The 113,625-nt window shown below is 38.5% G+C and overlaps 1 protein-coding gene across 4 annotated transcripts; it reads right to left on the reverse strand.

Annotated features, from left to right (window-relative positions):
• Positions 1–2,280: 2,280 nt before the first annotated feature.
• FSHR (follicle stimulating hormone receptor) lies at positions 2,281–85,685 on the reverse strand. 4 transcript variants are annotated; one of them, XM_035320481.1, is made up of 11 exons: positions 85,433–85,684; positions 52,503–52,574; positions 29,502–29,576; positions 28,986–29,060; positions 22,195–22,266; positions 19,949–20,026; positions 18,093–18,203; positions 17,029–17,097; positions 16,842–16,916; positions 11,475–11,660; positions 2,281–3,880 (listed from the first exon to the last, which is right to left on the reverse strand). In XM_035320481.1, exons 1-11 carry the CDS (start codon positions 85,615–85,617, stop codon positions 2,653–2,655), a joined length of 2,226 nt encoding a protein of 741 aa, XP_035176372.1. In that variant the 5' UTR covers positions 85,618–85,684; the 3' UTR covers positions 2,281–2,652. The 4 variants fall into 4 exon arrangements, with proteins under 4 accessions (XP_035176372.1, XP_035176374.1, XP_035176375.1 ...); XM_035320483.1 differs by lacking the exon at positions 52,503–52,574 and having other exon boundaries at positions 85,433–85,685; XM_035320484.1 differs by lacking the exon at positions 18,093–18,203.
• Between the last annotated feature and the right edge of the window lie 27,940 nt (positions 85,686–113,625).

Genomic DNA, 113,625 nt, shown 5'->3' on the forward strand with positions numbered 1-113,625 from the left:
TCTTCTCTTCTCTTCTCTTCTCTTCTCTTCTCTTCTCTTCTCTTCTCTTCTCTTCTCTTCTCTTCTCTTCTCTTCTCTTCTCTTCTCTTCTCTTCTCTTCTCTTCTCTTCTCTTCTCTTCTCTTCTCTTCTCTTCTCTTCTCTTCTCTTCTCTTCTCTTCTCTTCTCTTCTCTTCTCTTCTCTTCTCTTCTCTTCTCTTCTCTTCTCTTCTCTTCTCTTCTCTTCTCTTCTCTTCTCTTCTCTTCTTTCCCTTTTCATTTCCTTACTTTTCCTTTCCTTTTTTTCACCTTCCCTTCCTTTCCTTTCCCTTCCCTTTATACGACCACCTTCTAGGCTTTGCCTCATGACCCAACACAAAAAGCTCCTTATTCTGCTATGCTCAGTCAGGGTGAGTTGTGCTTGATCCGGAGGGCAGTAATACTGATCACAATAAACTATTTGTTGAGTGAAGTGCACAAGCACAAGCACCAAGGACTGTGCCCTGTGGAAAGAAGAGCTTATTGCTTAAATGTTGTGAGAAGTGGTCACAGGGAAATCCAGAAATCCTTTCAAGTTTTTTGAGGTCTCATTCTGTTGCCTTTGAAAATGGTCATGGCCAGGCAAACATGACACACTGCATAAATTTGTCCTATTTGTCAACAAAAATAGTCTAGCATTTTCCAAAGAACACCCCTAATTTTTGACCCAAGAATAGATTCAGGAGCTTTTTCTGAATGCAACTAGACTATTCAGCATTTTGGAACATCATCAAATCATAGAATCAGTAAAATTGGAAAAGACCTTCAAGATCATCAAGTTCAGATCTACCAAGTCACATCACTAAGCCATGTCCCCTACTGCTATGTCCACACATCTCTTAAATATCTCCAGGAATGCGGACTTCACCAGTTCCCTTAGAACACTTCCATTAGGATGGGTTTTAATGACTGCATACAACTACACTGTATATGATATAAAGTGTTTGTGAATAAGTGATTCCTCTGAGAAGGGCTTCGCAGAGATGGACTGTCTTTGCAGTTTAGCTCTTTCCATTCTTCCTCCTCCTGGATCTTGGAGGAAGTGTTACCCATGCTGAGTAATGAAAATTCCAGCCCTCTCTCCCCTGTCCCCCCATCTTTGTTTTCCCCTGGTTTATGCTGATTTTATGCTAATATCTCCTTCCCCAGCTAGGACTCAATCATCTCCTGTAGTTATTCACATCGGGTTCAGGTGCTGACATGTAAAGCTGATGACAGGAGAAATTATGGATGGAAACATCAAAAACAGCTGCTGAAATGTTAAGAGTTGTAAATAGGAAACATTCAAAACTCATCATATTAACCTGTGAAGACTTCAAAGATTTTTAATCTCATGGGGCAAAAACGTGAATTGTCTGTGAGGTGGAAATGAAATTCAGACTCCTGCCCTCATGTTTTTTTGATTGTTTCTTTGATTTTTTATGTCCTCATATCTTCACATAGATGAATAATCATCAGGAGAAAACACAACCCAACTCTAAACACTCAATGAATTTTGGAATAATTAACCTGTAAACCATTTAATTTTTAAGCCATGCAAAAAAGATTGCACACACATTCAGATGTTATTCAAAATGTCTGTAAAATCAGGGAATCTTGAATAAGTTTTTTTTTTTTTTTTTTTTTTTTTTCCCTCATTTCAACATATGCAGGTTATGCCTTTCATGTCTTTCTGTCAGAAGCATAATTTTATAAGCGGCACATGTAACATTATTTATAGGGGCAGGGGAAAGAGTACTTCTAGAATATCATAAAAGCTTTTGTTCAAATATTCAAAAGCCAAAAAGACGCATCTGGATACAATGTCCCTGACATAGCCCGAGGAATTACGTTAGAACAACCCATTTGTCCACCTTGCCACATACCCAAGGGGTCCAAATAACCAAGGAGTCCAATCCCAGAAAAGGTATTTCAACCCAACTTTGTGAAATCAACTTGAGGAAGCATTTGCTTTATTATGAAGGATTTCTCTTGCACTTGTTCCTGCTCTTTCTTGTCTTGGAAACAAAACCCACATCAAACTGAACTCCTTGATATTAATTCACATGAAATCTGTTTCTTTGAGCCTACCAGTCTAGATCAACATAATCCTATCCAAAATGATACTTTGAAGATATTCTCTTTTTTTGTAACTTTGTACTGAATGAAGGCTTAAAACCTTAAAGACTAGGCATTTTTCTCCTGTAACCTCAGGAGATATGATTAATGAAAAGAGATAATTTTCCGCCATTGTTATAACATGCTTCACAGACAAAAAAAAAAATAATTCTACATATTTTTTTCTTTTGACTACATATAACCATTATTTAATTGTCAGTAAGCAGGTAACATCTTCCTAGAATGAAGGCAATCTCTGCCTGTATAGTATGAGATACCCGTTTATAAGCTCATTTATTTCTGGAGACACTTCTACAAGGACATTCTGACATATACTGCAGTTTTGTTCTTTGTCCTTCAAGAACTAATGAAGATCATGTGTCATCTCTGAAGACTGTTCATTGAACAAAAAAGCAAAGAGAAAATAAAAATATTTTCCCATCAAAAATAAGTTTGCATGTTATGTTCTAGTCATTATTCAAATTCACAGTTGAAAGTGATTATCACACTGCCTCAGACACAGATTCATGCAGGCATTTCAGTTCAAGTGATTTAGAGGAACCAGTGAATAAATAGTCCCATCACTGTTTTTTGATGCGGGAGGATAATGACCATTTCTTGAGTGGAAATTATGAGCAGATGAGGAAGTGTCTGTTCTGTAAATCTGGGCCTGCATTTCACAGCAACCAAACTTGCTCAACAGAATGAAGAAATCCCTGCGGAAAGACTTTGTGAAAATGGCATAGAGGAAAGGGTTGGCACAGGAATTGATAGGGTAAAACAAAACCAGGAGGATCTTGGATTTGGACACTGTGATGAGAGGAACCTTGAGTGAGGCTGATATTGCAAAAAATGATATTGGCGCCATGCAGAGGAAGTCTGTGAAGATCAATATAGCCATGCACTTGGCAATCTTGGTGTCACTGTTTGAAGAGATGACGTTAGGGTTTCTTACAGTAAAGTAGATGCAGATGTAGCAGGCGCATATGATCACAAAGGCAAGTACATTCAACACTAAAAGAAATATAACATAAGCCTGAGAAAATGGTGTCTCTATGTCCATGGGCAAACAGATGCTGACCTTCATGTAGCTGCTGACACCAAATATGGGGAGAAGTGCCACCGTGAAAGCAAACATCCAGCCAAAAATCATTATAATCACAGCATGTCGAAATCGAACCTTGCGGTCCAGTTGCATGGCGTAGGTGATAGTATGCCACCTTTCCAGAGTTATCACAGTCAATGTGTAGACTGAGAGTTCACTTGCAAACACTGTAAAAAATCCTGCAGCATTGCATCCTGCCCCTGTTTGCCAGTCTATGGCATAGTTGTAATACTGGCTTTTGGTCTGTATATCTACAGATGCAATAAACAACAGATAGATACCTATGCAGAGGTCTGCGAATGCAAGATTGCACATCAGAAAACGAGGTACAGTGAGTTTGTATTGACTGCTTATTAAAATAATGAGGACAACAATGTTCCCAGTGATAGCTAAAATGCTGATAAACCATATCAGGACTCTCAGAATAGTGTAGCCCATGATATCTTCACATGGATTGAAAGCATCAGGTTTAGGTGAGCAAGCCACATTAACTACTTCATTGCATAAACCATAGTCAAATTCGTTCTCTGCAGGGTCAAAACCAATGCCGTAGTTGGAAATATAATCTTCAGCTGCAGATCGTCTATTTATCTTATTGCCAGGTTGCTCATCAAGGTCTTGCTTACCATGAGATATGCTACATATTGGATGTAATTCAGTGCTGAAATTGTAAAAAGAGTAGAGTTGAAAACTAAGACACACAGCACAAGGCATACAACAAACACTGAATCATGAAATTTACATTAACAGATCAGTTTTTGGGTTAGATTATTATATTGATTTCCCTGGAGCTTGAAATTAATAAGCAGACTAGTGCCTATTTATATAACATTACATGAAAATGTAGATGGATTTAAAACACAAAACATGGGAAAGGAAAGGCTGATGTTTGACTTACTAACAATCATGATGATGTTATCCACCTGGACAGAAACATTCAGTAAGAAGCTTCCACTATTTCAACTGAATTTCTCATGTAACCTGACAATGATAAGTGATTCTGCATGGGGGAAACACATGATGATGAATTCCTACATATGACTGGACTTTGAAGAATGAGACAATTCAGTTGTGCAGATAAGGAGTCTGTATAATCAGAATCATTCCACTGTTCATTAGTATTACTCTTAAATTTCCTTTTTCCTAAAGATTTTGTCAGTCAGTGTGTCATATTCAATATCAAAACTCCTTCAGGGCACAGAACAGCTCCAGTCTGTGCAATTCATTTTAACTATATCATATCATTTTGGTCACTGGCTATTAAAGTAAATAAATAACATAAGTGAGATCTTGCAGGATTTCCAGATAGTCTCTGAAAGCCAGATGCCATTACAGATACAAATACTAGACATGGTAAAACATTTTACTTAAAAGATGTTTTTCGAGGAAAGTGAAGTGAACAAGTAAAACCAAACCAAGCCAAGCCAAGCCAAACTAAATCAACATTTCTGTAGAAACACTAGTGGCTTTTGTTTCTGTCAGAAGGCCTTTTTTAAAACTTGTTGAGAATTTTTAGCAGAAAAAAGTCAATAAAGGAAGAGAGTTTCAAGGAAAATTTTCCTTTGACTTTTTTTTTTTTTTTTTTTTTTTTTTAGCTTTGTTTCCTAGAGGATTAACCTCAAGCTCATCTTCTCCATGCACAGACCAACTGAAGAAACAAGTGTTTCGGCTGGGAAGCTCAGCTCCATCAAGCTAACAAATATCAAGGTGTGTTAGCAAGAAATAAAGGGTCAGCCTTGAGCATGTTTCTCTTAGACCTCCTCTGAAGCTTGCTGTCCCAGAAACTTGCATCCATTAGTTTGCATAAAGATGGATCTAGACTTAATTTGAATTAGCAAGTAAAACTGTTGGCAGTGTGTTGCAAAACCAACACAGTTCATCTCTGCCTATTATCATCTACTGTTTAGACAGCAAATTAGGTGTCTATGTTCCAGGACAGGACCCTAGTTTATCTTCCACCCTGATTTGCAGTACACTTGAGAGGACAGCTTCCTAGGCAAGCTAGGTTGAAATGGTTAAACAACTTGTAGCAGATTAAAGGTGAGGATTCTTTTTTTTTGTAACCAAATTTTACCCTTTGATTTTGTTTACTCACTACATCTTCCAAAAATCAAGTTGAAAAGAAAGAAAGAAAAACTAATGAAGGCCCAGCACCGGAAGGTGAGGAACTTTTCCTATGAGGTTTTGAGCATCCTCTGCTATTATCAATATTTTTTATCTTGCCTGTCAACTGAGGCAGAAAGCCGATTTTCTGTGAGGTCAAATATGCACTATGGAGGTCACAACAGCAATAACAAGGCATTACATTTTGCTCCCCTGTGTTCTGCCTGCATAAGGATGAGTGAGGGGCCAAGCATATTGATCAATATATCAACAGTTCTCTAGCTGAGAGGGAGTATATCCAAGGAGCAATAATGGATGAGAAAGTCCCTCAGCTGAGTGTAACAGGCACTTGAGGGCACTAAAAACTACTGCAATTAGTTCTTTGTAAATGAACTGAAGAAAAAGGTTTCATCCAATTGCTTCCCAGCTATGAGTTAAAAATAAACATTTTCCTAAATTATGGAGGCACTACCTGGAGCTAAATCTATCCAATAGATAAGAGAGCTATGTAAGGCCAATGAAATATTTCTGATTATTATTATTTATTCATTCCTGAATTATTTAACACCTAGAGCTCCCAAACAAAATCAGACTCCCACAGAGTTAGCCACTATGTTTGTTCTGAGGATAGGTAGTGAGGAGCCTCCTGGCTGCTTCCTTGCACTGTAAGCAGAGTGATGGGCAGTTGCAAACTCCCAAGGGAAAGAAAAGGCATCATCTAGTACCTCCTGCCCTGAGATATTTGCCCTTTGTGCTCTCAGAACAAAAATTTAAAACATTTTTGGCAGGAGATTGGGCCTTGCTTTCCTTTGAGAAGGCAAGCATCATAACAGTTCATGTATTCAGACTATTTTTAACACTCTGCTGCTGTTTAACATAGTTTTGCTCAAGTAAACACTCTGAATAATAAACCAGAGAAAGGACAACTTAAAAAGCAACATCAAAATTGGCAAAGCACTCTGACAATTAGAACTACCCTTGTGCAAGTAGTTATTTCATGCACTCCATCTGGATCTGGGGACAGCAGGATCTTGTGTGCTGAGAAACGTAATTAGCAGAGTAAATAGTCCAGACCTTGGTTCTGTGTTAGACCTTATCTTGAACCAAACATCCTTACCAAAAAGTGGCATCAAGTGAGTAGGGAGCACCTGGTATTATGCTCTCATGGAACAAAGCCCAAACACAACTCTGTGTGCCATGTTCTTTAAAAAATAACTTTTCAAGTGATAGCTTCTCCAAAAAATAATGATCAGGTGTAAGAACAGAGTCATAATGATGCAGATCTTCTAAGCAGAAGGTGATCTTTATATCAAGGAAAGCCAAAAGCCTGCTGAAGTACATAATAGTCTATGTCAAGTTAAGGGTTTTAACATCCAGCTTCTACCCTATGCAAGCTTGAATGAATATTTTCCAGTCCCAGGAGAATGTGAATTTTCAACACACTACACTGGACTTGTCCTAAAAATCAGGTTAGCTCCTGTTAGGCCACCATCACAATATTCTAGTATAATAAATCTTCAGATCAATATTTGTCATACAATCCTTCTTAGAATGGGGAAAAAAAAATCAAAACTGCCAACATTTTAATTTGTGTCTCAGTCTGGCAGGTCTGTGCTTGATGAGACATACTCAAAAATTTAGAAGGCATTGCCTCTATAACAGGTTTAATATTTCCATTAACACAACAGAGGTGGTGCAAATGTGTTTAGGAGAGGTGATCACTCATGATCTGCCAGGACAACTTATTTTATCTAAGGTTCTTGAGTCCTGGAAAAGTATTAAAGTTAGGAAACCTTACACAAATGGAGCAGCCAGAAAGGGGCCACACACCCCTGACTTAATTCCTTCTGAGATTTCCCACATGAGCATCAAATACTGCAGTGATCCTTAGAAATGCACTTACAGTGTAGTGAGGCATCCTTTTATACTTCCTGGACTACCTGGAAATATTCTGAGATCTAAACTGTTATAGGGGGATGAGTGGCTCCTCTGAAGATGCACAGTAAGTCAGGTAACATCATTGTTCCCACCAGAGTAAGAAATGTCTGTTGCACTAAACTGAGTGCAGCTCCTGCCAAAGAATTACTAGATGTTGTGTGAGCAAACATTGCAGACTATTAATAACTCTTCAAAATCCTAAGCAGTCTTGAATGCACACACATCTTGTCAAGAAAACTGCTTTGAATTGCAAGTGGGTGTAGCTACTGCGTATGTGACTAATCTCTGCTGAAGTGCATGGGAATACCTACCACATTCAGACTCACAGCACTGAACTAACATGTACATGTATTATCTCTTTGAACTGGAGAGAGGATATTGGTCTCCCACCAATTTCAGTACATGACACATGACTGTATGAATGAAATTAACATTTTTAATTGCATTTAAATGCAGTTAAAAGGAAAAAATGATCTGAACCATTGGTTCCAATTGTTTTGTGTTTATGCCTAGTATTTTTAAAAGATATTTCTGGCAACCATTAAAAACATAGATAAATACATTCAACTTTATTCTGTTGATCAGGGAGATACAGCTTATATGTATATGTTCATTCAAATAATTTTATATCGGAGCATATATAGATCTCAAGTCTGAATTTTTACATTTTTTACCCAGTAGTGATTCATTTCTTTTACAGGAATATGAATGCTATTTTCCTAATGATTCCTCTCCTAGTCTAGTTGGTTGAAAACTTAACTAGTATTAAAATGTAGGAAAACAGCAATGAGTCGTTTAACAGTGAAACAAAACTACCTTGACTGTACTGTATACAGAAAATGGTTTATCTAAATGCATTTATTTAACACAGGAGTTCATAATAATAGACAGAGATAGGCACAGTTTGTTTCTTGCTCCCTTGTCCTTCTAGATTTCAGTGTGCCTTTCCTCTTCTACACCTACTTTATAATAAACAAAAGCCTTCCTGCCTTGTCAGCTACACTTAAGTGGAATATTCTTTGAATTAAATTACTAGACTAAGTTGAAATGGAAAAAAAAGTCTGTGTAACTAAAGAATAGCTATTCTTTCAAAAGTGTTTTTAGCTTTTAAAAACATAAATTAACATCCTTTTCAGTATTTTAAGCATAGCTACTTTAAAAAACAAAAAGGTTCTTAATGCACCCTAAAAATTCAGTTTTACTAATGCTACAAAAATAGATCTTAAGTCACTTTCTTCTGCTGTTTGAAGGATTTTTCATTAATTTAAAATATATTTTTGAGATAATTTATTGGGGGTATTCTGGAGCTCAGCTGTCCTCCTGTAGAAAAAACATATTCAATCAGGAATAGAACTAGAAAATGTGTGCACCATTAAGGGCAAGAAGATATATTTTAAAGACCTTTTTTTCTCTATGGGGAACAACAGAGATTGGATAGGTCAACTTAAGTAAATTTATGTAGCTCTGGTATTTATTTGCATTTGTGGCATCTTTTTTTTTTTTTTTTTTTTTTTTTTTTTTTTTTAAATCACTAGAACTATTTCTTAGAAAGTTCCACGTAGGGTACCAGTTGGTTTATACATATACATTTTATTTTTATTTGTTAAATTTAGGCAACTTGTGAACACAAGTTTCTGGATTTCACAAATTATCTGTGATTTCTTCTGACCTGAAAACTCCTTCACCATTAAGGACGAGCAGTAGAAGAGGAGCTCATATCAATACAAAAATTTTCACAAAGCTAACAAAAAGAGGAGCATCTCCAACTTGTATTCTATTTCTTACCATTGCATTACAGTGCATATTGTAGGAGACTGTGGAATCATTGCCAGACATGCTCCAGAAGCAGCCCCACCACTGTGCAGTGCTCCAGCACAGCTCACTGGCCATCTGCACTTGGCTTTTCAGTTATGCACAGTTCGTGGGCATTTCTTTGCAGAATTATGCTCACCCAGGCTGTGGGAAGAGCTGTCAGAATCCTCCTTGGTTTCTTACTTGCCAGTGCAGAGGTGCCCAAAAGTGGAGCTGTACTACGGGAGGGTGAGTACTGTGGGCTTCAATTCCCCTGGGTAATTGTGGCACAAAAGTTAGTCAGAGTGGGGGGACGCTGAGAGCTTACTAAAAGCTCAGTGCCATCTCCTCCTGTTGCTTTCCTTCCACAGTAGCTCTTAACCTGATTTTGAAAAGCCCTGTTGCCTAATTTCCAGTGTGGATTTTAGGATTTGTGTCTTGATTTGGCTCAGGCAGCCCAGAAGTCAAGTGCCTTCAAAAATATGTATTATAAAGTGATATCAAAGTCCCTTTGCAGATTCAGCTTTTTAGAACTAAACAAGCTTCCTCGTAACTCATTGGGAAATACCACTCTGCCCCCAGTGCTGGAAAGACTGGAACCATTTCTAATTAGCAGGCAATCAAGCACTGTGCCTGAGTAAGCCTGTTGAAATATGTGAAAATATCGCCTGCTGATAACCTCTTGCAGCAAAAAGTTTAGAATTTTGGATCAGAAACAGGCAATGACGGATGGATTCTGCCAGGTACTTCCCTTGCCACTGCAGTGTCCAATATCAAACTTGTACTTTTTCCATGTAGTTTTGCAACACACATGTAGGTGATATGCATTAACTATCAGCATAGCAGGATCAGGCATTGCCTGGTGATAGTATACTGCTAAAAGTAAAATAAATGGCTATTTAAGTATTAAGTATTTAAATGAAGCTTACAAATAGTTAATACTTATTATGTATGGTTTTACTTTTCTTTGAAATTTTAGGCATCTTCTGAAGACAATGTCTTGAGTTACAACAATGATCCATAAACTTTTTTTTTTTTTTTTTTTTTTTTCCTGCCATGGCAAATTCCAAGTTTTTGAGGACTTCCAGTAAAAGAAGACAATAATGTGTTCCCATAGGTACCAATCATTCAGGTTTTCCAGTGGCACAAATTGATGATGTTCATTAACTAGATCACATGTAACATTTAAAGTTTATCTGACCAGCTGAAAATACTCAATGTGAGTCATTAATACATGAAGTCTCCGTGTACCTTGATGATGGCAAATTAAAACAAGTACTGAAAATTAGTTTGGGAGTCTAAAAAGACCTCCCTGTCCCAGTGAATTTGGGTTTAATGGGATTGCCCTAGATTAACCATTTCAGAAATCGTGTCCAAAAATCAAGTGTATGTAGATGTGACAGGTGAAGTACCTGTGGCAGAGGTGATTCTCCCACTATATTTAGCATTGGTGAGGCCTCACCTTGAATACAGTGTGCAGTTCTGGGATTCACAACATAAAAAGGATGTTAAGGTACTTGAAAGCATCCAGAAGAGTACAACAATGACAGTAAAAGGGCTGGAAGGCATGTCCTGTGAGTAGAGGCTGAGGACATTTGGGTTGTCTGGTCTGGAGAAACGGAGCCTAAGGTGACCTTATTGCTCTCTACCACTTCCTGAGGAGGGGAAATGGAGAGGGAGATGCTGGTCTCTTTTCTCTGGTAACCAATGATAGGACACATGGGAATGGTACAAAGCTGCACCAGAGGAGGTTCAGCTGGATATTAGGAAAAAATTCTTCACTGTGAGGGTGCTCTAACACTGGAAAAGACTTGCTAGTGAGGCAGTTGTTGCCCTGTGCCTGTCAGTGTTCAAGAGGCATTTGGACAACACCCTCATTAATATGCTTTAACTTTTAGTTAGCCCTGAAGTGGTCAGGCAGGTGGACTTAATGATTTTGTAGGTCCCTTCCAACCAAACAGTTCTCTTCTGTCTCTTCTATTTGGTTCCAGCATCAGTGTGGCTTCCTGAGGTTAAGAGATTAACACCACTTCGCAGTTCTGTTACCCACTTGAATTGATGGTGAAGTATTGACCAGCTTCTCTGGAAACACAGATATCCTTCCAGCTACCTCCTGAAAGATTATCATCATGTTTTCTGTTGGATATCTTCAGTGTGGCTCCAGGCTGATCCAGGACAGCAGGTCCCAGAGAGAGATGACCCTATTCCATATGCAGCCTAGAGTATGAGCTGGAGAAAATGGTGATGCTAATACAACTATAAAAAATTATTACCAGCCTGGAATGGAGAGGCAGTGCACTGTGTAACATGGATAAACATGTATGTATTGTATGTTTATTTATATCCAGATTTTGAAGAAGTTTGTTTAATTCACTATCAATGGCTGAGAAGCATCAAAAAGAGAAACAAATGAAATCACTTACTTTTGTCTTTTCCAGTTTGTAAATGCACAGCAATGGCTAGGGTAGGTGAAATTTGCCTCAATCAATGATCTAAATTTGCTTAAATCAGGAAGTTTTTTTAAATTATATGTAGACCTTGCTCTTAGCTTCTTAATGAGTTCTAATCCGTGACCTGGCAGGAAACTGATTTTTGTCCTGGAAATATCCCTTTAAAAAAACATATGAAAATAATGATAAAAAGCAAATTTACTTCAGCTCTACAGTAGATATGAGTTTTATACTGTTCTAGTCAGTATCAGAGTACTGATTAAAAAGTGATCAGCTGGAAATTTGTGCTGAAAACAGGATCAGGTGATAAATGAAGAGGTTCTCAAGGAAACATTAACTAATATTCAATGCAAACAACAATCAAGTGATGTTAGTCTGATTTGAGAAAACAGGAAAAGATCCCACAACCCTCTGGGTAAAGATTAGCAGTGACAAACTATTAGCTTCATATGATTCTGGGTTTAGTAAGTACTGAAAGAAACACACCAATCATCCAAGAACACTGTTACAGGAGGAAAAAAAAAAGGCTGATGAAATCACAAGAATTTTGTGATGTTCCTCATGAACATCACATCATGCAAAGCCTAACATGGAAAAGGCAATAAACATAAAGTGAGAATCTCACAGTAGGTTACAGATGTGAGGAGAGGTTGAGGATACCAGATTTTGTACTCATTAGGATGGAAAAGAGACTAAAGAGAGGCAAAAGTGATGTAGTTCAAACTTTGAGGAACAAAAATATCAAAATATTTCCAGAGGTTTAACAGACAAAGAATACAGACTGAAGCAAAGGAAGGGGTGAGATTACAGGAGATTAGGAGAGATTCATTTATGTGGCAGGCAATTACTGTGTGGGATGGGCTATCAAAGCCAGTGATGGAAGCAGCAGCTACAAATGTATCACAGAGAGCATCAGTGAGGCTTTCAGGTGGAAAAACATTATGCAAACACTAAATCATGACTTGTGCTACACAGGTAGGGAAAGGGAAGAAGGACCAATGGTGCTCCCTCGCCACAGAACCCGTCTCCATGGCTCCACGGTGTAAAAGCTGGGACAAAACTTCCACATATTTCCTTGGCTAGGAACAGACAGTGTCCCTCAGCTTGCAACATCAGAGGTGCACACTTCTTTCTCTTAGATCAACAGTGAAATGGACTACATAAAAATCACCCAGTTCTCCCTTAGCTCCCATGCTCTTATGGCACGAGAATAATGCAGAATGCTGTGTTTGCTGAGGCTGCTCTTTTCTTTATTCTCTCACAAAAGAAAAGAATTTCCCCTAATAAGGGAGTTGAACTGACAATATTTGTCATTTTCTCCATGCCTCCCCTCATTACATTAATCTATAACAGTACGATGTCAGGACAACATGTTATTTTATCTCTATTACATAACAGGCACAAATTGCTTTTATTAGCATATTAATGCAGTAGAGTGGTGCTACGTGAAGGGGAGACAAAATTTTGGCAGTGTACAATGAAGTTCAGACTCTATGTACAACACACACATTTGCACCTCTGTTCTCCTATCCCAAAACCAAAATTAATACCAGGAAATGTCTCTGTTTGAACTCTGTCTGTAGGGTAGGGTGGTCACATCTAAGAAATATATGTCCAGCTAATAAAGCAGTTACTGGCTGTGGGTAAAGAGTATCTTTGTCCCCATACTGTGCCCACAGCTGGAGGTTTCAGATCCAGGCTCTGAAGGAACATCCCACCTTCAGGTAACACCTTCAGAAGGCAGTCTGTGCCTGCCCTGCTGGTATGCCCGTTTTCATATTGGGGTATTAACACCTGCATCTTGCTGGCAGCTTCAGTTGCCAACTGGACAGTGAATTGTGGAAGCAAAGGAATGAAGATGGACCCCATGCTGCTGCCCTGACCTAGGGTCATAACTTCTATGGACAAGGACAAGATGGACTGGTAGAAGCAGAAATATTTCTGCAGGTCAGGCTGAGATAAGCCAAGGTTTGGTCCTGAGGTTCTTTTAGGACTGATCTGTGTCTCACAGGAGCAGCTGAAGAGAAATTTTAGGCTTTTGATTTCTGACTTAGACACCTGAAGTAGTAATTGGGTTGCAGTGAACAATCTCAGTTGTTTCATTGACTGACTATTGTCCTTAGTTCACTGCCTAATGAAAACTGTCACCTAGAGAACACGTTCATTATTCACCAACTACACAGCAGTTTTCTATCTAAATCCACAGACAGTATCACTCATGGCATCAATAAGAGCCTACAGAACTTCTCAAGGGTTCATAATTCTGAACTAGAATCAAAAATGTTTTCCTAGTCTCATTAGCTAGAAATCTTCAGTGCCTCCAAACTGTTATTATACTGTATAGACATAACAAGTAAATATGAATAGGAATATCGCCTGGATATTCCAGCAGCTAAAATATTATTGGGTCTCTGGCTATATCTAAACAATTTAATAAATATTCAATATTTTCCCATTAAAATTTTATTCTTTTAAAAAGTTTGTTATTTTTTTCTGTTCATTATTGTCCATAAACCAAAGTGAGCTGAGGAAAGTGCTTTGTAAGCTGCTGCAGGGCTTGATGGGATGCCTGTTAGGGATAGTTATCGGTACACCATCAGCAGACTCCCCACCAAACAGAAATACAGACTTTGTGTACGTGGTTTGGTCGCTTTAGCCACTGAGTCATCATGGAGTAGAACTCAGTGCAGAGTTTCTTTGGGATATTTCCCTAGTTACAGGATTGGTAAATTAAATAAGCCAGATGAACTAGAGGATAAAATAGCAGTAGCTAATCAAACCAGAAAGCATCAGTGACAGGAATACATGTCATATTATTAATGCTTGGCTGCTAGTCATCAGCTTTGACAGCAGCCGTTACAGGAACAGCAAAGTGGATCTGACTTTTCTTACAAACACTTCCCTTTCCCTCTGGGAATCAGTTACTGGGATTAGTCAAAATACTGACCAGCTGATAGTCCTGTTTAGGTCTGAAAGGAACATAGCAAGAGAGCAAAATGTGGCTGGCAGAGCAGACATCAGAGAGGAGTGATCAGTGAGACCGATTTTCTCAGCAGTTGTATCTAAACTGCTCTCTGGCTGTGCTTCAGGGATGCAGCTGTCTAGCTGCAGATCTGCTGGAGCTCTCCCTTGGCCCACATATGTAGGTCTCCTGTAGAAAACAAATTGCAAGGACCGGACAGACCACAGACATCCCTTGCCCTGCTTCCGAAGTGGGACGCAGCCAGAGAACTCAGCCCAGAATGGATCATCATTAATCAGCTGAATTATATTTATAGAGAGGGGGAGTCTGAGAGGCTTCCTGCAGCTTCCTGCAATTTGCTGGTACTCCCAATATGATCTTAATGCTTACAGAATGCAGAGTTTTTTAGGGTCACTAGTAAAATCTCATGTAGGCCGCTACAGATATGGGAGCACCAGAAAAAGACTAAACGAAACAATGTGGATGAAAATTGAAGCTACAAAATTCCAAGTTAGCAATAAAGTGTATTTCTGTATAGAAGGAATGTGCATACGTGTGGGAGTAATTAGCCATTTGATTTACTTGCTTACTGTCAGCACAGAAATCCTGTAACTCAAAACTTGATGTCTTTCCAAAAGAGAGATTCTAATTCAGCCAAAAGCTCTAAGCCTAAGAGAGGAATTGATTGCTGAAACTGTGCAGCCAAGTATAAAGCAGACGAGGTGCTAAGGCTTGTGCTTTCTGACATTACTATTTGTGTTTGTCTATCTTTCATGCTGTTTTAATATTCTGAAATATAAAATAGGAGTAGGTATTAATTGACTGTAGAGCACTGGTTCAGGAAGAACAAGAGTTAAAACATCCTTACATTCAGTCTAATAAAACATTGCAATTTGCAACACAAATTTTATTTCAACAGCGCTATTTTTCCCAGCAAAGATATTATTATGGGTCAATCATTTCCACAAAGCACATTCCAGGTGCAAACTATAGTGACAGATGTAGCTTTCTTCATCTCAGTCAGGATAAAAAGGTAATTTCGCATCCACAGAACAGTGGATATACAAGTAATGGAATAGAAAACTTCTTGCACAAATAACTTAGTGTTAGAAATTGAACTATCAAATGAATCTGAACTACAGCCAAATCAATTTGATAAACCTCTTGAATCAGCTACGACTTGCAAAGAAAATGCATTTACTCTCTGCTACCGGAAACAATGTTTTTCCAAAGAAACATCAATGATATTATTGCTGAAAAGATGCTCCATTGCTAGTCTTTTCCAAAGGAGAAAGTCACAGAAGGAGTGATGGAAGCAGGGCAGAATGCAGTAACACAGATGGTAGCTCTTTGTATCATTGGTGTATCATAGGTATATCATAACAACATGGAAAAAGGCCTTCAGAAGTGCTCTTATCTGAACTCAAAGTTAACTAGTAATTTTTTCCCCTATTTTTTTTTTTAGATTTCTAACACTTTAACCACTGTGTAAAATCTTCCAGTGGCTCCCAATACCTGTTTTCACCTTTTCTGGGTGACTCCTAGCCCTCTCTGGACATCCAGGATAAATGGGAAGAAAGAAAAGAGATGATGAATTTGTGACACACAAAAAAGACACCATTGTCTTTGCTGCAGCTTTTATGTTCTGTAGCTGGTGCTCTCAGGAAGTTGTGCACACTTTCAGGTGTTTTACAGCTTGTCAAAGTATAGCATGAGGTGCTGGTGATTGAGAGACATGAGCATCTTACTGTTGAACTCTCTACCGCTGAGATCTTGCTTTCCAGCTTACCACCCACCAAAGAGATCCTGCTGTAACTGTGTGACATATATGTGTAATATATATATATGTATATATTTATACGTATATATAGGGAACCCTGTCCCTGCAGGGCAGGGATTTTATCTTTAGGACTAAGCTTTAGAGATGCAGGGCAGATCCTCACCGGTTTTAAACAGTTCAAGGAGGAGCAATTCAGATTTAAGCACTGAGAACTAACTCACCTATTTCTGAATTTGCTCCAAACAAAAAACAAACAGCATTTTCTCTAGAAAAAAAAAAAAAAAAATGAAGCTGAGCTACTCTCTTACAGAGCTTAATCCACCATGTAGAGGAATCTGGAACTAAATCCCTGGATGGAAATACTCCAAAAACCCTGAGGACAGAGTGAAAACATGGATCTAGACTCTCTTGGCTTCCTTTTTTTTTTTTTTTTTTTAATATATATATATTCAGAATTACGCCTCCAATTTTGAGTTGCAGGACTTGTGAGATGTTGAAATCCAGGCTTGTATTCGTATGTTCTTCTTTGACCTTTTCTGGGGGCTTAATGATGAGAAAACAAACAAACAAACAAAAACCAAGTCTGAATATTACTTACAAAACAACAGGCCCGTTGGCTCCTTGAAAGACCTCATTTGGTAATTTTTCTAAGTTCTGATTGTCACTTAGATTTCTGAAAAACACAATATTGATGCTAAAACAATCTGAAATAAATTAAAAAAAATTGCAGAAATAGCTACCTTCTAATAATTGCTTTTCAGAAAGTAAACAACAGAAATAGTTACAGTTCATCCAGGTAGGTTCCATTAAATGCATGATTCTCAATTTCCTGAATCCCATTTTTATTTAGCCATCTGCAACAGAGAAAAAAAATGCATTCTTATACATGTTCACAATTTATATGTATGTAATTAAAATCAGTGAAAAGGATCTCAAACAAGTAAAATTATTAAATAGATGCTTAAATTATGAAGTTTCTGTGAATCCCAGCAGATAAGTTCCCAATAGTTAGAGGAAGGATTTAGAGAATACAGATATGAACAGGGCAAATCAGCATTACCATAAGAGACGACAGCTACAGTAATTTTTTGAAACGTAAGTAGAAGTGATTAAGACAACGGTGCTGCTCTGCTGCCCTGCGAAGCCTCCAGTGAATCTAATAAAGCTGGTCCAGGTTAACCCCAGAATGGGTGAGACCAGAACCTTTCCTACTGGTGTTGTTGGTGTCATCTACTAGATGCTTTTTTCTAGATGTTTTTGAAATAGCTTAACCTTTGCCTATAATTACAAAACAAAACAAAACAAGAAACAACCAACCAACCAACAAAACCCACAAACCAAACCAAACCAAACCCCAAATCAAACAAAACAACAACAACAACAAACAAACAAACAAACAAAATACAAGATCCAGCAAGTAAAAAAGGATGAGACAAACTGCCTGGGAAGCAGCTGGTTCTTCCTGCACCTGCTGTCTCTTCAAATTATATTGCCTTCCTGCTCTCCATCTCCCCAGGATCCTTCTCCTGAGAGAAGACACAGGTAGTGAACTGGTGGGGCTTTCTGCCAAGTTTTTACTGTAGTGCATTAAGTAATTAATGTTTAATGCCTTTCCATCTCTTCCCTTCATGGTCCTGAAAATTTACATTTGAGTCAGTTATATTTATCATCTTTACAGTGCAATCTTTCATCCTGTTGCTTTGCAACTCACGCTCTTTCCAACAGGGCATGAGAAGTTTGACAGGTTTGACAGGTGGCAAAACTGGTGGCGTGATTTAATGAAACTATCAGCACACATGGACGTAGAGTTTCTAATTCACACTGAAAACTGAGCATGCAAGTGACCCACTTATCTGAGGTCTGAGGTGGTGAGCTCAGGTCATCATGAAAATCAGTTATGGGTCTGGCTGAAAGGATTACTCTTTTGACCATGGAAGGCAGATGTGCATAATTCCAGTGTCTGTCAGGTCAGATCAAGAAAACTGTCACTGTCCCCTTCGCTTGCATACACTATTAGACATGACTGAGCAGGCACACAGGAGAGACATGTCCCTGCTTATAGCATTTAAAACATTTATTACATTACATTGGTCTTACCCATTCATAGCTCCCAAGCTGATATATATGCATTTAATCACAGGATTAGCTCTTACTGTTTTCTCTCACTGAATATTATGCTAATACAATGAGATACTAAGGATATAAAATCTGAATTACTGTTGCCATGCAGTGTGGACTCCTGTCACCTGGTAAATTGCATTCAGGTAGTAAAAAGAGAAAACAAAATTTTAACTAAATCCCAAGGTTTCATTGTACTTCTTTCTCCATCGTTACCTGGACAAGATTCTGTTGAGACAAATTCTCTCCTCAATTCAACCAGCATCCTTACTGACTCCCCTGAATAAACTGGAAGTCTTATGATAGCAACAAGTGACAATGGAGGCACAGATCCAGAGCATGGACATATGGGCTTTTCCTGGCTAGATCAGTATATTTAAAAACCACTTAAAATTCACCTGCTGTGTTGATCCCTGCATAGGGTAAGCCTAGATGTAATCCAAATTACTGGCTTGAACATGCTGTGAGCCTGCTACAGTAAACCTAGTAAAACTGGCTCTCCCTGTACTGTGGAAGTTCAATGGGTCCTGGGTGTTTGGAATGCTTGAGGGGTATTGGGAGGTCAAATCCCACTAAGATCTGACATGTATATTTCACCCCATAGTAGTATTATGGAAATAAATAAGGTATGTGCTACGCAGTGCTCTGACAAAACTAAGTCTCATGTGGATAGCAAATACTATCATCATAGGAGAAAAATAAGTACATTTGGGGTATCGTTACTTGAATATGTTTGAGTTAACTGAATGACTATCTCAGCTGTGTGTGTGTGTATAAAAACTTCAGGAACTTGACATAGGCAGAGGTTGTGGACAACTGATGGGGAAAAAGGAGAGATAAAGGCCAAGTGACTTTAAACTGTCCTCTCTTCCAGTATTGGTGGCCTGACTCTGTCCCACCAAAATCAATGTGAACCAAAGCAATCAGTTCTTGCTCATCTCTTTTGGTGTGATAGGTAAATGGCACACACACTGGGAATTTTTTCCAGTCTGGCTAGGCAAAACGAAGGCAACACACAATACATTTTGATATACTAACAGAAAGGATCAAAGAAGCTAAGTAGTTTATTAAAAAACATGACCGTTCAAGTCAAACAAAAAGTCATCTAACCACACAGCATGAAACTGCATAGTGAACTGGCCTGTATCAATGCATTAACTTTGTATACAAATATACAATATTTCCAAAACATCTACATATATTTTGCCTGAGTAACAAACTTTGAATGATGTGTCTGACTATAAATATTTATGAGTCACAGCATCCTGTTGAACACAATTTGTATCACATGAGTTGTTGTTGTAGGTGGAATATATTTAACCTTGGCACCAGTAATTAGAAAATTCATTCTACACTGTGATTCTAAAATTAGGGCCAGAATTAGAATACAACAAATACCACAAAAACATTCATTTTTCATGACAGTTAAACAGAATACAGAGATTCTGGGGGTAGAGGAGAAGTCTAAAACCTGAAATTGAATTTGGAAGCCAATAGAAAAGAGACCATCCTCTGGAATCCTCAACCCAATTCTGGAGAAGGAACAAGCAAACAAAAACAAGAATGGATTTGTTATGTCTTACTCACAGAATCACACTTTCAGAACTCAGGCCCATGAATGAATTTCTTTCAATTGTACGTATATTGATATTGTCTTGAATATCTCTGAAAAATAAAATACAATAGAAAATACACCTTTTTGTACTTCTGTAAGCCTCTCAATATGTTAAGGTATTTCAAACGGTATTTTTCCTTATATTCAATCTGAGGAACTGTTTTATGCAAAGGTTGATGACTTAAGATTTTAAGAGAGCAAACCTTTCTGATAGAAGAAGGTGAAGGCAAAACATTTCTATATTCTTGTTCTCCACACCTCCATACCTGCCTCCCAGATCAGTTTAAGCCATTGAAATGCATAAAAGCTTGGTCTCATAATCCTAATGTGGATGGAATAGTTTCTCCAGAAAATATACTATCCAGAAAATGCAAGTTGAGTGGTTGGGAGGCCGCCACTTCTCTGAGCCTCCCAAACAAAAGATGGAAAAGCCATTAGCCTTTTTGGCCTGATTCAGCAGGATACCTAAATGAATATAGTTCCATGAATAGTTTTCCTCCTAATGTCAATGTGTTTGATTATAAGCTTTTGTATGTGCTTAAGAACTTCAGACACAGGACCCCTGTCAGTTCAGTTTGTTGAAGTGACAAGTATGTATTTCAGTCTTTCAGCAGTTTTGACTGATGCACAAAAAGAACGGCAGATATACATTCTGTTGCTTGCTCAAAATAGACCTCAAAGAAGTTAAACAGTATTACTCATAATTTAGACTGGGGATATGGTTGTTTTCATGCTGTTTCTGTTGGAAAGCACGGAACAAAATGAATTATCTGCAAAGCTTGAAGTTAAAAGCCATTCCAAAATTATCTCATACTGACAGTTATTTAACCACAACTGTGTTACCATCCACAACATTGCATTAGCTGACACTTCCAAACTTCTGCACATTGAGATCAGCAGAGGTAGGGATAGGGAGGGAGTGCAGCACCCATAGAAGCAAAAGTTTCCCACTGCTAAGGGGAAACAATAAGGCCCTCATAATTCTCAATAACCTGTCAAGATCTATCTTTGAGATTTAAATATTGGTGCAACTGAAGCCAGCAAGAATTTTCTTATTGACCTCAGTGGGGGCAAGGTTTGAACCAAGGTCTATTTCAGGTTTAGGCAATGTCAAAGCCTAGTTATTCTTACAGAAAGTGAGGAATTTCACCTGAAGAAAAAATCTTGCTCAGCACAACATGGTAAAGTCTAGTTAAGACTGATGATAAAGGTATACAGGAGGAAGTTTCTGTAGCTCCACATCCATTGCATTTGTTTGATGGCTTCAAGGAGCCCTGAAGGGCAGTTCTCAAAATTACAAGCATATTACAGAGATGTATTTTGTATATTATATGTGTGTATACAACATTCAAGTGTCTCCCTGTATGCTTTCTATGCATTTCTATTTATACTGATGGCTCTTACTAAGGCAATTGCAGGATTAATGTTTCTGCAGATTTTAATCTTCTAATCAGATTCAAAGCTTGTCCTATGCACCAGTAATCTATCTTGTCCAAAAGAAGAGAAAAAATATTTGCCTATTTCCCAGGTTTTCTGCTTTCAGTTACACTCAGAACTAATGGGAAAATTTCTGTCAATATATTTTTCCATTAAAAACCTCAAATTTTTATGATATACAATTTTTCCAGAAAAAAGTGCTTTTACAGTAAAAAAAAAAAAAAAAGTCTGCTTTCACACAAAATTTTACATTTTTATCGCCCTTTTGGCACTGGATTTTTTCATAGAAAAATATTATTCATTCCCTGGACAATTTTATTGCCAGTGAAAAAAATTAGCACGGTATTTTTCCTTGTTTTTGTTGTTTTCTTTGCTGTGGCCATCTGTCTACTGAAAATGGCACCAAGATCAGCAACTCTTTCCATGCAGGCTAGAGAACTGTCACCAGATGGCAACAAATTTCCACTTCCACCAGCCTGGCTTGAATTTCAACCAGTGAAACAACTCAGGGGACTACAAGTCCCTTAAGACATCTGGCTGTGCATTTATAATGTAGTTAATGGAAGAGTAGTCAGTAGACTGCAAGCTACAATGCTTGACAGAATGGAGAACAAGAGAATACTGAGACCTTTTAGGCCACATTAACATCAATGCCTACAAAAGTGCAACTTAAAATGCTATCATGAAGGTAATAAGCAAGCACAAGGGCAATCATATCTTGAAAGATTTTGTTAGAACAGCAAAATGTTCAAAAGGAGCTTTTAAAAGCATTATGACTTACAGTAAAACTTTCTGGAAGGAGTGCACCTTCTGGACAACAGGTAAAAACCTAAGGCCAGTATTTGATATTAACCTAAAGAAGAGAGGAGAAATTAAGATAATTAATTCTGTCCCAAGAATGAAGCAATAACTAACAAAGAAGAAAGCAGATTGTACTTAAAATATAAGCCACAAAAAGTAGCCTTTTGCCACATACGCAGCATTTACCCAGAGGAATCTTGATATTGTAATGTAAAAAGGTTTTTGTCAAAAGCATAAGCTGTTCTCCCCCATTGCAGTCAAGGGAGAAAACATGTCTGGGATAATTACATTTCCTCCTGATGATCTCAGGAAATCTTCAGTATTAATTTCCCAACCATATTCTAAGAAATCAACCACACAGACACAGGAAAATTATTTTCATAGAATCATTAAAATTAGAAAAAACCTCCAAGATCACCTGGTCCAACCATCACCCTACTACCAATGTCACCCACTAAACCATGTCACTAAGCACCAAATCCAACAATTTTCATAGTAGCTCTTCAAATTAAAAAAATACAAATTAACTTACCACAATTTTAATCTTCTACTCTAAATGATGATACATTAATTCAATTGGAAATATCATTATTTCATGAAAGTGAGAGACACTTAGGACACTTTGTTCCCAAGCACCGTTGATATCAAGGAACCAAATACGTGGGAACATTACAGCAGTTTGCTTGATGGGAAATGGTCTTGATCCTCTGCATTTAGCCACCTTCAGCCTCCCACCATGCTGGGCACTGCTGGCTTCTGTTTTGCTGTTCACATCTGTGAAACACTGTCCCAGAAATGCAGACTTTGAAGGAGAATCCTGTGCCCACAGCCAGTGAGGAAAAAGGGGGACAGCTATTGACAGTGCTGCACCACATCCAATTTAAGCAATTTTTGTTGCCCGGAACAGTAGCAAGGGTAGGACAGAAGCAACAAATGATATTGCCATGCAGAAAGAGAAGGCTGGTGGCTGTTCGGTGGCTGGAAGGAGGGCTGAATGCCTCGCTGGGGAAGTGCAGTAGGAAAGAGGAGCTGGAGTTTGTCCCAGCCACCAAAATATCTCATTACCACGCTGATGCTACCAAAGAAAAAGAAAATTTGGGTTCTTGAAAGAGTAATTATCTCTTTGTATTTTTAGTGTGTGAGATGTAGAGAATATTTTACTGAGCATATTGGTTCCTTAAGGTGTGTATTAATAGTATATGGAAGGCATTTTTTATCTTGGCACTTTAATAGGACAATATTCTTCCATTACTGGATGTGATTTTTTGGGGCAGATTCATTCCTGAATGGTGTTAGATGGTGATGAATAGCACTGCTTGAGACTGGAAAAAAGCAACAGCATTCATTTGATGTCTATTGTGAACCTAGACCATTTCAGAACAGTTGCAGACTTTCAAGTTTTACAAACTGAACTGAAACCAAACAGCCAAATGTGACAACCAAATCCATAAGGACCAAAAAGGTCCATAAATAGTCATTCACTTGTAGGAATACTCATCTGAGCTCTCTGAGGCAGTATTTGGATATTCTCAGAGGTTCATATTGAAAAGCCAACTGGTTATCTTCCCCATAACAAAAAGCATTGCATTATATGTAGGAAAAAATTAAAGAAGTATAGTGAATATTCATGAAGACAATTTGGAAATGTTGCTGAAATGTCATTGACTGTTTCATCCCAGGAGTCAGAGTGGTCTGACATTACATTAGCTTAAAAATCACAGCTGTCGTGTGACCAAGAAAGCTCTACAAAAATGCCTTTGAAAAACTATTGCATGTAGTTAAATAGAAAGCAGGATTAATGAAACAGGTGGATTTCATAAGCCTGTTATTATTTAAAGTACTTCTGCACTTATAGTTTGTGAAAGGAATTAGCAAAAAAAAAAAAATAAAATAGAAGCAATAGAAGAAGAACCTTCAAATACCCCCTTATAGTATTTTAAAGTACACTCTCTAAATCATTGGAGAAGTACAGAGTTTTATTTGAAAGGTGCCTTTACTTTTAAATGAGTCATACGCTAAAATTCATGCAATTCATTTTAAGAGCCACTTGTTAAATACAAATTACAGCACACATTTGCTTTAATAGGTAAATGAAGAAGCAAACTGCTTCCAAATATTGTGTGGTTATTGCAGAACCAAGAAGACATTAAAAGCTTTCCTTTCTACTTTACTTTCCCAAGGAAAGCTCGATCCTCTTGTTCCAGTAATGAAGGATGATGGTACTCCACTATATGCTGTTCAAGCACTACTCCCAGTGGCAACTTAATCCACATGACTCAAAATGCAATACTGGTTAGCAGGGTTTTTGCCTTATATGTGTGAATAAACACATTCAAAGCCTTGCGTGACGCAATACTACTGATCTTTCAAGTAATCCGAAATTGCTTAGGGTTCAGTTTACACTGGTGATTTGACATCACATGAGTGAGCAGCATGAGATGAAGAGGAAAGCATCTTCAACAAATTGTTACATATTGAAGTAAATCTAAGGGTATGAGGTACTGATTGCACAGAGGCACAGAACAGTGATTAGGAATAGGAGAGGATGTTCTTTTAATTAATTGCAGAAAAAGAACTGAAAAAATGCTTAGCTAGAGTGTGGCCTAGATCTCTCTTCTCTTTTTATTCAGCCAGGAAATCTCCAGAGGCCTTTAAGTGGATAATCTTGTTAGAAATAATCCAATTTTCTGAATATCTTTCTTGAAGGACAGTTTTGTCAATATGTTTACCATATAATGTATACATCCTGAGTAGCCTTGCTTTAAACAAGTGTCCTCTTTAATCTGTGCTTTAACTGAGTTCCCACTTGCCATATATAAACAGCTCAGTAAGAACCTGCTTTTCAAATGGCTGATAGCTGCTTTTCAAAGCTTTAATTATCAGTCTGAAAAGGCTTAATGGAGTCAGCATTTAAGAAAACATTGCACCAAGAGCACCAGAGAACAAAAAATTTTCAGTAACTAATTCCTGGAAGATTCTGGTTGCTTATCTCCAGATACAGCAAATTTCCAGGCCTTTTTAATATGAAGTTGGTAGGAGCTATTCTGAAAAAACCTGGACCATGGTTTACCCCATCAACTTATTGAGGATGTTTGCTAAATTGCAAATGCTAGGTAGGCTGAGTTAAATACAGCATCACTCAAGAAGTATTATTTATGTGCCCCTTAATCATGCTAGTGACTTTGTACTGCACTCCAGCAAGAAAGTCCTCTGACTCACGTGAACTGGCCTTGCAGGCTACGCTGAGTTTATAATCCATGGCACTCACTGCTGGCAAGGTCTTTAAACATGAGGCTCTCATGCAAAAGGATGGAGTGGATATCACTTCTTTTTATTGAAAATCCCATTCTGTGAAAAGGGTCATCCATTTGTGGACAATTGCAGGTAATGTGGACATCTCTATTAGGCATGACTAGCTGCATCTGCAACAAATACGGATTGGATTTAAGAAGCACACCAGGAATATGTGTGTCAGGTTCTCCATGAAATAAGGACAGGCAGGTACAAGCATCTGCAACTCTGGGCTGTTCTCTCCAGAATGAAAAATATTCTAGAGATAAAAAACATTTTAATGGCCTAAATTTCCCTTCCCACCAACAATCTAGCTGTATGCCATTAAAATTGATCTGAAAGAAGTGTCACATTTAAACCTTTCTATTTTAAGATGAGATTGCTTAATACAGGACATCGATGAATGCACTGTAAAAACAACCTGAGGACATAGAACTAATTTTGGAAAGAAAATAGGTTTGAAAAACCATCACTGCATTATTAAACAGACAATGCCAGAGCTATCCTAATGAGAGCCAGACAAATAATCTCGTACCCATGAAAAGGTCAACAAGTTACCATTTCGAAGCAGTCTGTCTCTTTGGCACATATCCAGGAAGACCAATTAACGATCCTCTTCACATCCTCTTCTAAAAGACTGGCAGGAAAGTTTAGGTTGCATTTTTCTAGAAGGCTTAGGATATTTCAGCATTGCCTTTTCAAAGTATTTTTTCTCTTTATAGTATTTTTGCCATACTAGTAATGATGATGCAGGAGACAAAGGGAGTGAGGTGAGTGGAAAATGTATTTGTACTCAAGTTGACACAGATAAAAGCATATTCATGTTCAACTGCTAGTGGCTATAACGAGCCCATAAAGCTGATGAGAGGGCTGACAATGTTAGCCAGAGCTTCTTGCCTGCCAATAAGTAAGATCTAGTGGCTATATGACTATTTTTGAAGCAGCACAGATAAAGTCTTGGAAGCAACAGTTGCAAAGGTCATTAAACTGATGGGCTATGGTGTCTAGCCTCCATCTCAGGCATTAATACTGATTAATTTGTCTCAAATCTTTTCTTTCTTTTTTCTTTTTTCCTTTTTCCTTCTGAAATTGGCTAGTAAATACATACATATATATATGTATATATATATATATATTTTTTTTTTCTGCAAGATTTTCTGAACTGCATTTTAACAGTTCTGTTATAGCCACGGCACTGTCATGAGGAATCAGACAGACTACATGTCTCATACCCTGTCAGCCTGCCACTGAGACTGGAAAGTTAAGAAAGAATCACAACAAGCTCAGAGCAATGTGCACATACCAGAGCCCCCTGCTCTGGTGTGCTGGTTGCAGCTGGGTCTCACCAAACGTCTTTATCCTGAGATGCAGGGGTGCCTGTGTCAGCTAATCTGACCAGGAAGGATTACAGAGGTCTTACATGAAGGTCTACAGCAGAAGATTGGGTCAAAGACCTCTCCAAGTACATGCCTTCCTCTTCAGCTCTGCTGCCTCAGTGTGGTCTATTTGGAAAGCTGGTATAGACCCCAGCTGGAGATGCCTCTGGGGGACCAGGGCATATGAGGGTAAGTCAATTTACTGCAAATTCAGCACGTATCTGTTCTACTAATTCAGACACATCTGCCCTTTTTAAGTGGGGAACATAGCTCAGAAACTGCTGAAAAGCTATCTTGATTAAAGTGTTTTAACCATATCCCTGTGATGTTAACTGATGTTGCTCCACCAAAGCCAAAGGTGTTACATTGATTTATACCCACAATGCAGCCACCTCAAACCTTGTCATTAATATGAAAGACACATTCAGTAGTTCAGATTCTAGGAGCCATGATGTCTGCACCTTTTGTACTATTCAGTCTTGCAAGAGTCTTTTTTTTTGCCTCCTAAAATAATAATAATAAAAAAAACATATAGTGGATGCAATATGAATCCATTAGAATCATAGAATATCCTGAGTTGGAAGGGACGCATAAGGATCATTGAGTCCAACTCCTGGCTCCGCACAGGTCTACCCAAAAAATCAGACCATATTACTAAGAGCACCGTCCAAACACTTCTTAAACTCTGACAGGCACCAATGATGGATCTTTTCAATTTAAATTAGAGAAAAGGTTTGGAATGAAAATGAACTCAAATGAAATGGCCATGGATAAAATCTGAATAAATTTTCTAGTCACCAAATCATTGTGTTTCTGGAAATGCTTTCTATGAAAAACAGAGAAAGGAGAGACCAGTGGAAACCATTTATAATGCCAATAAACTACCTAATTAATGGGATAGAAGGAATGGAGTCAGTAAGAAATGGGATACATTGTATAGCACTAAACAGACCTTATCTCTTAAAGTCCAAATATTAAATCTTGAATCTTGAAGCTCAAATTCAAGCCAATGCCTCTTGGCATTTCTGAGCCCAGAATCTGCCAGACACCAGTGATTTTCAGAGGCTTGAAACACTCAAGCTTATTGGACCACTGACCTGATTTTATCCCATCTTTAAGAAGCAGCTAATGAGACAATTAAGCACTTATTTACTCAAAAGAAGAGATTGTGATCAGCAAAGCTTCTTATATGAGCAAGGAAAAGAAGATTGGGTATATATGCTCAGCAGGATGGACATATGAAAGTCCAGATAATATCCTGTTTGCTATATATGCTGTTGTTAGGCAAAGAGCACTGTAGGAGCCTATTTAAGCTACAGCCATTAAAAACAATTACTGCTAAATGGAGTTAATTGGACTTCATTTAGGTTTTAATACATAGCAGAGGAGATGTCATTAGTCATGTTAAGGTCACATGCTAAAAGCTGTGAAAATATTTTGGGTAGTAGTTTATTTTAAGGATGGATTAAATTATCACTGAATTGTGATGGCAACCCCATGAGGTCAGATATGGCAACCACAGTTGTGCAAACTCCATTCTTGATGAAGCTGGCTAATAAAATAAAGTTATAGCATACACCAGTACATTTTCATTCTAAGGTTTTAATCATCTCGCAACCAGTATTAGTAAAAATCATTGTTATACCACTGTCATTGCTAAAGAAAAGAGAATTTGAATGCTTAAGACCATGTGTATGAAGTATAACAGAAGACAGAGCCATAGCAAAGACAGATGAGAGATTTTTGTAGGCTAAGTCCTACAGTTTTCAGGAGGAATTTCAACCTAGACCTGTTTTCATAGCCATAAAATAAATGCCCACATCCTTCTTTCATCATTCAGTTTCCACATGTTACGTAGAAAAGCTCAGGTATTTAGTGTGTGGAGATCATTGGAGAATCTCCATAGGCTCTTCATAGACAATATTATCTTCAACTTTTCTGAGGACATGAGGACTTGGGTGTGAAATGTGGTTGACAATACGCAACTAAGTGTGTGGGGTGGGGAAGTGAAGACTGGGCATTACCTTGTCATCATCAAATTGCTTAGCACAGGTTGGATCATTTAAAATTACTATGGAACTTTCAAAAAGCAAAAAAATCTTACAAATATCTAAGGCTCGGAAGGTGCTGAAAGGCATCTTGATCGATGTACACGAGGTTGTTGGCCTTCTCAATTCTTCTGCAAAGAGAAAGTGAAACGTCAGAAGAAATACATCAATATATTGATCTTAAACTGTCTGTGGTTGCATCCTAAAATATGCTTGGTTGCCCCAGGATGTAGCAGTACTGTACACTAACAGATTATTATATATATATATATATAATATTTTATATATATATATATTTGCGAGCAGATCTACTTCCAAATAGCAGCCTACCACAGACTGGTAAACCCCGCTGCTTTCTGGTATCAGCAGTGGTTTGATGATAGGTTTCAGGCTGACCAGGGAAAGAATGAGAGTTAGATAAGAACACAGGAAAGACAGAGGGAGATTTCCAATGTTCTTGTATTACTATGGATTCTTCAGAGCTTACCTGAACCAAACTGCAAAACCTTGATACTTGCCTATAATGCATCTTTATAATTGTCTTCTTTGAATTTAGATTGCTCATTACTTACATTTCATGTAGTTTGGGAAGGTTGGAAAACACATTTGCTTCTATGACCTCCAAGGCATCATTCTGTGAGATCTCTCTGAAAAATAATTAAAAAGTCAATATCTTTCAAGCCATGCTTTCAGCCAAAGGGTGAAAGCAGAGAATGGGCAAGAGAAAAACTCGCATGGAACTTCTTCCTAGATTACAGATCAGTTTTAAAAATCAGGTGGACATCAGATAATAAAACAGATCTCAGAAATGCCTATGAACTGCCACCAAAGGCAAACAATGAGAGTCTGGAACAATACATCTTCTGAGGCTGAAACCTGTGTCTAAAACAGCAGTCCTGCACCTCCTTCTGTCACCACACCCTGCCTGTATTGGAAGGCACCACCACTGGCTATTGGATCTTTGACATCACTAATTTCTGATGGAGAATTAATGAAAGCTTTTAACTCAGTGCAGAAAATAGGGCACGAAAGGTGACTGAAACGGAGTTCCCAAGCTATGAAGTTCCCAAGAAATATGACAGCCTTAGCAAGTAAGACAGGCTGCTATATTGACCTGATGTAAACTTTAGTGATTAAAATTAAGTCACCAACAGACACATCCTTATTGACAGGAGCTGGAGACCACATACGTGAAGAACTCTTCCATACCCTGGAGAAAACCCTATTTAATCTTTTCTATATATGATTAATGCCCACTTGCAGCCACAGAACTGCAGAATAAAAATGGCTAGTTTTCTGTTATCAACAGACCAGAATGCATTTCTTGCTAGTCCAGAGGACATATATCATTGCTTCCTTAATCTATGGGATGGCAAAGAGAGAGCTCAGACTTTAATATAATTCAGAGTTCAAGAATTCTCCTGGTAAATAAATGGGGAATTATTGCATTGCAACCCATCCTGATTCCATCCCTTATGCTGACAGTGACCAGGAAAGTTGGGGTGAAGATGACAATGCCAAAAGATGACCATTTTTTGAAAATGTTGCAAAAATGCTATTTCCCAGGCTGGGATCAGCTCTTGGAAGTAAATATTCTAATGCAGATATAACTTGGTGATAGTGTGATGGTCTATTGGATTTTTCTGGTAATATAACTTTGCACATATTTGGAATTAAACCTTGAATAAATAGTCAGATTGTAAAGTGCCCATCACTTGCTCCTGGATAACTTGTTCTTTTGAAATTGTGATAGCTGCAAATAGATTCAAATAGGTCTGAGGTACAATAATGGATTGTATTACAATCGATTCAGTGCACAGTCAACAGTCAAAAAAATGCCAAAATTATTACAAGTAATATAAAAATTATTCCACTACCTTTAACAACAACTGGAGTATACCTGACAAATTACCCACCCATTTAAGACAACAAAAGCTTTGCAAAAGAAGATAAATTGTTCATCTGACCTTTTCTGCTTTAAAAAACACTTCAGTGGTTTGGTACTTTTTAGTTTAATAACTCTGTATACTCGAGGCTTTTAGAGAAGAAATCCGGCTCCGTGCTCTGGTAACTAGAGAATAAGCAAATAAAAGTAGATGAGGACTGACCAATAGGCTACTGGTAGGGGAGCGATTTGTAGTCACACCATGATGGGAAAGAGTTTAACAGTGCTGAAGCACCACCTCACATGTGAACATGCCCCTCTTTATCATTCAGGTATCATCACCAACAAAATGCTTCGGCTGGTTTCCTTCATGCTATGCGAGGTACCCAGCCATCACAAGGGATGCTGCACTTGAAGGCTTCCCACCTAAACAGACAAAGGGAAGTGGTGATAAAAGGTACAAAATGAGAAGTGACTTTTTCAGGGTCTCATGCAACAAGTCCATGGGAGAGATAGGAGATGAGTCCCAGTTCCCAGGGTTGTCACTGATTGTAGAGGGAGATGGTGCTGTCCCTGCTGTGCTGTACCATAGCGAATTAACTCCTGTCTCCACCAAGGATGTTTTTGTGGCATTTCCCACAGTCTAAAAAGCAGTTTTCTAAAAAAAAAAAAAAAAAAACAACAACAAAAACACACAACCAAACAACCCAACATAGAAAAAGCAAAACTTTTAATACCAAAATAAATCTGTTTAGCCAGAAGAGATTTCACACCACAGAATAGCTCAGGGCAAAGTGCTGCAGATTTGTTGGCCTTAATACAGACAAAAAAGCTTATTAAGAAACCACAATGTGGAAGCGATCTCCCCCTCAGGGCTGTCAAGAATAATATTTTTTTTTTACAGTTCAGTCTGTTATCTAACTTTGAACCAACCTGGGCAATATAAACATTTTAATCTAATTTTTACAAAAGAATGTTTCTGCATGAAGAGAGTGTTTTGGCTTTCTAGGACTGGGATAAGTTATGTGCTTTTTTTTAGTTTGAAAAATGGGAGATACAGGGCTGATTAAAGTAGTGCATGAACAGGTCATGACACTTTGGAAGGTTAGGAGAACACAGATTTAAGAAAGGAATGAAAGGAGTAGGAATAGGAATCTATAACTGATTTTAAAAGATTAAGCTTATAAAAAAATTAAATAACACTCATATGAGGGAGGATCAGATATTTGGTTTCCATATGAATGTCCCCCCTTCACATACATTCGCAAAGACAAATAAGTTCTTCAGGTAGGAATCAGTCTTCTGAGCTTTTTCGCAGCATGGAGTGTTTTTTTTATTTTTATTTTTTATTTTTTTCCTTAGTAGAAGCCATTGCTATTCTTGGCCTTGGGGGACTCCATGTACCCATTATATTCAGGTAAGAAAGAGAAATAAAGAATGATTCAGTTTAAGAGAGCAGTCACATGCTGTGAACAACGAGCACTGATCTGGGTTTTGTTTGCATGTTTTCTGTGAACAATTTATTCATTCATATATACTGCCAAATGCACACCCTGCTCATCAAAAACATGAACACTGTCTTGGAAATAGTGGTATCTTTGGCACTGGAAGTATAAGCCAATGCTGCTCACACCAAACAACTAACTCAACAGACTCAGATCCTCTCTAGAGGAGAGCAAATAACACCTGCAGCAGTAGCTACAAACAGAAAAAGCAGATTGCTGGCTAGTATTTGTGCATGAGATTTGTTTTACAGTATAAATACACATCAGTAGATGATTGCTCATAATGCAGATCTTATTATATGTCATCATGACAAAAGATGGGACTGTTATTACATTGTTTCCCTGTCATGAGTGATAATATTAGCACCAGTGCTATCTATCACAGTAAATCCAGTCAGTAATTTGAGCATAATTCCCGATGCATGTAAGCTTTTGAATATGAAACAATCAGGGGCAACTTCTTAAAGAGAAAAACCAACCATCCCCAGACCCCAAATATCTCACTAACACCCCAATATTGCAAAATGCTTAAGCATCTGCCTAAACTCAGTTTCCACTGCATTCACAGCTTTACTGAAATAAATAGCGATCCTCAAAAGCATAAATTGTTTAACCAAGCACAGCCTAAAAGAGGAAAGATAATTTGGTAAAAGTGTTTTATGAAGGATAATTATTTTTTTATTTTTCTTTAAAGAGAACAGATGACTTTAAGGTGTAACAATAGCACACAAAGAAACATCCTCTAGTTTGCTGCTGACATAGCAAACAGTAATCATTATTATCTGTTCAGAAAGAACTGATTGTAGGGCCGTGTTTCAATGTGCAATAGTCAGAGGAAGGAGAGAGCAGAAAAATGAAGAGGAAGATGACCTGCCTGCAAAGTTGCCCTCAGGCAGGGCTGGTACTGCAGCTTTGACGACATCTGTGACAGAGCCCAGCATGAGCCATAGGAAATACTCCCCTTCAAGCTAGCTGCATGCCAAGCACCATCTATAAAAATTGAGATACATTGAAATGGCCTTTTAAACAATTCTATTAGCAAGGAATTTATAGTTCATGCCAGTTTCTTTGCAGTCCTCTAAAGAAGTCTCTTAAACCAATCAAAGTCTTACAGCAAAAGCAAGACTACATTAAACTCACAAACTAATGGTCTCACAGCCAAGCGATCTCACATTTCAAATTAATGTAAGAATAAGAGACTGGGCATTTATTTGTCTATTATGAGAAAAAAATCTTTCAGGATCAGTGTGGGGCACACAGACAGGGATAGGGCAATTTCTTCCCCAATAGAAAATGTGGCTTTAAAAAACATATATGTGTGTATGTTTCCATATACAGGGTGTGCCACTACAGAAATGAAGGTAAATCAGATCCTGGTATGTATCCACAGGGACACTGCTGGCAGAGACAGAAATGCAATCATTCTTCTCTACTCAGTGCTTAACAGGCCACAGCTGGGTTACTGTGTCTGATTCTGGTCCCCTCAAATCAAAAAAGATGCAGACAGACTGGAGAGAGTCCAAATGAGGGCCACAAAGATGATCTAAAAGCTGGAGAACCTGCCCTATGAGGATGGAAGGATTGAAGGAGTGAGGTATTTTCACCTTGGAGAAAAGGAGGCTCAGGAGGGACCTCATCACAGTATTGTAGTACTTAACTGGTGGCTACAGAGCAGGTGGAGGGTCTCTCTTCACAAGGAGCCACATGGATAAGTCAAGGGGCAATGGGTACAAATTGCACCAGGAGAAGTTTCATCTTGATACAAGAAAGAAATTTTTACAGCAAGAACGATCCATCACTGGAACAACCTCTCCAGGAATGTGGTAGAGGTTTTCAAGATGCAATTGGATGGGGTGCTAAGTAATCTCATCTAAGCTAAGTTCCCCTTTCCCATGGAAGGTTGAACCTGATGATCTTTTGGGATTCCTTCCAACCTGAGTTGTTCTGTGATTCTATGACTCTGGGATTCTAGAGAGAGATAGGTGTTTAACATAGATCATGAAGTGAAAACCAGTGATACTACAGGTATCAGGTACTACTTCTCAGTGCAGGTGGCTTCCCTTGGCACTCTATATTGCACAAAAACAATAGCTTTGCATTGATTTAACAGAAAGGGTGATGGTGGTGGGAAGGCCAACATTTTACTTTTTATTTTAATTTTTTACTTTTTATTTTACTTTTTATTTTACCTTTCCTTCCTTTAGATATACATATTCTTTAGAGTTCTTCTGCAGTTATATCAGGCAATTTGTCAGGTCAGTTTTACTCATTGGTTTGAGTGATGTAAAATTTTAAGCCAAGTTTAAGAAGGAATTAGCAGTAGCTCATGTCACACAGAGAATCCCACCCAGGATTCATTGGGTGAGCACCCCTGGGAACAGCCTGTGATGTGTCTGAAATCAAAAAACAAACACTCGGCACTGGTCTGTCAGTCTCAGTGTGGAAGACTGAGGAGCTCTTATTTGTTTTGGTCTGATCAAAACCACGCCAATCTGGAATCTCCTTTTGAAAACTTCCCTCCACGGTGACAGCAAAATACTACTACATTGATTTAGACAGGTTACAAAAGAAAGGTTATTTTTCTTAAAAGTATTAGAGAATTTTAACCTTTTAAAAATAGATGCTTGACACTTTATCCTGCCACTGTCCTTGTGAACATGAACAACTTGTCTCCCTACTATGATTCATTGAACACCAGGGAGTTACAGGCTAATATATCTTAGTAGTTATTGACATTTCAAAAATGAATTCAAACACTGTACTGGGTCTGACTCTTCTCATAATCTCTTTACTTTTCTGAAGATATACACACACAGCGTACTGACCTGACTAAGTGTAATGTCCATTTAACCAGCTGAGTATAAATACTGATTTCACACTTAGAACAAAATAGTCTATACGTAAGTCTTTGAAGGAGATTATATATACTGTGTCTTCCTGCCTTCTCCAAAGGGCACCGCACCATATTCTCAGTAAATCAGTTCAGGCATGGGAAAAATTAAACATAAATTTCCACTTGGCTGACTGAAGCAAAGGGTTTTTTAATTCTATCACTACTTTAGCATCATGCCAGCAATCCAGATGAAAGTCTTTTGAGTTTGGTTGCATTAAATTAATTGTCCTTGTAACAGTATTAAATTGGTCTCTCTAGTCTGAAAAAGCGTGTGATTAGTCTGCAGAATTGGAGCTGATAATGACCAAGTCCAGCCACAGAAGCCACATCATCATAAGAACTGATTTTATAATCAGTATAGTTTGGGGGGGATAGATATCTCATACTCTAGAGCTGAGAGGATGTATTACACTAATTTTAGTTTATTGCCAGTAAAGCTGAAAAGGAACGAAGCCTTGCAAGTCAAACAAACCAGGACCAGGTCTTTGGAGGAAACGGCAGCCTTCAGCAGAAAGAAGGCTCCAGGGCTTGGAGCCAGCAGTATACATGCTGACCTTGCACCACCATCCCTCTACTTCACATCTGGGATGGATAGCTGCTACCCTGTGGCTGCTCTCTTGGTCTAAAATTAAACTCCAAATCTCCACTTCTTTTTTAGAGTAAGCAGTTCCAGGCTGCTCTTAACAGAGGAATGCTGATGTGACTCTGCTTGCAGTGGACTGGGAGTTATTGTGGCCATGTGTGCAGTTCTGGAAGGTGCAAACTACAGGGAAAATGGCTGAGTAGTAGCTATAAAGCAAAACTACTTAATAAGCAATACCCATGCATGTATTGAGATTTAGGATTCACATGAGATACTCTGTATATATTGGGAGGCTCTTTTTGAAGCAGTTAAAAAGAGAGAGAGGCCCTGCCTGGACCTCCTCTGGAGAAGATGAAACACAAACTCTCAGTCCTCCCTATCACAGCTGGTGGCACAGAGAAAGATGTTTGTACCCTGGTGCTGCCCAGCCACTTGGGCAGATGGATATATCTGCTGCCCCAGCACCCTGGCTGACCAACAACCAAACTGCTGTGGGGAAGGTGAAGTCACTAGAGTTTTACATGGACTGTGAAAGCTTGTAGGGAAGGCAGAAAGATTCATTGAAAATATAAGCACCCACCCTAGCAGTGGTAATTCTTTCTCAGACACAATGGGCTCCAGAGGATCTTGAGACCCTGGTGATAAAGAAGGTGCTTGTTCAGCTGAGAAAGGGTCCTCCTCATTCAGAGATGCTGACACAAGCATTATGCCTGCCTCATAACTCCCATAGAAATGGGCTAGCAGTGTTTATTGCCACTTATCTTTTATTGCTTCTTTCCTGGCTTTGGTAGTCAGCTAATGATGAATAGTTTTATTGAGAATGACCTGGGCAGATGAGAAAATTATGCTGGGGATAATCAACCAGGAGAGCAGCTGAATGAAGAAACTGGAAGCCTTGTTCCAGAGAAGACTGACACCTGCCTGACCCCAATACTCTTCCTGTTGCAAACTACAGTTCAAACTCATTTTAGGGAAATATCAATAGGCATATTGTCATGGACTTTGGCTTTCAGGACCCAAAGTCTTTCAAAAGAGACCATCTTGAAGCAGATATTCCTGGACATTTTAACAGCCAGTTTCAAAAGTTTTAAGCAAGCACACACACAAAGGAGATGCCCCTGGAGAACTGTTCATTACTAACTCCAATGTGTTACAGAAATGGGGAGATCCAGAATAACAAGTGCCTCACATATGCACAAATAAACTTTTTATCTAAGAGGGCAAAATTGTGAAAAGAAACTCTTACTCCTCAGTTATGGCAATAAAAATGTTCCCGGGCTTATGAGAAGACCCCGAATATTTGCCAGAGCATCACGCAGTATGTTACACCCACTTCAATGAAAATAAATCCCCCTGACCTATCATTAGAAAGATATTTGCACTGTCTAATGTTAAATATGATTATGAGTACAGACATTATCTTACAGCTGCTACCATCATCCACTACATCTTCCAAATGTCTTCTTGAAGGGATTTAGGCCTCTCTTAGTCAATGTTCCCCAATCCCTGCAAAATATATTTTTCTATCACAGAGATTTCCTTCTGTCTTCATTTCTCTTTGTGTTCATTCATTCCTTCCATAAAAACTAATTACTATTCTTGTATTTTCTGTCTAATGAAGGCTTGACCCCACAAACTTGTGAGATTTGGCTCCAGACTCAGCCAAGACCCTACTACATAAATATTTGCTTGATTGGGGCACCCAGCTATAACCTATTTGGTAAAGGGATCTGCTATGCTTCCAAAGTTAAATCCAAACCTCTCTTTGTAACAGAATACCATGGAAAACACAAACACCAGAAAAAAGCTACTGAGTCAAAAGCTTTACAAAACAAACATGCAATGAAGATGACTTACCTGATTGAGACAACTGTTCTATCAAAAGCAGACAAATCACCAGTAAGCCCAAACCTGCAGGTTCTCTTTTGGAAGACATAAAGATGACGCACTACAAAAATGGAAATTACATACAATCCCTAATTTATTTATTTATTTATTTATTTATTTATTTATCACGCAGCTAACGACAGCAAAGAGGAGCCTGATTCAGTAAAACTAGAGTCTTATTTGACAAATTACTGATCGGATCTCCACAAAAAAAAACTTTGTTCCTGGGGAAATCACATGCTTCCACCTGAATTTCCATGGCATAAATAATCCTCTTCACTTGCAAACACTGCAAGGCTGCACGCAGGTAAGGAAGCCTTAACAGTGGGAAGGAATTGTCATATAACTTGAGTGAGAATCCGATATATTAATATATTGTATTGTTTGTGTTTGTTTGTATACAGAATATTCTAATAAAAGCAATAAAAATAATAGCCACATCATCGTGCTTACTTGCTATTATTAGTGAGCAGGAGCCTTTCTGCATGTCTAACTCAATTTACAGGGAAGATGCTCATGAACTTTGTTTATGAGAGTCTCTGGCAAAACTATGCTGTGAAACCTCATGTTTGTAGAAAGTTTAGACAAACAAGGGTTTCCTGCTAACATCTGCAGTTACAGTGCTTTCACAAGAAACTCCTTGGGCTGGACTCAGCCCTTTCAGAAGTCTTCAGTACCAATTCCTCCAGAAAAGTCTTCAGAGGAACAAGGTGAAACCTTTGAGAAGGCAACTCCTGATGCTAGGGAGTGATCTGTTTCTTCTAGGTAAGACCACTTTGGTCTTCCTGGGAGCTTTTCTCCACATTATCCTGGGTCACAGCTAACTGGAGACAGAAGCTGAAGACAGAGATGATGCAGAAAACCTTATCTGAAGTAGTTCTTCCTTCTTGATCAAGGGAAAAGTAAGTGGGATACTCCTCTCTAGGCACACAGCTTAAAGGAGAAGGCTGAACATGAAATGTGGTTTGAATACAGAAATTATGCTGTTCATGGAAGTTGCTGTATCTCTTCCCCTGCTGTACTGCACTGCATATACTTATGACATTTTTCTGTCTGGCTTCCTGTAATAATGTAAACAAACTGGGACTTGCAGTGTACTCACACCACACAAGCCTGGCAAAACCTTTATTGTTTCCAGTAAAGCATTTTGAAAGAAATATTACTGATAAGCGAGGAAAAAAAGAGAAGACAAAACAGAAGAGATCCCAAACCACAAAAAATACCATTTGGAAAAGTTGTGTTGATGAAATACAATTAAAAAATATAAAAAGGAAAATGATTTATGATTACTATCATTGCTTTGGTTGAGACTGAAGGAGATTTCACACTTTACTGTAGAAGGCATGGAAATCCATTGATTTTAATGTATTGGATCTGTATTTACATTAACATTCTAAATTCTAGAGAAGTGTATAATTTTTCTGTAATTTAAAATAAGTATTGTCTCTAGAAACCACACAGCTCAATACACAAAGCGGCACAGAAATGCAGACACTTGAAAGCAATCCTCTGAGAACAATTTAGCTTTCAGATTTAAATGGATGTTTTGTGTATGTTAAATACCAAATTAAAAACTGTAAGGTAAGTGCTATAGTGCTTTTTTCATCATACTAAAAAGAAAACATGTATTTTGAGTCTAGAGAAGCTTATTTTCACAAGAAAATGAGGAAACAAATATAACGCATATTATGGAACATCGTCAGATCTCCTTCTGAAAGATCCTCTATCTTGAAGTTATTCCAAAGGATTTAGAGTGGATCACTGGGGAGGACTGTATTTTTCTTACATGCAGGAATGTACAATAAACAGAAAGTGACCAGCAAGAACAACAAATACTTTGTTTTTCTACACAGAATAATTTGACAGTCAAGGCAATGTGGTACTCGTTTGAAGATACCTCTGCAAGATCGCTCTGGTTAAGATACATGGAAAAGATTTCCTAGGTGAATCCCTTGTTTCCCATTCTCAGCTTGTAGCCTTTGGTTTGGATGGATTAAGTAGCAGGTAAGTACACGGGCTTATAACTTGTGGCTTCCCTGTGTGTTAAACTGCTGGTAGAATGAAGTGAGTACTTCAAAATTGTAGGCTCAGGACTTATTTCTACAGTGGCACCTATTAACCAACTTAAGCACCATGCAAAGCCTCCAATCATATGCTTTCGTTTCACTGTTCATGTAGTTTTATTCAGATTTAGTTGATCCTAATCAACAAACTTCTACTCTCTCTCTCTTTTTTTTCTTTTCTTTTAGGTTGCATACATTTCATAGTCAATTTTATATCTCAGTTTCAGTTAAATGAATACAACTTTACAAGTACACAAGTCCCAACTAGCAAAAGAGATTTATTTATGAGACCTATTAAGGGAGGTTCGTGCTAACAATGGCTGAACTTCTGCTCACTTTTTTCTTCATGTGCTGCTAAGGTCATACACTGAAGACTGAGAGGGGCTGAGAAATTCATACTCACTTGGTACTACCTAGACTCAGTACACTCCTATATTCCATCCAGTTCAGTGATTCTCCTAGATATGTTTTGCCTCCTCATTCAAATGGTCCAGAAGAGTAGCAACAGGATGCATGCTCTTGTATTTTCCTCCTCTTTAAAGATCTGCAGATGGAGATGGAGACTCACTAGGAGAGTTAAATGTTGTGCGTGACATGACTGGTGAGTAAGGTGCCAAAGGAGGAGAAAGAGGACTCCCATTAAACTGGGAAGAAAGCCCTTGGTTTTCCTTTGGGTCACATTTAGTTAAAAGTAAGATGGAAAGACTTTATTAGATATGACTGATGAAATCCTCCATCTATCCAAAAATGAGCCACAGCACAGCCAAAGCAATCTAACCTCCCCACAGCGTCCCACAGTGGAGCTTGGTCACCCACTAAGTGACCAGCTCTTTTGCAGAAACATTTTAAAGCTTGGCCAAAAGAGGCTTTTGATTAAAGCCAGCTGCAGCAGCCATGGCTTGTAATAAATCACCTCTCCTGAGGGTGATCTGAGATCGCCATTTCCTGGTATGCAATCCACCAACCTACCCATTTGAAAATAAACCATTGATCACACACATACAGACTGGATATGAAAAAGTGACCTAGAATTCTGGGGTTTCCAAGTCCTACTGCCCTCTACCTGAGTCATCCTCCTGTCACAGGGAACTTGTTGTGGCATATTTTTTGTGGGAGGAAGGATGGGGGAGCAAGGAAGAACAACCCAAACTCTACTTTGTCCTTTGGTCCTAAGCTTATGCATAATTCACAACAGACAAATAAAAGAACAAAATGACTACAAAAGAGGAAAGTGTGGTAGCAAGGGAAAAACTTCCTTGTTGCATATTGTATCTTCATTTGAATGCCAGAATTAATCTGAATGAATTATATTTTTTAATTTGTTTAACTATGTTAATAGTCACCATGCACTCGTGGTTTTAGCAGTATTTTCTCTTTATATGTATGATTCAAGAATTACCATAGCAACTTGCTTCCTAATTAGCCTTCAGTTAGTAACAATCAATATGATTAGACAAGGTCATTGCTGGAGTAAGCTCTATAGATTTTAAAAAAGGCTACTGAGAGCCAGTAATGGCTAGAAGAGAATGAACAGACTCCTGTACAATCTCCCCCAGTGGATGGTTGCTGTTCTGCTGTTGCTCACTCTCCAATGAACAAAAGAAGTCACGGCAAAGGAGAACTTTGCCATTTACCCTGACTACAGAAAGCTTTAAAACTATCAACAAATTCACAAAATATGGAGAATAGAAACATTCTTAGATTTGCAGGCAAAAAGAAACCTTATCCTTACATTGTTGGGACTGATGTTGACTTCACACCATCACAAAGAATGAATAAATATGTCATAGATTTTTATCAGTGTCCCTACATTTGTAATCAACATTTCTATGTGGGAAGGATACTTGAAAACTGGAATAAGGTGAGAATGAACAGTACACAGGAATGGGATTTAAGCAAGTTCAGTGCTCAGATGACATCGCATTAGGAAGTCCTTCCTCTAGTGACCCGAGTGATTGAACATCACTGACAAATTTTCCTATCATTTTTACCATCTTTTTCAATTGTTAACATGTTCTCTCTTACTCTGAAAGCTCTGTGCCTGGCAGCACAGTTGGATGAAAACATGATGTGCTTTTCAGAGGTATTCTGGGCCTAGGGAACACAAAACAGGCTCCTTCATACTGACAGATGAAGGTTCATGGAAAGCCACTTTACTTGTTAGCACTTCTACATCTGCTACCAAGAAACACAGGCAAAAAAAGCTTATTTTTAAATAAACAGTGTGTGTTGTCAATTATACTGAGGCAGGAGGCTGTCACAGATGTACTGTGATCTATTTACTTGCCTCTTTGTAAAAATGTCCTGCCATTTGGCTCTGCCCTCTGTTCTGCTGGGGATAACCTAACTGCAGCTCAGCTCTGCACAGAGATTTGTGCTCAGGGAATGGAGGAACAAAGACACTGCATACAGTGAAAATGTAATGGCAAGGAAATCTAGATAGTGCTGACAGCATTTAAGTTGTGAGCTTTGACGTCATCTGTCTTGACATTCCTCTATAAAATGCCCCAAAGAAGAATAAAAGGCTTTTAAGCTCAAAAAAGGCAGTTTTTATTAAAATATAAACAAGGATAATTAACTATAAAGCAGAAAAGCCTCAAAGGAAATTGAGGCTAGGTGGAAGAGAACTTAAGTGTTCATACACCTCCCTCTGCTTACTTCCAGAGCCTTTGGAGAAGGTTTAGAGTTCCTCAGTGACTTATTCCAAGTGGCAGTAAGCTCAGCTCAGACCTCCTTGAAAACCTGTTCATCACTGAAGACTGCTCCCCAGTCTCTGTGTGGCACATTTCCACCTCTGCTTGCAAAATTCCTGCTACTTGCAGTACCTCAGAGCTGCTTCCCTTTGAACATGCTTATTCGCCTGCAAACAGAATGCCCAATCCCACTTCCTCCAGGGAGCTCTGCCACTGTCACTTCTCCTAAGGAGCATCGTCTAATTGGGAACAGAATAAATAACCAAATCCATTCCACTGCGTCCTACCTGTCCTTTCAAACGGAACAGATGAGAAAAGCCAAAATCTTAAGAATCTGGCACAGGAAGTCTTAAAGTTATGAAAGACAAAGCTGAAAAACATAACCATAAAATCTCATTCAAAAGAAATGATAAGACAAATGAAAAGAATCTGACACGTCTAATGAGCACCTTCACTTCATAGAAAGGATAAACATTTCCACATAAAGATGTAAATCTTTGTGCTCTTGAATAGACAAACAAAACTAAATCATGCTTCCATATAACAAAGACTGTTACTTTAGTTCACCAGTGAAATTCTGCATTATTCCCTAATTTAGTGGTGAAACTTCACAGCACAAAGGCAACATAGAGAGACCATTCAAGGAGTTTGTGCTGAGCATCGGCACTGGACAGCTATTCCTTATCATTTATTACACGCATTTCTCCTCCTCGGAGTAGAAAGTACGCCAGGAGATGGACAAAATGTATTCTCCATCTGGAGAAACTATTCCATAATTGTTACAGAAATGTTCTCTTGAATGTCCTCCTTCAGTAACTGATGTTAGCAGCTATCAGGGACAAGGTTCTGACCAGGGAAAGACACCAGCCCCTTACTGTCCCCAGCTCCTAATTCTCTGGTGACTGCATTGAAAAAGGCACAGACACCAATAAGTTTTCAACATTCTGCATTTCTCTCACATTTGTTTGTAATTTCCATCTGCTCTGTTGGCTCCCTTAAACATTCAAAATATTTTCTGGCTTAGTTTCTTTCTTCCATTCTAAATCCTAACAATTGAAATAATTTCCAGACTACTATATATAAACATATATACATATACAGGTATGCACGTGTGTATATACATACATACTTATATATTCTTCTATGTTTGCTTTACTAACAAATGGTACTACTCTATTATTCCTTATTTTTAAAGAATGAAGCACGTATATGGAGATCTTAATCAAAAACGTATTCCTGCTTAAAAAAACAACACAGATATTCACTGTATTTTGTATGCAAATTGTTCTTGGCTTGGTCACAAAGCAAACAATGGGCACAATGAAACTCTGGATTTCCACCTGGGATGAATTGAGGCTAGCAGCGTCTTATAGAAAAATCAAAATGCAGCTCACTAATAATGATGAAATGCTCAACTGCCTCTCCACTGAGCAAAACAGCCATCAAACTAATGATTAAATCCACATCAATCATTTGGTATAATAGAAATAAAGGCTGTGCAATATAGTGTTGCCAGAGAATCAACATCTCCTGCTTAGAAAATAAATGTCTTGACTTCATCTCAGTATTTGTTTTCCATAAATGTTGAGGTTTGTATCAGCATTTGTAGAGCAATGGGAAGCAATTCTTCATTGCAACATGCCAATTCCACTAGCATTATTTCTAAAATAAATGGAAAAGCCAGATAAAATTAATATGGGAAGATGTTCCTGAAGTCATCCTCAAACTGAATTACTATTTCTAATCCGGTGCCAACTTTCCTCTTTCTAACAAAAAAAAAACATTTAGTAATGGTAACAATAAATACTGAATAAAATCCCATCTAAAATAAGTCAAGCATAGTGTCATCTAGGTCACACCTTTTGCACTCACTGTTGCAGTTAGGAACACATAGAAATAAGATTAATAGAAAAAATCATAAAAAACTTTGATAATGAAAAAACCCTACCTTTCTTAAAGATGCCTACTTTTTATTTATTTATTGTTATTATTATTTATTCAGTAGCAGTACTTTTTAAAGCAAACCCAGAGGCTGGATATACCTGGAAAGATATGGCACTACTATGTCTCTTGGGATATGCCATTACCCAAATTCCCCCAGAGTCCCACCAAAACAGCACTGTGCATCAGGAACCACAGACTCCCACCTGCAAGTCTGTCAGGCAGAGGAGATGGAGTTGCTGCATGTTTGATCTGAACAGCCAGGTGAAGTGAAACCTCTGTGATTCTGAATGCATGTTTGAGTTCTCTCAGAACTGCATTGCTTGTTTTTTGGTGGTGGTGGTGGTGATCGTGGGTTTTTGTTTGTTTGGTTGTTTTTTGGTAGACAGAAGTCCTTTTAAAAAAAACCTCTTGCAACTCCTTTACATTTCCTTCCCCAGTTTTTACCATGGAAACTCTTTGTATCAGCAAGCATGAAGAGACCAAACCACATAGAAAGAATACTCTGGTTTTTGCACTCTAACATCCTTCAATTGAAATCATACACTAACCATATTAGTATGATTCTCAGGGACAATTTAAGTTGGAAAGTTAGAAAATTCTTATATGGACACTGTGAACTGATTTTACATTTCCTAGCTGCTTCTTTTAAGTACTTCAATTTTATTTGTGATTTTGTTCCACCAAAGCATTATTAAAAGACTGAGATCAGGTTACGCATTTACTGAAGTATTACAAAGCTGTAATTAAAATCTCTGATCTTTGACATCAGCAGTGAGTCACTGACATGGATATTAAATGTCTACTTCATTTTTTGTAACTGTGCAAGGGGTGACAACAATTACAGCATGTAAGATCTCTTCCACAGATAAGCTTTAGCAAGGAAAAGCAGAATGCTAAGCAAGGATGCAGCAAAACATTTATAGATTATAATATAATAAATGGTCTTGGTTCATTACTTATTGTATTTAGAACACAAGGCACAGCGTCTACTTTCAGAAAATAAATTTAATTAAGGACATAACAGGCCTCATATGTTTTCATACCAAACACTAAAATTTGCTGTCCACAGATGATATTTGCAAAGGCTGGAGAATAGTCGTCTGAAGTAACAGCATTCATTCTAGACGGAAATGTGTCTAAGCCACTCAGTGCCTTGCTGAGAAACAGCAGCAAAGGCAGTGCTTTGCCCAGCTCCCTCCACTGACGATATGTTGCAGGTGCCCTGGGAGAAGCTTGCATGGCTGCTCCCCATCAAAGCCATTTATGGGAACCCATTTCAAAGGGCAGAGCACAGCAATGGGGAAATGAAGACTGAAACCCTGGACACTGTTGGGCTAAGGAATGCATACAGTGCAGGATAAGCTTCTTTACACAATTTTTTTTCTGCTGAACCAGAGGCCTGAAGTGCAAGCAAACACTCCAATACAGACAAGAGAATTCAAAATCATGGATCACTGTTAAATGTGGATAGTCAACTGTGTCAGGGGCTTCTGAGACTTGTGAGTTCACCCACAGGAACCTGGAAAATTCAAGTGATTTATCATTGCCCTCATACCAGTGTGTGATGCTGGGCAGCCTTTAGATGCTGCTGGTTCACACAGGATTAGACCATGGAGGGGGAGGGCAAAACCCCATATCATAAAAGTGGCCCCAATAAAAGATTTATTCTTTGGGTTGTCAGCCTGAACTTTGAATTTCTTTGTTTCTACTGATTACTGGCTTTACTATTTTTGAACTATAGCTCCCTGTTCCCTGACAGAAAATACATATTTAGACTCATTTAAAAGAATTCAATAGCATACTTATTTTCATGACATGGCCCTAAGATGCAGAATGTTATGCATAACTTCCTATAGTATAGATTAGAATTCCAAATCTATGGAATTACACCTTGAGAATATACCCTGGAGAATTTATTACCCAGGTATGATCCTTACCTGATTCAGTACATATTTTGATACTCAAATTGCACTGTGTTCCCCTTCCACCTTAGGAATAATTATTTGTGTAAACATACACTATTTAATGACATATCACAGCAGCTCCTGCAAATTCATTTCTTTGTTTCTTGGGGGTGGGGTAGGGTGCAACAGATTTTTCCAATGGATACAACAAGAGATGGAAAGGAGCTCCTGACTACACCAAGTTTGAAAGGTACTGGCTACGTTGAATTCTATCAATTTTTCTCAAGAGAATTTTAATGATTGTATTTAATCACTACCTCTCGTATAATGAATGAGGCAGAATGCAATATACTGTGCAAGAAAATTCTGAGAAACTGCAGCGTGCTGACGAGCTTTCTTTTGACCAGAAGACGTAAACTGCTCATCCTTAGGAGATCACACATTTTCTGCCTCCCAATCCCTTCTTTCTCCTCTTTCTGAGCTATATGCTGCCAAGTGTTACAGAACCATGTTTGGGCTGACTGAAACCAATTTCAGGAGCAGAGGGAGTGATGGACATCCCTTATCCAGTTGCTGTCCCAGGTAGCTCTGATGGCTACTATTGAAGAAGGTCTGGATTGTGAGTTCACCAATTTGCCAGGTTACCTAAATTTGCTAAATAAAGCAAAAACTTATAGTCAGTGATACTTTCCACTATGCCAGAGTGCCCAGATAACATTTTTACAGTCGAATGCAGAACTTTGTTTCTATTCACGAGAAGCAAGTTATACCTTGATTTAGCAACTTTAGTATGTCTCAAATTACTCTCCTGAGGCATCTTCATAGTTTTCAAGTACTTCACTTTGGTTTGGACATTATATGATAACTCATGTTGAAAAGGAATGCATGACCTGCCTTTTAGCCTATAAAGCAAATGGGAAAGATTTTGGCATCATATCAGATTGGTTGTCATATATGAAATAAGCTGGTGCCCATGTATCTAGGTCACAGCAGAATCTGTTCAAATGAACCATCACTGGGTCAACAGTCCCAGCAAAACCAAAAACAAACAAACAAAAACAAACCATAAAATCTTGAATGCACTGAGTGATGAAATGAATATATGATCCATAGACATTTTCTCTACAAATTCATGTGGATGCTATAGATAGCTAGTGCTTACATACTCTGTCTTCCATGGACAGAAGACTTCAGTTTCCAGGACTGTCAACTTTGGCAGATTCCCTCAACTCTAAAAGTTTTAATACTTTCCAGGATTTTCAGAGCTCTCATAAAGGACCTAGCTCATCAAGCTCTGATCATCATAGTATGGCTTGCGTTCATAAAATGTGCTGTTGCCAGAAATGTAAAAGAAAACCACTTCTCCCATTAATGCAAACTACAATAAGGTCAATAAAGGTGTTTCTCTGTGATGTCTTATAGTTTAAGAAATTTTTCATCCACATGGTTGAATTTCCTTGGGTTGTACACAAGTTAGATTTGATAGCAAATGATGAAGTAAAGCACTATTTTTTAGCTTAAACCTTTCAAAAGGTTTCAACAAATTTTCAAGGGGATTGTGTTTCAGAATACAGAAGTAAAGGCTATTTGGCTTGTACAAGGTAAGGCAATACTATCTCTTCACTACAATATCACTGTTCAGAGAAAGATGGCTACACTGAGTATCTTTCCTCAATGACAGATCAGGAACATGACAAAGTCCTAAGTCAGACTTGGTTTGTCCTCCAAAAATCATTACAGGGGTATTTCAACAGCCAAGGGAGACCAGCATCCTCACACTACTTCTATCATCCAGCTGATGACTTGGAGCTGCAATTGTTCCCTAGCTTTTTTGGCTGAGGTTTACTAATCACCATCCCTCTTCTCTCTGCTCTACCACACTCAGCCCAAGACTTGAAATAAAAGCTCATACTTAGCACCAGGCATTTCTGACAATTGATTTTTCCAAGTGGGACTGAGGCATTCACCTTTCCCTAGAGTAATAATAACTCTAATAATCCTAACTCTCCCCATCATTAGTTCAGCCACTGAGGATCAGACCAAACTCCCTATAAATATGATGCCTGAGTCACGCATTGTTAAATCAACATTCAAAAATTTGCTACATTGTAGAATATGTAGGACACTTAGCAAGAGAAAAAAAAAAAAAAAAGAGATTGCAATATTGCTTCAGGCTTTTTCTCCTCCAAGTTAAGCACTTTCAGTGCAGGTTGAAGATGACATAGCAGTTGCAGAGTATGCTGAATTGATTTTGCTAGTTATGTGCCTGCCTGGCATTGCTTTTTATTTTAGTAACTGAAGAATTAATCAGTTCTGGTAGTGTGTAAATAAGTTGGTTGAGCAGGAGTCTAGAAAAGCTACCATGGTCCAGCTTAGTCTTGGCCAAGACTTCTCAGCAGAAAACTAAACTTATAATGAGAATAACAAAACTGCTTCCCTGAACACCTATTTGTTAAATTAACATGAACTCAGAGCTGTGTAGAAGTCACAGAGCTAAAAGCAATAAGATGGTTAGGCTGCTCCTCAGACCTGTGGGTTTCTGCAATAGTTTTCAGTAAGAAAACTTAAGTTACACCATTATTAAGAGAAATCTCTTATAATTACAACCTGCCAGTATATTTCATAACTTAGAACATTTTATTTAACAAAAGAAGATGTTTTTCCTGAAAAATATTTGTCCATGTGACAGTCTGCAGAATGGACACTTCATATACTTTCAGTATCTGAAGCAATTTAGATGGGCAAGAAGATGAGCTGGAGTTGCTTCAAATGGGCTCTCATTCTTTTAGAAATCACAAAATGGTAGAAGTTTTCCAGTCACAATTTTCTTCTTCCCCCAATATCTGTATTTGGCATGTGATGAAATCCAAGATTTTGATCTATAACTAAAACTGGAGCTTCACAGGGAGGGCAGATCAGGTTCTCCATGCTGAGAACATTTTGAGGTCACACTAGTTCTTTCCATAAGGATTTATGGTTGCTAGTGTCCATACTGGAGATTCCTTGGACAGTACAAATGGAAAACAAACAAGATCTTCCATGGGTACCAAGACTGGAGTCTAACTGAAAGCACTTGACTGAAAATGTTCAACGTTTTGTGGCAAAAAAACATTTGTTCAAGGTTTTCAGTTGATTGGATATATAGGATGAAATTGAAATGCATAAAGAAAGCAGGAACAATGATAAAAATATTATTGAATGATTCTTCTTTGAAAACCAGGCATTTTTAGTGACTGTATTCAAAAGCCTTCATTTGCTTTGAATACAAACACAAAATACTTAAGATTCTTATGGAGGACTCATCTCAACTCTGACTTGTATTTAACTAGCCCTATGGATGATTCCAAAGATGACCATTCCCTGCAATTTAGGAACCTTAGACCTACCCCATTCTCAGAAACACTGCTGGAAATCAACTAGAGATGATAACTGATGAAAACAAGTACAGATCTTTTGGGTTTCATGAGATACTGCTTTTCATCAGTAACACACTCGGGATCTATTGTCACTCTCCTAATTTTTAATCTGTTTAGTTCTATGCAAACACTTACTTGCAGTACATTGAAGTATCTCATTTGTATACATCAGGCACGTGGTAAAATGTATACATTTTACCACATGGAGATATCACATTATTAATAGCTCTGTTCCTTCAATAAACTGCAGTTTGCCTTAAACTTCCTTTTTGTGCATGATCTTGCAAGAAAAAAGAGGCTTTCATACAAAGACTCTGTTTTTATATGCAAATATATCATCTGATTGCACACTTTTTTTTTTTTTTTTTTGCCTTACATTATCATGAATATTTCTGATAAATGTTTTATAGGTTAGGTTTTGGATTTGTGATCATTTTCAAATTTTATCTGTTTGCTGCACCATTTGCAAATACTGCATTCTTTGCTGATGTTGATTGGTCTCATTTACGTATTTATCACACTTTTATTTTCAAGGATATTTTGCTATAAACTGCCTGTCCCCATTTCTCTTCCAGGTACTAATAGCACATAGATACATTTTCAAATTTAGCTCTCTTCCATGTGTAATTTTTTTGGTCAACAATAAATCACCACTTAAGAGACATTGTATTCAATGTGATCGTTAACTTATTATATATCCGACATATGGTTTCTGAGTAATTAAAGAAAATGGGAGCAATGCATTTTGCAGCCTACTTCACTGTCCAGAGAGCTGAATGGTTTTCTATAAGAACTAGACTTAAAGGAATCCAGCATGACTGCAGAGAAACAAGTGCCAAAAAAATGGTGACACAATGTTGATCTTACCCCTAACCGGTAATTCCTGACCACAGGAAATAAGACCTTTTCTTGTCAAGTAAAATAAGCATTTACTGTGGTTCTACTTGATATTGACCAACAGCTCTTGAATCCCCCTAGCATGTTCACTCCTTGTTCTTCATTCATCTATACTTTTCTAAGTTCAAAATACATTTCACAGATGAAATAGTTCAGAAAAAAACGTAAGTGCCCCATAATAGTTCAGATTTGATGGTGACTGTTATCTTTTCTGGTGCTAGCACCAGTTAACCCGTAGATTTTCTGTAGTTAAAGAATGTTAGGAAACATGATCACACTAGTGGTGGAGGGCTGCAATACACCCACAACAGACTAATGGGTACCTGATACATCTGTTCATCAAGAGTGCTCATCTTCAGGCTTATCACTAAAATTAGATGCATTCTCTCTTTATGTGCTAAGATTTTCAGAACTATCATCTGCAAGAAACTTCTCACATCCTCCCAGCTGGCTCTAAACACGAAGAGTACAGTCCTTTTTATTCATTAGAATAAATTTAAGAATAGAATTAGAATAAATATTCATTAGAATTGGCTTACCTGTTACAAACGGCAGTGCTCCCTAATCTTTCACTGATTTATTGTGATCTATTAGAAAAATCTCAAATTAATCTGTTCCCCATGGTCTTCTGGCACTCCATTTATTGCTTCATAGAATCATAGAAAGGTTTGGGTTGTAAGGGAACTTAAAGATCATCTAGGTTCAACCCCCTTGCCATGGGCAGGTAGACCTTCAACTAGACCAGGTTGCTCAACGCTCCATCCAGCCTGACCTTGAACACTTCCAGGGATGGGGCATCCACAGCTTCTCTGGGCAATCTTTTCCAGTGCTTCACCACCCTCACAGTAAAGAATCTCCTGCTAATATCTAATCTAAACTTACCCTCTTTTAGTTTAAAGCCATTACTCCTTGTCCTATCACTATACTCCCTGGTAAAGAGTTCCTCTCCAGCTTTCCTGTAGCCCCCTTTAGGTACTGAAAGACCATTATAAGGTCTCCCCAGGGCCTTTCCTTCTCTAGGTTGAACAACCCCAATTCCCTCAGCCTCTCTTCATAGGAGAGTTACTTAAGCCCTTTGATCACCCTCGTGGCCCTTCTCTGGACTCACTCCAACAGGTCCACGACACTTCCAAGGTTCATGTTCCCCCACTGGAGACCCCAGAGCTGAATACACTACTCTAGCTGCAGTCTAACAAGAGTAGGGTAGAGTGGAAGAATTGCCTCCTTTGACCTACTGTTCATGCTTCTTTTGGTGCAGTACAGAATACGGTTGGCTTTCTGGGCTGCAAGCGTGCATTGCTGGCTCATGTTGAGTTTTTCATCAACCCAAGTACTTTTCTTAATAGCTGCTTTCAATCCAGTCATTGTCCAACCTTTATTCCTGTTTGGGATTGCCCTGACCCAGGTGCAATACCTTGGACTTGGCCTCGTTGAACTTCATGATGTTCACATAGGCCTGTGTCTCAAGTTCTCCCTCCATTGTGCTGACTGCACTATGTAGCTTAGCATTTTCCACAAACTTGCTAACGTCATACTCAATCCCGCTGTCCAAGTCACCAAAGATATTAAACAGTGCCAGTCCCTATACCAACTGCAGAGCAACACCACTTATCACTGGTCTCCATCTGGACATATAACTATTGACCACAACTGTTTGAATGTGATTGCAATGACACTCACTGCTGACCTTTGACCAAGGACTGCCCACTTGTTGATATGAAAATCTATTTATGACAACGTTTTGGAACAGATTTTTTTTTTTTTTTAAATAAAAAATAAAGAAAGATGAAACTAGGTTGAGTTCAGAGACTGGAGTTGCTTACAGGCAGTAAAAGGAGCTGCAGTTAGAAACTTGTTTAAAGTAAAATGGTTGTTTCCTAGTAAATATCAATACAATACATACATTTTCTCTAGGTCATGAAGTCCTGAAAAAGCTCCTTTTGGAATGACTCTCATCTTGGTAAGGACAAATCTCCTGAAAATAGAGAAAATGGTGTGATTATTCACTGTTCACAATACAGGCCTGCGTGACAGCCTTTCTCAGTACAGAAGAGGCCTAGAATAGAATAGAAATTGAATCATAAAGGTTGAAAAAAGACCTCCAAGATCATCTGGTCCAATCATCTCCTTACTACCACTAAACCATGTCCCAGAGCACCAAGTCTAACCTTTCCTTAAACATCCCCAGGGATGGTGATGCCACCACTACCCTGTGCAACCCGTTCCAATGCCTGAATACTCTCCTTCTAAGAAGAAATGTCTCCTCATTTCCAACCTGAACCTCCCCTGGCGCAACTTGAGGCCATTCCCTCTAGTCCTATCACTAGTTATCTGGGTGAGAAGAGGTTGACCCCCAGCTCCCCACAGCTTCCTTTCAGGTAGTTGTAGAAAGCAATGAGGTCTCCCCTGAGCCTCCTCTTCTCCAGAATAAACAGCCCCAGTTCCCTCAGCCACTCCTCACAGGACTTGTGCTCCAGGCCGTTCACCAGCTTCATAGCCCTTCTCTGAACACACTCCAGGGCCTCGATGTCCTTCTTGTAGTGACAGGCCCAAAACTGAACGCCGTACTCGAGGTGCTGCTTCTCCAGAGCAGAGTACAGGGAGACAATCACCTCCCTGGTCCTGCTGGCTACACTATTCCTGCCACAAGCCAGGATGCCATTGGCCTTCTTGGCCACCTAGGCTCACTGCTGGCTCATGTTCAAGTAAGCATCAACCAACATCACCAGATCCTTTTCCTCTGCACAGCTTTCTAGCCACTCTGCCCCAACCCTGATACAAGGCTGATATCACTGATACAAGGAGAGTCTCCATCCTGAAGGTTTCACAGTCCAAAAACAGCTATGAAGTTCATAGGCTTCACAGGTCTTCAGCTGCCTGCCTGGGCCAAAATTACAGCACTGTGTTGGTCTGCTGCTGGAGCTGGTGGGAAAAAACATCCACCAGTGAGCTGGCAAGTACCCTGTTGGCTTCAGTAAGAAACAAACAACTGGCCACTGGCCACTACAGCTGTGTTGCATGCTGGGAGGTAACAGTTTTTTTTTCATCTTGTCCTCTCTTTTGAGAGATACTCCAGCACAGGACGAAACAGCTCTGTGGAGCTGAACTGGGATGAGTTGCTTATACAATGTTGTAAGGTGCTACATGCATGCTTATACAAGATAAGCCTTAAACTGTTGCACAGGTGTCAGTATCTCCCATGAGTGCCACTTTAATACTCTTCGTTGCTTCTCACAGTCTCTCTTCTAATTAATTCACAATATGACATAAAAATGGGACTTCAGAATATACACCTCTATCACACAGGAACCAAGACAACATTTTAATCATTTTTAAAGGTCACTGTAGATACTTTATGAAGAATAAGTATTTAAAATACTGTATAAACCTTTTTGTTAACCTGAACTCTTCTTTTATCACAGTAAACAAAGACTACTACAAAACTTCTGATGTTACTCAAAAAATGAAATGTAGGATATCTACTACACTTAGAAGCAACAAAGTATTAGCTAGGTAATTATTTCCTTTCATGCATTTAATCATTCATAGGTAGTGAGTACAAATCACTGCATATATAAACATGACCTGCTCATCAAGACACATGCTTCCCATGATATGCATATGACTAGATGCCAAGTCAGGAAAGCATAGCTGAGGCATGAGAAACCCTACAGTGAGTTTGCAGGTAGAAATAGTGTCATAAATAGAAGTCAAACTCTCAGGTGTTAAACACCAAGCAGATAACAAATGAAACATCAGATAAATGTTGGCTACATACATGAGATCAATTTATCATTTAGTTTCTTGGTCTATTTTCCCATGGAAATGTTTTCTGAATTAATATTTTGTGTTAGTATTCTTATTCTTATTATTTTTTCCAGTGAGCATGCCTGCTAGACTTATATGTAATCATCTCAGAGAAGAGTTGGTTTTGCATGACTGCTTGGAGTCTCCTTTCACTCTGTGTCTGTGCTGCCTTATTTTACCATCTGCAGAAGGGTAGAAATGGGTACTCAGCCTGGTATTACCTGCTGTGTAGTCCTGCAGATTTAAATACAATACCTAAAAAACTAGAGACATTCTTTCTTTTTGTTCAAGTAAGCTATTTACAGAATCCTCATTTATTTATTTTGGCTGATTAGTTTAGAATTTTCATATGAGACTCATGTTTTAGTCAAAATTGTAGGGAAAAAGTTATTATTCTGATAGAATTACATAGTGATAGGTTTCTTTCTTATTATTACCTTTTTTTTTTTTTTTTATTGTAGATCATAGTAGGATCTACCTCCTTATTTATATTCCCAAATACAACTTAGTATTTACTTACACATGACAAAGTCAATGCACACCTCATTTAGCTCTACAGATGCCACTGGGATTACATCAGGAGTGAATTTTGCCCCATACTTTTTTTTTTTTTTTTTTTTTTTTTTTTTTTTAAAGCATTAAGAAATGCATGGTAGTCTCAGTCCTGAAAGATAATAAAGTAAATTTGGTATTCCATTATTCTTGTACAATTATTAACGTAAGTCAGTAAAAGCTTCTAAGTACTGTCACACAAGTTTTGCAGAATTGAGATCATTATGCAAATGTTAGAAGGATTAAAGAGCTTCCAGAAAAGGCCTAACCTGGATCAGGCAATTTGTAAAGCCCTACTGAAAACACGGCTAGCGTAATGCATGCAAAGCTATGTCTGTACTTCCAGAGTTCAGATATTGGATCTGTGCAGAACAGCCAGCAGGCTTAGTGCTGCAAAGATGAACCATCAGGCAACTTTTTGATCTGCTCTGAATTTTTTTCTAACCTCTCCTTTGTAGAAACACATGCCTGAAGTTGGAGCCCTAGAAAATGGGCTCGATCTGAAAAGCCACCTATATAGATATTTTTTAATGGCAATACTCTAAAATTAATCCTCTCTCTGTAGATAGTCAAGAGGTTTGCAATTCTTTAATTAGATACTGGCCTATGCCATTACCACAATAATAACTTACAGCCTGATCCTGAAACTTATTAAAAGAAAGAAGCTTCACTGATATATGAAGTTACCCATAGAAGTAAAGCCATAAGTGCACAGATGGATCAAACATTGGGTTTCTTTGTTGAATAGCCTGCCTTCGTGTGCTAATAAGGTGCCAGAATTCAGGAGCTATGTTGCTGATGCCCTGGAGATGCTAAAGTAGAAATGAAGTTCAATAGCTGAAGTCACACATTTCACTTTAAAAACTAAGGTTAATTGTATTTAAATGTCCCTGTTAGGCTAATAAAGCTAGCTTTAATGTTATAACTAGCACTGAAAATTAGAATCAGCTACGTGTTGAATTATCAACTATGAAATGAATAGGAGTCCATTACAACGAGTGGCATGCTGTGTTGTCAATAAATCTCATGAATTAGGCTCCAAGAACCAATCTGTACTTTACTTCAGATACTGATATTCAGTATGAATTCTCGCTGGGGCACATGGGGAAAATAATTGCTAAGCATTTCCTTGTTTTTGTTACTGGAATTATTTAAGGTCAAAGAAATTAATACAGTTCACTTTTCTTCAAGCATGTTTTATGTCAAAACAAACAAAAGCATCCTTTAAAAAATAGGTGCTTAATGGAGAGATGCATTATTTGGTACTAAAAATTAATGCTAGGACTTAGGCACCTGCAAAGAAAGCACTGAAAACCATAAAAGTTATGAACATGATGTGAAATTAAAAACCAAGAGCCGGGTGCCTGGCACAACGTGTGAGAAAGGTTAGACCAAAGGTTAGGTGATCCAAAAATCTGTACCCTAAGCAGGGAGCTGTGCAGACCTAGCCCCCAGGAAACCAAATGCAGGTATCCATCTCAACTCCAAAGCATCCAGGTCTTGTATGCCCTCCACGTGTACAAAAAGCAAGAGAGCCCCTGCTCACAGCAGCTTTGCTGAAGTGGAGGAAGGCTTTGTGCTCTCTCAGTGCTGCCCTGGCAGCAGAAGAACAGACACAGGGAATGGGAGTCTCAGCTTCAAGTACCCCTCTCACCCCAAGTGGTGCTTAGCAGTGAAGAGACCTCTCCCTGTGCCCAGCTGCGGCTCAAGCATTGCGCAGCCAGGGCTATGATACTCCTTGTACCATGAGGGAGGACAAGAGGGATCTTAACCCTAGCATTCTCTCTAGAGGCATTACAGTTAGATTTGATTTCCTTTGGACAGATTAAAAAAAATATAATAAATAAGTCCAAAGTTCAGTAATGCTAGTGTTATCAATATATATGCTACAAGACATCCTAGAAATTCTAGCAAGGCCCCCAGTGTTGGAGCCACCAAAAACTTAAAAAAATAATGAGAAAGCAGGAACAATGACAGGAAATGAAACAAAACCCAAATGGTGAACATGATTATCCTGCATCCTACATGTCTGGAAATAGAAGATGGGTATAATAACTACTGTTATTACCTACGTACAGCAGTATAAACGAGTTTAAAATCTGGGCCATTGCTCATTGCATAGAGCCCCTAAAGTGCTGTAGAGGTTTCTAAATCCTGATTTAAACATGTCTGTTGAAAGGGATTCTTTGGGAGCTTATTAACAGAAACTAAAGTTAGCTGCTACAGTTGTGCAAACCCACTTACACTTTATGTATATAAAAATTACAGTATAAAATTACAGTATAAATATACACTTAAATATACAACTTTGCATAATATTTAACTGATTTTTCCCGACTTCTGTTTTTCTGACCATTGGGAGTAGTTGGTTCCTTTTGTGCAGTAAAATACTTTTACATCTGGGGAGAAAATAAAGCTTACTATAAGATATTTCTCTGGACTGAACATGCACATTTCCCACAGGTTTTCACATGTTTCATTCCTAAGTTTTGGGCATTTTATATACCTTCTATCATTTTTTGTCCATCTCATGAATAGCTATAAGATTTTGTATTAGAAAGCTACTAAAAAACTGTTTCTAATTAAGGCTAGACCTGTCAGGACTAGATCAAAGCTATCTCCTAATGATTTACTTATTTATGCAGAGACATCTAAACCTGGCTATTTAAGAGGGCAAGGTCTCAGTTAATATGAATCCACTGACACAGATGACGTACACACCCTTATATCACAATGAAGAACAAACATCCCAAATACATCTTGTTTCTGTATGGTTGTGTCTAGTATAAGAGAAATATCACAGTGCCAAGTTAATCTCAATGCCTGTAAGGAGACCTGATGCAAAGAACAGAAATTATCAGGTACTGGTAAAGTGATCCTGAATAACCCTCTAACATTTTCAGCTACAAAGAGATTTATTGAACTTCTTCCTAAAATAGAGTCTTCTGCAGCTGAAGTAGTTCAGACAGACATAGCATAAGATGTGAAGGGGAAAAAAATCCTCCAGAAAAAATAATATTATTCCATTCAGTCCTATATGAATTCAGGTACAGAAATCAGACTGACTTCACCAAGAAGAAATAGAGGACTGTATGTAATTACTCAAGTATCTGATGCCTAAGGCATAGATAAGTAAAAAGACTTGGTAAATGACAAGATTAGAAAAGTGGATCCATAAAGGTCTTCAAATTGTCTCTAGAAACAAAAGTACATGAAAAACATGTAAAGTGGGTACAGTGAGCAAGTCAGTGTAAATACACCGTGTTTGTGAGGTTAGTCACTTAAGTGTGAAATGCTGTATTTTCTGTGTTCATCAAATGAATTCTCAGACCCTGGTCCCACAGACTTTTTCTTGAGTAATTATGAAAACACTCTTTGGCAAAGATCTCCACCAGAATTTGTTCCCTTGGAGCTGGTGTCCCCTCTTCCCAGCTCCCTTCCTTTCCTTCCACCACAAAGCCCTTCCCCCATCAGCAATAACCTTGCACAACAAGGACTGCATCAATTATCATAAATTAAACTAGTAAAACAACAACAACAACACACCCAACCAGCCAAAAAACAAACAAACAAACAACAAACACAGAAGAACAACACACATTATTTTCTGCTTCATTAAGCATGGCTGAATTTAGTTTTTTTCAAAACACTCTAAAACCAATGTTGCTGATCTACACAGTTAATCAGAAAGTACGCATCTTGTAGAATTCTCTATCCTGGCTTATGTAAATGGCAAATTCATGATGTTAAAATGAACAGTGTCACTCAGATATAAACTTTATAATGCAATGACCAAAGGAAAATAAAATAAAAAAGCCCAAAAGATTTGGTGACCATAATACTACTACCAAATTCAGTTCCAAAGAAATAAATATAAAATTGTTTTCAAAATTCTACTCTAGTCTCTGAGCTAATAAGCTGATGATATCACCATCTAATCCTCTACAGCAGTGTGTATTTTGTCAGACAAAGATTTACAATAAAACGTGATTTATTCTCTTTGTAATTCTTTTATTGTTTCTTTGTTTTTGCATCTTGTTTTGGAGATGCACTCAAGGTACCAGCACAAGCAACAGGTGAGACTGTTATATTTGAGGAGAAGACAATACGATGCCATGACCTATTTGGTGTTCTCTTCTTGATAAAATACAAGAACCAACAAAATCCTGCCCCATTTTTTTTTTTTTTTTTTTTTTTTGCTTGGTGAGTCAATGCAACAGTGAAGGATTATTTTACTTTTCATTCTGTAATAGAAAACAAATAGACATTGCAGACTGTGTCCTAGGTGGTGTAAACCAATCTGTCTGTGTCAGCCTGGCCCTAAACTTTTGTCTTAATTCTCACTGGAATGAATTATGAAATTCTTTTGAACTCAGATTTGATTTGATTTAAATTTGTAAAGAAAATTCCCAGCTCATAAAGTTCCCAGCTCATTGAAATTCCTTATCTCTGGGGTTGGGTCTAGTTAATATGTCCCTAGGAAGAGGAATATGCAGAAATACAGGAACATAAAAATACTTTTCCTTAAATTAGTCATAAAATAAATATATTTTTGTTAATATTGTGAAATACTTCAGTGAATCATTAGGGGAAAATAGAAATTTGCTAATATAACAGGGCAAAACCTACTTTGTTAATGGTAAAAAAAAAAATAAGAGTTTTGATTTTGGAGTAGAAATTCATACACTGAGCACAGAAATCCTAACAATAAAGTCGGTGAGTTGCCTGAATCCCTAGGCAGAACTGTCTTCTCTAGACCCTGTGTTCAGCCTTTTGTTTTTCTTAGAAAAATTATTTTAAGGCAGCTGTTTCATGTTTTTTGGCATGAAGGTGGCTAGATTACACAGCTCAAGGCAGGTGCCCTGAACCAGAAGAGCACTGTTCTCAGGGTCCATAGAGAGCCCAGACAGACTTCGGAACCTGTGAATCTTGAAGCATAAATTGCAATACGTTCACCTACAAAGAAATGTACGTATGAATGTATGATTCCTTTCTCAAACTGTAATTAAACCTAAACATTCTAAATTTTATGTTTAAAAATATTATTTTCATGGGTCAGTGTGAAAATCAGCTGTCTAGGGGGTCGATATCTGTAATCTACAAAGCAGTCTGCAGCTGCTTTTGGACATAGCTATGGTTCCCACTTCCTATCAGCATGCAAAGAGGAATTCAAAACATATAAACCAGATCCAAAACCATCACAAAAAAGGCTTCAAATATCATTGAGCTAAATGCAAAAAGATTGCTTTTATTTCCTTTTTGGTTTCCAAGTCTTTAGAGTGCATTCATATAATGTTTTAAAGCTATTTTCAGCAGTCATGAGGATTTAATTTGGAAAAAAAAAGAGTGAGATTTATATAAGTTGCCTCAGTTCCATGAGATGTTGAGGCTGAGACTTCTTATGTCTGACAGTATCAGGAGGAATGGTATCAGTACTGATAAAACTGCTCCAGCATACTACTGGCTCATCTTTTCACAGAACTCCTCCATCATCCAAATGAAAACTAAAACCAAGCAGAATATTTTCAGTAATGACTATTCATATAACTGATTTACAAAGTTGTTGCAAAAATAGGACCTGAATGGCACAGACATGCTTGAATAATGGAGGAAGAATCTTACATTTTTTTTTCCCCCATCTGAGACATGATCAGTGCATTTAGGGGTCTGAGAACCCCTACTTTACACACATTTAAATTGATTTATGAGTGAAACTGTAATCCCTTGCTAATGTGCACAATCTGGCTGCAAGCATCGAATCACTGCATTCACATACTGTGATCTGTCCATGCTTAAATCAGCTACTCAAACAATTCAAATGCTTGTGGAAAAAAAAAAGTTATCTAAACTGCAGCTGGTTAATGAACATGGGGTGAGAAGAGCAGCTAAAGGAGAATATTCCAAAGAAAAACAAACATCCAAACTCAGTGAGACTTCCTAACAGAATCAATGGGCAAAATAAAGCTCTAGTTAATATATATACGTATATTTTATAGGAGGCATCAGGTCCTGACAAAGGATTAAGTCAGTCCAAAACCAAAAGAAAATTGGGTACAAGAAATTCTTACAAGTATCTTGGTGCCCTTTCCCCTTAACTTCCAACAGAAATAAAACAGAAATAAGGACATTTGCCTTTGTTATAAAGCACAAACCAGAAGATATTTTCCTAGACCACAAAGGAAACTTGTCACATGGTCATGGCTTGTAACTAGACATCCTGAGTTTCAGGTCAGTATTATAATCTGAAAGTCACCCTTTTATCTTTTTACTGTAAAATATTACCTTTTTTTTTTTGGGTGGGGGGGTGGGGGGGAGCTTTCTAATTCCACCAAAAATGGAAGAAATTGAGGCAATCCGATCACAGCTGGCAACCACAAACAGAAATAAGCAAACTGATGAAACATTAAATTTTTACAAGAGACTATTGGAGTGAAACTCGTAAAGTGCAAACATTATGGCAGCATGCAAGTTTCTGTCCTTTCTGAAGATAGGACAGTCACACCATTCTTCTATTTGACTGAAAAATGTACTATAAATTTGACTGAAAAATGTCCTATAAATCTGGGAGAGAACATGTCATCCTTTCAGATGTGCTACTCAGGAATCTCTCCAGGTCTGGCAGTGACGTAAGTAGGCACCTCTGGGAAAGAAAATGTTTTCATTTGTGCACTGTTAAACAAAGTAATGTACAGACAAAGTAAATACAATTAGAACTGTGATGGTACGGTTATTAGTAATGCCTGCCTGCTTTGCAGGTCTGAATTTAAAAGGCAATATGTGCAGTTGCTCATGAAAATTTACTCCTTATTTTTTACCAATGGTCTCCCTTAAAATCAATTTCCTTTTCTTTTTTAAATTAGATTAGAAGTGCAATGAATAGTAGTGATGGCATTCCTATTTTAAATGCAGTGAATACTTACTCAGTGAAATAATGCCATCCAGACACAAAAAGCTGTAGAGAAGCATTTTAATGGAACAGCTGATGTTTCATTGGAGTGCCCACCATACCATAACATAGATAACAAGGCACTTCTCTGCCTGCCCTGCTGAGGTCCTGTTTCCCCAACAGGGCTGCAATGCTGCTCACAGGCATGCAGAAACGTCTCTGTGGGATTTGTTTTTCTACCAAGTCCCTGCTTAGGTCAGCTAATAAGTTGCATGCTGTGCCTCTCACCAGCTAACAGCTGATAAGGAGAGATGAGGAAAGACAATTTTTTTGGTGAGGGGAAAAAAAAAAAATCAGTTATACTACAAGACTGGAAAAAAATCATCAAACAACATGCTTGTAGGCTCACCCCCCCCCATTTTTTTTTTTAAAAAAAAAAAAAAAAAAAAAAAAAAAACATGGCATGTTTAGTCTCAGAACTGATACACTTTTCATTTCTGGACAAAGCATCCACTGAACAGTAATACTGTTCATACCCCCACTACACTGCAGATAGCTTCTTTCTAAGGACACATGTTCAGACAGTTAAAAATAAAGCTCCAAAATTACTTTAAATACCTCTGCTTGAATAGCTTTGGGTGAATTTGGAGTCTCAGGATTTTAAAATAACAAAACCAAAAAAAATGGACGGAGAAAAAAGTAGTGAAAATTCTGCATCTATTTAGGCTGAGTTGCTTTTTACACTGAAATAAAGCTGGAGAGGAACTGAGTTCTGCAGGGTTGTGATTATTCAGGCTAGTCACCTGGATGTGTCAACTCATTTTGCAAAGTGTCTGACAAATAACTTTGTTAAGATTTAGATGCAAGGCAGTAACAAGCAGCACATTCAACAAACACAATTGACATGCCCAGAGTAGAATGACTGCAGAATACCCTTTGACACAAGGATGTTGGTCTCTTCAGTACTTACATACAAAAAATAAAATAAAAATGTTTTTTCACAGGTTTACAAAGTGCAAAACCAAATCTTTAGATTCAGAGAACAGAATCACAGCTACCATGCTCACATTCAGGAAGAGTTTGACCGGTAGGAATGAGTTACCCACAAAAAACGCCAGCAGTAAGCTTGAAAACTCAGACAAAATTGCTTCTATTAATGTCAAAGACATGCTGTGAAAAGTGTTTCATCTAAGATAAATAACATAAGTGAATGAAGTTACTCTGTCTCAGTTACAGAGAACCAGCAAATAGCGATTGCTTTATTTTTACAAATAGCTGTACTTTATTAGTATTGATTATCCTGTGAGACACTACACTACTTTTGGAAGAGCACTTCCTCATTCCTCATTGCTTAACTTACAGGGGCCTTTGAGAAATGTACAGCATGTGATAAAATACACAACTTCCTTGAAATCTGACCTTGATGTTTACAGCCATCTTTATGGTGAGGAGCTATTAAAAATTCATTCACTCTGAGCAAACTCTCAGTGTTTCTCAGTGTTACATCTATTTATATTAATATCTCTTCATACTTTCCTAACAAAAGGAACACTGCACAAGTCCTAGGTATTTTGTTCTTCCACAGAGAGTGTTTTACTTTATGTTCTTTCCTGCAGGCAACCTGTCAAGGAAAATAGGGTAATGGAAAATGTCTACAATCTAAGCAGTTGGGAGGCTTTTTAGGTATTGCCTTCTTCAAAACTTTCTTCCCCTCTTTTGATTCGGAGCAAGAATAGCCATCTGGCTTACACACAGCTGGTCACTTTAGCTCTTTTCCTGTCCCAAGAATGTGTCTAAAAAGATCTTATTCCTCAGCAGGGAGAGGAGCAGTGGTTTCTTCATCAGTTGAGGTCATACCAGAAAGGTGACAGTTGTCCTTTGTGTTTAGTGTTTCTACCTCTGAGACCTCAGGACTTTCTGAGTTGGCAATCTCTCCATATATGATACTATTTTTATTGACTGAAACAAATTGTCTATGGACAAAATTCCATTAGCTCTGTGTTGGATGCCTTACTGAAGGTAAAACCCTCTTCAAAGTGGAAGTACTTCTACATAACGTATTGCTGAACCCTTGCTGTTTAGCAAAACACCAAATAACATGCCTTTGCCATCTTGCTCAACTAATTCATTAGACAGATCATAGAATAATAGAATATCTCAAGCTGGAAGGGACCCACGAGGATCAAGTCCAATTCCTGGCTCCACACAAGACCAACCAAAAATCAAGCCACGTATCTGAGAGCATTTTCCAAATGCTTCTTGAACTCCAGCAGGGCTGGTGCTGTGACCACTTTCCTGGGGAGCCTGTTCAGTGCCCAAACCACCCACTTAGTGAAGAACCCTTTTCTAGTATCTGATCTGAACCTTGGGCCCTATCACTGTCCACAGAGAGATCAGCACCTCCCCACATCCTCATGAGGAAACTGTAGGCCATCATGAGGTCTCTCCTCAGTCTCCTCTTCTCCAGGCTGAACAAACCAAGTGACTACAGCCACTCCTCATATGTCTTGCCCTCTAGACCCTGCAGCATCTTCATTGCCCTCCTTTAGACATTGTCTGATAGTTTTATGTCCTTCTTATATTGTGGCACCCAAAACTGCACACAGAACTTGAAGTGAGGCCACACCAATGCGGACAAGTTGCCGGACAATCGCTTCCCTCAACTGGCTAGCAATGTCATGCTTGATGCACCCCAGGATATGGTTGGCCCTTTTGGCTGTTATGGCACACTGTTGACTTGCCACTGACCAGAACCACCAGATCCCTTTCTGTGGGGCTGCTCTCCAGCCTTTCAACCCTTAGCCTGTATGTAATCCAGGGTTGCCCTGTCCCAGGTACAGAATCTGGAACTTGTTCCTGTTCAACTTTGTACAACTGGTGATTGCTCAGCCCTCTAGTGTGTCAAGTAGCATGCTTTTCAACCTCTTTTCAGATTCCTTGTATCCTCATAACCACTACGACAACTTTGTTTAATGGGACAAAGCTGAAATATCATGAAATAATAAAATAAAGAGAAAAGATACTCACTGTTACTTCCCTTAATTAGTGCACACATCCTAAGAAGTACAAGGGCCGCCACCAGATATTTGGATTCATTTGGATACCTCAAAAGCCTTGTTTGAAGTTGCAATGAGATATCTGATATTCTTGAATACCTGAGCAGTCAGAAACTGTTTAAGAAATAGCACTTGGAGACTCAATTGTACTACTTTTTTTTTTTTTTTTTTTTTTTTTTCCCCTCTTCCCTCTGGACCTGAGTGTGAGTTGTAATTGTAAATATTCTTTCTGCTATCCAGTACGTGCTGTATTTTTGAAAGAGCATCATGAGTGCCAAAATAACTAACTCAGCCTACAGTCTGGGGAAAACAGCATCTCCCAAACAAAAGGTCCAGGATGTGAATGGCTTGTCCTCTGTGGTTCTCAGGGCACCAGCTAGGCTTGTATTGATTCAGTTAATACAGAAATATGCTGGTCCTATGCCATGTCCTACGCACATCTCTCTGTGCATTTCCTTCCTTTTACATACTAAAATGTACTTTTGAATTTTAGACACTTACATTTTGAAATAACCAATACCAAAAGTGACAAAGTTGAAAAATCCCATCCTCCTCTAACTCTGGCACCATGCAAAGAAGCAAAACCTCCTGTTCATGTCCTCTGCTGAGGCCTTCCTCTGATCTGAATATGCCAGCTAACTAATGCCAAGGGTCAGCAGCTGTCTCCTGGTTTCCTGGTTGTGCTGCTGCCTGTGCAAGAGGAATAAGGACATGGCACACCAAGCATGGGAACACCAACAAGAGCAACAGGCTCTTCTTGTAGGCATGAGAATGCTTGTAGTCCTTGCACTGCAATAGCCACAATGAGGTTTTCAAATGATTGCCACACTTTGCACTTTGCTTTCAAGTCCAGTAAACACTTCTGTTTATTGCCATTGCTGGCTGTATATTTGCAAGTCACTGGTGCTCTTTCAAGCTCTTTCTAGTTTCCATGTCACAAACTTTTCTCAGATTAGCTATTAACTACTGCTGAGGGAAACATTCACAAGGATATGAATTACAGGTGGATGAATTCTTTCAATTTCATTCTTCCGTCCCCTGACAGTTTCTTTTCTCCTTCACAGTATTTCTCAGTTATTGAGATCTCTTCCCCACAGACATCACCAATTTGATATACTGAAGCAAATGACAAACCCAGGAAGCCTTATAACTTCTGCTTGTACTAAATATAATAAAATAAAATGCACTTTCCATGATAGTAGCAAAGACTAGCTCACCACTGCAACCATGTGAATGTCATGAGGTTCAGCAAGGCCAAGTGCAAGGTCCTGTACCTGGGTCAAGGCAATCCCAAGCACAAATACAGACTGAGTGGAGAATGGATTGAGAGCAGCTCTAATGAGAAAGGCTTGGACTGGTTATTGGGAAGCTCAACAGGAGCCAGCAGTGCCTGCTTGCAGCCCAGAAAGCCAACCATATTCTGGGCTGCATCAAAAGAAGTGTGACCAGCAGGTCAAGGGAGGTGATTCAGGAAGGCTCTTGTGAGACTCCTCCTGTAGTACTGCATTCAACTTGGGAGTCCCCAATAAAAGTAGGACATAGACCTATGAGAGCAAGTCCAGAGGAAGGCCATGAAGATGATCAGAGGGCTTGAGCACCTCTCCTATGAAGAAAGGCTGCAGAAATTGGGGTTGTTCCGTCTGGAGAAGAGAAGGCTCTGAGGAAACCTTCTAGCAGTCTTTCAGTACATAAGGAGGGCTACAGAAAAGCTGGAGAGGAACTCTTTACCAGGGAGCATAGTGATAGGACAAGGAGTAATGGCTTTAAACTAAAAGAGGGTAGGTTTAGATTAGATATTAGCAGGAGATTCTTTACTGTGAGGGCAGTGAAGAACTGGAAAAGGTTGCCCAGAGAAGCTGTGGATGCCCCATCCTTGGAAGTGCTCAAGGCCAGGTTTGATGGAGCATTGAGCAACCTGGTCTAGCGGAAGGTGTTCCTGCTCATGGCATGGGGATTGGAACTAGATGATCCTTGAGGTCCCTTCCAACCCAACTATTCTACGGTTTTATGAAATACTGAATTTATTTATCTACATTCCACTAGACATGGATTTACCTTTACATGCTAAAATGATCCTGAACAAATACAGTAGGACAGCTTGTGTACCGCTATCCTTAAAAATACTAACTACAGTATTTTTTTTAAGATTGACAGATCAATAGCAAAAAATGAAAATCTTGTACTAGTGTCAAAAATGGATCTCTAATGAATTTGAAAGCAAGTATTTTTTTCAGAAAGATGCCACCTTGATGACACTGGAAAATGAAAGTTTAGCTTATATTCAGAATAAAGATATGCTTAGTGCTTTCACATTCCAAGTGAAGATGAACCCTCTGTGGAGAGGTGTTTCTTTTTTAAACTAAAATTAATAAACATAGATGATTCTATTAAAGAGGCCAACAGAATGGTGAAACAGAGACAGGAGAAGCTTGACTTGCTCATGTCATAGCTACAGATTATGAAAGACCCCAAAGAAAAACATTAGCAGTCATGCTTGGAAAAATATATCCTTTCCAATATCTAGCCTCAGTGGATGAAACCTGTACTTCTACTCCCTTCCTACACACCTTTCCATCAGCTCTCTTGAATTATAAGGTCTCTGAATGACAATGACAGACAACTTCTTGTGTGAAATTGGATAAAACTTGACTAGAAGAAACAAGGATGTAACGGTTATTTGAATGTCGTAACAGGCATTCCACAGAGACCTGCACAAGGTCTTCATATCATAGTCAAAAATGATCTGGAAGTGGAGTGAGGAGCAAGGTGACAAGTGTCCATGATGATCAGGGCAGTACCTAGGTGAAAAGAGTTACAAAAATGGGAGGACTTAATTCTTACACAGCATCAGGTTAAGCTATGCAGCTCCTTTCTATAGGACACTCTGGGTGGTGGACATTCAAGAAGAAATGGATAAATTCATGTAAGTAAAACATGTGAAGAGGATTGACTACAAAAACATTACAATACTCAAGATGTCTCTGAGACAGACAGGGCTGGAGACACACACATCTCTTCACTGAGAAACACATCAGAGGAAAAAAAAAAAAAAACCTGCCTAGGGCAACTCAGTCAAAATAGGACTTGCTGTTTGACATGCCAGCATGAGGACAGGCAAACACCACCTGTTCTAGCACTATTGGGAGCAAGTGATTTCTGTCTAGACTGAAGCGTTGAAATATTCTTCCATATTTACAGCTAGTGCAAGTGTTTATACATCACAGAAGAAGAGGTTGCTCCTTAGATTAAAATGATTAAAGGATTAGTGTACTGTCTTTGACAGCAGATCAGAAGGTAAAACTGAGTCAGGTCATGCTTTCAGTGTCTCATTCAGACTCTTATTTCATCACACAGAATGGCTCTACAAAACATTTCCAAAATTAAGTGCCACCAAAATGTTTCAGCATTCTATATTAATAAAAATATGAAAAGAATGCTTCATCTCTCCACAAATTCTACTTTAGGGTCATTTTGCTAATCTTTGTAACACCAGGGGAAATATGCCGCCAGTATGAAATTTCAAGTTCTTCCCTTACTGCTTTCTCCACCTGTTTTTTTTTTTTTTTTTTTTTTTTTTTCCCATGTCCAAAATACTTTCCTCAAAACCATTCCTCTTTAAAGCTTTCTGCTTCCCACTAATCATATCAAACTGCAATACATAATCTACTGAAAAATAGCGAGGGAATCAGAAACTCAGCAAGACTGAAATTTCTTTTCTCATAGACTAGGTCTTTTAGGAAACAAACTACTGACCAAAAGGTGATCTCCTCCTTCGCTCACAGCTTGTGGGCACTATGAATTGGCTTCTCCCAGAATTCACACACAAAGCCCTGAATTTTGTACCAGGGATAAGTGATGGTAGCAGCTGGAATAGATTTATTTTTGACCTGTAATGCAGACTCAGGCTCATAATAATTCAAATGCTTAAAGGCTCTGTGTGACCTGTTTGCTACACTATTTTTCTAATAACCTTCTCCCCATTTTCCATGTAAAAAACAGTGGTTCACACACTGTTTGAATACAGGTTACAGTTCTGATCCCCTTCACCTCCAAAAGGTTATATTAGCATTGGAAGAGGTAAAGAGAAGGGAAATAAGGCTGATCAAAGACACGAAATAACAGAGGCATCATGTGAGGCCAAGAGGCAGCTAGATTGTAAGCAAACAAGATGACACAGCTTTTCATGCTGCACACAGACTGCCAGAACTCCTTCATACAGCTTGCCCGGATGCAAGAAGCTGGCATAAGCTCAGGAATAGACTTAATGAATAATTTGTGAAAAGATAATTTAGAATCATTAAGGTTGGAAAAGACCTCCAAGATCATCTGGTCCAATCATCCCCCTACCACTGATATCACCCGCTAAACCATCACAGAATCACAGAATCATCTAGGTTGGAAGAGACCTCCAAGATCACTGAGTCCAACCTCTGACCTAACACTAACAAGTCCTCCACTAAACCACATTACTAAGCTCTACATCTAAGCATCTTTTAAATACTTCCAGGGATGGTGACTCAACCACTTCCCTGGGCAGCCCATTACAATGCCTAACAAACCTTTCAGTAAAGAAGTTCTTCTTAATATCCAATCTAAACCTCCCCTGGCACAGCTTTAGCCCATTTCCCCTCTTCCCCTCAGGGTTATCCTTCTTTTATTGATTTTGGGATTAACCAAAGGACCCCTGAGTAATTCCCTGCATCAAATACCTTCATGTAGCACATAGCCAACAGTCTCAGCAGTTGAAGATACACTGAAGATGTACTGAATTAGTAAAACCTAGACTAGGTCTGGGGAAGTGTGAAGTGTGCGTGTCAAGTGGTGTGCAGAGAGAAAAATTTGCACAAATATGAGCCAGATAAACTTCATGGTCTCACTTTGTATATCAGAAAAATTAATCCAGACCCAGACCCCTCTGCTCCCATTAGAGGTGTAAAATTAAATGCTCTTTTATTTTTCCCCCTAAGAGAGAGGGAGGAAAAGCAACAAAAAAACAAACAAAACAACAACAACAACAACCAGAACAGAACTCTGCTTGAAAACAGAGTGAAAATAAATCAGCAGGGAATGGATTAGCTTCAGATCAGACTGCCCAGAGCAGCCTGATCTGGAACAGCATAACACTGAGGGTTTGTGTTTCTTGAGATTTGGTTTTAATAAATATAATCAATAGCTCAAATTATGATGAAGGACAAAAACAGAGATCAAATTGATCTAAGCAGTAGCTTAACGTTATAAGCCAAGAGGTGTCTTGTCTAAAGGAGGCTGTAAAACATCAACAAAGAAACCACTGTAAAAACAAACTAACAAAACACTGCTTTTCTTCCCCCTTCAATATAGTTTTCTTAATAAAATTAAGCCAAGTCCAAACTACCAGTCCTGAACATATTTAATCAAATACAGTATAACTGAAAAGGTTTTTTTGCATGACACCTTAGAAGTGTGAGAGTAATGCCTAGTACAGATAACCTTCACTAACTCTCATTCATACCCTCATTAAAAAACTGCCATTGGTTGCATGGGTTTGGTGCCCACATGTAGAACATAAGACTCTTTTTCATTGCTGTGGCTGAGTCACAGATGAACAGCAAAAGGGTAATAATAACCTTATTATAACAGAATATATGTCAGATGTACTACTGAAAGTCATTCACCTACTCTAGTGATGAGCATGGTTCAGAAGTGATGTAGAATAGGCTCACACCTTGTTAATAAATATTCAGAATTTTTAATCTTCAAGGAGATAATACTGACCATCTGACAGAAAATTCAGTTTAGATCCATAAGTGTTTTTTATTACATTTTCATCACAGTAGATTGCATAATGTTTCATAGCAAGCAGTGCCCTTGCAGAAGACACAGAACTTCCCTGGCCAAAGAAGTTAAGTGCAAATCTGACAAAATAAACAAAATACCAATTATGATTCAACTGTAGTATAAGCTATTTTCTATTCAGTTGGGAAGAATTGATTTTCCCAGCAGTGTCACTTACATTGAAATGATTATTGGACATAAGACAACTTAAGAAAATGATGGAAAAACAAATTAGATGGGCTGCAGATCGGTGGCTTATCTTGACTGCTCACCTTGAAGACAGAGTTAAGGAAACATAATATACAGTACTTGATACCAGGATATGTGAAATCTCTGCTCTCCTGAGATTTCATATTAAAATGAATATGTCACCCCCTGACATTTCATATTAAAATTTCAAAACAGAAACAAACATTTCCAGCAGGGATAAAGCATGAGGCAGCACATCTTGCCACTCCAAAGACATATGCTTAATTAAAAGCAATGATAACTTGCTGTGACAGAAGATAATTAAAAAAGTAAAAATTGCATAAATAACATTGCTTTGTCTAATACTCTCATTTTATATACACATTTATTCATGAGTAGTATGAGAAAAATATTGCCAAGGCTCCTTGGCTTTTATCGGCTGACATTTTAGCACTGATGACCAAGTTTTAAAGCAATGCAGTAAAAGACCAGACCCAATATTCTTGCACAATCCAATGGAAATCAATAGGAATTCTTCCACTGATTTTTCAATGTGTATGGGATAGACATTTTATCACCTGCATAAGCCCAAATACTGGGAACAGAGGTTAAACTAATTAGGAACATAATGATAATCTTTCTATGCAGAGATGGAATCGTCCTGATCAGAGTTTGTAACAAAAAAAAAAAAAAAAAAAAAAAAAAAAGAGTTGGCCTCACATTCTTCTCCAGCGACATCTACAATCAGCAAATGTACTGTACATTAAGTGCTGCACATCTTATCTAGCTGATAGAATCCGCTGCAAGAGACTTGGTTAACTATGTTTGGTTTTGCTTTAGAGCCAGTAAAAATGACGGTCAGTGTCACTACTGAAGCTGAAATGTCATTGTAAAGTTTCACATTTACCACTGCAGGATCTTCACATACATACAGCTTTGTTTCAAAGGTCTGTATCATTACTTTAAGATCTCTTCTAATCATAGGTTCCTTGCAGGATCTCAATTTTTTCCCTCCTCAATCTTACATAGTAAAAGGTCCCTTAAGTTTTAAATAAGAGTTGGTCTTGCAAAAAAAAAATGAGAGAATGAATGGATATCGGTGTTACTAGTTTTCTGAGAAAACATACCCTGTTGGGTTAGATGTAGTGCTTGGTAAATAATCAGCACTTCTGTTTATTTCATCTCACTATGCAAGCACTTTTTTTTTTTTTTTTTTTTTTTTCCTTTTTCTTTTCTTCCTTATTTAAGACATTTACATTTACATTAACATTTACATCTATTCTTGCAAATAGATTGAGCAATAGTTAACATCATCTTGGTCATTTTCTACCATTTTCTTAGTGATGAGAAAATGAACATTTGCTCTGAGTTTGACAGTAGTAAAGGACATCTATTTCCTCGGCTTTGTTTATTAGACTGCACTGTTTAAAAGATTATTTAGTACTGCTTTTGGCAAAAGTCATGGTTTGTATATTATCATTCACCAAACCGATATTTAGGGTCTATATATTGAGTTACAAAATAACAAATAATATGTAAAGAAAGTACAGAAAGACACAACTAACTTATTATCTGCCTTTGCGTATGCCTTTTGATTTTCCTGCCTCCTTAATTCAAGGGTAATTACCTGAAACACAGGTGTTTCAGATGCTTATTCATTTATTTGGCATAAATAGCCTCTGACATAGTGAGTATTGCTATTTTAGCATTAGGATGGCAGGAACTGTTTGACACCTTCTTTTCCCCAGAAATTATTTTCAGCTACCACTTTTTCAATAAGATCCATGGCGTTTTCTTTTTAAATAAACAAGAGGGAATAACATTTGAATGAACATGCAAACCAAGCACAACTTGGAAGTGTGCTGTTAGGCATGCTAACACAGAAGCAGGGTCATTGGATTCTGTGACTGCAGCTACTGAAATATGGATGCTGCTGTTGGAAGGGCTCAGTGCCACAGAAACTCCTACAATTATGTTATACTTAATGCCAAAGGTAAAATTTAGGTCTCCATCTAGTCTAGGTGCACTACCTTCAATCTTTGGAGTGTTTTAAGAAAAGTAGTTGACATCACATTGAAGATTAAAGCTTCTGGATCGTGTGGGTTTCTAAAATTGAAAGCCCACATGAATCCATAGAGTCTGGACCCAAGAAACACTGAATATTTCTATTTAATATAAGCTAAAGCCCAGAGGAGTTGTTCATAAAAGCAGGATACCAGCATAAAGTGGTACATACAGAAATGTATACATTCCTTTACAGAGAACGGCGGCCTGCTGCCCCTTCAAAAGCAAAAGTTAACAAGCTTTCTGAGGAATGCAGAAAATCTTCAGGTAGATGCAAGCAGGAACTTCTGAAGCACCCCCTGCCTCATTCCCTATTTAGCTGATAATCACAACTATGCTTCTTTAGCCTGGAGGACACCAAGCTGATGAATCTACGCCTCGAACCAAGGCCACCTCTTGGCAGCCTGACACAGACAAAAAAAAAAAAGAAAAAGAAAAAAGAAGAAAAAAAGCCTTGAACAAAGAGCCAGATTCCTTGTTTTCTAGTACCATACAGCACTTCATCCAGACTGTTCATGCCTCTGACAGACAAAGAAAACGGCAAGCAGCATTTGCTGCAAGTCCACAGCCCTGAATCTAAAAGGCTGTCCCTGCCAAATTAGGACATCAGTATGCCCAAGGGAAAGTACTCTTTGACAGGTGCTTCATTGAGACTCATATCTCAGTGTCCAGCCTGCACAGTCTTCCTATAAAGTCCTATAAGAATGCACTCTGAATTCTGTGGTCTCAGCCACAACAATATAACATGGCAAAAACCTGCACAAAAATGAAGGAAGCCAACTTAATCTTATTTGCAACATTAATATATATACATTTAAAAAAGTGTATCCTGTAAATTTATTCATGTATTTATGAAGGGTTAGCTAAGAACCTGCACAAAGATAGTAGCTAAACACATAATGGATGAAAACCTGTCAATTAGTACTCCGTATACAGATGTAATGAGTTTTGAGAAAGGCTGTAGAAGTTGTTCACCTCAATTTTAGTAAAGCATTTGAAGCTGTCTCCCACAGCATTCTCCTGCAGAAACTGGTTTAGGGAGATGTACAGATCACTGGGTGAAGAACTGGCTGGATGGTCAGGCTCAAAGATTCTTAATGAGTAGAGTTAACCCAACTGCAGACCAGTCACAAGTGGCATTCCCCAGGGCTCAGTCTTGCAGACAGTTTTGTTTACCATTTTTATCAGTGATCTGGATGAAGGGATTGAGTGTATCCTCAGTAAGTCTGCAAATGATAACAGGCTGGGTGGGAGTGTTGATCTGAAAGGAGGTTGTAGTAAGGTGGGTGTCCTTTTCTCAGGTGACAAGTAAAGTCATTGCCTCATGTCCTATTAAGTTGAGTCAGGGGGAGTTAGATTAGATGTCTGGAAGAATTTCTTCATAGAGGGGGGTCAAGCATTGGAATGGGCAGCCCAGGGAAGTGGTGGCATTGCCATGCCTGGAGGTATTCAAGAGATGTATGGACATAGCACTAAGGGACATGGCTTAATGATGGGACATAGTAATTTAGGTTGATGTCTGGACTTGATGACCTTGAAGGTCTTCTCCAGCCTAAATGATTCTATAACAGATACAACAATTATCTGTAATTGAAATGCTCACAGAAATCTCCATCTCAGCTGTCTTGAAATTAGACTGTAGCACTACTGTACAATGCTGCTCTTCAAGTGACAGAAGCTGATACAAGGAAAGCACACAAATGAAGAAATTGGAAAATGTAATGATGCACTAGTACCATGTCAGTAAAAATACATTTGAGGAAAAAAAGCCCTGAAATTGTATATACATTGCTTGAACATTATGACTCCTTATTTAGGAGATCCAGAACAGCAGGCCTGCATTTTATGCTGCTGAGCACAAAGCCTTCTCATTATAAGAAATAGTTATTAGAAAGTAATATGAGTGTGCAGAAGTTATTTTTATTTTTTATTTTTGAGCAATGGAATACATTGTCATAAGAGTATGGTCTGGCAAATAAGATCCTGAAGGGGCTGTAGTCCTAGCTATACTACTTATTTGTTACCCTGTACTTTGGGAAACTACTTCTCCTTTATATCTTGTAGCTTTACCATTTCTGAAATGGATAAAATTATATTTACTTACTTATCAAGAATGTTGTGAGATCTGTTACTATTTATAGCAAACTTTGTGAGCCCTAAGAAAGTCTTCACATTTCCATATGGCCTATTAAAACAATTAAAACCCTCACTAATAACTTAAAATATATTTTAACTTTAACAAATATATTTCATTTGTGCTTTCAACAACCTCTTTATTTTTCCCTGGAATGGTTTCCTGTGCAGTGCAAGAGCACAAAGTCCTGAATCTGCAAATACGTACAGATGGGTAGTTTTGCACCTGTGATTTGTCCCACTGGAACGCCACAGAGCTGCTTGGGCAAGCAATTAGGATGTGTACAAATATTTGTGGACTCAAACTCTACATTTTCTGGTAAGGTATTCCCTCTCAGGGGCCACTAATAGTGATTTCAAAGCGCTGAAGAACAAGGTCTGGGCTTCATCTGCCATGGCAACAACATACTGCAAATAGGAAATTTATAGCTCCTGGGATTCAGATGCAGTGAACGTTTCCCCAAACCAGTAATTCCACCCAGAGAGAGTTGTTCTGTTGGGGCATATCTTGTTTTGCTGTCATTTTCTGACTCAGTCTGTACTTCTTTTATGACTCTCCACTTTCCAAGAAAAGAAAAGAAAAAAATTTCCATAGCAGCTCTGTTGGCCAAAGAAAACTTCAGGGATGAGGCAAGTTTTTTAGCATCAGCCCTCTACCTTCCAACAGTAGTGGGGAGTTGGGGGATTTATAACCCCTCTTCTTATACCTAACTTGCTCAGAAATTTCCATATGTCTGTAAATATTTCAGCTGTGAGACAAGACTCTTCTAAGAAAAGACTTCAGCATTGATTATTTCTCAGTATTAACAAGAAAAAAAATGCATTTCGCTGATCTGTGCTCATTTTCTGCAGCTGTGAAGAGACTGGAGATGCTACAGAGAAGCATGGGCAGTAACTTGAGCTACTGCTTGAGCTAAGATTGCTGTCTTGCCTAGATGACTGTGGCTGTCATAGATGCAAGTACTTCCAGTTGAATAACATGCCATTTGACATAGGCTCTGTCCTCAAACATGCTTACTGGGCTACAAAAGTAAATAGCTGAGTATATTTATTGCATGCAGTGGTGTAAGTGAACAAAGAAATCAAAGCTGAATCAAAGTTAGTACAGAAATCCACACTTCTCAAAGCCCAGAGTTGGCAAGAGCGTTACACCAGGGATCATTTCTAAACATGAGGCATAGCACAGAATATAAAACCACTTTCTTTCCAGAAGGTTCATAAAGAAAACCACTAGAATTCCTAGCCTGCCTGTCTTTAATGAAGAAAAACAAACCCAAATAAATACACATCACTTTTTCCCACTTCCTCTTCCAATCTTCAGGGGAATTCCTATTCTTTATTATTTTCCTGTATGAAGTGAGAGGCCTGCTGGTAATTTATGTATAAATTAAATATTACCTTTCTGACCCACACAAGCAATCCCACCCATTTTGACAAATCATCTCAGAACAGGGAAAGCAAGATTTGTCCTGTACCTACTGAAATGTTTTTAGTTACAACCTAAGTTTAATAGAGACCGGTGAGCTCTAAGAGACTGATGAGAAATTATTTAAAATATTTTTGGTTGAAAGTCTATGACTAGAACTTGTGCTAATTTTTCAAATAATATAAATTTTATATTAAATCTATATAAAAGTACATACTCAAACCATTAAGTCAATATGCTGCAAGCTGACAATTTTGCCTATGGAACATTAACAGTTACAATTGTGGAGTGGTTTGTCCCTGTTTATGAACTTTCTGTGCAGATTGGGCTCTCCCCAAGCCTGCTGCATTCCACTAATATTTCTCCATTAATTTGTTCTTGGGTGCTACTTCCCTTTCATGCCTCTGCTAACCACAAGCTTTCTATAAGAAAGGAACCTGGAATAATAATATCAGTTGGTCAGAAATGCAAAGAAGAATATCTTTGTGCTTTATTTAATGTAACAGTTCAAATCGGTATGAATCAAAATTCATGACTTCCACGGTCCCCTTTCAAATCCAAAAAAGTCCACTGAGCATCGTTTCAACATATGTTCCCTCCTTACTCTATTCTCAAACAAGGGATTAATCAAGCACAGAAAAATTAGAATTTTTCCCCACCTCATGTTTATGCACATAGTGGTTTTGGAAAACCACGGAAGATTCACAGGTTACTAACAAATAACTATTCACAAACTAGTTCCAAGTAACTGGCTATATTTGAGCAAAGCATCATATCAGAAATCACAACTTCTTGTGTGCTACAGGGGAACTTGAAGTAAGTAGGAACATTACTAGGGCTGTCTTGCACAGACTTTCCCAAAACAGAATTTCCAGGCAAAATATGCTAACATGCTGACTAGCAACCACATTCTTGTGCAGATAAGAGGGTGTACAGAGGGGAAAGCTTCAGGTCATAGCTCACCCGGCAGCTACAAGTTCAAAGTCCAGGCTGCCCTGACTATATCAAGTTTTGAATGTGTTACAGTCAAAGATAGAGAATTATTTAGCCAGTCCAGGCAAAGACACAGGCTCAGAGAGCTCACAAGTTATGGAACAGAAAAACAGAAAACAAAGACTAGTTCATGCTCAGTTGGATTGAAGGCTGTTTTCATTTCATGCAGAAACACATTTCCCTTTGCATGTAATAAATCTGCAAATTCTCCTCTAGTTAACTATGAAAAAATACATCGAAGTGGCCTGATAAGGTAATGAGAGATAAGAACATCCATATCTTTCAGGCTGAGCTTCTGAAGCGCATAAGGATGTTTGGAAGAAAACATTAAGCAAAGCAAAAAAATCACATGGTTTTCTAACCCTAGATGACAAAAATCAAGGAAGCTGCACCTGAATAAAGGCAGCAATTGGGTTCCTTATTATAGCTTACGCAAGGCAATTAGAAGAAATAATTTTCTATACTCTTATATGAAACCCAGGCTTGACTCTGACCTATAATTTGATATAAGCTTCATTTTAATGACTTAAATTTCACTGCTAATAAGAGCAGTCTAATCAAACTACAGGCAAAGACTGTGAAATAATTTACAAGTTTTATCTGGAAAGGTCAAGGTCTAAAACAAAGAAAAGTGACTTTTCCAACCAAAGTGCGCATCCTTCACAATGTAAAACTAATACACCATTATGGAAAATGATACTTGTCTTTCATGCCCAGTAAATCTTGTTTACTAAATACACACACAAATAAACTGCCAATCCACTGCCACCAAAATGAACAACAAGTGTCTGACAGAGGTCCTCATTGCCAGACGACAAAAATGAACTCAGTTCTTTCCACTGAAGTTAATGAACCTATGACAATTTAAATTAGCTGTGAACCTATCCCAATTATCTTTTAGCTTGCTTGCACAAGGACACTCAGGAAAGTTAAGCAGAACTAAAGTAAAAAGCTGTCAAGTTCGAAGAGATTGTCAGAAGCATGTTGAACTTTGCATGGATTTCTTCTGTTCCTCAGTTAGGTGTCTGACAGGTTTATTTTTCTTTGCTATGCAAGATAATTTGGTTTGGCTTCAGAGGACCCCTTCCTGTATACAAACTGCAGGCACTTAGAGCAGCTATCCCCTCCAGGACACTCTATTCACTTGAGATCTTCAATGTGACCATACATTCTGTTCTTCTCGCTCTTATCTGCTCTCTTTCTCTTTCCTCTTTTTAAGCTCTCCATGTACCTGATATTTTTAGTGATGTTCCCAACCCAATGAGAACTCCTTTGGCACGTGGGAGGACAAACGTGCATCTTTCTGCATCCACCTCGGCATAAGTACCCTGAGGCCCCTATGAAAGGAATGAGAGGGTAATTTAGCTAAGTTAAACAACTACAACAGAAACACAGAATCATCGGAGAAGCATGTCCTTCAAACTCATAAAAACCCTCTTAAAAACTTCATCCTACAGCTCTCCCACCTAGTAATATTTATACTCAGGCATCAGTAAGATTCTGGGCCAAAGTGTCTTGGTCTCACAGGATGGGATATGACATGAAACTAACAGATCTCAATATTAGGAAAGAGAAGGCAACAAGGTCTAAAAAAAAAAAAAACAAAAAAACAAAACAGTGTTTTAATTCTGGGCAGTGAAAACCAAAGAGCTGTGAGAAGCCACAGAAAGGGGAGTAAATGAAGCTAGGAAATCATTTATATGATTGAAGAGTGATATGATTGAGGCATACCGTTTAGTGCATAGGAAAATTAACTGCTGCAGGTCACTAGTGAATTCAGGATTCCTCAAGTCTGTTTTTTTGATTCATATTCTTATCAGAGGGATAAAAGATTGAGCTCCATCCTCCATTGTAATGTCCCCTAAGCTTAACAACTTCTCCATTTTAACCACACTTTACTTTGAAAACTACTTATTTCTGATCTTACCAGGACTTTCCTCTCTCGCTGTGCCTCTGTGCTAAACCTTGGTGCTTACCAGCTTGCATCTTATAAATCACATTACTGTCAGGCTCTCCTAGGTTATAATTAAATGAGACAAGATTTGAATGGGGAGGCACCCAAGATGAAGATATCCTATTCCAGACAAGAGAAGAAAATGAAACAGCTACAAATGATTTGTTTAATCTTCCAAACACTTTAGAAAAGCATTGATAATAAACTCATTTAATAAGCAAGTTATGATTCTTTGTAAGTAGAAGTGAAACAGGTTATATCTAAAATGTGTGACTAGAAGACTGTACACAGAGCTGACAAGACTCTTTCCATCTGCTATCAGACATTTGGGCATGTGACCTGAGACCAGTTCTTTTTGTGCTTGGGACAGTCTTTGAGCTAACGTAAAAATAAGCATGTACTTCATTAGCCAATCTTTATGCAAATCTTTGATTCTGAACATCACTTGTACTGTAAATATTTTTACCTTCCTCATTAACACAAAAAGACATGGGAAGAATAGAAATGTCCCACATCAATGAAGTCCCAAACAAATATTTCTCTCCTCAGTCTCATAGTTGCAAAGAATTACTTGCCATTTTATGAATTAAGGGATTCAGAGATCAGTGCTTCTGTAACTTCTGTTTCCTAAACTGGAATGTTTTTAAACATCCTATAACGAGCACTTCCATTTGAAATTTACAGTTTATGACTTAAATGCCTCAGAATAATAAGTAAAATAGTGAAGACTGAAGCTGTCAGTTTGGTTGGAGGGGAACAGAAACACTTTCTCTCCTAGGGACACCTGCTTGCATAGGCAAAGCATCTCCAAAAATGCAATGGGAGTGGAGATGCTCCACATGGAGTAGGACACTGGTTTATGCCTCATGGGGAACCAGCTCTGTTTTCTGTGTGCATGTGCAAGACAGAGACTGCTAGAAAAGTCAGGATTTGTATAGCAGGAGTCAATTAGTAGCTGATCCCAGTGTCACTGGCCGGGGTAAGACCTTGTTACTCTCTCAGTGCCCTATGAAAACAAAAATCAAGTCTTGTCCTTCACTGTGTTTCCCTGGAAAGAGCTTACTGATTTAACAAGTCATATACTTGTCATTACATTTAAAGTGAATGCACTTTCGTTTCAAAGATACATTACATGAATATGAATCATTTCAAAGTTACGTGCACACACCGATCCATCTTCAGACTAGACCATACATCTCAGTCACTGTAAGTCAGGTGAAAGTCACGCATATGTATTTATTGCCATAGTACAATGAGTAATCCAGCAGAGTGTGTTGCAGCACAAAGCCCCTCGTATTGCACACAGTGCACCGCCTCTTAAAATGCTTCTAAAGCTGTAGAAACTGGATGTTTCTATAGAGATATACACTTGGTGATTTATACTAGCTGAGGATCTGCCCTGCAGAGTTTATTATCCTACTTTAGTGTCACTTCCTTCCTTGGGCTTTTCTTTATTCTCTGTTATGCTCTGCTTATTTCTTTTTATCCTCCCCGTGAAAATGTCAAATACAGAATCCAACATAAGCATTGGACCTCTCAGGGAATATACAGCCAGCGATCATACACCAAGTTCTATAGCTTTCTGCTTCAAAGTATGAACTGGTCATAAATTTGAAAAGAGAAGAATTTAACACTAACTGCAGACATTTTTTTTTTTTTTTTTTTTTTTTTTTTTTTCTGCACTGATAGCAGAAGCAATGCTGGTTAAAAAAGGAAAAAAGAAAGTCTTAGATAGCATGTAATATACCCAGAATGTGCTCTGCAGTGCAAATATTTTCATCCCCTTCTGATAACGCATGGATTTATTGATTAACTGTATAATTAACTACTGTAACATATGTATTTGACAGCTTCATGGGTCTTAATTTCATTAGCTTGTCTTCATCACCCTGCCTGTCTTATATTAAGGTTAGTACTCCAGTATAAACACCTGAGTAAGAGCTGTAATTGCTTGCAGATTTCAATGTGCTTTCAACTTTGTGTGAAAGCATAAAAAAATTCTAATTGCAGCTGTCAATGACAGCGTTGCAGCTACTGTTCACATCATTTGTAGCTTGTGTCTCGGGGAAGCACATCTGACTCATTTAGATAGTAACAAAGAACTTGCTATTTCAAGGCAGCCACTGTTCTAGTGGGCAGACATCTACTCAGCCTTGACTTGATAAAATAAATATCCTTGAGCAGTTGTACAAAAACACCTATGCAAAGGGCAAGAAAAAATACCACTGTTTATAGTTTGCAGATAGTTGGGAGAAAACCTTCTGCATAACATACATCTAAACTGCTTCGTCAATGGCTGAACTGGTTAATGAAGCTGGAGAAGGTATTTTAAAATACAAAACAACACATGACCAATCCTAAGCCTTACTTATTTTACCTGCAATTTTCCTCTCTCTCAGGCAGCATTTTGATGGAATACAAAATGATGGACTATTTCTGTTGTCAATTATTTCAATCATCTTGGTTGCTCCTTTCTAAAACTGGCACCATTCTCCTGCTGAAGCCTCTGGCATGCTAACATGTTAAACAATTGCTCACAAGGGAACTTTTAATTATCTGAGTGGCACATTTGCAAGCTTTCTTTGAGTAGCCTCCATTCTCAAGAGATGTTTCTTATAACATCTCCATTGTGTAGAAAGCAGGAAAGCAGAAGGTATCTACTAGTCCACATCTCCCTGCTGCTGTGGGCTGCTTCATTTTATATTAGCTAAGGAGGGTTAATTGTTGAGACAGTAACCTTTAGGAGCAGCAGCAAATCAGGAAATTAAATGAGTTGGAGATGGTTTCTGTTTATAATGAATACAGTATGACCAAATTTGATTTCATAATACTTTTTTATAATAGCATTAATTACAGGATGCAGATAAAACACTGATATTTATATTTCTGTCACATAACTCTGCCAACTGCAAGTAGAATTGGACCAATCAGCCTTCTCTCATTTCCCTTACAAAACTGCCTTGTATTGTTGCTTTATTCTGTGAAGTAGATATATTCTACTGCCCACATGGGTGCCCCTAACTGCTGGCACACAGATCTCTACTTCCCTGGTGTAAGAGTGGTTTAAGGCTCTACTCAGATGAGAAACCCAAAAGCAAGAAAGGGTGCTGTAAGAGATTAGTAAGCTTTTCCTGGCATTTCTAGTTGTATTCCCAGTTGACATTTATACATTTCTGCTTAAAGCAGTTTGCTAAGTTTTAGGAAGGATCCCTTCTATTCTGAGAACAAGTTATTTTTGTTTAAGTTATTTTCTCTAGTTAAGATCTCCTATGACTAAATGAAATCTCAGTGAGTAAGAATGGACTGCTAAGCTTAACAATGACTCCTAAAAACTGTTTTAAATCTTCAAGGAGTGAACTGCCATAATTAGTTGAGCCTCCCACCCAAAGGTGATTAATAATTAACACACTGACAAAAATGATCCTAAGCTTTCCATGTAAACTTTCTGCCTCCCTTTTCTTGTGGCTTGTCTCCAGTACTTTAAGTCATAGCCATATGTATTTCTCAGTCATTTCAGTACCTACTTCTATCAAACCCCTCTTCCCTTTGTGCTACCCTCGCCAAAGCAGGTGCTGATCCAATCAGTAGCAGAACCCCAGCTCTTGTATCATGAATGTGAACTTTGCACTGCTGTACAGCATACAGCTGGTTATTCCGTGAGGACAATAGTTCTATACTGAGATTTTTTACTAAGTAACACAGTAATACCACATGCACCATCCCAACTTAAACATCTGTAGAGAAACAGAAACACACAGAAACAGAAGTGCTTGAGGCTTATGCTGTTCTCTCTCCAATGCTTTCATGTGCATGTTTTCCATCATCTAAATGGCACTAGGGTAGCTTAGGAAAGCTGTCTAGACCATCTTCTCATAGAAGGTGAAGAGCTCCAAGAATACTGAACAACACACACACACGTATGTCTAACCATAAACCATATCCAGCACATACAGAATGAAAAGTGAAAAAAGCACCTTGCAGGAGCTGTACTTGGAAGGGAGAAATCTGTCCTACAGAGGATCCTTAGATGCCACTGCCATCTACACTCACATTGCTACACAAGTTTTAAAGCCCTTTTGACTCCTTGAGGTGTTTGGAAGAAACATGGCGAGATCTTATTCTCTGCTACCAGCAGTGCATTTTCAACAGCACCTGGAGCGGTCAAGTCTGTTTCAGTCAGCCGAAACAAACCACTGGGTACTCAGCTTAGGAAGACGCCTTTCCAGAATACCCTTTTGACCTTGAATGAAGATCTAAGGTTTATCTGTCACTTTAAAACTCCTCAGCTAATGCATCTATTTTTTTGTCACATTAACACTAGAGTCTACAGAGTTTTCATGGACAAATTCTTAAGGTATGTTAAACTTAATGCCAGGGCTATAGTGATTTAACAGGACAAAAATTGCCCCCTGAGGAAACAAAAGTTGGTGTAAATGGGAAGAGAGTCAAGTCAAGAGATTCAAACTGCAAGATTTATACAACACTGCAAAAAGAAAGAAAGAATTCAGCTGCTGTTTACAGTCATATAATGCTGTAGTCAGCCTGTCTCAGGGAACATGCAGTTGTGCCAAAGAACCAGCGAATTAGCAACCTTAAAAAAAATCTACAGAAGTTAACAAGGATCTGCTGGAAACAAACCCCATTTTACTAGCAGGTATTCTACTTCTTTGCAAAAATAATTATAATGTTTTTTTTTTTTTTTTTTAAATCCTGGTAGGCAGCCCTTAACTGTGTAATCTAAAGAAACAATCAGAGCAAAATTAAACAAAATTAGCAGCGTGTGCCTGGAGCACAATTCACCCAAGATTTAGATGACCCAAATTACAGATGGATTATTTTTCCCTCTAGTTGAGAGAATGATTTAAACTTTTACTGACCTTATGTGGTTAATTCAGGCATTTTTCTCAAGTTTTCACCACAGTATGCTTATTCAGTGAGCACAACGACTACTCCTTCTGAATTAAACAAAACCGTGTTAGGAGAACTGTGGGACATTAACCAACAATATATATGGTCTGTAAGGTCAGGATACGGACATATTTATAGGGACATATTTTTCAGCTAGGGACATATCATTCTTCCTTGTATCCTCCCTCCATGCTTGCCACTCCAGTTATTAATAAAAGGGTTTATCAAGGACAACTCCTTTCATTTTTTGTGTTAGGTCCTAATGATGCCAGACACCTGTGGGTGTAGGCAAGGGACAATATAAATTGCTTTAAAAAAAAAAAAAAAAAAAAAACAATCACTTGCACAGTTATGTGCTTGACATTGCATGAGTTTTCTTGCTTGCCTATTCTAGTGACACAGAAAACAGCTGCCATACAATATCGTTCATGTTACTTTATGGAAAAAAAGAGAAGCTTTAAGATAAAAAAAATCTTCTTTGAATAGTGCAATATTGTATCTTTACACAGTTCACTCTCTTCAACTCAGTCATGCTGCTCCTCTGATAGAGGAGAGTCACTCTCTGAACCTCATTGCAGCCCTTTCTTTAATGCCTTCACGATTTCAAAACAGAAAACGATAAGCTGCTTCTTGGCAAATAAGCCCAAACCTTGGAAAGCTCCTGCAGCACAGACAGAAATGCTCACCAAGTTGTTTGGGGCAGACAAGTTGTACTATGTGCTTTGACAATGTGAGAGCAAGCTGTAAATAAAGCTTAGACCTTATACTTGAAGTTGCTGTCACAGTACCAAGGAATCCTGTTTAAAATCTACTCCATACTTTACATTATAGCATATTGCATCTTTTCTTAACAGAGATTTTAAAGTGAACATAAGAGCAAGGGAGAAGAGATCAAGCTGTAATTAAGCAAGTGCCAGAGGAAGCTCTGTGCTTTTCCAACAGCTGGTGTAAGTTTCCCCAGTGACCCCTACAAACCCGATCATTGGCAGCAGTTTATTTTGAAAGCCAGCAAGAAGGCTGCTGCTCACAACCCTTCCCTCTTCCCACTTACAGTTCAGTGGCATTGGTGGGGATGTCCCGAGGAAGCTGGACCACCTTGCTCTCCTGACAGATGAAAATCCTGCCTGCACAGTGGCACGTGTGGTGCTGGCAGCTGGAGCAGCTTGCTAGGAGAATCAGCGAACACGTAAGAACCAAGAACATCTCTGTCTTCACATCTGTCCCCTTATCCTCCATCTAGAAGGAAGGAGTGCGAAGACCTCACGATGCAACTCAGACTCCCTGCGCTGAAGATCCGCCCTAAAAGCGGAGACAGAGCACGTGACTCTTAGGGGAGGCCTTCTAAGCAAGTTTCACTTCATGGCCAGAGATCCTTTATGGACTTGCTGTTGGGATGGAGAGAAGTGATAGTGGCTTTCCATTATAAAATTATATTATAATATTTATTTTATAATATTACTTTCTATTTTAAGTGCCGTTGAAATCACAGGCCCCAGAGTGCTTTTGATGCACTGCATAGGGGCCTTCTATCTCAGCTATGATATTTTGCATGTTTTATTTGGTAAGACAAGAGACAAGAAAGGATTTTCCTGTCCTAGAGCTGAGGAACTGTTGCCATTGAAGGAGAGGTACTATTTGTGCTTCCCTTCATGGATCCAAGAGTCCCTGCTTTTATGTTGCTCTTAGGTAAATATATATGTGTGTATGGATTTGTATTTCATTTATTTGATATGATGTATGTATGATTTATTTGATGATGTATGTCATTTATTTGATAGGTTAAAAGCTATATAACCCTAAAGCTAGAGCTAAATAACACACCTTTATTTTTAACTGTGATTATTCTACAGGCACTTGCTGATTCTTTTCGTTTCTTCCTTGGCACCTTTAAAGGAATGCAAAGGGAGAAAATGCCACAACCCAAATGGTCTCTGGAGACCAGTAACCTAATTTCATCATCTGGAAAATTAACAGATTTGAGACACAACAGGAGGAAACCAGCTTCAAGAATATCACCATAAGGCCTGGACACAAAATCCCATCAATGAGTCCTTGTCTATTTACTTTTTGACCAAGTTAAATTATCTTTCTTGTTACAAATATTAATTAATCCTTGTGGAAGGGACCTTGCTAGCTCTTTCCTGTCTCTGCACCAGTCTATCATCTGGAACCAGGATTTGTCTAGAAGACACTTGAAATGAGAGTTTAGAGATATATAGTTTTGTTTGAGTCTGTAAATGGCTGTTTCAGCCACACAGAGCTGTTAAATTTCTTGCCTGTTAAATGAACTCAGTAGATGGATTTCCATGGGTAACTGCTGAAATTGACTCACACTTAGTTCTTTAGATTGCTTGTAAAGATTGTAATCTTGTTAAAAGTAGCTGTTAAATTGCTTCCCCCCCCCCCAATTCCTTCATAATCAAAAATGTAGGCAAAGCTAATGAGACACAAGAGAGCATCTTTTTCTCTATAAGGAGCTGGTAGAAAAACTCCGCCATTCTCACCTTTAAAATAGGTACCAAAATATACATATTTCTGAGTTAATTCATTTTTTAAAATAACTCAACTAATCCTTTAAGTCAACTTAACAGTTACCATAATTTTACCAAATATTTGCTATTTTCTCCCAGTCAACCAAGCCTACTCAGGATGTGAAAAGTGATATTTACACAGAAAAAGTTATTAAAAAAAATCATGACAATCTAACAATGGTAGGTTTGCAATGAATTGTAAGAGCATTAAATTAGCTATGTGTGTAAAATACAGAGTCCATTTTGTTAAGACATCATTGTAGGTGTCATGAGAATGAGAGCAAGTGCTAAAAAAGTGACTTTTTCCTCATTCTTTTCATACATACATATATGAAATATAGACTATATAGAACAGAATCATACGATCATCTAGGTTGAAAAAGGCTTACGTACATGTTATTTTCTTTGAAATATCTTAGACCTACAAGATCTTCTTTAATGAGCATAACTTTTACTTTCCTTCATGTTCAATGGGATGAAAACTGCAGGAGTAAGTTTTATGGTCAAAGAAATTCCCATTTAGTGAAAAAAATAGCTGCATTCCACTGAAAGCTGAACTAACTAGACCCTTCACAATTTAAGCAAATGCCAGGAAGAAAACTCATACTAGGTTTTCTGTTTTTGTTTGTTTGTTTTTTTTCAATAGCAAATCATTTCTGCAGCTACAGACTGAAAGTCAGCTGAAAAAAAAAGAAAACAAGAAAAAAAAAAAAGAAAAAGAAAACCCACCAAAAATGAGGCCTCAGTAATACACAGGGCACATTTTCATTTGTTTACAAATGAATGTAAGCCATATCTCTTTGTTCTGAAATACATCAGTATAAATGGTCATGTTATACTGATGAAATGGATAGTAATATTTACAACAAAGCTTAAAAAGTGGTAACATTCTCTGAATGTCAAAATAAATAGGACAACTGTGAAGACAATTTGGGTTTCATACATCAAACTACAAAATTTGTTGCAGATCATAGTAACAATTTTTCTATATGCACAAGTCAGGAGATTAAAAAATATCATTAGGGATGTTTTCAGTTATTAATGACTTTCAAAACTATACCAAGTGTGCTTTATTTTAAAACAATTAGTGAAACAGACATTTTAAAACATCAGGTCAGGCGCAGCAACAAATTATGAGTTTAATAAAGAAAAATTGAAAGGAGGTTGGCTCCTTCCTGTTTTTGTTTGGTGAGGCATTTTTATCAGTATGGTACACACTCCTCCACTTCCACTTACAACAGTTGAGATGCTGATTATTAAATAATACAAAAATGCCTAAATCCATGATTCTGTCAAAATAATATGGAGGTAAGACTGAGGGAAATATCCAGTTATAATTAAATTCAATGAACCAGGTATCTCCAGATTTCTGCTTGCTATTGTCAGGTGATGTACAGACACGTCACTAAAGCCCCCTGAATTAATTAATCAGGTGATGATTCTCCCTTTACAGTTGTGTTACCAGTTCAGGAATACCATTTTCTCCTCTCAGGATGAAAACCCATGAAAAGGAGGAAAAACAACGCCAAGATATATCCTGGTCTCTTTCTGGGGTGGCTGGACTCACAAACCCTTCCTGAGCACCATGTCAGTACAAACAACATGCCTGAAAACCCAAAGGACCTGTTGCAGGAGATCCATGAGAGCTGCTTAAAGCTAGTCACATAAAAGTCCTGCATTATTGTGTGACCAAAAAGTCACTTTTTACCTTTTCCTCAGTAGCTTGTTCAAAGCAACACAGGGGGCAAACTAATGCCTCCATAGACTCGCTCCAGATACATACTCTGCTATCCTCAGAAGCTCAGATGCTAGGAGCAAGGACCTCTTATGCAGATAGCTAACTGTGATGTGTCATCACTGACATACATACTAGTGAAAGTATAAATGCAGAGATGATGATGCCTTCAGATATTTCTAAGAGCCTTTGCATCCTTTTGTAGAAGAACTATGCTCCAGCTGGCAAATTGGTCTTGAGAGTGTAAACTGTTTTTCTGAGTAAGGAAACAGAAATTTCCTCAAATTGATGCACTGTAGCAACAAACATGCAATCAAGTGAATTACGACAGAAACTCAACAATGATATTGTAAATTACGTAATTAGATGAATTCTGGGATAGATAGTTAATTCAGTGTTATATGGTCACTGAGAGCTCTTTTTAAAGACAATAGTAAATGAATCTGGTTAATAGGATTGGCCTCTAAATTAGCATTGGCCTAATTATGCAAGCACTGAGCCAAAGGAACTGAGGTGTTTTGCAGATGCCACCCTCTGACCAAGGTGCCTGTCACCTGGATTGTTGGGTATACAACGAGAAGTAAAAGGAAACATCCCAGCTCTTTCCCTTTTGTCCTAACTAAACTTGCCTCAAATACACCAAAATGACTCAAAGTCCTTTCACTGCAGTGCAAAGACACGGTCAGCTCAGTACCTAAATATGACTTTTGGAGCTGTGGAAACAGTGTTTTCTTGTACAGCAGAATGTTTACTGTGTATTGGAGTATATCAACCTACAAACAAACAAGTTTGCAGCAGTTTTCTGCTTGTGTTTCTCTGTTTTGAAACATAACATGATATCTAATTAAGTAAACACTCTTTCTAATGATATTTCCTGGACTCAGAATAGTGTTTAATTACTGAATACCATTGTAAGATTGGCTTTGCTCAACTATAATTTTTCTATAAAATGTTCAGGCAAATAAATTGCCTGTATGAACAGATGACATGCAAACCACATCCAAAAGAAGTTCATAATTCAGAGTGAAGATTTTTCACTCCTTTGATGGTTTCCAACACATACATTTTTTTTTTTTTTTTTTTTTTTCCTGTAGGCTTTGCAGGCAGTAATGGCATTTATTTTCCTATCATGTTATGATCAGAAGATGGTATTTTCTGCCCTGAAAAACTTAGGAGTCTATCTGTTATGTCTCACACTAAGAGGCAAATAATAAGAGGGAGTTGGACACATAATTGATTTACCTTTTGTGAATGATCAACTTGGGTTTTAAAAGAGTGGGTCACTGAGGCCAACAAAACATTTGCCTGATAAAAAAGTTTTTTTCTTCTCAGAAATGTTTTTGAACAGGTTTTGTTGTTGTTGTTTTTAAGTTTTATTTTTCATGAATGGAGAGTATTTTAAAAGACATTTGAATGGCTAGACAGATACGGCATCAGAAGGACATATGGCTCTCTCCCAGATAGACTAACAGAACAAAATATGAAATGGTTTATGAACAGATAGGCATCTTTACTATGTTTAGTTACATAGAAGAAAGTCTAGAAACTTTTTATCTCTGGTGCCGCCTAACTCAATAATTAGTCGTATTATCTGTAAGACCATGCAGAATCGTATCTCAGGATTGGGGAGGGGGCAAGATAACCCGGGCCTGGAGGACGTGTCTGAAAAGAAGAGGTGAAGAACTCATAGGTCCTTGGATACATAAATGAATTAGCTTAGTATGCATGCCTAAGTTGAAACAATAAAACGAGGAAGAAGGAGATGACCCGAGCATGCACAAGAACTGGGTTCAGCCACTGAACACAATGACAAGACTATCTACCACAGCCAGAAGACCTCCAAAGACCTCCAAGTAGAAACAAATGCGCATGCGTCAGGGACATTTACATATTTTAACGAGTTGCAGGAAATGATATTATATGTTAATCATTTATTGGAAATCTAATGAATATGTATATTCCAAAAGCTTATAACCCCTGTAGCTTGAATAATTCAGCATGCACACTAGGTGGAGCAATCCCCTGTGTGTCCAGTGCCACAATCAAAGAAAGCCTGTTTTCTAAAACTCCAAGTTGAGTCTTAGAGAGTTTCTTTGACTGACTTTTACGGTAACGAAACTTTATCTGTTCCCTCAGTGCTGAGAACACAAAACATTAAGCTAGCCTAATAAAAGCATAACCTTATAGCTCTCCCAGTTTTTAGCCCATTGCTTGCATGCAGCCTTAACTGAAAAAGAAATGAAATGGAGATAGTAAATGAGCCACTAGATGGAGTGCATTCACTCAAGAAGAGAAGAAACACTGGTATAAAGAAAGGATTAAAAACGGTATGGAATTAGTCTCACACAGATGTCTTGTGACCGTCTGCCCTTTGACTTCAAAACTTGACTGTGATCAATTCCCTTACTAAATAGCACCTCTGCAGACCACAGAGCTGCATGCTGTACAGCATTACATGTAATAAAGCAATAACCAACTGCATTGTGCCTCCTTCTTCCCTCCTGTTATTGCTGCCTCCCTGTCCCACCTTAAAAACCTAATTATCATCTGATCTAAGTGGTCCTGCCTATCTGTTTAAACTAGGGAATGACTCCTCTCAGCATGGAAGTCTCAACCCCTTCTAACATTTTTGCCGATGCTTTCCTGCAGTGAGAATTCACTTGCATTATGATCTTGGGGGCAGGGGAATTATGACTATGTCACTCTGTCTGATACTTCTGTGGCTTTGATGGTGGGCAAGTTCCTGCCCAGCCTTTCATCTACATGATTTTTCAGAGGCAGTCTAAAGATGTAAGTACCTCATATATTTTAGGACTAAAGAAATCTTATGCAAGAGGCAGCACAGAAACCAAAGAATAGGCCTTGCCACTCCATCTAATACTCCCCAGGCTTGAGTCTGTTCATCCCCAGTCAATAAGGTATGGCCCATCTGCTAGGTTTCTTTCATATGTCTGCAAAAGCACAGTTATGCAAGCAATTTTCCTTTGCGCAGTCTGTGAATGGGTTTAACTAGAACAAAATAATGCACAAGAGACGTTGAAGCCTGCCTAGAATCTCACTTTGCACGACGTTTTCTTCTCTGTTGCCATCAGCAAAGTGTACCTGAAGGCCAGAGGTGTGAGACAAGAGAAACTTTGCATAACTGTTGCATAAGACAGACATATCCATACAAATAGCAACCATCCATTGTTCATGTTATTATCTCTAGAGGAATAGTTTAATTAGGAAGACAGCAAAAAACTTGGGTACCTAGACCTCATAAAAAAATCCACAGGAATTAAGGATCCAATTTCCAGTTTCCAAGGAGCCTAGACAGACTGGAGAAACAGCCTGACAAGAATGCGGTGAAATTCAACTGGGACAAATGCAAAGCCCTGAACCTTGGACTACAAGCCCTGAGGGCATGCAAGCAGTGGCACAGGTCAACAGAGAGGTTGTGCTGTCTGCTTCCTTGGTGGTTTTAAAAACCTGATACTTGAGCAACCTGGCCTGACTTCACAGCTGACCTTGCTTTGAGCAGAGGATGGGACTGGACACCTCCTAACGCCCCTTGCTACATGACCTTTTTTTTAGTTATCCTATTTATGGCTCAGAAAACAACCTCTCCAGGATGTTTAAAATAGAAGCCAACTATTCACACTTTTCTTCCAACCTACATCATCTGCTATTTTTGAGCATGGTTACAATATACTTCTCAGCCATTAGTCTTTAATCCATGAAAAATTGGTGTGGCAGTGCTTCCTGCCCACTGTTTCCAAGTTCACAAGCCTGCCATCCAGAAAAACATGCAGTTTAGCAGCAAACCTGAATATCTTACTCATTGAAATTCAATAATTCATTAATACTTTCAAGTACAATTTATTATGAAATAAAATGAACTAAAAATACTTTATCCTAATGATGCCTCCATAACATGTAATGTAATTACCATATCCTAATAATGAAAGAGAGCAGCCTGGCAGAACACACATGAGGAATTTCAAGGACTGAAGTGCTGAGACATCCATAAAGGGAAAACTTGCTTAACTCCTCTAATACTTATGACCTGCCTATGGACAGCACTGACAACCTGTGGCTTGGCCAGAGCAACTAGATTTTCCGAAATTCTTTCAAACTGGGTGAGCATTTCAAACATTAAAATATATTAAAGATGTCTGAAATTGAAATATCTTGACAGATACCATAGGTCACTTAACTTTCTACTTTTGTTTTTATTTTCAAGTCATGCTGCAATGTATACCTTCTCTTTTTTTGACCTCATACATCTTAGGAGAAACCACCTCTGCATGAGAAAAGAAAGAGCTTAGCCCTGACTGATACATGAAAGACACTAAATATCCTTCTAGGAAACACATTTTTTTCTGGCACTTAATACAAGAAAAACCAAACAAGACAAAACAAAACACCACAAAGACAAGAATACAAATTAACATCTGTTAAGGCCTCTAAAGAAGATGCAAATCCCTATAGCAGGTTTAGAAAAAGGTTAAAAAAAATGAGAGTTGTGCAATTAGTGCAGTTTATTAATATTGATAAAGGAAGGTTAAAAAGTGGCCCAATTACTTTGTCAGTGTTACAGTATGTTGTATACTTCTTACCTTCATGGCAGGTAGGCTAAGTAAGCTGCCTGAGGTGATAATTAGGAACCAAAGAATCATGGAGTCTTTTTTAACACAACACAGTGAGAATAATTATTGCATCTGTGTTTTAAGGCATCCCTAAAAGGACAACGAAAGTTCTTCCTACTCTGGCTGAGGCTTTTACAGCAAATTAAAAAAATAAAAAATAGAAAAATACTTCAATCAATGCCTGATGTAGAGCTCCATTAAAATCTAAATAGTGATTGAATCTCTTGCAGCTGACTTCCTCTTTCACTTTTTCTTGCTCTTCCTGCTGGGATTCCTGCACTGTTATTCAACTGTACTCTCCCAGGTCCGCTGAAGCTAATAGAATTATTTTTGAAACAAGGTTCTGCCAAACATGGCTTAAAAAAATCAGAATCTGTCCCCTAGCATATAAAATAATGAAAAATGACATTCACATTTAAATGTAAGCAAATGAGCACTGAAGGAAAGTTGGGCATGTCTAAACAAGGAGCAGGTTCCAGCTGCGTCAGCAAGCTAGAATGGGTGCTAAAGGACTATGCAGCGATAAATGCTTCCTTGCAGTAGTTTTTGTTTGACACCCAGGATAATCTGCCCGGAAGCAGATTATTGCATGGAAGGTGGCAGAGAGGCTCATTCTTCATCTGCCTGCAAGTGATCTCAGCACATGGTAAGGAGGTCAGTCACATTTCTCTGTGAGAGGAGGAGAACAATAAGGTCCTGCTGTTGCTCTTAATGCAAGGAATGAAACAGCTGGTAGACTAATGAGATTCTACAGGTGATGAAAAACAATCTTCTCCATCACACTCAGGTACTTTTATGGCCTTCGTTATCATGTTAATAAAGCACCACACAATACTAATATTGATTTTTAACCCTACTTCTGGGTACAGAAAGAGCTCTAGTGTCACTTTACAGATGCATCCAGTTTAGGGTCAGAGAAATTTATGGCTCACCCACACCCTGGTGTAGTGGGTTTGCATGGCAAGGCTTTGGTAGTAGGGGGACGTAAGCGTGGCCTCTGTGAGAAGAATTCAGAAGCTGCCCCATGTTAAATAAGGGCCAGTTACAGCCAGCTCCAAAGGGACCCGCCACTGGCCAGAGCCAAGCCAGTGAGCAATGTTAGTGCCTCTGTGAGAGCAGATTCAAGAAAGGGGAAACTTCTACATGCAGCAGACATGTAGCAGCAGTTCCCCTGCAGCCTGTGGAGAGGCCCCTAGTGGAGCAGGCTGTCCCCCTGCAGCCCATGGGTCCCACATGGAGCAGATCTCCACGCTGCAGCCCGTGGAGGAGCCCCCGGTGGAGCAGGTGGATGTGGCCTGGAGGAGGCTGTGGCCCATGGAGAGCCCCCGCAGGAGCAGGCCCTGGGCCGGAGCTGCAGCCCGTGGAGAGGAGCCCATGCAGGAGCAGGGGTCATGGGGGGAGCTGCCACCCATAGGGGACCCGTGCTGGAGCAGTTTGCTCCTGGGGGATGGACCCTGTGGTACAGAGCCGTGTGGGAGCAGTGCTTGAAGAGCTGCTGCCTGTGGTCAGCCCCCGCAGGATCAGTTTGGGAAGGACGGCATCCTGTGGGAGGGACCCCACGGGGAGCAGGGGCAGAGAGTGACTGTGACAGAGACAAAGCATCAGGGACGCACTGCAACTGCAGCCCCCATTCCTGGTTCCCCTGTGCCACTTGGGAGAAGGAAGGGAAAGAGGGTGGCCAGGGAGAAGGTGTTTTTAGTTTTGTTTGTTTTTTGTTTGTTTGTTTCTCACTGCTCTAGCTTGTTAGTAACAGGTAATAAATTTCTCTAATCTTCCTATGCTGAGTCTGTTTTGGCTGTGATAATAATTGTTGAATGATCTCCCTGTCCTTATCTCAACCCTTGAGCCCTTTTCATCGTATTTTCACCCTTTTTCCCTTTGAGGAGGGGAAGTGAGAGAGTGGTTGTGGTGGAGCTCAGCTGCCCAGCTGGGTAAAAACACCACGCACGCCTGGTGGGTGGATCCACTAGGAAGCAGAGCAGAGATCCCCAGAGTCAGATCCCAGGGAGGTACACATCTGCACACTGCAAGCATATACACACAGTGAAGTGCCAGGAAGCTGTGCTTCAGGGTACCACACTGCAAAACCGGACATATGATTCCTGGTCTCCTCTAGCTTAACCACTGTCACTTTGGGTACTTGCACTGTACTCTGCATGTACAGTTAAAATTTGACTGCCTGTGTAGATGGAGTCTCACTGACATCCATTGGGAAGCCTGAGGAAGGGCAGAGATGTGCTGAGGTTTCCACTGACATCCCAGTCAACACCTGATCTTTCCCTTGTCTCTAAATCTTCATTACACATGATATTTACACAGTACTTAGGTGCTCTTCAAAGAATTCAACCAAAATATACAAGCCACATTTGAAGTCCACAAAAGTGTATAGTTACCCAGATTAAAACCTGGCCAGTGTATCAGAACATCTTGACCTGTGTGCGGAAAAAAAAAAAAAATCCTCCAAAATATAAATCTATTGAAAACTGTAAATTCAAAGCAGAATTTAAAGCCATGCTCCACCAGCATATTTCATTTTTTCATTCCTCTACATTCCTCTGGATACAGTTTTCTGTATCCTTTTGACTCACATGAAATGGTTTAGTATTATACAGCTTGTCCACTAATGACACATCCTATCATGTTACATCTGGCTAAGAAAACAAACAAACAAAAAACCAAACCCAACCTTTTGGACTAAGCCGACATGTTATTCAGGCACAACAACCCAATGAACCAATATTGCTCATATAACTTCTGATTGGCCTGACGTAGCTAAAATGAGTTTGCCTCTGTTTGCAAAATAATGTGTGGTGTGCCCTTGGAGTGAAAGCACTTTGTTCCCAGCCTCAGGGAGATTTTTTTTTTGCTTGTTTGGAAACAAAGCAAATTACTTTGCACCCTCCCAAACCACAGCGGCTTTGGTAGTTTCAAAGAATACTCCTGGCAACATATTGATGCCCTCTTACTGAATGCAGGAAAGCTGAAAATCAACTTTTTTTTTCCCAGTTGTTAGAGATTCCTCACCCCACCATAATCTGTGAAACCTGGACATGCAGTGCTGTCCTTAGCCAGTTATGCTTATTTTCTACCCTGCATGATGAAAACAGTTTCCATCTGCTCAGCTATGCAGCTACTGCTGGGGACTATTTTATGTTGTCTGGCCATTCCACACACAGCAGTGAAACCATATGCGACAGAGAAGACATCTTCCCAGACTCGACTGACATTCACCATACTTTCAGGGTTTGCTGTTTCTGTGCTACTCCCCACAGACCCTATAAACATTTCATCATCCATGAAAAAACCATGAAGCAGACCAGATTCTAATAATGGATCCCTTGAGTTAATGCTGACACACTATTTATACCATTGAAGATGAATGTGACAATAATTGAAATGAAAAAGTACCAAAGAGATAGAACTAACATTACGGAGTATGAAGGTTACAAGAAGCCAGGTCATATTTCCCTTGACCTCAGTGCAGCTATGACAGAGCACCATGGCTAAAGATTTGGCCTGCAGCAGTCTGGCTAAAGAGCTTGCCTCTGCATCAGAACAGCAACAGTGAGATGTCAAAAAGGCAACAAATCTAGAACGGTGATATGGATATGTTGCTGGGCTCTAGCATCATCAGCTTTTATAGACAGCTTTCCATTGTTTACTCTTAAGACCTAATTGCAAGGCATTATCTGGCCAAACAGTATATGGAAGTAACTTGTAATAATGACTGCCTGCAGGGTTGTCAGGTACTGCAGCAGACAAGATGAGGAACTATTCTTACCTCAGTTATTGCCCATGAGCTTATTCAAGCAGTATTTTATTTTCGAGCCATTAAGCCACTGGTCACCCTAATATACCTCAATTCAAATACACTTTGGAGTGATTTTACCAAATGCTAATGGTAACATTGAACTGTGGGAAGAAAACTGAGTTTTGAATGAGAAAGAAAATAAGAAAATTACTAAAAAAGGCATTCTGGGAAAAAAAAAAAAGCAACTAAAAAAGCAACTCTAAGAAACTGAAATCTTTCACTTCTGCATGGTGGTTATGCAACCTTGCCATACTGGCATAACAACAGACACAACTGTGCCTAAATAAAAAAAAAGATGAATAACAACCATGATATACAAGCCACCACAAAGGTCTATGAAATTACAGTTTTGGAGGAAACAGAAATCAAGCTGAAGTGTACCCTCAGATAGGATTTGGATTTTGGCCAAATCTAGATCTAGCATCATCTGACAGAGCACCATAAAGTCAAAAAACTTATGGTCATAAAGTATGCCAGCTCCAGCAGGAACAAGTTTGCAGGGCTGATCATGGCCAATATTCACACTTTCACATCTTACTGTGAACTCCTTTATTCATCACTGACAAACCACAGCTGTTGTAGGGTGAATTCTCCAATGTGTGTAGGAGAAGGTGATGTTTCTGCCATATATGAAGGTGACAGCACCAAAGTTAAGCCATGAATCTGTAAACAGCTCCTGTTTTATCCCTTTTCTTCTTTTTTGTCTCCAAGTGATTTGTCAGAGGGCAATGTGGCATATTTCTGGCAGCAGAACAAGGCAGAAGAGTAAACATTGTTTCTGCTTAGTCTTCAGATCCTACGATGAGATTGGAGTGCCAGATTCATTTAAAAGATTCAAATCCACCCCATTCTGCAAAAAACTTGAAACAATAGATTCCACAACTCCAGCTGTATGTGGCTTTTCAGATCAGCCTACTTCTGCCACCTTGGTTCAGAGGGAACTGGCTATGGTACAGCATGGCACAAGGTCAGGCCTGATGCAGAAAAAGGTCCATTGTTCAACCTGGCTTACATTTATTTTTAAATGCTGCTGCCCATGAAGAGGATGGGGAGAGGCTTGTAGAGGACGATTAGCCCAAGAAACATCATTGGATGTTTTGAATGTATGTTTTAGATGTTTTCAGAGGGTGAAGTGGTCACATTGGACCACATCCATAGATCCTCTAGCAATAAGGATATCTGTTAGGAGGCACCTTTGTTGCTGACTGCCCTACTAGACCAGTGACAGTGCCCACTTTGTGCTGAGAGGAATCAGAGGCTGTGAGGGCAGAAAACACACTTACACTGGTTAACTTCAGCTCCAGATGAGTGGTAACTTATCAGAAGGACCAAATGGCAGCTGCCAAGGAGGCATAAGAAAACTTAAGGATCATGAAGTTGAGTTATTAATGGTAATGTGTAAGTATCCACTTAAAACTCCCTCCAGTTTGAAGAATGGTTGTAATGTCAATCCTAAAGAAAAGGCCCCAGGGAGACCTGGAGAATCACAAGCCTGTAATCATCATGGAGCACTGACCAAATTATCAGAAACTATACACTGAAGGATGAAATTACAGAACACAGAAAAATACCAGACGTATGAGGAACTATAAAGGAGAATCCTGCCTTTCAGATAATCTGGAATGCTTGGAAATGGTCAACAAATGTGCAGAAAAGGAGGATCTAGTTGATACAGCCCTCTTAGATTCCCAAATAGCTTTTGTAGAAATGGAACAATTCATACCAGGACAAAAAAACAAAAACAAACAAACAAAAAAAAAAAACTAGCTGAGACACATGAATCAAAGTAAAGAGGCTATGAAAAAAGCTGATATAGAAGAATTTCGTACAAATCCACAAAATAAGAATTGGACTGGAAGTGACTTTTTACTGTCTCCTCCACTAAAAGACCTGAGGGGCATCAAATTAATTCAGAAGGAGCTAACCCAAAAGACTCGTGTAACTGTGCAATTCTTTCTTGAAGTATATTGTGATGCAAGAGTGGACACTATTTCAAGGGAAGATTGGACAATTACTTGGAAGACAGATGATTTAGGGTTGCTAAATGAGCTGGAAAGAAGAGAACTAGGAAATCCCCATAGATGTAGATGGTAGGCTAAGAGAATTTTATTGGAAAGCATCATGTAAGTTTTCCCTGCTTTTCCTCTTCTTTAGGTATCCATTTATTAGCACACCTGGAGACAGAATAGTGGGTCCTTAGAACAGTGGGTCTTTAGTATACACAGTCGCTATTTGTAGGCATGTGAGACCCTACAATGGCCAATCTTGACTTAAAGAGTATTACCTTTTTACAGTAGCTGAGGACATTCTACTATGTTAATTGGAATACTGTATTTAGTTAAACCTCATAAGTCTTTCTGATATGCTCACTGTCTTATATAGAATTCTAAACACTAAAACTGATAATTCTAGAAATCAGAGAAATTTTCTAGCAGTTAGCTCTTGAGTCATATATCCCTACTATCTTCAAATTCATACAAGGACAGTGGTTCATTACTAAGAGTTTAAATAATTGCTTGCCAAGTACATGTCTAATTTTATGCATCTGAATTGTTTCATGCACATTAAAATGACAGCTCATGCTTAAACTTGGATACTTGATTGAGAATATTCCTCAGTTAGGGGCTTAAACTGGCAGGGGATGGCATCTCTTGTTTTGGAGAAAGTCCTTCAAAGTATTTTCTTTTTCCTCATCCTTTATTTAAGCTTTCTACTTTTGAGAAACTGTAACTGAAAGAAGACTTCCAGTCTCTTGGTTTGTGAAGTAAACAAGGGAAGAAACACGTTTCTCCAATGATTCAAGTTTCCTTGAAGAAGGAAGCAAGGCCACCTGAAATAAGAGGCAAAACTACCACAGCCTTGCCTTAAGCAACATTACTGGCAAATTATCATGAGTATACAAACCATCAGAGCAAACTTCAGCTATGAAACATGTATCTCTTACCTTATGTTCTCTTACAAAAACACAGTGCCACAGGACATGGAATGCTCTCTTGATGGTTTCTTTTCTCAGGCTGGTACAGAAATTAATTCACAAATTGTCTTTGCCTTAGAGGCCTTAACAAAATTACTCTACTTAGTGAATTATCCAGATAAAATGCAAAAAAAAAATAAAAAAAAAAAAAAAAAAAAATAAAAAATATATATTTTTTAAAATAATTAATTTGTCTTAAAAGCTGCTTGCAGTCATGTAAAGAAGAGAGATGCTTTTAGGACCAGCAGAGTCCCCTCAAAGAAAAAGGCATAGAAAGTAAAATGTTCAGAGGCAAAGGTCTCATACCCTGTACTTCTGATGTATTTTAACTTTATTCTTTTTATCCTTTGATAATGACTTCACTGAGCTTTAGAGGCTCTGCAAAATAAGGTACTGATAACAGTCTATATAAAAACAGTATACGAACAACTGTGTTTCCCTACAGGGCTCTGCAAATACCTCTGAGTCCTTCCTTCTATGCACCTAATATTCAAGCTATTTGCCAGACTTAAACAGGGACCCACTGCTACTCTAGACTATGGATTTTGTTCATTAATATTTACTTTGGTTTTTGTTTGTTTGTTTTTAGCTTAATTTATACATAGTGCATTGAGTTGATGAAACATTTTGTCAATAAATGATGATGGTATTTTGCATATGTCACGCTACTTTTCCCTGTTTGTATAACCACTGCATTAGCAGAATACTGTGTGACTACAGCCTTTGCAAACTTCTTTACAAATAAGCTTGGATATAAAAGCGTACCTTTGTAAGGATGCTTCAGCTTCTAGAAGACTTTTTTGACTTGGATACATAAAAATGTATCCAACCACTAATGAGGTGGTTTCAGTCCCTGAAAATGAAGTGCTCAAAACTTGCCATTGGGAATGGTAAACTGCAGTTCAGTGCAGCTGTACATTCTTCCTCCTCAGTCTAATTAAAATATTTTGGATAGGATTATACTTATTTTACCTAAAATGTAATGCCCACTGTCACACACTAGCTCACTTACATGGCAGATGCTGCAAGCAATGGCACTGGTGGTGACATTGGTGGTCAATGCTGGTGGAAGAGATCAGAAATAAAAGAAAAACTTGTGCAGACCACATAGCAGGTACATTGGGGAATATCTGTCCTGGTGTTTCTACTTCTATTTTCTGCTCTTGTAAGGAGACTTGACTTGACAAAACCTTCTGAAGGGAGAGGAGATGATGTCCTCCTTGGGGAAGATCAGGGTATGCTCTGGAAGAGAAGGCTGGGACAATGCAGGGGATAGCAGCAGCAACAAATTCCAGAGTGAGTGGACTGTAGCACAGGCTACAGGAAATTGGAGGATGGGAAGCAAATGGCCCAGTTCCAGGAAAGATTCTGCCAGGAATCAGAAGATGTTGGACATAATTTGCTGCCATTTACGAAGTAATGGAAACCAAGCTAGAAATACAGACTGACTTATAAGGAACATGCAAGAAGAAGTGTGTAAAGCCCTTTAAAATTATTTTCTCTCTGTCCTATTTACTACTATACTTCTGCATTCAAAAATAAATACGTAGATAAAAATAAAAAACAGTTTAATTTCTAGTAAAATCTGTCTTTTACATCTTTAATGTTTTTAGCTTCCATTTCCCTTGACACCATCTCACTTCCACAGATGCTTGAAGCCCTAGCCAACTGGGGTTCCTATCTCCCACAGGCTGCAGGTCTCTGTGCTAGGAGGTAATATAATGATGTGTGCAGAGCTCTGGCTTTGTCAGCTCTCCATCATCTGCTTGTGAAAGGTCTGGAGCTAACCAGCACAAAAAGGATTAGAACTCCCTGATGACAGACCAATCTGGGGGCATTTTGCACCTGAGCTTTCCGTAATCAACATTTTTATTCTTATTTGGTGTTCCTCTACATCTGCCTTGGCTAGTGCCTTGGATGTCTGTCAGGTTATGGAATTGGTCTGAACATGGATTGAAATACAGCTTCTGTATGATAGAGAAAGGGCTCAATGGAGAATGACATAATGGGGGAATGTGATTAAAAATGAGCACATTTGATAAAGAGACAGAAAGAAAAGGAAGGTTGGTGACAAACAGTTAATGTTCAGACTCCTCAGAAGAAATACATCACCAGGGTTAGCAATTTCTAATGAATTTGGTGATTCTATTTAGCAGCGGAAATGTTGTTTGCTGCTTGGCATTTCAGTGTGTACATAATTTATAGTCTATTATTTGATAATGTATTGAAGCAGGTTGTTGTCTTTGGCACCATCAAAGCTGTCTGCTAATTCACTGCTTGACCTGCTCTGCATGCATGTAAAATGGAAAAGAACTGGTCCAGGACACACTGTGGCAATTCCAAAAATGGCTTAGTGTTCAGACAGTTTCATTTGTATGAATCTTACCTCCAAACTCTTTTTTCATATATATTTTTTCATATATACATATTTTGGAAAGAAGTAGCAAGTGATAAAGAGGTATTTTAAGACTAACACTTTTATGTTCTGTTTAGTTTCTCAGCCAACTCTCATGTTACAACCTGGATTTTGAAAATGTCCTGGCATTACCATGTAACCGGACACATCATGTTTCCTTTCCATACCTATGAGGCACTTATATAGTTCAGGGTGTTCTCTCCTGTTCATCCTTGGGAATGAGAGGAGATATCTAGCACACACATAGAAAGCAGAACTGATTGTTTGTAGGAACATTCACGGAAGTATTTCTGCTTCTGGATGCTGATCATAAACAGTTTGCATGTAAGTTTCAGAGAAATTAAAAATGTTAGATGAAATCTGTTTGCTGCAGATGATCCAAAAGTCACCAAAGCACCATGAAAACTAAACAGAAATATCAGTTCTGGAGAATACTTTGCTTCATGCACTCTCTATCAATAAGGGAAAAACAAATACTAGAATATCACAGTTGAAAGCAAGCTGTAAGGCCTCCATTAGTTGGGCCTCCTCAGTAACGACAAACTGTTCAGCATATACTACAATAAGTACCCCAGTGACTATTTGTCCAATCCACAAAGTCACAGTTCTTCAAAAAAGAAGGATCAATTTTAAGCACTAGAGAATTCTAATTGCCTTCAGTTTGGACTGCAAAACCAGGGACTCTATTTGCAGACATAACATTATTATATATATATATATATATATATTAATTCAGACTTTACTCTTTCAGTGCAGACCACAGCAGGGATCATGTGGTAGTTTGCATAAGGTGACAGAGTTGTCACCTGTCCCTCCTAAGGCTTCACCTGACAGTCCACAATACACCCACTACTGTTCAACCAGTGATCCCAAGTCGAATGAATATTCCAATACTTCCTTTCCTTTTTTATTTCAATTTTGTACATAATACAGCCTAAAAATAAGTACTGAGAGAGGCATCGAAAATTTAAATTATTTGTCAGTGCCAAAGTCATTGAAGGGATTATTTCATCAGAGATGCTTGGTGGGGGCAATAAGATGGAGAAGGCTACACTTTGGCAGGGTTTTCTTGATTCTTTTTCCCAAGTGTGACTTTTTTTCTCTGTGAGTTGCTTTTATATTTTAGAGAAAGAGTTGAGAGTCATAAATACATGTTAACTGGAATTGATCAAGGACAAAATGAATAATTTAATTTCGGAAGAAAAGATCGACCATATTGCTATGAACTTTTTAGCAAAGACTTTATTTATTTATTTTTTTTTTCCCTGATGTTACTGCTGTCCCACTTCAGCTGCATTTACATGTAGCAGGAGTGCTGCTTTGTTTCTAAACTGGCACATCCCTGCAGAATTCCCTACCTTTCTTTTGTTTCTAAGTTTCTGATCTTAAAGGTCATGAATAATTCATAAAGAATTCCATACATCTTCAAAGCATTCTGTTAAATAAAACTGCATATTTAATTCTTTTCTTTGTTGATTATCCACAATTAGGAATAATGATTTCAGTTGTTGAAGATGATGAATTCCAAGCAGCTCTTTACATATGACTACCCCCACCTCCCTGTTTTTTGTCAGGCTTGGAAATAGGTCTGACAACTTGTGCTACTTTGACACAACTTATATTTTTATATGTTGATATATTACATCAGTTTCTATTACAGCAGTATCAAAAGTTTTCTAATAGTCAAACAAATGAACAAACAAACAAAAGCATTATAAAAGGTTGAACAGGGCATAAGAATTCTCCAGGCAACCCAGAAAGTTGCAGACTTAACTAGATGCAGGCAACTTAGCTGAACACAAAATCTACAAAGTATAGTAAAAAAGTCAACATCTAGTCTGTCCTTTTTGTAGACCCCTTTTAAAGTTCACATATTAAGATATACCTAAGCTCTACAACTACAATCAAGAAAAAAAAAGGCATTTGCAGTACAACCAAATTCACCACTTAGTCAAGAAAAAAAAAAATAAATAAAGGAAAAAAAAATTCTTAAATGTTTGGTTTCTATTAGCAGTGCTCCGGCCGTGATATCTTGTGTTCCTCCCTTTCAATCCTGTTTGGCTTACGTTTGTGATAAATAATAGGCAGAGGAATAAGTTTATCATAAACTTTCTACATAACTCTGTATCTGCATTCTTCTTAATCTCTATGCCTTAAGAGAGGGAGAAAAGTGCTTCTAAGTTACAAGCTCAGCATAAAAGAATATTTTTGTTTTTCTGAAACTAATTTTCTGGTGTTCCAAGATCAGTAAATACTGCATTGCATAAATAATGTAAATATTGTAGTTAAATGTATTAGATGCATCCTTGAAACTTGTGACTTAAAAAAATCATTACATAAAAGTTCTTCATTTTGGGCTTGTGGATCTTACTAGCTTGGCTACATTCTCTGGTATATCATAACTACATTTTTCAAATACTGTTTTAGATTTTCAGTATGCAGCTTTGAAGTTGAGAACTGTACTGATGTGCACAAAAGAAACAAGGTCAAATGAGCAGTCATCTTTTTTTGCACAGCAAAATCTCTCCTTGGGGCAAGTTCAGTCCCCTGAGTTCTATCAAGCTCCAACTCCATCTGAAAAACACATTCCTTCTTCAGCCTGGGCAGTTATTTTTCAGTCTCTGTACAGTTTATACAAAACTGGAGGGGACAATATTGAGATTTCACCAGTTTAGGCTAGAAGAGGACCACATCATTTTAGGTGCCAGTCAAAGAATAACATCCATTCCAAAAAAATTACATATTGAGTCAGAAAAGGGTGCCTAGGTGTTACTTTACATAGCATATCTAACATGTACTGGGTAGACGTGTCTTGGACGAGGCCACTGAAAATCTGCAGCAGATCCAGGGCCAGAACCCAGGCTTGCTAAAGCAAGTCCAGCATCTCAGATGCCCTCTCACCAAACATTTTTTTTTTTTTTTTTTTTTTTTAAGCCTAGTCCTCTTACAAAGGTGTTTCCTTTCATTAAATTGGGAAGAAGCACTTAGAGACACTTTGTATTACTTACAAGGAAGCAGACAAATGGGAAAAGAGAGATTAATTTTTCCCAGAACAGAAAAACAGAACTCAGAAAACTATACATGGCAATCATACAACTCTAGGAGCACCCTTGAAGTGATGTGGTATTCATCAGGTGGATTGCCTCTCTGGCATAGTTTTAAACTGTTGACTAGGTGCATAGTGAACAGCCTTTCTTAGAAAGAGTAAGCATGCTGTCTGCTTAGTACTAAATACTAAAGGAAAATAGAGGCAAAACTACTGTTTCTGCCCCAGAGCCATTCTCCCTGTTAAAAAGCGAAGTGCATAAAATGCACAAGGAGAAAGAGTTTGAAGGAAAAAAAACACATCACTTTAGCCTCTATATTGTAGACAGAGTTTATGGTGCATTTGCAGCACCTCTAAATAAAGAGCAACTTACATTTACCAGCGTGAAACCCTCTTGCTTTATGAGCCAACATGTGGTATGTGAAATTTAGTGGAGGCATTCTAGTGAGATACACAGCAAGGAAGAGAATATGATAAGCACAGAGTGACTCAGACCATTGGCCATGCTGGATTTCTAACAAAGAATTTGGCACAAACATAAATTCAGGGAAAACAAAGTCCGTACAGAGAACTAGAGATGGCTGCTATAAGATAAAGAACTGAAAATGTGGGGTTAGCTCTCTCATTGGGAAGAAAAGAAGGCAAAGTGAGATAAACACCATTGCCAAGAACAATATCTGAAACAGCTGACATCCGATAGAAGCATTGATTAAGTACTGTCATCCCAAACAAACTAAGAAAAGATCAACCATATACTTAGTCAAAACTAAGCATCAGGAAGTTTAAGCTTCAGAACTGAAAACTTTCTCATCTACCTGCAGTTTTGAAGACTTAAGGACTCCCTACCAACACACTCTTCAGCAGAGTTTGCCTATAGAGAATGCTTTCCCCCCAGGGAAGCACCTCCAAATATTTCCACCCCACTAGAGCCACCTGACTGATTGGAGACAAAGGCAAAAACTCAGTTTGGGGAAAGAAACAACCAAAAAAAAAAAAAACAACACAAAGAAATAGGTTTAAGCTAAAAACTACCGTGAAGAAGAAGAGAGGGAAAGATGTAAGCACTGTATATACACACCAAAATGCAGAGGGCTTCAGTTTGGAGGAAGATGCCTGCAATGTAATTTCAGTAAAAGCAAGCGTGTGCGCAGCTGAAGTCAGTCACCTATCATTCAGGTGCCATAGCTGAAGCTATACCATGAAATGAATGATTGTTTTGATTCCAGCTGGGTTGTGGAGCCAGATAAAATATGATAAAAACAACAATGATAAGCAGCAATCTTCGACTGGGCAAGTGTCACCAACTGCAGGTGACAGGAAATATGTTTTCTGAGGCCAGCTGGCGAGAGCAGGCTGTTGCTACAAACTGCACAAAATAAAATATGATCCTGTTTAGAGTTTACATTAGCTTATAGAAGTACTATGCAAAGCAAACAGCTTGCTACAAATGTGTCAATGACAGGGAGACACTCTGCACAAAGATCGGGTCTGGGTCCAAATAGCTGCTCAAAGCAATGGCAAAAGGTAAACTGCAATAGGACTGGTCTGTATGGGGCAGCTATGAACTCAGAGCAGCACTGGAGGCAGTGTCCCCACCTAGTTATTGTATGGAAGTGTGTAGTTTACCTCCTGCCATCACATGCTTAAGAGATACTGTGATGTGGTGGTGTGCCAGAAATGGCTGGGCCCATAGTGAGGCCTAGGCACTACAATCCTGGATATAAGCAATTCAGGGTGAGACAAGGAATGACCCCCCAAAAATCACACAGATTTTAATAAGCAAAGATGTAGCATAGCAAGGAGAGTGTTGCAACCATTTGCTGCAAAAGAGTCTCCTGAGACACCAGAAAAGGTCTCACAGCCATTTCTAGGCTGACTTACTACTTTTGTGGCACCTCTACAAACAGATTTCTTCCCAAACAACTGGTTTAATTTTACAAGCCTATAGACGATTTGACACCTAAACAGTGTGGGAGTGCTCAATGCTGATACTACACGTCCATCTTGCAAAAAGTCAGCGTCATTTTGCAGTACATTTTTCACCAATACTAAATCCCTTTTATAATGGAAAAGGATGTACTCTTTTGTATTTCTTGGATATATTCTTTTATATCCCTTGTATCCCTTTTATAATGAAAAGGATTTCAGAGAGTTAAAAGCATTATTGTAATATTTAGCATCAATTCACAATCAAGTGTCTTCTAGCACTTCATTGGCTATTTGACTGCCTCACATTAACGTTATAATTGTAGATTTTTTGCTCTTTTTCATTTATTTTATTATTTTTTGGTATTTTTTAGTTGACTAATAACTGCAGGGACTGTATACACTAGAAACAAATAAACTTAAGGCCTTTCATAAAATGATTAATTAATAGGAATAATTAAATCACAAACGAATGTGGGATCTAGTATGGAGTTACAGGAGGATGACAAGATTACTTTACTGATTTACTTAGGTTACAGAGGCTGCAAATCTTTTTTAAAAAAGGAAAAAGATAAAGACAGTACATATAACCACGATTTGGTAAGTACAAGCTAAAATGACTATGCCAGTTTGCTATCGCATTTCTGCAATTTCTGAAGCAGAACTGAGCTCATTCTGGTCTTATTATCAAGACAGTTCATGAACTTGCAGTTACCTTTCAAGACAGCCAGATAAATGCCTTAAATCAGAATACTCTTGAGTTTTCTTTGTGAATATGTGTTTGAATGAAAATCCTTTTAACTTTGGCTTTATATAGCATTTTATGTTCACACACTACAGATTTGCTTTTAACAAGTTTACCAAATTGTAACCTCCTGTACTTCTGCATTGTTCCTTGGAGCTCAAAATGTGTCATTTAAACATCAGAGGAAAACAGGTAAAGAATAATCCATGTTATCTATTTAAAAAAGATCCTTTCTTCAATGATTATGTTTCTTTCCTGCCATGAGTACATTTAATTGACTATTACAAAATTTCTCTTATTACTAAAATAGTAACAGAGCAGGATAGAGCAAAAGGGTGTACAATCAGCTTTCCATTATGATGATGCAATTCATGATCATAAAAAGTGTTAGAAGTTTGGGCGACCAAAGAATCCTGCTGGCTATGGAGCCACCATCTGTGTATCATTTTTCTGGCCCACATCCACTGCATGTCAGAATCTGGACATGACTGATTTTCCTAATCAAAACTTATTCTCCTTGCTAGTGTTAGCAAATATTTGCTAGGTATCTTGGAAGAAAATATATTAATTAAATTAGAAGAGGACCTGTGCTTGATCCGAGAGCCTTTTGCTTTGACCACCAGGAAGGAGAAAACATAAATTGGGTGAGTTGAGACAGACAATGTGGCTTCTGGTATAAATAAACATTTGGAGCAAGATCCCTTGTGTTTTATAAAATTTCAAAAAGGTTTGAACTGAACAAGGCTATGCAAGGAATGATGAGTAAGAGATGACATAATAACATAAATATTGTAATTCACCAAGAAATCAGATGTCAAGGAAAATAAGAAAAATATATATTTTTTTTGTTTTCTGGTTAATGCAAGGATAGGGAATATACTGATGCATTTCTTTAAACTGAGATAATGTTCTACCAGTCATAACCTTTTTCCTAAAAGAGAAATCAGATCCCTTCCTGGGGATGTCAAAATAGGAGATAAAAAAATTAAAGTCTTATATCTCAGGAACAAACCCTTTTATTCCCTTTCACTTTACAAACACTACAAATACATTCAATTTGAGACTTTTTTTTTTTTTAATTTATTTATTTATTTATTTTCCCCAAGTGCTGGGGGAACACATTATGAAAGAGTTTGTTCATTAGGCTGTGGAAAGCAGCATTTTTTTAACTGAGGGGGCACTGCCTCCCATGGAGATACATAACAAGGCAACACAGAACCACAGAACTATTATCTATTCTACCACTTGAGAGTCTTGCCGTATGAAATTCTTCCCCCAGGTAAAATAAAAAGATAGGGATATTTTTTCAGTCCGTTTCTTCCCACACTTGTAACAACTGTTCATTAGGCTCTATCAAAGAAACAATTTTTCCAAGGACTGAGCCAGAGTGAAGATGGGCTCCAGGCTCTGGTAAATTAATTTCAGTAGTTGAAGATGTCAAATAAGTGTCCCCCTGCTAAAAGTTACCAAGCAGATGCAAGGACAGCTCAGCAGGATGTTGTGTCCAAGCCTCACCTAAACTGGTTTATTAACTTATTGATGAAAATAAAGTCCCAATCACAGAGCTCTCCAGTGGTGAAAGAAGTACTAGTCTGAAGTGCCCAAGTCACATTGTTCTAGCACTACAGCTACAAGTAATCAGCAGATGTCACGATCATCTGACGCAGATACAGCAAGATTTGCTGGAGATTGTTTTTCGGAGAGCTCACACAATATATATTCTGAAACTATTCTCTTTTCCATCCTTATTCTCCGTTTAGAGTAAAGAGTGTCTAGCTCCCAGGCCTATGGCAGGTAACAAGAACGGAATGTAATTCATAGACAATGGGCGACCAATTGGCTATATCTGTGAGAAAGATAAATGTGGCCTTAGGTTACATTAACAAAGATACTCCAGCACAGGTCTAATAATAAAGCTGTTGTGGAGAACATTTGGCAAGATAATAGGTAAATATATGCATGTGCATATATTACTTTTGTTATCCCTGTATTTTCCCTTGATCATTAATTTGTTCTAAATCTTGCCAATGTTTTGGTAAATCTTTCCAATTTACCAATTCAAAATTCAAATGCAAATTTTCTGACAGGATTATCTATGTGTTCCAAATTACCACTCCTGAATAAATTCTTATGGGAGAAATGAAGGCATGAATTTGGATTACTGCCAAGAGGGGGAGACTTACAAGGAAATAAAGTGATCAACTTTTACCTTTTAATCAAAAGAGTGAACTTACTGATGAAATCTAAGTTTTACTTTATTTTTCAGCAAATCATGGGAAGACTGCTTTTAATAGCTGTTTACCTCCTTCCATTCTACCCTCTACCAAAAAAACAAACAAAAGGAAACAACAACAGCAACAACAAAACAGTTTTCAAACACCATATGCTGAGCTGGGAAAACAGATAATTTTTGATAAACTGCTGGGGAGCAGTGAGACAGAATGCATTTCTAACAAAGAGAAAGTCATTATTATTATTATATTATTATTATAATTGCTGATGTTGTTGTTATTATAGGACTGCATTACAGCATTTCGGTGGTTTTAATGGCAAGATATTAAAATAAATAAATAAACAGGACAGTTTAAAGGACCTCTCACTCTCTTCCTGAATGATTATCCTTGCAATGTGGTTTCTTACTATAGCTTAATAGAGCAGTGTGAAAAAAATTTGCCTTACTAACTGGTCACAATGTTATTGCTGTGGTCTTTGTGACAAGATGTTATTTAGTAGTGTGCTGCATGTGCTCTAGGGCAGGTGTCAAAGACAAAGGAAAAGCAAAAACTTTAAAATTTGGATCTGCTTGTACTCTTCCTTTCCCACCTTCCTCTCCACTTACTGCCCTTAAACTGGTCTTTTTCCTAATCAATGGAGATGCAGTTTCTCAGAGGAGAAGAGGTTGCATCAGTAATCAGTGTCCCTGCTAGCCCAAGTCCAGAGGTACTGATGCCTGCCGGCTGTCTCACAAGTCACTGCACACATTGCTTCTTTGAAGGTGGCTGTGACCCACAAGGAGACACAATGTGACCAGAAAAACAATTCTAGCTAAAACATACTGGAGGGAAGGGATGCCATCCAGAGGAACCTTGACAGGCTTGAGAGGCAGGCCTGTGCAAACCTCATGAAGTTCAACAATGCCAAGTGCAAGGTCCTTCAGCTGGGTCAGGGCAATCCCAAGCACAAATACAGGCTGGGAGAAGAATGGATTGAGAGCAGTTCTGAAGAGAAGGACTTGGGGGTGTTGGTTGATGAGAAGCTCAACGTGAACGGACAGTGTGTGTTTGCAGCCCAGAAAGCCAGCCGTACCCTGGGCTGCATCAAAAGAAGTGTGGCCAGCAGGGCAAGGGAGATGATTCTATACCTCTGCTCCACTCTTGTGAGACCCCACCTGGAGTTCTGTATTCAGCTCTGGGGCCCCCAAAATCAGAAGGACATGGACCTATTAGTGCAAGTCCAGATGAGGGCCACGATGATGTTCAGAGGGCTAGAGCACCTCTCCTATGAAGAAAGACTGAGGGAGTTGGGGTTGTTCAGCCTGGAGAAGAGAAGGCTCTGGGGAGCCAGCCAGTACCTAAGGAGGGTCTACAAGAAAGTGGGAGGAGGACTCGTTATTGACGAGTGTAGTGATAACACAAGTAATGATGGTTTTAAACAAAAAGAGGAAGATTTAGATTAGATATAAGGAAGAATCTCTTTACTCAGAGGGTGGTGAGGCACTGGCACAAGTTGCCCTGAGAAGCTGTAGATGCCCCATCCCTGGAGGCGTTCAAGGCCAGAATGGATGGGGCATTAAGCAACCTGGTCTGGTGGGAGGTGTCCCTGCCCATGGCAGGGGGGACAGAACCAGATGATCTTTAAGGTCCCTTGCAAGAAAACCATTCTATAAAACTCAGATGCTGTCCACCACCTTATATATTTTTTTTATTCTCTCTCCCTCTGCTCACTGTACTTGCATTTTTTTTTTCTCTGTAATATTCTCAATTTTGGAGCATGACTTCAAATTGCGCTTGACATAATGAGCAAAATCTGTCCAGTCTTACCAGAGCCACAGGCAGGAATAGTGTGCGGTGCATTGCAGGGATCACAATGGGTTGTTACATCTTTTGAGCAGGATGACAGGAATTGTGCAGTCTCAGTCAGTCATTTTTTTTTCATTTCCTGCAGCCATGAGGAAGACCAGATGTACATTGGGAAGCAACCTTAGAATCCCTACTTCAAATAAACTTGGCTAAGGTACAAAAGGAATGAATCTGAGGTGAAATTTCAGTATTTGTGCTATTAGCAAATTAGGACACCTTCCAAAACTCTACAGCAGCTTTGGAAGAAAGCAAACATAATTGTTAAGGTTTCTACACAAATGTAGGTAGAGATGGCAAAGATACGCTGCAGAGTCAGTTTTATCAATAGATATGTATTGATTGGGATGGAGCTTACATACTTAACTGTTTCATTGCATGGATTTAATAGACAACATTTTGAAAAGGTTAATATATTCATTTTTCTTGAGTCAAGAAAAAACAGAGTATCATTAATATTGTCTCCTCATTTCTACTTGTTTTGGTTGAAATTATACACTTCACTCACAAGACAGAAGCAGCAACATATTTACTGATATAATGTAGTGATCTAACAAAACTTAATTATAAATAACAAGATTTGAGATGGCAAGGTACAGTTGATTATTTACTGCATAGAGGACAGGGTAAGTCAGACCCATTGGGAAGACCCACCTTTTGAGTCATAAGGTTCAGAGTGGACTCCAATTGCTTTCTAAACTCCTTGAACCAAAAAGGTAAAAGCAGCTGAATCCACTCCTAATCCCACACTTGGTCAACAGCTTATGTCTAAAGGTTTGAGGATTATACGTGCACAGTCAATCTAAGATATAATCTTAGTGAAACTTACAAAGTTTAGCAAGCTATTAAAATCCTACTAAGGATATGTTGTGGCACATAATCTCTTGTGAGGAGTAAGAGATCTCTGCGACAGGTATGACCTTAAGAGGAGGGGGCCATCCTGTTGTGCAGCCAGCTGCTTTGCAGAAGATCTCAAAGGGCTCTTGGCCCACTGACTGTTTATGGGGTTAGATGATAGACAAATAGGCGTATTGGTTTTTGGTGCATGCTCCATTGGCCCTCAGCTGCTGAGCGAGATGTCTGTCTTTGGTTCCTCCAGCACCCAATTTGGGCTAATATTGTGATCACTATGTGCAAAGCCTTGGAGTAACCAGTACACTGGTCTCTGTCTGCATTAGCAAGTCCTCAGGTTCAGTCTGTACTGTAGTCGGCATCTGTCTGAGCAAGGACTTGGGTGCAACAGCCAATGCTTAAGCAAGGCAAGAGCCAGACTGAAGATGAGAGGTGGGGGGGGGGGGGGGGGGGGGGCGTCCGAGGCTTTGCACCTAGAAAAACAACAAACTAATTAATATAAAG

The sequence above is a fragment of the Oxyura jamaicensis genome, chromosome 3 (genome assembly GCF_011077185.1).
Source record: "Oxyura jamaicensis isolate SHBP4307 breed ruddy duck chromosome 3, BPBGC_Ojam_1.0, whole genome shotgun sequence".
Lineage (NCBI taxonomy): Eukaryota > Metazoa > Chordata > Aves > Anseriformes > Anatidae > Oxyura > Oxyura jamaicensis.

What these genes read in the sequence shown, in the direction of transcription:
- FSHR (XM_035320481.1), bottom strand. Translation starts at nt 85,617, where the DNA reads ATGGAGGATAAGGGGACAGATGTGAAGACAGAGATGTTCTTGGTTCTT. An exon ending in CCCACCAATGCCACTGAACT is followed by an intron (nt 52,575 to 85,432) that starts GTAAGTGGGAAG and finishes CTCTATTTTCAG; the next exon opens with GAGATTTGTCCTTACCAAGA. An exon ending in GCCAACGGGCCTGTTGTTTT is followed by an intron (nt 11,661 to 16,841) that starts GTAAGTAATATT and finishes GTTTTTTTAAAG; the next exon opens with GGATATTTCCAGGACAAAAA.